General features: G+C 44.0%; 1 protein-coding gene and 3 long non-coding RNA genes across 10 annotated transcripts; 1 reads left to right on the top strand and 3 right to left on the bottom strand.

Moving 5' to 3' along the window:
• The first annotated feature begins 30,766 nt into the window (after positions 1-30,766).
• Positions 30,767-74,165, top strand: LOC140214231 (uncharacterized). 6 transcript variants are annotated; one of them, XR_011891171.1, is made up of 8 exons: positions 30,767-31,888; positions 33,235-33,294; positions 45,704-45,785; positions 46,478-46,661; positions 47,222-47,296; positions 69,749-69,808; positions 69,871-69,916; positions 71,708-74,165. XR_011891171.1 is itself a non-coding variant. In XM_072285585.1 (6 exons), the coding sequence occupies exons 4-6, from the start codon at positions 46,571-46,573 to the stop codon at positions 71,977-71,979; spliced, it is 438 nt and encodes a 145-aa protein (XP_072141686.1). In that variant the 5' UTR covers positions 30,767-31,888; positions 33,235-33,294; positions 45,704-45,785; positions 46,478-46,570; the 3' UTR covers positions 71,980-73,335. The 6 variants fall into 6 exon arrangements, 1 of the variants encoding a protein (XP_072141686.1); XR_011891170.1 differs by having other exon boundaries at positions 69,727-69,808; XR_011891168.1 differs by having other exon boundaries at positions 69,749-69,916.
• A 1,400-nt stretch (positions 74,166-75,565) lies between these two features.
• Positions 75,566-111,013, bottom strand: LOC129386862 (uncharacterized). 2 transcript variants are annotated; one of them, XR_011891190.1, is made up of 11 exons: positions 110,883-111,013; positions 110,600-110,811; positions 106,945-107,099; positions 106,329-106,830; positions 101,666-101,748; positions 99,894-99,953; positions 99,655-99,821; positions 99,371-99,519; positions 80,406-80,457; positions 79,438-79,630; positions 75,566-77,614 (listed from the first exon to the last, which is right to left on the bottom strand). It is a non-coding gene; the product is annotated as an uncharacterized lncRNA (long non-coding RNA). The 2 variants fall into 2 exon arrangements; XR_011891189.1 differs by lacking the exon at positions 99,894-99,953.
• A 1,116-nt stretch (positions 111,014-112,129) lies between these two features.
• Positions 112,130-119,465, bottom strand: LOC140214063 (uncharacterized). Its single transcript, XR_011890980.1, has 3 exons — positions 118,818-119,465; positions 117,141-117,215; positions 112,130-112,323 (listed from the first exon to the last, which is right to left on the bottom strand). It is a non-coding gene; the product is annotated as an uncharacterized lncRNA (long non-coding RNA).
• Positions 119,466-127,425: 7,960 nt separating this feature from the next.
• On the bottom strand, positions 127,426-133,507 carry LOC140214084 (uncharacterized). Its single transcript, XR_011891002.1, has 3 exons — positions 133,059-133,507; positions 132,494-132,571; positions 127,426-127,904 (listed from the first exon to the last, which is right to left on the bottom strand). It is a non-coding gene; the product is annotated as an uncharacterized lncRNA (long non-coding RNA).
• Between the last annotated feature and the right edge of the window lie 10,672 nt (positions 133,508-144,179).

Genomic DNA, 144,179 nt, shown 5'->3' with positions numbered 1-144,179 from the left:
TGTGGACAGCGCTGAGGAAAGAAAGAGAAGGCAGATGGTGTACAAGACACCAGCCGCCCCACTCACACGTAGTGAGACAATCTTCAATCTTTAATTCATAGAAACAAATAAAGAGAAAGCACTCACTCAAATCGTATTGGTATAGAGTGTACTTCGAGCGCTGTGATTTCATTTAAAAGGACAAAGAGAAGCACGGAGTTAAATTATACTGGTAGAGTGTTCTTCCAGCCCGCTGATTTTATTTAATTTGAGAGGATTAAGGAGGATTATTACAGTAGAGGAGCTGTAGGCCCAGCTTCTTTTTTTATTGCAGTCTTGGAAACTTCAACGGATTTCACTATTTTCCCAAAGATGCCCAAGCAGGCAGTCTCAAACCAATGAAGCAACCTTAAGGTACTGACGGATCGCCAAGGAAGAATTTCCACCAGTGTTTACCGTTTGAATCTTTCCTTGCTTAGGAACGTCCACTTACTTTCAGACTAAACTTTAGGGCATTTCAAAGAATAACAACAATGAGAAAATGCTCACTTTGCCACTTGCCAGCACTCACACATAATGGCAAGAGAAAAGGGGGAGAAAGGAAGAACACGAAGGCGAGTCACTATAGCACTGCAGTCTGAATCGCACTTGTATAGAGTGGTTGAGTAGCCGCCAGCCTCCGCAGTTACTACCTTGAGGCAGCTGCAAGGTTGCACTTACGGTCATCCTATAGCGCATGGACCTGGCATGCCAGTTGTCCATGCGTGGCCTCATTGCGGCGTTGGCTTGTGCGTTTATTTTTTTTTTTGTAAACGACGGCCAAATAGACCGATTGACCACTCTAGTCAAGTGTGGTTCAGAGTGTACGTCAAAATCGTCACTAAGACTTATGAACACACGACCTTACTAACAAAAGTATCGCGGAAACGAAAGATATCATATCAAGGAAGGACTAAAACTGAGGTAAGTACAAGGTGACCCAAAAATAGCGACGGACACCCGAGCAAGCGCGACGCAGACTGATCTCCGTAGAACGGTAAGACAAATTAGACGAGCCTCCATGATCTCTCCATGAAAGGTAAGAAAAAAGGAAATGCTACGGCGTCTCTATACGGCAAGCACGACATTTTATGGCTCTGCTCTCATACTCCGGATATCGTGGTGCTCAAGGAGGCCAGGCCGAATGTTTGAGATGATTTGAACTGCTGGATAACGGACAACCAAATGGCGCCTCCACCATGACATCACTAAGAGTTGACATAATTGGTTGGCGCATATGTACAAGTTGAGCAGCAGTGCCCTTACCACTACAGTCTTAGTAGGTCATTTTGTGATAGAGCGTCACCAAACAATTGCGAAGGCTGGTCGTGAATAACGTAAATGAATGGTTTTGGAAAAAGAAGAGAGTGCCACGTGATAGGCAAGCGGTAGCTTTTAGCCCCTTCGAGCATTCCAGAGGGTGCGGAGAGCGTGACACGGGCGACTTTATAAGCTACCACGAACCATTAAGTTTCCTACAAAACTCACTATCGGGGAATCTAGAGCTGGTGTCGCTGGTGTATCGTCATCGAAGGTGGATTTGAGATTAGCTGCCTGACGTCAAATTCCCTCTCTCTCTCTCTCTCTCTCTTTTACTGTGTTTTTGTAAAGGTTCAGAGGTAATTGATACTCCTGTGTCTATGCCCGCATCCTTAAAGAGTCGCACTGTTCTATACGAATAAAATTTGTTCCAAATTAGCCTGTGTAGATTGAAATATGCAGGTCTAGGAAAAGAGGAGCATCTGTGTCTAGTAGTATTCTGAGCAAAGAAAAAAAAAACTACCTTTAAGCGAACTACTGCGCTGATTGCAATGTAAGGTCTCCACGCATTTCAAATGGGTCCGCTTTCAGCTCCCTGTTCCAGCTACTCACGAAACCACCAAAACCTTGCTTAAATATTGTTGTTTTGGTAACTTGGTCGCTAAATCAAACGCAAGATTATCGATATAAGCCTGTTGCTGAGGCTAGGTACCGATTAAGGTCGTGGACGAATGGTTTCGACGAACGTTGATCATGCTCTCTGATAAGATGAAGGCTAGGTCGCTTGTTCGATTCCGGCGCCTTGGTATTTATTGTTACCTTTTTTTTATGTAGTTCCACTCACACTTAATTATAGGCTGCACAGGGTACATATCTGTTACGGCAGTTCCAGGTCGAAGATTGCGTAAAGAAGCTCCAAACCAATGAAACGCTTCTCCATTTTATAAGACCGCTCGAATGTTAATTAAAGTAGCGGCTCCCTCGAACGCACTGTAGCAGCGTTGAATAGCAGTTGTCACTAGTTTTGTCTAGAAGCTGACGAATACATACGTCGAGTGGTGGTTCGGGTTGTAGCTTAAAATATTAAGGCCTCAGGTTTATCAATATACAATACAATGCGCTGCGAGAAGTGGGCTTCACCAGAGCACAGACCGTAGGGAAGTTTTTCAGGTCGTTTCGGGTCCATCCGACCCCCCCCCCCCCCCACTCCCAGAGCGTACCCAGTTCCACCTTTTTAAACTTCGCGCCAATGTACCTTCTGTATTTCTTCATGTTGCCGCAGTACGTACGTGATCCTATTTTGCCATTTCCTATTGGACTACAGCCGTCACGTGACATAGCCGCCCGTCCGCACGCTTTTACGCCGTTGTAACCGGCAAAGCCCGTTGTATGATGAATCATGTTCATGCATTAGTAAAGCTGCGCAGCGCCCACGACCGCAAAGGCCGATAAAAAGAGAAAGAAAGGCGTGGCGTCACGTGACGTAAGGTGTAGTCCAATAAGAAAGAGGCGACCGGGAGGGAGAGGCCCGAGGAGAGGAGAAAGACGGGGAGAACGTTTGGGGCGCGAAACTTTAAACTGTGGCGTTACTTTTACAGTGCGAGGCTTATCTTTCGCGAAATCAAGCCAAAATTTTTTTCCCACGGTCTGTGCTGTAGTGAAGCCGACTACTTGCAGCGTCTCGTCTTGCAGTGAAGCCACTGCATAGGATAAAATGTGCGTGCTTGCATAAAAAGCTTGGTGGCGCGAAACTTCAAACGGTGGCGTTACTTATGCAGTGCGAGGCTTATCTTTCGCGAAATCAGGCCAAAAAAATTTTCCCACGGTCTGTGCTGTAGTGAAGCCGACTACTTACAGTGTCTTGTCTTGCAGTGAAGCCAATGCATAGTATAAAAAGTACGTATTTGCATTGTCTATCAAAGTATAAAAATAAAAGGGAAGGAGGGAGAGCGGGAAATTACTGCAGACCACGCTGTAATCATTTACTGTAGGGCTGCTGACGCCTGAACGACTGTCACCAGAGTGGGTGACAGTGGAGTGAAATTACTGGGATATAAAGGATAGCAGATACTACATATTAATTGCGAGGCTTAGCATCTGATAAAACGGGCCTAATTTTTTCCCCACTGTATGTGCTGTCGTGAAGCAGACTACTTGCAGTGTATTGTCTTGCAGTGAAGCCAATGAATGGCGTCACATATATCTGTGGTATTGTTTATTAAAATATTAAAATAAAAGGCAGAAAGAGCGGGAAATTACTGCAGACCACGCTGCAATAATCTACCGCGAGGCTACTGACACCTGAACGATGGTCATTAGAGTGGGTAATAGAGGTGTTTAACTGGGTATAGAGGATAGAAGAGAGGACATACTGACTCATTGCGAGGCTTAGCTTTTGACCAAACTAGCCTGTTTTACCCACGGTATCCGCTGTGGTGAGGTGTCTACTTGCAGTGTCTTGTCTTGCAGTGCAGCCGATGCGTAGTCACGGTGAGCAGCACTACTCTGCGCGTCGCGTTGGCGATTCTCGTGCCTTCGCTTCCACTTAAGCTGCGTGTTCGCCTCTTCTTCCCTCCAGTTCTTGTTCGCACAGCGAACATCGATACCAGGGCAGGTAATGGAAGTGGCATATATTCAAAAGTTGGCAGAAGTGCGTGAACAGTGCTTTGCTATTGCTATCCATAACGGAACCGGCTTTCCAGACACAGGCGCACACACACGCACACTTTATTCGGCCTGCATTACATCAACCCTCACTTAACCTGTTCAGTCCAAGGCAGCTATCACGGGACAGTGCGTTCTGAAGTATGATACGTACAATACCGCGACCCATTTTGTCAAGTGACCACGCGCGGCTGCGAGAGGAAACTATATTTTGAATGTAGCCATTTTCGTGTGGGCGCGACTCTGTCATCCATTAACTGTCACCTGTGTGATGTGTCCGTTTGAACTTTACGACAAAATACTTACCCGTGTGCGTGTTAAGCAAGCCCCGCAGATGGAACGCCGACGAACTTGCGCGTAAATATTCATGTCTGCGTTATTCAATGAGTGAATATAAGGAAGCCGACCTTTGAACAAACTCCTTTGCCGATAGGAATGTTGTAGGCATTTTGCCAACTCCGGTGAATACACGTTCACCTCCGCTGCAGCAGCTCGTCAAGAAACGACGATAAGGTTCCGAGTTCTTTATTGCGCATCACTTTATTTGAGAAGGTAGTACACAACATATGTGTGGTCATGTACAAAGGCTAGTACGGGTACAAAAATACATATGAAAAACTGTCAGTACAATTATGCAGCGAATACAGAAACAGCAGTTAATTACGAGGAAATGCAAAAATATGTCACACAATAGAGAAGAAAAAAAAAAGGAAGGAGAAAAAAGATACGTTACAGAGAGGGAGAGAAAGAGAGAAGCAGTGCCTTATGAAGAAGGGAAAGGTTGTCACTGTCTTCTGCAGCCCTTGAGGGAGCACGGCTCGGCACAGACGTCGCGGTGAGGCTCTTCAGACAATAAGCACGTCTAGAACGGAGAAAAAAAATTACACAGGAATTGGACGAAATCAAAACTTAAGCACCAATCACTTGAGGAAGCAGGAAACATAAGTTGAAAATAATACTTTCTTATATATCTTAACAAGTTCTTTGAGATCCCAATTTAATGTGGCATGCTATTCCATACTTTAGTTCCAATAAACACCAACAGACGTTTGCCACATATACACTTTATTGGCGGGAAATTTGAATTATCAAAAGTATGTTTCGTAGTGAGACGTTGTGGTGTGCAGAGTAACGAAACGTGAGATCACTGGATGTGTGTTATAACGTTATTAACGCAAGTGGCTCACCTCAACTCCCGTAAAGAACCAATAGGTAAAATTTAACTTGGAAAACAGGTGCTTACTTGGTTCGTAACATCGGGAGAAAAAGTTGGAATGCGTATTGCTTGTCCTTGCACTCATCGCACGGTTGTTTCGAAATTGCCGATTTCGTAAAGTGGCCTCCACAAAAAACTCATGATGCCTGCTGGTAACCGGAAGTAATTGTTCCAGCTGTAGCCGAGTGGTTTTCGACTCAAGTTGATCAAACTGCCTGATAGGATGAAGGCGAGTACACTGGTTCGATTCCAGCGCGTGCCGCGTTTATCGCAGATGTGGGCATGTGTTCGCTGCTATTACGTGTATTCTTTTTTTTACTTCATGTGACAGGTGTGCTGCGCTAGGTCCGGATCATGACTATAGGAAACGGGTAAACATGATCGGCCCATAGGCTCATAGCTCGTTCGCAGTATAAACCTACAAGTGCTACTGAGAGCAACCGCCTTATTAGCTATTGAATGCGCTTAGTCTGTTAGCCCGTTCGTAAACAATTTGAATGATATTCATCAAATAAAAAAAAGAATAAGAAAAAAAAAGAGCCCCGCCGTGGTTGCTTAGTGGCTATGTTGTTGAGCTGCTAAGCAGGAGGTCGCGGGATCGATTCCCAGCCACGGCGGCTGCATTTCGATGGGGGTGAAATGCGAAAACAACCGTGTACTTAGGTGCACGTTAAAGAGCCCCAAGTGGTTCAAGTTTCCGGAGTCCCTCACTACGGCGTGCCTCATAATCAGACCGTGGTTTTGGCGCGCAAAACCCCATAATTTAATTTTTTTTTAAATACAAGAATCCGTGTTGGCACGACGAATTAAACCAGCGCTAACGTGACTCGAAGCCGTGCACTATAACCCCTACTACACGCCCACGTAATCAGCAGTTGTTAGCCGCAAGATAAGCTCAAGGTGTTATCATAGAGAAGGAAATTCAACGAGAGGTGACACTCGGCGAAAGGGGGAAACAGGAAATACGTCGCACTAGTATTAATGCCGTCCATTAGCTGCCGCGGGCAACGGAAAAAAAGAAGTTGAAATGAAGTCAACAGACATTGCTTGATTTTTGTATTCTTTCCTGCTTGGAATAAAAAGCTCTGCGTACAGATGAACTTATACTTGGTGACTTATCTTTGTTGCGTCATCTAGAAACAAACTAACGGCACGCCAGACGAGCCGGGTGCATGCGTCATGTGCCGGACACGCCATCGAAGCTAGCGAGACCGGCTGCGCGTGTGAAGTTCGCCTGTTCGGCGACCGGTGTCCTTTTTTTCTCCCCCTCCCCCATTTTTTTTTATCTAGCCTGGTTGGCTGGGCTCTCGGCGTATTCTTGCATTCCTTCTTCCCTTCGACACGGCACCACTGCCCCATTGGACTACGGCAAGATAAGACATTTTGTTTGACAGTCCGCGACGCACTTGAAGCGATCAGGCTTGCGGCATGTACCGATACTGGTGAAGCGGTTAGCGGAAAGCACCTTGGCCATCCTGGCGCACTTAATTTGAGTTAATGGCTCGTACTGCGAGTTGTTTGCGACGCTTTCTATGGGTCCTAACGTTATTGTAACTTATTTGGGTAGTTTTTGGGCACGCTCGTCGCACTCTGCTTTTGTGGCACAGCGAAAAGCAGCTCGCCATTGTGGCAGCTAGTTTCGCGTGTACTGAATCTTACTGGGCCAAGTTCGTGATGCTTTCTCTGGCCCCCAACATCACTTTAATTAATTTTGTTACTTTTTGGGGTAATTTTAACGCATGCTCGCCGCGCCTGGCCTTTTGACGCAGTTAGCGAAAAGCAGCTCGGCCGTGCTGACAGTTAGTTTGGCGTGTATTGAATCTTAGTGGAACAAGTTTGTGGCGCCTTTTATTGTCCGGCAACAACATATACCTTCTCTCGGTACTCACGCTTGTCGAAAACGTGACGAGCGATTGCCAGTGACAACACGGCAGTGTGTCCCTTATGCTGGCAGAACGGGCAAAAGAGAACGCCGAGCAACTTAAAAACCAGACACTTGTGACTCGAAAATTATCCTCTGAACGACTGAAAAGAGGCTCTGAACCCACGCATTTATTTTGAGTGCAAGTAGAAAGCATTCTGCGAGCGTCTAGCATGTGGGAGCCTGTGTTGTGGCCACGTCTGCGTACGTAGAGCGCCATCGCGTCGGCTGAGGCCAAGTTGTTTTGGAAGCGTGGAGTAGCCAGTGTGTTTTTAGCTCTTATAGTACAGGAAATAATGCCCGGGAACGTGGCATCGCTTGGAAATCAAATGCTTTCTTCACATTTTATGGTATTGTTTGGGAAGAGTCGGGTATTTTCTACGCCATGTATGTAAAAGCGAATTTCTTTTGTTTGTAATGCCGGCCATTCACCACTTTATCATTTTTTGCCTCTACACGTCGTTTTCCTAAGACCTATGTATTAAAATGACACATGCTTATCATTTACTTTTTTTTTTTCAGCTGATGCCGTCTGGTGGAGCTTCGTACGAGAACTGCTGCTTACGTGCTGCCACAACGTTGTATGAATACGCAAGAAGGCCGGAACGAGCATTTACATAGAGCAAAATAAACGTTTCCTCATTTCGTAAGGCGTTTTGCGTCTACTTTATGAAATTGCACGTGACACAGATTCGATGGAGGCTTGTAAAGATGGTTCGCAATCATTTTTACTTAATAATGAAACGATTACGCACAGACAGCGCACGGTTGAGCAGTATAAGCGCAAAAAAAAAAAAAGATGCCGCGCCGGGCAGCGCAACCAGCGTGACGCGTGCCAGGTAGCGTTCAAAACGCGCGCGCCCAAAACCGAAACCGGAAGCGTGGTTCAGGCATTCATGCCGGCTGCTTAGTGCACTACAGTCGATTCGGCCGCTGGGTTCGATGGGAGTGTCTACACCTGTTGAATTTCTTTCTCTACGGTGTCATCCTCGGCTGAGTAGATTTACCGGGCTAATCAGAACGATGCGCAGTACGAAAGAAAGGGCTTGGGCATGGCGACTGTGAGACTAGAAACGAGCGTGAAAGAAAAAAAAAAAAAAATAGAAAAACGACCCTCTTCCGCGAAGTAAACCCGCATTTCGCGTGAGCGTACTTTCATTCCTTTCCAAGCGCCGACGCAGAACTGATCACGTGTCTCTCCGAGCGCCGAGTCATGTCGGGCGTTTAATCCATCCACTGCGCACGACGCTACTTTTGCCGATGACGTCATCTGCAGCGCCGATCGCCCATTCTTATCTACGTCGTCCATCATCCGCCGTGACAGCTGCGGTGCTGAACTGATTCTTTGCGCTGTGCCAACTTTTATCACTTGAGCTTCATACACCCACATCGCGAATCTACAAAATGGGGGCCCCTATACGCTCACGCGTAAAAATAGAAGTTACGAGCCAGCTCGCGCTATTACTGCTGCATGTCGCCAATGGAGAGCAGCAAGCGTTCGCCTTCGCACGACGGCTGTGCGCAGTAATTGAATTGATGGAATCAAAGAGTCAGTGGTGTCTGCCAGTATATATTTTTTTTAAGGATTACTTTCAAACACACGCATACCACCGCATGCGATAGGCTGCACTGACTAACGCGCACGCGTTCCACATACTTCAAAAAAAAAAAAAAAAGAAGAAAGAAGGAAATGGTTTGCCCACCCTTCGTCGACATATGTGTGCCCAATGTGAAATAGCGCAAGCTGCTGTGTTTCCTTTAGCGTTCTAAGTTGTTTTTACAAAATTCATTTCCCGATTATCCTGGAAGCCACTATCGAATGTTGCCGGTCAGTGGATAGCAGCCAAGCCGTACACGCTACACGTGAAAGTAGGGGGGAAGAAAGTTAGTGCCGGTTAAAACGCTCGGTTACGGTCTTTCGCTCAACTCGTTGAAGACGGCGCTTCGTGAAGTGACCGGGATATATCCGGTTCCGTGTCGACAGCTCAGGACAGCCTTTACGAGTGAACGCTCTCCTCAATCAAGCGGCTGCTGCTGAGCACGAAGTCGCAGGTTCGATTGCCAACTCCGCGGAGCGCATTACGTTTGGGGCCTTAGTGAAAGCACACGTATCCGTGTTTTGGGCTGACTTTGGGTAGTCTAAATTAATTGACGTCGTTGCTTGAGAGTTTCTCGTGCGATACTGTTGTTCGAATTTTTGCTTTAAGCGCGTCTTTGTAATGTCGTGCTACTATTTGGACTTGTCTATCATAACGCAACCTTATAACTGCGTGCTAATGCTTATGCGTTGTATGTTGCAACTGTATGCTGTGTTCAAGAGCGAAGAAGTCGCCTGCGCCGTACTCGTGTCCCAACATCTCCTTATCTGACGTCAATAAAAATTTCAGAAATCGACAGCCTCCATTCTAATTACTTCTTACCGCGTAGCAGCGCCTAAGCAAACCGTAAAAAGTCGCGAAGAAGCCCAAATGAGCACGGCTTCCGTCATCCGCTTCGGTAGTGCAGTCGATATGCCGTTCCCTTGCGGCACCAGAAGGTCGCGGGTTCGAATCTGGAGCGCATTGCACTGGGTTCCGAATGCTAATACCGTACCTGGCGTCGCGACAATGGCCAACATGTTGCGAAATTCCATCCACTACGAAACCTTTGAAAGGCGACTTAGGGCTGTGCCCCTGGGGATATTTTTCATTATTATATTTTTAAACAAAAAGAAAGCGCCCGTACCCATCAGCAACTCTAAAGGCCTCACCGGCGTTCGTTTTGATGGCGCCTCGCGAACGTTTCTCGCTCGCATTTCGCAGGAACGTGGTTCGATCCCTTGAGAGACTTACGATTTCTCTATGAAGATATGAAACGTTTTTTTTTTTCAATTAATAGATGTCTTTCACTCTCTTTTTCACAAACATAACAAGGTTAAATATTAGAAAAAGCGTTGAGTGTGGAATTTAATAAAACAACAAAAATTCGTGAAAGAAAAAAAAAACGAAATTCACTGTGGTACGTGTCTTTTATTTTTTAATCACCATATTATAGCCAAGCTGTTTACCTCTACCAATCGGCGATTCTTTCGTGGCTGTCCACAGAAAGCTCGGCTTTCTGGAAATAGACGATTTAGCTCAAAACACACATGTAGCGCACGCGGGCGGCATGGTGTCACCGTGCGTGATGGATCGCGGCGAGAGGTCGCCGAAAAATGGGTTGGCGCTGCTGTAAGTTTCCTGCGTAGAAGCAAGTGGCGTTGGTGCGAGGAGCATCTGAATACGTGTGTCTCGGTTTACGTATAAAGCCACACATCGTACGTAACATATGCACGCGGTATAGTTCGAATCTGAGCTACGGGTAGGCCACGCAAAGTAAGAATTCCCGAGGGGCAACGGGAATACGATGCGCGTTAAGGTTAAATGGATGGCAACAGCTTCGCTAGCAATCCACCTTCACAGAGTAGATTGGGCCTTCAAATTCTTTATCACCACATGTACGGCACCGCTGGTCATCCACTTTCACCAAGTGAAATGACCCTGACCTTTCTTTCTTTTTTTCTTTTTGCGGAAGGGTAGTTTAGTAACAGAGGTCAAATTGTTTGTGGGGGCTATGTCGTTATTATTGCGGCCTCGGGAAACCCTAGCGTGCGTCTGCGTGCGCATTGTTTGCTTCTGCGCCATAATGACAGTAATTGATATGCGGAATCTTATAATTCCAACACAAAGATCTTCAGGAATACTATCCCCAGCAAACAAAACGCGAAAGCACACCAGTGGCGTTAGCGCAGTGGTTAAGGCGCTACGCTGCTGCGCATACGGTCGCGGGTTCGATCCCCTCTGCGGAGGCTGCAAGAGCGCCCGTGTATACCACGCATTCCATGCATGTCGACAGTGGTAAAAAGTAATCTGGGGACATTGGATACGGCGTTCAACATAACGAGAGCGTGCTGTGGCATGTAAAGTCCGCGGAATTACTTTTTTTTTTTTTTGAGTAAGCTTGCCGGAAGTAGGTTTTGCTTGACAACATCCGTCCCTTCACTTTGCAAATGGCGTTCGAACAGCGGAGGGCGTCGGTCCGCAACCTTGCCTTCAGGGATGTAAGCACTGATTTTTGTGTGCGTTTTAACGGTGTTTTACGAGAAGACAAATCGGCGGCATCAGCGCAAGGCGAAACGAGCGCTAGAAAAGCTGCGGATTCCAGCCGGCGTTTGTGTAAGGGCCTGAGCACTGCCGGCCATGGGCGGAACCAGACGCCGACGGCGAGTACCATTCCAATCGTTTTTCCTGTATTTTTCTGACGCCTCACTTCTAATAATGCAGTTGCTAAGCTTTGCCAGTTGTTAATCTGCTCGACGCAAGAATACAAATCCAATGCATTCAACGCCTCTCAGTTTTGGGGTGTTCTGTGGTTCGAAACATTCGTAAATTTCATGAATGTACGGCGTATGTCTACCCCGTTAAATTCTGAGGACTACTCAAATGAGTGCTTAGTGAAATGAATGCAAGAGAGATGGCGCGTTACAAAAAGAATGTGGATAAAAAAAATTGTTCGCTGCCTTATTCGCGTGTTATTCAGCAACGTCTGCCTCCGATTCGGGCTACTAAAAAGAAGAAAAAAGAAACGAAAGAAGAAACGCGGGTTCCTCAGAAAATAATTATTACTGGTTACACTTCATAGAAGTGGGGCCATTCTAATTTAAGCTATGACTGTTGATACAATAACTACAGTGTAATATAAAGCAATACAAGTATATTGCATGTGTGGAATAACTTGCTCATTTAGCTGAGGGAACACAACTAGAGAAACTGAATTACAGTGATAAAGATTTCATTCGTAATGCCTGGTGCGATTGCAGAGTTGATGTCAGCTAGGACTGAAAGCGCTATCCACTGCCAGAAATTCCGTGGCCACGCCAGCTTCGAGAATCGGAATGTTCAGAGAAATGCTTTGGTATTGCAGTGAATGCGTTCCAGCGGTCTGTGGAAATACACACTACGGAAAAGTTGCTGCGGCAGCGATGCATGTTGTCGCATATCTTAGAGTCCGCATTTCTGGAAACATTGCAAGACACAATGCTTGTAATAAATTGTTACGCTTTAAGCATTGGCCTACTTTTATTGTGAAATTACAACTTCCCCTTACAGTCGCTTAAACGGCAATTATATATTGAGCAAATTGAATTTTGTAAATTAGTTGTTACTCCATAAAAAAAGGTATTATATGCAAGCAATATCTTCTTGTTTAATTAACCCCGTAATGTTCAAACGCAGTTACATATTACGGTACGTAAAATAAACTTGTGTGCCTTTTTTTTTTTCTTTTTGTGGCCAAGACGAGTACATTTGCACCAAGAAAAGAGGTCGATTAAAATGTTCTTTTAGTAAAAGCTTTAGTATAGTAATGATTTATTTAGTAATTATTGTTTGACGATGTCCACGGCAGAAACCTCGCTCCAGCGTATTAATGACGTTAGTATAGGTTACGAGTCAGGTCCATTTGCTTAAATTTAATTTTTGAGGTCTGAAAATCAGGGTCTAGTATAAAGGATGTGCTGGGCATTACAGAGCTAATACTCATCTTGTCGAGATAATTACACAGTCAAGCCTCATGAGCTACGACGCGCACGAGCACACAATTGTGAAGAATTAATCGCGCGAATTGCGTCAGACACATATGAACTTGACTGCGGCCGACACACAGGTGAGGCATGCGACCATGCCCTTCTTTTAAGGCGAAAACCTTTTTTTTAATTGTTATTGTTATTAAATGTATTTAAGGAGAGCTTGGTGCCTATGTGAGGCGCCGGCTGCTCCTCTTCTCTTACGTGATAGTTATCGTCGGAAAATTGTCAACAATCACAAAATTGGACTAATAAGCACATTAACAAACATTCACGTACTAAGTGTCAGTACTGCAATATAAATAAATGGTCGCGCAACAGAACAGTTCACACAGCAAAAGTACTCACAAAATCGAAGTGTTCACATGCAGCACGTAAGTTAACACAGCATATAAATGTTCGCAAGACCAAGATGTTCACATAAAAGATGTTGGGCACTTGCGAATTAAGTCCCTCTTGAATGCCACACTCTAAATACGACAAATATAAATGCTACATGAACACGAAGACACAATGAACATGTAATTAGGAGTGCCTGTTAGTAACAATGCGAGAAATAACTGTTGTATGGCTTAGTATATTTGTCATACTTTTTATTCATCCAAAAATTTTACTAAGGCGCGCAGCGATGTTTTGAAGTGTTTACGTTGGCCATGGACCCTAAACTTTTTCCTAAGGGTAGTGGCCGTCTATCCAAGCCATGTAGTTTTTCCGAAAGGTTCTGGCGGGGATAATCATGGTATATTTAAAGTATATAAGGTGTTCTATGTCTTCTTCAGCCTGTTCACGTGAGCATGTATCACTGTTAGTTTTCCTTATCCCATACAGGAAGCTTTTAGTATTAGGCAGTGCCTAGCCGAAGCTTATGAACGGGTGTTTCAGCAGATCGTCTAATTTTAAACGGTACATTGAATTCTATTCCAGGATATATTATATAATCGAGAGTTCTGCGCACGATGTATGAAACAAGTTTCCTTGGACAACCTACCACATAGTTCGTTAAATAGACATCGCGCATGACTCTCCGCTAGAGGAAGTAGTGATAATTCATTCTCTTGATGTTCTACACGTGCCGTGTGATCAGCTGCTACATTTCCTAAGATTTCACGGTGACTTGAAATTCACTGGAAAGTTAAGGCATGTTGTAGATCTTTCGCCATGGCGTATGCCTTCTGTATTTCGTATGTCGATGTGCGGGTTACAATTGTGCGGCGCGTTAGCACGATTGACATGAAGAGTTAACCGCGAGAATCGGGTCAGACAGATATAAAGTTGACTGGCCCGGGAGCGTGCCTTTCATTCAAGGCGAAGGCCTAGAGTGGCTCAAACCCGCGATGGTCTGGAAAACACGGCGTTTGGTAGAGAAAGTCGTGTGAGCTCGCCTTGCGCATACACGTGATCTTGCCACTGCTGGCGGGTTCGTCGTCGTCGTCTTCCACAGCTGGCTCCGATGCCGCTCGTCATGAAAAAAAAAAAAAAAGATACGTTAAATAACGTAGGGTTAATTCGGGCGCCTGAACCCACGACCGTTGGTGGAAGTCGCACCCTCGACGTATGGTATTAATTAGGGCAAAGTTATTTCAGACACCGTTAGTTAAGGTAGCGTCAATTAAGGCACTCGAACCCGCGACATCTGGCGGGAGTAAACCAGTAATCTAAACAACTAAACGATCTCGCACATCTGTGTGGCCGCGCTTTATCATGGGCGCACAATATCAAAACCAGCAGCACAGGCTCCAGCAAGACGAAAAACACGTGACAGTACTGTTAAAGTTTTATTTTACTACCATAGCAAAGCGCACGTCTTTTTCGTTGACCCTAAAATGCCGGTAGTATTTGTAAAGGTGAGCCGTCCACATATATTCTGAGTGCAGTATCTTAGAGAGAACACGGACAACAAGAAGCGCTGTCGGCGTTCTCTCGCTTCTACCTGTGTTCCACTATCCGTGGCAGAGCAACAACCGTGACCACCTAAAAGGCGTTAACAATAGCACCTAAGTTCATCCACTCTTAAGTAGGGCGTCATCTATTGGACGTTAAAAGCTTTCACGCGAGACATTCAGTCGACGTCGTCCAGCTTGAACGTCTTCGTTGGATTTCCCGGCCCGTAAACCATACTGACTTTAAAATGGCAAGACCTGAGCAAAGTTTTCGTAAGGGCCGGTTTCTTGAGTCCTATGTGCTTCGGGTACCGTAAGTCAGGACGTTGTCATATATATATATATATATATATATATATATATATATATATATATATATATATATATATGCTGCAACTACGTACTGAAAAATACAAACAAGGCCCCCTTAGAGAATCACTGGTGCCAAACTATTGTTTTCGCCTCTCTATCTTTCTACCACAATTTCCTTCTCAAATCAGCAAGTTGGGCGATTATTCGGTAGGCTACCATAGTCCAAATCAGTGTTTTTCTTGTTTCATTTTTTTTTTTGCGCTGTTTGATTTCGGCAATTTCTTCGCACTGGGACGTTGCCCCCGCCGCAACAGTGGGCGGTGTAGCCAGCACTGATATCGCGGCTTGCTTTGCGCTTGGCTGCCATTTTGCCGTATGTCGGTGCATGCGGTCGCGTGCAAGAGTGCTCACCCGATTTCGCGAGCAGCTTTAGTTTCTGCCGTCTGACCGCAACTCACGCTGCTTTTTCGTAGGGACCACAGAGTGACCGAAAGATTGCTGGCTTCTCATTTTTGTAGGACATTTCCGTGGCTCGTGGTTCGAACAATGCGGGGACGGACAGCCGGGCCAAGCTACGTTTCCCAGCAGACGAGGTGAGAGCAATTCTTGCAACTGTTTTGCAATAATTACGCACAAATGACATTTCGCGTAGCAGCTGTGAGAAGTGCCTTCCACTCATTTTGCTGTAAAACACTTGTGTTTGTTGCACGCGAAGTAGGCTTACCATCCTTTAGACGAAATCCATACAGCTGTCAGTCCAGTGCAGCATTCCACTGAATGCGATGTCGACGTGTCGAAAATATAATTCGTTCCTATCGCGTTTTCTGCTTGCGGCCATTTCTTCGTGCTTCAACGTTGCCTTTGCCGCAGTAGCAGACGATGTAGCCTGCGCTAATATCGCGGTTTCCTTTCGCGTTGGCTGCCATTTTTCCCTTCGTCGGTGCATGTGATTCAGCGCGAGAGGGCTTGCCTGTTTTCGTGAATATTATTAGATTGTGTCGTCAGGCCGCAACTTTTTCGAAGGCGGCACAAACTTGGCTAAAAGAATGCTGGCTGCTCGTACATGTAGGACTTCCCGTGGCTCATGGTACGAAAACCGGGGGGACGAGCAGCCGAGCGAAGTTCCGTTTCCCAGGCGACTAGGTGAGCGCAATCCTTTCAATTGCTTTGAAGTGAAGTACTTACGCGCAAGGAACTTTTTGTGTAGCAGCTAAGCGATGCGTACATTTCGTTGATATTTGCTGTAAAACACTTTTTTCCTACTCGCGAAGTAGGTGTATCAACGCTAGACAAGCGCACTAGAACTGCCAGTTCCGTTCAGCACTTCGCCGAATCTGACGTCGGCGCGTTGAAAACATAACCTGTCCGTTCCACATTCCGACACGTCATTCCAAACTTGCTGCAGGCGCATTCATGGACGACGGCTTGAGATGTTTTTGCTGGTTTCTGCCATGGCACCATTGATGGAAAACATGCCGAATCAGGTGCATGCCAAGAACGATAAAATTATGCCGAAGAGAAAATATTGTGCAGCTCCAAGGTACATGATGGAATCTATTCGAAGGGGAGCTCGATATATACAACTACCATACAAGTAACGCTGATGCATACAATTGTTTAATTTCATCCTGTGCAACGAGTAAATTTATGCAATGTTTATGCCCAATCGTCACCTCTTACATTTTTGTATATTTGGACACTACACGGTTCAGAAGCTCTTCCGAAATGCGAACACCCAATCAGGCGTATGCACAGTGTCGCTTGTCGCTTGTATGCACGCTTGTCGAGGGACGATTGCTGATGACAGGTGTTTGCACAGAGAGCTAGAACGCATCTGTAATCACGCGTATTCGAGCCAGCTGTAATATTAAAAAAAAATGAAACAGCGTGGTTCGGCAGCTCTGCGTAGCTGGTCACAGACGACCATCTAGTCTCTGCTGTTGCGGGTATACGTGCTCATGTCTCTGAGTATCTTTGAAGAGCGATCTTATCATTATGGGATATCGTTTGAGCGGTGTTCGTGAACGCAATAGGTTAAAATTAGGTACAATCCACTTTACGTTGTGCATGCTGCTTTAAGAGTGAATCCAGGGTATTGCATACCACTTTGTTTTTGGCAGTGCCTCTCTTCCTTGTGGGCGATCCTTGAAACTTTCCTTTGTGTAGTATGGGCTTTACGTTAGTAGCTTTCGGGAACTGTGTTTTCGCTTCTGTGTTCACGTCATTCTTTAGCAGTTATTTGTGGATCCCCGAGATTTGCGTCACATTCTATTAAGAACACGTTAATATGTCAGCATGTCATTCATCAGTGATATGCTGAGCAAGACAATGTTTCGACGCAACGACATTGAAATGACGATGTGATGATGACTATGTCGTCGATGGCTAGACTATTTACCGCTGTGGCACAAAAAAGTTGCACTGTGGGGTGTAGAACATTTATGGTCGCAACATTAAGGTGAATAGCTACTTTTTTTTTTTTTTTCATTTTGCCTCTTTCGCCTCTTTCGGGCTGTGGTTAGACTGGACAAGAAAAAGGACTCGTTGGCTCGTCCATTAGTTTGTTTGTTCGCTGGTTCAATTCATTAGTTGCCTCGTCCACTCATTCGTTCGTTGGTTCGTTGAGGCTACTCGCTTACATTGGCGATCAGAAAAGCGTAGTGCTCCGACCATTGGCTACGAGATGGCGCTGGAGTAGCGCGCGTCGTCTGGCAGGTCTGTCGGCGGCGGCTGCTATGAATCGCGCCCACGCGTCACCCACGCACTGGTTCTCGTGATTTCCAGATTAGCGAGGCTGTCTTGCCGCACTTCGCTCCGTTTGCAACGTGCCGCACGAGACGGCTTGTCCACGCCAGTCAGTATATCGTGAAATGAAAACACGTATACAGCTGCGCTCAAATTTCGCATTAGGGAGTATCGTAATCGTAGGTGACTTTCTTTTCGTGATTCCACGCAGTTTTCATCCTTGACGTCGTGTGGTGGTCGTCGTACTATTTCCTTGCCATTTTCTCTATTTGTCACAAACTCACACACACTGGCACAACTGTTCGCCTTCACAAAGATGAGGCTGAATAATGTGGTAACATGGCCAGAGCTAAAGATGGGACATGACTACAGACAGACGGCTACAGCACAGTGGACGACAGCGTAACCATAACATTGTACACGTCGTACATGTATTGCAACCCTTGAGCAAAAACTAAGAAATTTTGCGCACCTCGCTCACACACAATGCAGTTCGCTTACTTTTTCCCACTCTCCACCTGGACAGAGTACCTCCCTAAGAACATTAGATACAAGCAGCGTCTTGCCGTTTAGATAACCATGTAGTACGAGCATAGTTTCACGTCAAGGAAAACAAAACAACTTGTTCCCCTTTATTTCTGGGGATGGAGAATATCGGTACGGACAAAATTATTTGAAAACAGGACCTGTGGTCGAACTGCATCCAAATGCTCTCTAGCAGCCTCACGAGAAAAAATGAAATCGCATTACGCATGCTCGTAGTGCGGCGATCACAGTAGTTCCATCCCAATGTCTTCTAGCAGCTTTGAGGCTGCTGGAGGGCGTTGGGCATTGCGTTGCAGTCGGCCGCCACCGCTCCCGTGTTCTAATTGCTTTTGTCCGCACATGTACATTTGTTTAAAATAATTAAAATCAGATGTTGTTTTAGCAAAGTGCTAATTCGTATTGAATTATTCGTCAGTAATTTGTCTTTGAACTGCCTGCAGCTGCAACCTGGCTCCAGCGTATCAAAAACCTTTTGAAGTATTAAATACGCTACTGCAGGCTATGAATTAAGTTTCCGCTTAAATTAAAATTTTGAGCTCTGAAACTCGGCATAGCATAAATAATGCGTTGGTCATTGCAGCGTTAGGGCTCATCTTCTCTACATCACAAATTTAGGCAAGTATCGTAAGCTCGAGCACACACTTGTGTGGTCACATTGGGGCGATTGATGACGTGTAGGGTAGCCAACCGGACGTTATTCTGGTTAACATCCTTGCCTTCTACTTATCTTTTTCCCTCCCCCCGTGGTAACCGAGCGGATCACGTCAGGCGGATAGGAAATTGTGACTGCGGCCGGCTGACACGCAAGCGATGCCCTCGAGGCTGTATATATATACACAATGTGTTCAAAGTTACTTTCAGGGTTAAAAAAATGCGAAGAGCAGTACACAGAAGCCATTTGTTTACCTAGGTTATGCGACCAGGCGGTCGCAAACTGTGAGGATAATTGTCGTCGTAATGCCTGTATTTAATTAAATTCGATAATTAACTTATTTACTGCAGTTAGCATGTATGTTTATAATGAAAACACAGAGGCGGTGCCATTTGGTGACTATTCTATTTTGCGCAATTTTAGCAACGCGCCTGTGTCCCGAGATATGCACGTCTGAAATTTCAACCCAAGCCGTCTAATTACGCATGCGAGACGGCGGCACCCGCTATGAGGCCCCTCCCTAGTGTGACGCAGCTGTTGCGTATGGCACTCCGTCTGACAAGAAAGTGGGATGATTGGCGACGGTGATTACTTTTCGTTTTTGGCCACCATTTGCGTTCTTGGCCAGCGAAACAGAAGAATGACTGTGCGGGCGACGTGAGACGAGCCCTGTTTCTTTGAGCAATTGCTAGCAGAGTGGGTGACAAGACGCCGTGCCGCTTAAGACTTCTTATGCACTCAGGTGCAGCGATACTGCTATGCTTTTTTTATAATAATGGAAGCTTTGTTTGCAGAATCATTGAAGTTGATGCCATCTCACAACATAAAGGGACAGCGTCAGCTGCCATACAGCACATTATTAACCACTAAAGTTTCCAGGGCACCTTGCACATGCGTGAAGAGAATTTACTGCCCTGCGTTGTCAGTGCTTAGGAAACGCGGGTTAATGGCCCGTATTCTCTTTGTCACCTTTTTAAATTTAGAACATATCTACCAGTCCTCATGACAGAGCATGTAATTGTATCAATGTAGTCAAATTCCTATTTATTTAGTTATACACAACTCCGATTCCGGCATTACTTCGCAAAGTGGGAATAAAAGAACACAAACAGTGCAGTGTAAATCCATGGCCTAGATACAAACAAAACATACACACATTTTAGAAATTTGCTTCAAATGTACCATTGCTTACACAATATTAGTTTCGTGTGATATGAAATCTTACTCAACTTAGAACTAACGGTTTAAATGTTCGAAATGCTTGACTACCACCGCGGCACACTACATGAACCGCTGTCACGTCGAGTCGACAACTCTGCGCAGCATTTCCGGGTCGACGCTTATACAGGCGGTAACTATTCTCACCTTCATGTCATTGACATCGGTGGGCTCCACTGCGTAAACAAAAGGAGTCCAGTGGAGAGAGATCCGGGGATCTCGGCGGCCAAAGCATCTCTCCCTCGCGCCCAATCCACTGCCGTGGAAATATACAGTTTAACAGTTCTTTGCAGTGGAGGAGAAATGTGGTGGGGCCCCGTCATGCTGGAACCAAACTTGCCGCAATTCGTTGAGAGGGAGACTGGAGGCAAATTTATCGGCGACACCAGCAAGAATTTCGTGCGCATAATTTTTTCCATTGAGATTCGCTTCGAAGAAGTGAGGGCCAATGATTCTGCCCCCAAGTATGCCACACCATACATTTAGACCGTAGCGAATTTGGTGGTTGTGTTGCCGCAGTCAGTAAGGATTTGCTTGCGACTAATAGTGAGCATTGTGAACGTTCACTGGGCAGTTCCTGCAAAATCGAGCATCAGTCCAAATCACTCTTTGTAAGGAATGCTTATCTTGGTCAATTTTTATTAGGGCCCAATTACAAAAGTCTGCGGATTATCAAAGTCTGCCTCACTTAGGTCCCGATTAAGACGCGCATGGTATGGATGAAATTGGTGTTTTTTTTAGAACGTTGTGCACTGTTCCCACGCTTTTCCCGCATTATTTAGAAATCTCTCCGATCCTTACATTTGGCATTGCATGCACGCAAACAAGGACATCAATTTAAAGGTCCTCATCAATGATGCTCTTCTTGGGCTGTCTTTTTTGGTGAACTGAGCCTGCTGTGCGAGAACGTCTGAAAATGCTAACACATGTTGCTTTGGTTGGAACTCGTCGATCCGGACGGCGAGAAGCGTACGGACTCATTGCTAACGCGGCATTGACGTTCATGATTGAAGTAGGTAAAGGCAAGGCGCAGAAGACCAGCACTTAGGAAGAAGAACACAACCGACAAGACGGGCGCCACTGGCAAGCTGAGACGGCGATCAAGTTGACGCACAAAATGGCAGGATCGGTGCGAAAGCTTTGATGAAAGAAAGGGACTTCAAGCATGAACCAACTAGCCCAAGCAAGAGTTTTAATTGACGTTCATCTCCGCCATTGATAGCAGTAAATCCTTTTTTTCTGCCGTAGAATAGTAGCTCGACCCAGACGAAGCAGCCGTTTCTCAACGCAGAAGGTCCCAACGCAGGGCTCGCTTCTTTGAACGGCCCAGCTTAGTAGAGGCAATCAGTGGCAAAGGCAAAGCCACATAATGGAAGTTTAGGGGTTCACTTCATGTGCCTGCAAGGCGATGTCTGATCTGTTCGGCACTTTCGCAAAACCACGAAGAATAAAAAAAAAATCGTCAGGCATACACTGATGAAGTGCACTACTCACGTCAGTTCACTGGTCCTTCAATTTCACAGCAGTTTTTCAGGCGTAGGCAATGCAGGGCCCTCAAATCACACACTTCGGACAGGTACAACGTCCCTGGAACGCCACTGGCCCCTTAGGTGCTGCCAGCCGGCTCTCACCTTTGTTTCATGCTTAGCCCTTGCATGACTTTCAGCCTCCGAAATACAGAAAAAAAAAATCAAACCAAAGCCAGTATCGTAATCCTGCACTTGATTGCTTCGACTACGTGTACGGTGGCACCGCGCTTTGTCGCCGACTTTGCAAGTGAGTGCTTCAAAACAGAGCTCGGCCAAGCCGCCACGCAAAGTCACCCTTCAGTTTCGCTGGCCAAGAACGAAAAGTGATCACCGTCGCCTGTCACCCCTCATTCTTGTCAGACGGAGCGCCGTACGCAACAGCTGCGTCACACTAGGGAGGGGCCTCACAGCGGGTGCCGTCGCGTCGCACGCGTAATTAGACGGCTTGGGCTGAAATTTCAGACGTGCATATCTCGGGACACAGGCGCGTTACTAAAATTGCACAAAACGGAATAGTCACCAAATGGCGCCGCCTCTGAGTTTTAAATATAAAAATACATGCTAACTGCAGTAAATAAAAAGTTAGTCATCGAATTCAATTAAATATTGACATTACGACGACAGTTATCCTCACAGTTTGCGACCGCCTAGCCGCATAACCTATGTAGAAAAATGGCTTCTGTGTACTCCTGTTCGCTTTTCTTCAAAAACCCGGAAAGTCTAACTTTGAACACCCTTTATATATATATATATATATATATATATATATATATATATATATATATATATATATATATATATATATATAGTCTTATCTTGACTCCAACTCGGGAACGCCATAGTCCGTTCCCGTGTTTAGCCTATAAATATCTTTCTTATGTATCCCTTTTGGTTATTTGTTATTTGCTTTTTCTTTCTTTCTTTTCTGTTTGCTTCTCGCGCATATACCATTTTTACATGCTATAATCAGTGTATGTTGCATTCTGGCTGAGCAGCTTACCAGTGCCGTTATTGTGTTACCACTTCGTTTGGTTGTGTACCTCTAGGATAGGTTTCACACTCCGTTTACACGTCTTCATCTGTCATTGAATTGCGTAGTTTCTGCATTTTCTTTCCCAAGCTAATTCTGCCGACTGTGATAATTGTACACCTTTTTTTTTTCTTTTAATGCGCACCCATGTATGTGGTGCATACTTCGTGTATTTCCATTATGTAACTCCCCCCTAGTGTAATGCCCGAATGGGCGAAATGTCGTTATACTAATAAATAAATAAATAAATAAATAAATAAATAGATTGTCCCGTAACCTCGTTGTCGTTGAAAAAAGTTCAAGAGCTATATAGTAGCCGCGCCCTAAGCAAAATGTATAAATAATGTATAATAATATTCTGCTATCTGTGTAAAGAACTTTCGTGTATGGTGCTTTTAAAACATATGTTATCAGTTTACCTGTCCCATGTCCCTATGTGTGTATGGTCTCCTGGGCCTCGTCAAGCTGTTTTCTTACAGTTTTTAGCTCAGGAGTCCAACCAGGTTATTTTTCTGGTAATAAGGAGAATTGAATTGAATTAAGAGGGGCGGCGAAAATTGTGAGCGACTCGGTATTGTGGCCGGAGGAGAATTTGCTAATAGTGAACATCTAGCGTCCCAGTGTGAACGGTAGGTCAGGAAAAAAAAAAGGCACCGCCGAAGCATTGTAGAGAATGTTTCATCGATAAAAAATGACGTACAGCGCGAAGGACAAGGACTGCGAGCGACGACATACACGGAGCAGTGTATGTCGTCTCTCGCAGGCCTTGTCCTTCGCGCTGCACGTAATTTTTCAGCGTGAATTACCGACTAGCCCAGGCAACCACCCTAGTAGATTTTTCTCGAGCAACTAGCCGGCAAGTGCATCCACGGCGACGTCGTCAAATATCTTAAGTCTGCGAGGCGCGTCTTTGCTTGAGCTTACCTTTAACACGTAAAGGCGAAAGCCTGCTGCACACGTGGCAATGCATTCAGTTATGCGTTCGGAAGGGGTCAGAAGTCTTGCAAGACGTTACGAGCCGCAGTGCGAAGTAAACGTATGGCACTGTAGGTCAACCTCCTCCTCCTCAACGACACATTCAAGCACCTAATGCACTACCTAAAGATTCCTTCATTTTCCCTTTCTTTCTTTCGTTCTTTTCTTTCGTTCTTCGTTTCTTTGTTTCTTCGTTCTTTTTTGCGTTTCTTCATTAATATTCAGTCATTCCATCTTTCCTTGCTTACAGCGGTATAAACCATTCTTGATGAGGACGTTTTCGTCTCACTGCCGCTTTTTTCGGGTATGAGCCATAGAAACGAGTCATTTAAGGCCTTCGCCTTAACGTGGAAGAGGGATGGCGATTCGCAAAATATACTCGTGAAGGGGTAGCCCTTAGTTGCAGTGTGCTCTTAATTTGAAATATGAAATAATTTTTCTTCGTAACGGCTGACCGAATGCTTAGTAAGGTTTGCGCATTCGGTTAGTGACTGGTCTTGAATAAGTAGGCAGACCCATTCACCGATGTGTAGAAAGCGCGAGCAACCCGCATTAGAGCAAACTTAAACATTCTGCCTGGCCACACATGAACGCGGGCGCAATTCGTAAATACGATAACATGGGTGCACTTCATTCTGTAAATATGATGGCTTCCACATAGCTTCTCGTCTGTGCCTTGCCACGTAACAATACCAATACCAGTAAGGGCCGCCAAGCATCGTCCACGGACACCATGCATACATAGCTGCCTGCCCAGGCGATCTGCATTGAGCTGGCATTGACATGACGACGTGACGATAGCCACGCCATTGGTGGCACGATTGCTCAACTGCTGTGGCAGGAAAAAATACGTAAATGCAAATTTCTACAGCGCGTGCGTCGTCGTTGACGATGGTGCTTAAGCAGCGGCACAGGAGCGCGTGCTGTGGAATGTTTGTGGTTGCGCCTTCTAGCGAATAACTTTTATTTTATTTTTTTTTGTCTCTTTCACCCGTTTCCGTGGATGGTCGGTGGTTGGGGTTCGGACTTGGTAAGGAAAGCGCTCGTTCATTCAATGATTCGTTCGCTAGTTCGGTCATTCATTGTTTCATTAGTTCGTTCGTTCAGTCCTTCATTAGTTCGCCCGTTCAGTACAGTTCGTTCATTCATTAGTTCGTTCGTTAGTTCCCACTTTCAGAGGTTCATTAGTTGGCCCATTGGTTAGTTCGCTCATTCTGGATTTTCGTTTACAATAGAAATATTCCGCGATGGTTCCTGCGGTGCAGAAATCACCGGAGACCACCGCATGCAGACGGCTAATCGCACAGTGAAGCCTAGCTTAACGATCACGTAAACAACCTGAACAGTGCAGTAGGACCAACCTTTATAAGCGCTATCCACAGGTTAGCCATTCTGTATGTTCCACTGGGTATGTCACTGTGACACCATAGCTACAGAGTCCTAAACGTATCTAAACATGTGTCATACTTTTGTGTGCATACACCTGTCATCTCCATTCTTGTATCGACAAGCACAAGTCGCCTTTGTCCACGTGACATCGCAGCGTGGATTTCTAATACTGCGTAACCGCCTGATTCAGTGTTTGAATTTGGTCAGCTTGTGAATGGTGTAGCATATAAACATAAAATATTGCACGAGATTGAAATTGTGACCATTGTGGTGGATGAACATATACAGTGTGCGGGATCAAGCGGTGCACAGGATGAAAGTAAGCACAATTGTATGCATCGCTGTTTGATGTATAGCATTTGTTGACACGCTTCGCATAAGCTTCGCTTCACATAGATTCCAAAAAGTGCATAGGATTTGCATATTTTCTTCGTCTGTCATGCATCAGACATTTCAGAGTGTGAATTTGGGCTCACGGATCCATTTCGGGTTGTACAACAGCGTGACAATTCAGGAAACAAAATTCGATGCCAAAACGTTGACTTTTCTGTACTTTCCCTCTTTTCGCCTGCCGTGTTTTGTTTATTTATAAGCCAATGACATTTATTCTGCAGCTTTCAGAGAAAAGTCATCAATTGCTAGTCAAGACATGTTTAATTTCTGCTGTCCATTTTGCTACTCCAGAAACAATGTTATCCTAATTAATATAATTTCTGATTCTTACGATGAGCGTAGCCAAGCGGTCGCAGTTGCGAAATTGGGACAGTCGAACGAGTAGAAATGTCAGAGGAATCAAACAGGAGTGTAGTTGTACTTTTCAGCTCTTGCGATATTGTAAAGCAGAAGCGTTGCTGTATACATTTGAGTGGTTTAGACGATGAATTATAGTTATCCTGATATTCACGCAACACTGGGCTCTCTGTTGTTCGAGGTGTTGTGACTGCGTCACCATTCTAAATGGGTCGGAAAAAAACATTAGGAGTTTGCTAGTTGGTAATATTATAGAAATATTCTGACAGTGCAAAAATTGGCAAATACAAGCGATGCGCGCGAACACAAGGGAAATTTAATACAAATAATTGAAGATGTACGATATAACCCTACAACATCATTCTGGGATACCATAACAACTTGTGCGCGAGATCAGCCTTATCCACGCTCACGCTCGGCAAGACAAACCGGCAAATCTCCTTTCTGCACAAGTATTTGTCGCTTTTGTTAGTTGTTGCTCAGCTTGACCGCATCAGTTCGATCGGTTACCCATTGCACTTCATAGCGTCAAGCGCCAAAGGTGACCTTAAAAAATGGAACGAATAAATATAAAAAGCCAACCCTCAGGAAAGAAATTATGGCAGTCACCATTCTCATAACTATCACCAGCAGTGCATTTATAATGTTCTACCAGTGATTTTCAATAACCATTGACTTCTGCCATGTGATTACATCGTATGTTTTCAAACTTCCTTACGCCGCTAATTCCCTGCCGTAAAAGACATGCGGTGGTTGGGTTTGTAATGCGTTAGTATCGCATGGGTTCCGTTACGATGTCCCGTCAGTAATTGCGGTATCATGGCCCTTATACAGAACATACTATTTCACTTTTTGTTCCTCCGTTTTGATTTTTCCCCTCTTATGAGACATAATGCTTATCCTCGCCTTTTCCAGAATGACATATTTGGTCGGAGTTGGTGCAATGTTCCTGTGCTTCACTTGCGTTTACCTGTGTTTACTTTACCGTCCATCATTAACTGTGCAGCAGCATATTAATCTCTAACGTCTTGAAAGAAAACAAGCTGGCCTTGCTGTGTCTGGGTCTATACACGTAGGTGAATAACTGTCATCGAGCCGCGAGCGGCCAATGGTTCGGGAGCAACATGGGGAGTGATCACCTCTCAGGGCGATCACGTTCAGAGGCAATCACACCGGATCTGTGGGAGTATACGGCTGAAAGCTCTTCTGGATCTGCGCTAAGCTATCTGAGACTGAGTCTTTATTCCAGACATGCAAGGTGCACGGCTGATGAGAAGGAAAAAAAAAAAAAAGCCGCTAAATCGCTTCACGGTGCTCCCTTCCGCCACGTGTACATCTGTGCAGCGGTACGCACAACAACAGGCAGCAGAGGGCAAATCTATTTAGAAGGAAGACTCGGAAACAAGGATCACGCGGTGCAGCATAAAATGAACCGTGCAATAAATTCAACAACGTCTAATTGTAGGAAAAAAATTACAAATAAGAGAGTAATAGTGACAGGAAAAAGCACAAAAGGAGTAACTAACGAAACATGTCTCGAAAGGAATTATAAGAAATTTCACGGATCGAGCTGTGAGATAAGTCAAACCTGTTTAGTAAAGAAAGCAAAGTATATTTTAGAGGTTGAAAACCGTAGTTCGTACGTCGATGAGACAGACCAGTATTCAAGGTGTCGTGTAGGGTAGTAGTGACTGTTGGTGTGTAGGTTAGCAACAGTGGGTAAATATAATATGCCATGTTCAATCTGCGATTGGTCTAGCTGTAAAAGAAGGTAATGGTACATGTTGGATAAGCGCATGTTGCGACAGGTTGCAAACAGTGGTTTGAAATGTCAGCTGTAACGCAGGCAGCAATTACTCTAAGCGAATTCTTCTGCGTAACTAAGAGCTTCATGATGTTTCTTTCACCGCACTTCTCACATAGGTATGCGATGTCCTTTCTTTTCTTTTTCATCGGTGCCGAAAATGAACCGCTCGAGATCGACATGGTCTCGTCCTGCCCGCATCTGCCGGGAAAAGACTATGCTGGTCTTTCGTGCATCATCGGATCATGCATCGGGGCAACACGGTGGTCTACTGTACGAGTCAGGCTGGCAAGGTGAGTGCTTTGAAGACGTGACGTACTGCGTCGCAATCTTTCCATTGCCTTTCGCTCTGCCAACTGTCTGTAAAACTATTGCATCAAATCGAGTACGCTAATGCATCTTGTATTTCTTAGCAATGAAATGTGAACAAGACGCTACAAATGTTTATTTCCTAACTTTTTATTTAAAAATGAATCAAAGATTTGTAGCTAGCGACGCTACAGTTCTTCTACATGACTGATGCTATTACCACCAAATATTGCAGACAGAGCGAGCTTGAGCTCATTCAGTCAAGCAGCGCATCAAGAACAGGGGAGGAAGACAGCAGACGTGTTTTGCCTAACAAGTGAACGTTCATTGGAAAATAGCGTGAAAGCATCTGCGTCGTTCGCAGCTCCTATGTGGCGCTGCTGTCTAATTAACTTTTAGTTACCAGCAAACGATCACCCTGTATTGCTGTTTCGAGCGCGCCACCCCACTTAAATAGCTACATTTATGCCTCTAGAATTCCAGCATGCATGTGAAACTTGTATTATCCTCGTTTTCCGCTTTTCTGTCGTATAATCCCTGGTAAAAATTAGTCCATGGATACCCTCTATGGCGTCCTTCATAATCCCCGAGTTTCATTGGTATAGTATACACTAATTTAAAGCCGCAGCAAAAGGTAACACCATACGGTTTTCCAGGCTTCTCCCTAATTGGCGGTAACGCAAGCGCGTTCTGCGCAAAGCTGCTGCCCGTGCTTGCTATTGGCCGTTATACCGAATGAAGCCGCACGTTTTCGAACGAGAAAAGAAGTAAGAGTACATGACTGTAGCGACTTGGGACCCAGAGTCATTTTCACTTTACGACTCGGAAGTCGTTTAGCCCACCAACTCAATACTGGTAGTATTCTATAAGTTAACGCCACAACGCATAGCCTTAACACGACAATAATGCAGTTGCACTCCTGCGCGTTACACTCGCACTTTTAGTACTGCGGTTAGCACTCCTTAACTTCAACCAGTTTGCGTTATGTTGGTTTGTTTATCCGTGTATAACCGGTTCCACGCCAACTTGTGCCGCGGGGTAGTCCGTGGTCTAATGGGTAGAACATCGGACTTGCGTGCTGGGGGACCAACGTGGCCCACTTATTGTGACTGTATGTGCTGCACCTCAATGAACTTCTTTCATGCCATTATGGGTCACGGTGAATGTGCCGCACATCAGTGAACCTCTTTTACGCCAACTTTGGTCACCAGTTAAGTGCCATTAACCGCAGTAGTGGATTAGTGACTTTGGCTTTGCGCTGCTAAGCCCGGAGGTGCCGGATAAAATATCGGCAGCGGCGGCCACATTTTTATGGGACCGAAATGAAAAAAATAAAAAAACCGCCCGTTTATCCTGCATTGGGTGCATGCTAAAGAAGCCCAGGTGGTCAAAGTTACTCCGGAGTCTCCCACTACGGCGTGCCTCATAATCATATCGTTGTTCTGGCTCGTAAAAGCCTAGGATTTAATTTATGTGCCGACGCGTACGTATTTCCCTTCAGTCGCTATTTTTGAAGCCAACGTGCGTAACTGGTCATGCGCCACTAGGTAGGCGCCGCATTTCAATTAAGATCTTTCACGCCATCATGGGTCATTCGGCTCTTCTAGAGCGTGCCGCTGTCTTGCTGCCTGCACTGCGGACCTGGTAGCCAGGCCTTCGACCACGGTGGTGTCGGGAAGCCCGCCCTGCTGACCTGGTGGCCAGCTGTTTGAGCAGCCTGGTGTCCTGATGCCAACCCTGTGGATCTACTGACCAGCTGATCGAACGACGTGGTACCTCGGTGCCCGGCCTGCTGGCCTGGTGTCCAGCTAGTCTAGCTGCATGATGTCTTGCTGCGCACCCTGTAGACTTGGTGGCCAGCTGTTCTGGTCGCCTCCTACGCTGCTGATCAGAAGAACGCGCGTGCGTTAAGAAATCACAGGTGGCGAAACTTATATTCTATCACAATTTCTTCATCAAAAAGACATGTCGGGTGAGTTGTACTTTAACATGTTAGCACAGACGCCAAATCAGCGTCTGTGCTAACTTCGTTCTTTTCGCGCTGATTGATTTGTACCATTACTTGGTATTAAAGATTGTCTTGACTGCAATAACGAGTGATGTAATCTGAATCGATATCGCGGGTTACTTTTGCATTGGTTGTCATTTTGCTATTGGTGGTGAATATGGTGGCGCGGAAAGCACGATCACCTGTTTTCGTTAATATCATTAGCCTCTAAGGTCCTAGAGAAACTCGTGCCGCTTTGTTGAAGTCACCACGAAATAGCTCGATCGATGCTAGCTGCTCGTTTATGTAGGACATGCACGTGGATTTTGGTTCAAACAACGCGGGGACGGACAGCCTGGCCAAGTTACGAGTGCTAGGAGACGAAGTGAGCACAATAATTGCCAGTGTTTCGAAATAATTGCGCTCGCTCAATCAACTTTTGGTGTAACAGCCACACGGAGTGCGATCCACTTCCTTTTGCTGTAACCGCTATCCCTACCGTGCGCGTAAAGTTGGCGTGACTGTGGTTAGATAAATGTAATACAGCTGCCTGTTCGGTGGAGCACGTTCTCAAGTCTGATGTCGTGTGGTTGAAAGAAATAACCTGTTCGTTACTGATTACGAAACGGTACGCAAAACTTGCCTATAGAGTATCCAATAAATACCGGAAGCAGGTTTACATTTGCTGACGCTCCACATTGATTTTGATCATTTCTATCGTGGAAGCATCAATGGAAATAACTGGGACGCTCATGCATTTCGTCGGACACTTCGAAAATTATTATGTCTCGGAACTCGTGCTGTCCGGATAAATCGTTCAAAGTGCATACGCCGTGCGAACTCAGCGGCTATAATTTGGGGTTTGAAATATGTAGGATAAAGTAAATAATGAAAGAATTAGCGTAATTACATTAATTATTCAATTGAACGCTTAGATTTTTCGTAGAACTAATGGCCGGCTCATGCAGCAATATAGATGAAGGGTTAGAATTGTGCTATAAGCCATAGGCAACCTTTCGGAGGCCTAAAGTTCCAGTGTGGACTACAAGTCGTAAAAGACGGCTTTTGCAGAAACGTCCTAGAGCTTATTTTTTTCTTTTCTCAAGAGCAATCAGCCGGCAAGTGCATCCACTGAGACGACGCGAAAGTGGCCCCTTGGAGGAGATGCGTCTTTGTTCTTCGAGCACGCCTCTTAAAACGCGGAATTTAGTTGAATAGGGGCTTAACTTCACTGCATTTATCCAACCAATCTTACGCCTAGTAAGGTTGGTGTAATTGGTGGGTGGTCCTAAATATTTATAGAGACCCATTCATTCATAGCGCGAGCATATGGCTTGGGCAAAACGAACACTCCTATGCAGCGTCGCCGCTCAGGAAGAGTAACGGGCGCAGTCTTACTCCTCTGCATGACCACTCTTGAACGAAGTTCACAATATCAAAACCAGCAAGAACCCCAAGCGTTTGCGCAAGAGCAGGTTTCTTGAATTCATTAGGTTTTAGGTATCTTAATTGAGGGCGTTGGTATATTGCACTATATATATACTCCAAGTGCGTACTGAAGTAATCAAATAAGGTCTATGTTTTTAGTTCTGCTTGAAATCGGAAAGTGACGCGCACGCTAAAGAATCAAGTGTGGCAAAATATTGTTTCCCTCTATCTTTCTATCGCAGTTTATCAAAACGTCGAATTGGGCGACTTGGTAGGCCACCGTCGTTCAAATCAGCGTCTTCTTTTTTTTTTTTTCATTATTTTGGCGCTGCTGGATTTTGGCGATTTCTTTGCACTGGGACTTTACGCAATGGCAGGCGGTGTAGCCAGCACTGATATCGCGGCTTGCTTTGACCTTGGCTGCCATTTTGACCTTTGTCGGTGCGTGTGGGGGCGTGCACGAGTGCTCACCTGACTTCGTGAACGTATTTAGCTTCTGCCGTGTGGCCGCAACTCACGCTGCTTTTTCATAGGGACCACAGAGTGATTTAAACAATGCTGGCTGCTTATTTTTGTAGGATATTCCTGTGGCTCGTGGTTCGAACAAGGCGGGGACGGACAGCCGGGCCAAGCTACGTTTCCCAGCAGACGAGGTGAGACGAACTCTTGCAACTTCTTTGAAATAACTGCGCACAATCAACATATCGCTTAGCACTTATGCCAAGTGCCTTCCGCTCATTCTGCTGTGAAACGCTTTCTTTTTTGTTGCTCGCAAAGTAGGCTTATCGAACATTAGACGAAATTCGTACAGCTGCCAGTCCAGTGCAGCGTTCCGCCGAATTTATTGTCGACGTGTTGAAAACAAATTCGTTCCTATCGCGTTTTCTTACTTCGGACAATACCTCGTATTTCAAGGTTGCCTTTGCCGCAGTAGCAGGCGATGTAGCCGACACTAATATCGTGCATTGCTTTCGCCTTGGCTGCGATATTGCCATATGTCGGTACATGTGATTGCATGCAAGAGTGTCCACGTTCTTGCACGAATGCCCTTAGCTTCTGCGGTCAGGCCACAACTTTTTAGAAAATGCCGCAAAGTGACTGGAAGAATGCTAAGAATATTAGTTGCTCGTGCATATGGTACGTTCCCGTGGCTCATGATGCAAATAGGGGGGGGGGGGGGGGGGGCGGACAGCTGGGCCAATTTTGCGCTTTCGAGCAGACAAGGCGAGCACAATCCTAGCTGCTGCAATCAAAGTTAGGTAGTTACGCTAACGAACTCTTTGTGTAGCGTCCGTGAGATATGTACCCTGGGCTAATTTTTTCTGTAAATCGCGTTCTTTTCCCTGCGCGCGAAGTGGGCGAATCAACCGTTAGACAGGTGCACTAAGCAGCCACTTCAGTGCAGAACGCCACTGATTTTGATCTCAGTGCGATTAAAATAAACCTTGTTCGTTCTTTATTCCGAAACGCAATTTAAAACTGCTTGAAAGTTCGTTCAAGGACTATTGGAGGCAGCCTTACTTTTGCCGAAGTTTTGCACTTTGTTTTTTCTATCCCGGCACCATCCGTGGAAAAAATGGCGAATAAGGGATACGCTAAGAACAAAAAAATATGCAGAAGAAAAAATTATATGTACATCCTGCGCTTATTTGGAACGCTCTTTGAAGTGTAGCTTTTAGGTTTTAAAACGTACAAGTAGACAGTTAGTTATATTGCCCTGAAATATAAAGGTTCGACTATGCAACAAGTTGGATCCTATGCAATGAGTAATTTCATGAATGTTTATGCAGAGGTCGCAACCTTCATATCATGCGGTTCCTGTATTTGTTCGCCACACAGTTTAGATGCTGCTCCTAAATGCAAACGCCAGATCAGGCGGTTGCACAGTGTGAAACGTCTTCATACCGATGAAAGTGCAGGGCAGCAAACCACATTCTTCTGCGGTTAACTTCCCTGCATTTCCCATCCCGCTTATATATCTCTCTCACTCTCTTCGTAGTGATGTCACGAGGACCAAGGCGCCGTGTGATGCTTGTCGAGGGACGAATGCTGATGACAGGTGCGTGCACATCGATTTAGGACACATTTGTAATCACTTGAAATCTGGGCACAGTGGGGGGCACCTGCAATCTGGAGAAGGTGTATTTCGGCAACTTTGCGTGGACAGTTACAGAGGGCCATGTACCTTGGGCTGCTGCGGCTACGTGCCTCGATGCTTGTCCCGAAGTATATCCAAAGAGCGATCGTATCATTACGGGGAAAAAGAGTTCCTTCTGCGTTCGTCAAGGCACAAAGTTAGTTATGAACAGTGGAGATTGCGTTGCCCATGCTGCATCTTGAGCGAGGCCAGTGTATCCTATAACATGTTTGCGTCTGTGCCTGTTTCCTTTGTGGGCGACCCTTGAAACTTTTGTCGTGTGCAATATGTATTTTCTCTGATGTCCACTTCTGTTTGTGGCTTTCAGGAACTATTCTTTCGTGACTTCACTTTTTAGAATTGTGATTCGCAGTTATTTGTGTTACATTAATTAATAATAATAATAATAATAATAATAATAATAATAATAATAATAATAACAGCATCGTGCGCTGTGGAATGTTTGTGGTTGAGCCTTCTATCGAGTAGCCTTATTTCGCCTCATTCACTTGTTTCCGCGGATGGTCGGAGTTCGGACTCGGCAAGGAATACGCTCGTTCATTCCTTGATTAGTTCGCTAGTTTGGTCATTCATTCATTAAATTGTTCCTTCGTTCAGTCGTTCGTTCGTTCGTTCGTTCGTTCGTTCTCTTTTTCAGTGATTACTTGGTTCGCCTACTGGTTCGTTCGCTCCTTCGGGCTTTTGGCTTATATTTGAAATATTCTGCGGTAGTTTGGGCACAGCACTTCAGTAGTCACTCACTGTCGCCATATCACGTCCCGAACCGCTCTCGAGTTCCAGCGATCGCCACAGAAGGCAAAAAAAATAATAATAATAAACCGCGGCACGTTTTATTATGAAGCGCGTAAGTGAAGTTACTGTACCTTATACGTATACGTTAATTCGTACATTTTCTGCTAGGGGCGCTCAACGCGGCTAAATATTCGATCTATGAATGTACATATAAAACTGACAACCACAGTTAACATGCCACTTTTTACAAAATAAGGAGGCCATTCATTTTATTGGAGTTCTGCTATTAAAGGGTTTGCTTTATTACTTGAATGAAGATTTTGAGACCTGACTGACATGCGATAAGCAGCAGCCCGTTGGTATCGATTGCAGTCCGGGCCGTTTATCGGTTCAAATTGTACGGCGGTAACATTTGCGAACGGAGTGCTCGTTTCCTTTGAGCAGCATCACGCAGGTTCGTTTTAAAGCAGTTTTGTTTTGGCAGTAATATCTCAGTCACTTTATGCGTCCAACATTCGATAGCCACCGCCGAGTGAAGGTGTTTAAAGACGCTGAATTTTATAAGCCGCGGCGTTTTACTAACACAACGGCTGCACGACTTCGATAGTTATTGATCTGCCGCGTTTGGCCGCCCAATGACGTGTTGCTCGAAAAAAGAATATGCGGTAGTTCGAGCGAAAATTCATCGCTGGAACCGAGCACAGTCTAATTGGAGACTACCCACGAAAGCGGATTAACTTGCAGCCTTTGGCCGAGCGAACCGGTGAGTAAAAAAGCAGTGCTTCGTTTTCAATTTTGAATTTCTTCGCGTGCGAGGTGGATAAAACAGATTCCTGTAGTCATTTCTTAAACGCGGAAAATAATAATTGTATAGTTATTGCTCTTCGGACGCCATTCAAATGATGCTTCTGTTATTTTGCCACACATCTAAGTTTACTAACATGGAGTATAGCATAAATAATAGTTCTGGCTCTTTGCATAAATGTTATAGCGCGATAAGTTCGCTGGACATTAGTGGCAAATGTACTTCCGGTGACAAAGTTAGATAATTGCATTTGAGACACAATAAAATATTACTAACATCTCGCAGGAACAAATGTAATCTAGTCGAGGCTTCACCAAGCACAGCCGACGCAATTATTTGTTTTGAAAACGTACATACATTTCTCGAGGAGAGCTAAGGCACACGTGCACTTGCGTCTAGAGCAATACCACCCCTTCGTGTATGAAATAGATTTCATACTCTGCGCTAACCCTGGCATCATACAAGATGTGGACGTGCTCGGTAAGGTGTGCTGCAGTGACCACAGGATGGTAAGAACTCGAATTAGCCTAGACCTGAGGAGGGAACGGAGGAAACTGGTACATAAGAAGCCGATCAATGAGTTAGCGCTAAGAGGGAAAATAGAGGAATTCCAGATCAAGCTACAGAACAGGTATTCGGCCTTAAGTCACGAAGAGGATCTTAGTGTTGAAGCAATGAACGACAATCTTGTGGGCATCATTAAGGAGTGTGCAATAGAAGTCGGTGGTAACTCCGTTAGACAGGATACCAATAAGCTATCGCAGGAGACGAAAGATCTGATCAAGAAACGCCAATGTATGAAAGCCTCTAACCCTACAGCTAGAATAGAACTGGCAGAACTTTCGAAGTTAATCAACAAGCGTAAGACCGCTGACATAAGGAAGTATAACATGGATAGAATTGAACAAGCTCTCAGGAACGGAGGAAGCCTAAAAGCAGTGAAGAAGAAACTAGGAATTGGCAAGAATCAGATGTATGCGCTAAGAGACAAAGCCGGCAATATCATTACTAATATGGATGAGATAGTTCAAGTGGCTGAGGAGTTCTATAGAGATTTATACAGTACGAGTGGCACCAATGATGATAATGGAAGAGAGAATAATCTAGAGGAATTCGATATCCCAGAAGTAACGCCGGAAGAAGTAAAGAAAGCCTTGGGAGCTATACAAAGGGGGAAGGCAGCTGGGGAGGATCAGGTAACAGCAGATTTGCTGAAGGATGGTGGGCAGATTGTTCTAGAAAAACTGGCCAGCCTCTATACGCAATGCCTCAAGACCTCGAGCGTACCGGAATCTTGGAAGAACGCTAACATAATCCTAATCCATAAGAAAGGCGACGCCAAAGACTTGAAAAATTATAGACCGATCAGCTTACTGTCCGTTGCCTACAAAGTATTTACTAAGGTAATTGCAAATAGAATCCGGAACACCTTAGACTTCCGTCAACCAAAGGACCAGGCAGGATTCCGTAAAGGCTACTCAACAATAGATCATATTCACACTATCAATCAGGTGATAGAGAAATGTGCGGAATATAATCAACCATTATATATAGCTTTCATTGATTACGAGAAAGCGTTTGATTCAGTCGAAACCTCAGCAGTCATGGAGGCATTGCGGAATCAGGGTGTAGACGAGCCGTATGTAAAAATACTGAAAGATATCTATAGCGGCTCCACAGCCACTGTACTCCTCCATAAAGAAAGCAACAAAATCCCAATAAAGAAAGGCGTCAGGCAGGGAGATACGATCTCTCCAATGCTATTCACAGCGTGTTTACAGGAGGTATTCAGAGACCTGGATTGGGAAGAATTGGGGATAAGAGTAAATGGAGAATACCTTAGTAACTTGCGCTTCGCTGATGATATTGCCTTGCTTAGTAACTCAGGGGACCAACTGCAATGCATGCTCACTGATCTGGAGAGGCAGAGCAGAAGGGTGGGACTAAAAATGAATCTGCAGAAAACTAAAGTAATGTTTAACAGTCTCGGAAGGGAACAGCAGTTTACGATAGGTAGCGAGGCACTGGAAGTGGTAAGAGAATACATCTACTTAGGACAGGTAGTGACTGCTGATCCAGATCATGAGAGTGAAATAATCAGAAGAATAAGAATGGGCTGGGGTGCGTTTGGCAGGCATTCGCAGATCATGAACAGCAGGTTGCCATTATCCCTCAAGAGAAAAGTGTATAACAGCTGTGTCTTACCAGTACTCACGTACGGGGCAGAAACCTGGAGGCTTACGAAAAGGGTTCTACTTAAATTGAGGACGACGCAACGAGCTATGGAAAGAAAAATGATAGGTGTAACGTTAAGTGATAAGAAAAGAGCAGATTGGGTGAGGGAACAAACGCGCGTTAATGACATCTTAGTTGAAATCAAGAAAAAGAAATGGGCATGGGCAGGACATGTAATGAGGAGGGAAGATAACCGATGGTCATTAAGGGTTACGGACTGGATTCCGAGAGAAGGGAAGCGTAGCAGGGGGCGACAGAAAGTTAGGTGGGCAGATGAGATTAGGAAGTTTGGAGGGTCAACATGGCCACAATTAGTACATGACCGGGGTAGTTGGAGAAGTATGGGAGAGGCCTTTGCCCTGCAGTGGGCGTAATCAGGCTGATGATGATGATGATGATGATGATGATGATGATGATACATTTCTCAGGAAAGGGAAAGCGAGGATCAGGCTGGCAACTACCACTGGAAGGGGCATAACGCCTGCCTACTCTTTAAAAAAGGGGGCGACAGAAACATAGAAATGGAATATAGGAAGGAGGAAGGAAAGAGCAAGATGTCAAAAAACAGGCACACGTAAAACTGTGTTGTGTGTGGGTGTGTGTGCTCTTCTGCCATGGAGCGTTTGTGCATTGGCCTTAGACATGAATTGCAATCTCATCCACACTTCCACCATAGTAATTGACGCTTTTTCTTTCGACTCCAGCCTTCAAGACGCTGCTCATATTTTTTTTTCGCCTGTTTGAACTTAATTGTATCTGGACGTACAAGTTAATAGTGAATGCATCACCACGGGAAGTAACAACAAGGACCACAATTTTCTCAAGGTATGTTTCTGAACACTTCACCTAGAACTGTGATTTGTTCGTTTATAGGACAAACATTTGTTTCGCCATTTTTTGCTTACATGTTTGTTATGACTTCATCATGTCTCTTTTCAGGAAGGCTGACAGAAGAGATGATTGGTGCACAAGCTGCCCACGTCAAATCATAAGAAGCTCAACGGTCACCATAATGACAGCAGGTCCCCTTGAACTATGTTGCGGAACTATGTGCCTCACCATGAAATGGTTGCAAGTTTATCACACAGAGGAGTGTGAGCCCAATGAGGAAAGCAGCAGTCTAGAGTTTTGTATCTTACCAGGCGGGAATGCTAAAATTTGGCATACGAGCTTACTTGCTTTTAAGGTCGTTTTATGACAAACGCAGAAGGAATTAACATGTTGAGTCGCAACTTTTCTTTTCCCAGTCATCAGAACCATGATAACCAGAAAAGAACAAAATAGCACGACTATACTTGCTATTGCGCAAACTCTATCTGCTCTTTGCCAACCATCTTGGCAGGCAATACCGCTAACTATACATGCTTCAGAAAATTTTAAGCTGCTCGAGGAAGATAGGACGTGAACAGAAATATAGACGCACACACAGTTAAATTTTTCCCTGAATCTATGAACCGTTCAGCCCAACAACATGCCTTACTTCAGTATCACATGCTCCCTTAGAACGATAATTTGTTACATGAGAATGCAAGTACATTTAAAACGGTGAGAAGCGCTCAATGCAATTTTGAGAAAATTACACTTCACGGTGACTGAATCTTTAATAGTGACTCTTGCATGGTTCACGAGCAGTTAGCATGAAATAAGTAACTAGGCTAGCTATGCACAGTAAGATAAGAGATGCTGAAGATAGCTACTCGAAAAATTACTTGCTACTTGCTACTCTTGCTACTCAAACTTGCTACTCGAAAAATAGCAAGTTTGGCTTAACATTTAGCCAATCAACAGTGGACGAGCAAGGGAAGTTTCAGTGTGGGAACTTGCCTTTGTCATACAGTCGAGAGTATGATGGAAGCCCGTCTGGCCAGGATGACGCATACTTAAAAGGAAAAAGTCCGCACACTGACCAAAATGGTTTAAAATATATATTTACGTGTTCGATTGTGATGATCTTGAACAATGCTCCCGTGGGTGAGCCGAAATGTAAATATATATTAGACCATTTTAATCGGTGTCCGGGCCTCTTCCTTTTAAGTTTGTCATGGCCATCGCAAATATCTTTGCTTGTTGAAACGTGGCTCCAGGCTGAAGCTTCCCTTGCTCACCTCGGTTATTCAATTGAAGTTTTCATCTCCTTGTAGCCTCTTTCCCATGTTTGAATATATAAACCGAGATTCTTGTTTTACAACATGAAACTGTAAATTGCATATTCGAAGGGTCTGCGATCATTAATTGGGCTTTATTATATGTTTATTTAGTCTCCTTGTTCGGACTTTTTGCAGAACACTGTTGTCTCCATAGCGTTCGTTACGAGTACTCCACTTGTATCAAAGCCTTTACTGCCGCACCTCAACACTAAATGTGCTGCTGAAATATCATGATCAGACGATGTGTGCTGGAAAATTCAGCATAACGGCTTTTTTTTTTTTTTTTTTTTTAATTTTCCTGCACTACGTGCCTCTCGTCAATGTTTTATGTAAATAATGTTACATAATTGCAGCGCGAGCCGGGTAACTTTTCTTTTTTTATTCTAGCTGAAATCATCGAACGCATACTATATACGTGTAGCGTGAAACACGCCAAGCAGCACTGTACATAACTACAGTGCAAGGATAGCCCAGCATAAATATCGTTGTGTGATTCTACCTGCTTTAAGCGGCACGCCTAACATGATGGAAAGAATTCGCTCGATTTCAGCTTTCATTTCCATTAAATAAATGGCTGTTTCTACAAGTTGGAAACACAGTGAATGACAGCATGAAGTTCGCCCGACCTGCGCGGAAATTGTGAGCATGTACTGCTTCACTCATGACTGACAATAAACAATGTAAGCTTGCTTGGTTAGTCTTTCTTTTTTTTTTTTTCTAGTTGAGACCTATCGGTCACTTGGCGACATAATAAAGATATCTGAAGACGTATTAAAGTACTATACACACGTTTTGTTGCCAACAGCGGCAACAAAACGCCCAAATTCAGTGAGCGGGCAGTGCTACCAGCCGATACCTCAGCGGCCGTAGTGCTCACTACGTAAATTGCACATTGGAAACCATTTTTTGAAATTACCCGTGAAGAAAACAAACAAGCTGCACGCTGCAAGCTTTGCCCCGAAACTACGCACGCTGTAGTAGGAGTTTCGTCTAATGCTATTAGACACCTAAAAAGAAAGCACGACAGTGAATACATGCAAGAGAAAGCGCTGGCAAGCCAGCCGAAGGTAACGTCGGCCTTCACCGCTGGGTGCAGCTCTGCGCCTGTTCATCGAAAGGCTCCTCTTGACGACACCACAATCAACATGACTTGCACTGACATGGAGCCCTTTCGTGTTATCGAGAGGGAGTGATTCAAACAATTCGTAAAGGTAAGTTTCACGATATTACAAGCCGCCTTTCGTCAAAGTAACTGTTTTGTATTCTTTCAGATGCAGGTCGCCGTCCGGGGCTACAAGTTGCCATCGAGGGATGACCTCAGAGAGAAGTTCCTGCTCGGGAAATCGGGAAATTACCAGCGCTGCAGACCAAAATATTATCGTCTTTGGCGGGAGCGCAGTACGTCTGTATTGCAGTGTACGTGTAGACATCGCGGTCAACGGAGGACTTCCTGGCTGTCGAAGCAGCGTTCGTGGACAGACTTCGCGGCTCACGCGGAGCTCCTCAGTTTCACTCGCCTGACGGGGAGCCACACAGCTGCGCGGATCCGCTCCGAGTATGACGCAGCGTTGCTGCAGTGGAACATCGCTGACAAGGTGAAATATGTATTTTCGCACGATTTCGCCTCCGTTAACTCTTCCTATTTCATCTTCCAGGTCCTTCACGTGGTGACAGATTACGCTCCATCCTTCGCGTGGTGACAGATCACGCTTGATCCTTCGCGTGGTGACAGATAACGCTTCATCAATTAATTATAAAGGCATTTGCATTTACCGTATGGGAGACTGAATAGGACAATGATGATAATTTCGACGACTGCCCGGAACGCTTAACCAAGGAACATAAAAGAGAGTTCCATTATGGAGAAATTTCGATTTGGCGCCGTCGCCCACAGCCTGCAGCTTGACGTAACAGACGCCATTCGGCAGGTATACGCTGTTAAATAACGTTTTCATCTTATGTGCATCGATACGTGGTTCATTTACTACTATATTCATGAACAATCTTTTTGCCAAGCTTTGTTAAATAATTTGCCATGAATGCATGCAGAAATAAAGTATGAACATAATAACTGCAGCTTGAAAAGTAAGGGCAGACAACTGTGTTTATTGCAGTTTTGGTACTTTACAGCTTTATTATGCAACTACTCCAAACTCATGTTTAGCCGAATTTTCGAGCGTGCTTCGCATTTTCATCTTGCGCATTCATGGTGCATTTGCTGCCATGGACGATTTCACGAACTCTGCTTCCCATCAAATAGAGGCTGCGGATCATTTTTCTGCCGTAGGTCGGGCACCAAGCTTACGCGACTTCGAGGTCTATTCTCAACACGTCAATCAATCGTTCTGAAATACCTCTAAAGACAAACAAAAACACAACAAGGCCCATCATGTAAAAAACGTCCATTGTTCCGAAGTTACATTTTAAAAGATTTGGATTTGGTTGATTACTTGATCACTGTATTTTTGTCTTATTCTATTTTGTGCTCCTTGCTATTTTTCTCCATTCGTGATCTCCCTCTCTTTCTTTTTTTTTTGGGGGAGGGAAGGGGGGCACGCCTTCCCCGCCTCACTCGTGCGGGAAAATGAAATGATGTGCACGTTATTCTTTCTCTCACAAAGCGCTCTGCCCGTAAATACAGTTGCATGGTGTATAAGACCAGTCGGTGACGCGCCAGACTGCTGCTAGTATATTTATTTGAATTACGAAGCCCATTTCATCAACATAATACCAGCCGTAGTGCCGTAGCCATGGCACTACGTGCCCGACATTATTCCTAAAGAACAGGAAGATGCAGCCTAGGCAATAATGTGCGCTCAATTTATCGCAGGGCTGGAGAAAACGGCCGCGCCTGTCCCCACTTTATTTTATCTAATGCAGTCCTGAAGAGTGTCAGTGTGTCGTCGAGTGCAATGCCCTACGATTACATACGCCATCATTTTCTTTCTGAAACTCTAATGCATTGCATGTTTGCCGTTTGCACTACCTGTACTTGCAGTGGCAATATTCACTTATTGTCGTCCCTGCTTCATTTTAGGACCCAAATGCCGAGGAAGTCGTACAAAAATGAGGCGCCATGGTTGCATCTGTACGCAAGAGCACCGCCGACACGGAAGAAGTACTGAGTGTGGCCGATGTACATTTGGAATCTCACAACGCGACGAGGTGGAACTCGCAGCTGCGAAAGATGAGAAAGCTAGTTACCACGTTTCCGAGTGAACCAGGCTAAACTGTCTAAATATGAACGAGGCTGGCGACAGACTTGATTGAGCATCCCTCCCCTGTAGAGGAGGCCACGGAGTTGCTGCAGAAAAGGGACGAGACAGCCGAGCTTTGGCTTCCCCGTATCCCGAAATATCGAAGCTTCATTTGCGGAAATCTTAAGCAAAGGCACACTTTTTTGCACGGAGGCTGCTAAAGGCCTACAGCGTAGCCTGGAGAAGCGGTTAGCAAGCACGTGGACTGACTGTTTTTCTGGTGGATGCCCTCCTAGACCCAAGGTTTAACTCTTCTTGGTGTTCAGCTGCAACAGCCGAGCAGATGCGTTCTGCCGTGCTGGGGATGGTGGCCCCTTTTGTTAGGGCAAGACAGCGCCAGAACCATCGTGAATGCACAGGTCTGAAGCAGGGCCAAGTACGCTGATGTTTAAAAAAAACATCATGCAAAATGGAAATGCTCACCAAGACAATATGCCTGGATCCATTCCAAGGGAAATTTTTTATTTACCTCACAGAGGGAACTTGCGCAGACACGGTTAAACCCCTGACCTATTGGAAAGCGAACGCTAGCCGCTTTCACTTGCTAGTCTCGCAAGGGCAGTTTTCAATGTGAATGCGTCGTCAGCTGACGTGGAACGAGTTTCTTATGGTATCCCTGATAATGACAGCGAATCGAAATCGACTATCAAGCACCTCTTTCGAGCAGCTCATGTTTGTGAAGCACAACATATAGGCAGAAGGCAATTGTTTTAACTCACTTTTTTTTTAGAACTACCCATTGAAGCAGCCATCATTTATACTTCGAGTTCTGAAAGCTACACGGCGAAGCCCCTATTTAGCTCATGACGTTTTGTTAAACTTTCGATGAATAAAACCAACGCAAAGCTTCTTTTTGCACCTTGCACTGCTTGCGGCCTTTATTGCAGTATTCAAAAATCACGAGGACACCTAAGCAATACTACACTACGTTGTCATTTTTATTTAAACCATATTAAAACATCCCAAGCCTTAAAACATACTGACCATACAAATACTATAGGTAGTGGGAGATCTGCACCTAGGGGAATTAGTAGGGTGGTTGTACTGCACGAGATAAATCACCAAGCTACTATAGCTCGACCTTGGTAACGTGTCTTGAGCATTTTTGGAGTTTGCAACGCGTCTGATGACAATGGCTTTATGGTGCGTTCGTCGGTAACTCGATAAACCTACTCGTGCCAAGGTCCCTTTCCTGCGTTGAATTGCAGTAATGGAACTGAAATGACCGGCCATCCCCGCAGTGGGAATGGGCTCGGTTTTTTCATTCCAACGAATTGAAAGGAATGAAATTGCGGCCAGCTCTAATTCCCCGGAATGAATCGGAATGGAATGGGGGCACCCGTTCCGCTACACTGCCGCCGTTTGATGTACGGCATTTATTTGCATGCTTCATTTAGGTTTCACTTCACATATATTAAAAAAAAATGCAACGGATCTGCAGTTTTTTCTCGTCTGTCATGCATCAGACATTTCGGAATGCGAATTTGGGCCGACTGGTACATTTCAGGTTGTACAACAGCTTGACAATGCAGGAAACAGAATTCGACACCAAGTCGTGGAACGACGTTTTTGTACTTTAGATGTTTCGTCTGCCGTGTTTTCTTTATTTATAAGCCACTGATATTTATTCTGCACCGTTAAGAGAAAACCCATCAGTTGCTAGTCAAAACACGTGTTTAATTCCTGCTGTTGATCTTGCTACTCGAGAAACCAAGTTATCCTAATTAATTAATTTCACATTATTCTTACGATGAACGTAGCTAAGCGATCGCAATTGCGAAAATGGGACAGTCGAACGCGTAGAAATGTCAGAGGAATAAAGCAGGAGTCTAGTTGTACTTTTTAGCTCTTGCGATATTGTAAAGCAGAAGTGTTGTTGTATACATTTGAGTGGTTTAGACGATGCATTATAGTTATCCTGATATTCACGCAACACTGGGCTCTCTATTGGTCGAGGTGTTATGACTACGTCACCATTCTAAATGGGTTGAAAAAAACGTTAGGAGTTTGCTAGTTGGTAATATAATACAAATATTCTGACCCAGCGAAAATGGGCGAACACAGTGCAATTTCAAGACAAATAATTGAATATGTACAATATGAGCCTATGTCATCATGATGGAATACCATAACTAGTTGGGCACCAGAGCAACCTCCTCCAACTTCACGCACGACAAAATTAACCATCATATCTCCTTTCCTCGTGAGTATTTGTCGATTTTCTTAGTTGCTCAAACTGACCCTATCGGTTCGTCTGGTTACCCATTCCAGTTCACAGCGCCAGGCGCCAAAGGTGACCTTAAAAAATGAAAGCAATAAATGTAGGAAGCCAACGCCCAGGAAGCAAATTATGGCAGTCATCATGCTCATCACAGTCACCATCCCCGTATTTGTGTTGTTCTACCAACCATTTCCAATGACCATTGTCTTGCGCCATATGATTACATCACATGTTTTCGAACTTCATTACACCGCTAATTCCCTGCCGTAAAATGCATGCGGTGGTTGGGTTTGTAATGCATTAGTATCGAATAGGTTCGGCTATGCTTACACGTCATGAATTGCAGTATCGCGGCCCTCATATAGAACCTACTATTTCATTGTGTACCTCTGTTTTTATTTTTCACTCTTATAAGACATAGTAGTTATTCTCGCCTTTTACAGAATTATTCATTTATTCGGGGTTAGCGCTATGTTCGTGTGTTTCACTCGCGTTGGCCTGTTTCTTTTACTGTCCATCAGCATATTAATGTCTTGCCGGAAAACACCACGGTCCGCACTGTTGCATTTAAGCTGGCGTTGCAGTATATGAGACTACGTAGGCGAATAAATATCGTCGAGGCGCGGACGGCCAGTGGCTCGGGAGCAACATCTGGGGTGATCACTTATCGGGCGGTCACTTTCGGAGGTGATCACACCAGACCTGTGCGAGTACACGGCCGAAAGCGTTTTTGGATCTGTGCCGAGCTCTCTATCTACTGGTGTATAGAAGGCCAAGGTTCCGTGTCTTCAGCTCTTTCACAACGCTTCTCACATAGTCATGTGATGTCCTTTCTTCTTTTTTTCGTCGGTGCCGACAACGAACCCCACGAGATCGACATGGTCGTGTCCTGCAACGCATCTCTCGGGGAAAGACGGTGCTGGCGTTTCGTGCGTCAAGACCTGGCCAAGCGTCAGTGCAGCAGGGCGGTCTACCGTGCGAGTCAGACCGGCAAGGTGAGCTCTTCGAAGACGTGACGTGAGGCGACGTAATCTTTCAACTGATTTTAGCTCTGCCGATTGCCTATGAAACAATTTCACACGCACTAAGATGGAGCATGCCAATGCTTCTTGAATTTCTTAGCAATGAAGTGTTAAGAATACGCTATAAATGTTCATTTCCTAATTGTTTTGTTTGAAATTATTCAAATAAATGTTTTTGACTAGCGATGTCATGGTTATCTTAAATGCCTAATTATATCACTACCGAAAATTACAAACTGAGTGAACTGGAACTTATCCATAGAAGTAGCGCATGAAGGACATGGTACGAAGAAAATAGAAAATGAGTGCCGCCTGACAAGTGAAAGTAAATCAGAAAAAAGCGTGAAAGCATCCGTGTCGTTCACACCATGCATTTGGCCGCTATAGTCCAAGAATGTTCAGTTATGAGCAAACGATCTCCTCGTCTTGCTGTTTCGTGTGCGCTGCTTCAATGGCTACATTTCCCACTTCCGTGTGATTTATCAACGTGGTATTTCCATTTCCGCCCTGCTAATATGGTGGCCAGCTGATCTAGCGACCTAATAAACCGGTACCCGCCCTCCAGACTATGTGGTCAACTGTTTAGCAGCCTGGTGCCTTGATGGCCGCCTTGCGCATCTGATGGCGAACTGATCTACCGATGTGGTATCTCTATGCTCGCACAGTTCATCTGGTGGTCAGGTGTTCTAGCAGCCTGGTGTTCCTGATGTCCGCCCTGCAGATCTGGTGGCCAGCTGATTTACCGACGTGGAACCTCTATGCCCACCCTGTTGACCTGTTGGTCAGGTGCTCTAGCAGCCTCGAGTATTGATGCCCAACCTGTGGATCTGGTGACCAGCTGTTCTATAGGTCTGTTGTTTTGATCCCCACCCTGTGAATCTGCTGGCCAGCTGATCTTGCGACCTAGTATGTGGCTGCCCACCCTGCTAACCTGGTGGCCAGCCATTCTAGCTGCGTGATGTCCTGTTGTGCACCCTGTAGACCTGGTGACCAGCTGTTTCTTGCCTCCTAGGCTGCTGATCAAAAAATCACGCGTGCGTTGAGGAATCACTGGTTGTGACAGTTTTGTTTAAATTCGCAATTTCTCTATCGAAATAACAAGTTCGGCGTGCTGTTTAACATACGCAACTTCAGCGTCTGTGTTCGTTCTTTTCGCGCTATTTGATTTCTGCCATTACATCGCATTTAAAGATGGTCATCACTGCAATAAACGGATATGTGCCCGGAATCGATATCGCCGGTACTATTCGCCTTGGCTGCCATTTTGTCATTAACCGTGCACGTGGTTGCGCTAAAGTGCTCACATGCTTTCATGAATAGCTTTAGCCTTTAACGCGAACGCAACTCACGCCGCTTTTTTTAAAACACCACGAATTCGATGGATCAATGCTCGCTGCTCTTTTATGTAGGACATCGCCGTGGCTCTTGGTTCAAAGAACGCGGAGACGGACAGCCGGGCCAAGTTCAGCCTCCTAGCAGACGAGGTAAGCACAGTCGTTACGACTGTTTTGAATTCATTTTGGCGAATTAAATTTTGTTGTAGCAGCCACGCGAAGTGCCATCCGCTGCTTTTTGCTGTAAGCGCCTCCTCTTTCGTGCTTGTGAAGTTGGCGCACCTGTGATTAGACAAACGTACTACAGCTGCCTGTTTGATGCAGCAAATACCTGAATTTGATGTCGTGCAGTTGAAGGAAATAACCTTTTAGTTCCTCATTCCGAAACGCAGTTTAAAACTTGCTGGTATAGTATTGAAGGCATAGTGCAGGGCTTGCATTTGCTGACGTTTCAGCTCAAATTTGGTCGTTTCTGTAGTAGCAGCATCAGTGGCGATTAATGCTCGCTTGACACACATGTTATAATACACTTGAAGTGAGGCTTTTTTTTAAATAAATGCTAGATAGCTAATGACGATGCGCACAGTTCGATTTCATCTTATGCAGATATAAATCCATGCAATGGCTATGCACGAACTTCTCATTGTACATATTTAAAAATAAACTTGCATTAGATCGTTCAGAATAGTTCCGAAATGCAAACACCAAATCAGACGGATGCACAGGCTTAGACGTCTGTGTAGCAATTTGACGATGACGAAGGCGATGTGTGGTTCTTGTCTAGGGAAGAATGCTGATGACAGGCGGGTGGACAGAGAAGTAGGATGCATTTATAATCAGGTATATTTGGGGTATATTCGGGGAATTTCTCATCGTAACAAAGCGCGGTTCGGCAGGTATGCGTAAGCGTTCATTGAGGGCCATGTACCTTCTGGTGTGTTGGATACGTGCTTAAGTCCGTCATTGTCTTAGAAGAGCGATCTTATCTTCATGGGAAAACATTTCTTCAGAGTTGGTCAACGCACCTTGTTATTTGAGAAAAAATGGCGTTTCCCTTTTCAATTCCGCACTATTAGTGAGACCGTTCGTTCTTTTTACATAGCATGTTTTTTTTGTGCGTGGATGATCCTTGAAAGTGCTGTTTGTCTGCAACATCTACCTTCGCCTATGTGTTCTCTTCTGTTTCGAGCTATCGCGAACTCCGTTTTGACTTCTATTGTCCCGTCAGTGTTCATCGTGGAAACCAGTTATTTTATTACAAGTTAACCTATTATCATACTAATAATGATCAACGACACCAACATTCTAAGGACCACAAGATTACGAGAGAACAACGATGACGTGACGACGTGGCGACGAATGCACTGCACGCACTGCACTGCACTAAACACGCACTGCACTTGCGTCGCCATTGACGGTTATGCTTAAGCAGTATCGGCGGCGAATGCATCAGCGCAGGCTGTAGAATGTTTATGGCTGCAAACTTCCAAGCGAATAGCTTTTTTTTTTTTTTTGCCTGTTTCGGCCGTTTTCTTGGTTGGTCGGTGGGCAACTTTCGGGGGTCGAATTCGGCAAGGAAACCCCCCTTCGTTTGTTTGTTAGTTAGTTCTTGGTTAATTCGTTCTTTGGTTTGATCGTTCACTCGTTCAGTCGTTTAATACTGGGCTCTTTCAATGGTTCGTTCAGTCAAAGGTTGGTGCGTTCCTCCATCCGCAATCTAGTTCGTAATGTAGTTTGTTGGTTTGTTCGTTCTTATGGCGATCATCGTGAGTGGTAACTGCAAATCCTTTTTCCTGAGACAGCACTTAAGTAGTCATGCCACCGACGTCATTGTATAGTCTTCATATTACTGCCGTAATGCTGGTGACCACCTCTGTTCTGCCTAATCAGGAATACGTATATTGCCACATAAAATTTTAACATACAATATATGCACAGAAGTAGGCCTGAAGCACATAGACATGCTAATGAATTGATTCTTTCATTGACTGGATTATCTTCGAATTATCCTGTCGGCACGTTCGACCTAGTGTAGCGACTGTGACACCACAAGTACATAACTCCTAAATGCATATAAACATATGTCACGCTTCTCTGTACGTACACGTGTCATCGCCATTCTTGCGTCGACAAGCATAAGTGGCCTTCGTCCTCTGTGTCCGCCTTATTTAGTGTTTGAATTTCGCCATAAGCTGCGGACGGTGTACGGTATGGTATGGTATGAATAAATATTCTATGAGATAGAAGCTTTATCTTTGCAGCGGATAAACAAACATTTTATGGGCTTCACACTCAACAGTATGGAAGTGAACCCTTTTGTAAGCGTTGTGGTTAGTACACATCGTCGTTAGCCTTTGATTGCACCCTTCACTTAAGCCTCACTTCGCGTAAGTTCAGACATTTTGCACTCCATTACGTGTCACATGGCGTGTTGGTTCTTTGTCAGCCAATTATGTATATGCTGCACTGTTTCGAACAAACTTATAAGCTGATAGGCAGCGCTACCATTTAATCTATGCTCTTCGCCTTGCTACTCCAGAAGCCACGTAATCCTACACAATTCTGTACTCCTGGTCCTTACAATGTACTTGCACTTGCCTTCCCGCGAATATAAACCATGCTGATGAAAATATTTACGGCTTGGGCTCGTTGGTAATATTACACAAACACATTCATAGTGCATAAATGGACTAACAGAAGCATAGTGCGATCTTCTAATAAAATAAATGAAAAACAAGAAAATATAATGCTCTGTCAACCATGCCAGGGCACCATCATTTCTTGCGATATCACAAAGAATGCATGCTCACATAATAGAAAAACCAATCGGCAGGTCTACAATGTAATGCCCCCCTGGGGTGTCCTTGAGGGAAAAATAAATATCTCCGTCCTCTTCGAGTATTTGTCGCTTAATTTTGTTGGCGATTGTCCAAAATGACCGCGTCGGTTCCTCTGGTTACGCATTGCACCTCATTGCATCTATCAGAGAAGGTGACCGTAAAACAGTTAAGAAATGAAAATGAAGCGAACCCCAAGATGAAACACAAAGCATTCGTCATCATCCCTGTCAGCCTATCTATATCCACTCCCAGAAATTTCCAATAACCCTTGCCTTGCACTCGCTGATTCCATCCAGTGCATGCCAGTTTACTAATATTGTCACACCGCTTAATTTCCTGCCGTCCTCCACTGCACTTCCCTTCCCTTGGCACCTAAGATTTAAGTCTAACTCTTTTAAAGCACCGGTTATCTGCCCTAGACATTACGTGGCCAACCCCTCTTCATTTTTCCCTCTTCATGCCAAATAAATATCGGCTACCTCTGAAACCTTACAAACCATATCGCTGTCTTCCTGTCTCTCAATGTTATATCTGACATTTATCTTCTCAATATTTCTTTATAATCTTGAACTCTCAGGGCCTTATATTACTACCCGCCGAATTCAGTGAATGCATCAATTTCAAAGATAGCTGTAAGCTGCTGATCATGTTTTAAGATGCACGCCGTATGCGCTCCAACCAATTTTATTTTCCTGTGTATTTCCTTCCATTTATCAGGATAATCTTTGAATAATTTGCCTTGACATTTGTTGTTATAGAAGCTCATTAGCAATCGCGAATACTGTTCTAATGCAAGGCCAACGAACATTATTTTAGTCTTATGCCTACTAATCTTCTATTTTATTATTTAATTCCATTGGCTTAGTCGTACCATAGCAGTCATACCTTACTTTTAACACAAATTCTTATAATAGAGAAAAAAATTTATACACGTGAGAACGTCGGCATCAAAAAGCTGGAAGGTTATAAACAAAGGTTCATCCTTGTAGCAAAGCTTATCACATGCACCGCGGACCTTAGGTGGAATGGGTTGAAGGTGAGATTTATGTCATTCGACAATCAGAAGGCAGACATTATCTAGGGAAAACTGCATGGCGTGTTAACCAAAGGTCGAACGAGAAAAGCCAAACATCGGAAGAACGTGCTGGTGGCGTACAACTTCCAGGCACACGGTTATCGTCGAAAACTTAAGGAAGCTCAAATCTTGCAGATTGACAATACCACCACCCGCACCACCCAACAGGACCGGCAGCAGGAACTCCTTTATACGCAAGGTCACAACAGGTGTCTGACTACCTATGCAGCAGATATATCTCCAGGGCACAAGTCAGTCCCCACAGTAATTACATCGGTAATCCCAACCCTACACTTGACGCCGATTTCAGCATATCTGAAATGCATGCTGCTCTTCGCAAGCTTAACAGTCGTTCTGCTCCAGGCCCAGACAGAGTCACTAACAAAAGCCTTTGCAATCTAGATTACGAGTCCCTGTCCCATATGACTGACTACATCAACGTTTTCTGGCGCAATGGCACCCTCCCAGCTGCCTGGAAGACTTCCAATGATATCCTAATCCCAAATCCAGACAACCCATGTAGCCTTAACAACCTAAGGCCGATCTACCTCACTTCATGCGTAGGCAAGGTGATGGAACACGCCTTCGTAGCACGCATCAACACTCACCTCGAAGACAACCTTATCTATCCCCCCACCATCGTTGGAATTCGCGCTCACCTTTCTACTCAAGACGCTATGTTGCAGCTCAAACATCAAGTACTAAATGACCGTTCTCGTAACACGAAATCCATCCTCGGACTCGACTTCACTCAAGCCTTTGGCAGCATTTGCAATGCAGCTATCCTTTACCAGGTGTCCCGCCGCCACCTGGGAGAGCGAGCCTGCGATTACATTCGTGACTTCCTCTGCAATCGCACGGCCACCCTCTCGGCCCAGGATTTACGATCAGGCGAGCTTCCCCTTGGCAGCAAAGGTGCCCTGCAAGGTTCAGGTATCTCTCCCATGCTCCTTAACTTAGTCCTGACTGGCCTTTCCCAGCAACTACAACGAGTCGACAATATCAACCACGCCATCTACGGCGACGACATCATGATCTGGGCGTACGGAGGCAGTGATGGTCAAGGGGAGTCAGCCCTCCAAACGGCGATTGCCTATCCCCAAGAAACCGGACTGCGCTTTTCGCCTGCTAAATCGGAGCTGCTTCTCTAAGAGCCCACTCAGCGGGGACGCCCTTCCAAACACCAATCTGACCACCAACCCTGTGACGACATCACCCTACGCCTTCAAGATGGCAATTCTATCCCACACGTCCCTAGTATCTGTGTCCTCGGTTTCACCATCTCTACCAACGGCTCCAACGCCTTGGCTTTGAACAAGATCTGTGCCCAATCTTAAAACACTCTACGCTTCTTAAACGTATCTCCAACCGACGAGGGTGGAGATACAATCGATCCCGACTGACATCCGTAGCTGAATCTACACAGACCCTATCCCTAGAAACATGCACCCTGAATATAACAGGGCCCGGCGCCAAGCTCGGGCCGGAGCTATCATAAAATCCCTTGCTCACGTACCTGGCGTCACATTTTTGAGCTGTTAGGAAAAGCGATAGAACACATTGGCGCTAACATTCTAAAGGGCTAATGCGTTTTGCTCCTAACGTGGAAACTAATTTGCGCAAATTCGTTTTTTCATCGCTTAAATAATTGACTGAAAAGGGGACTTCAGGGTGAGAATGATCTATGCGTTGATTTGGCGCTGTTAGGATAAGTGATAGAGGTCGCGTTAATATTCTAAAGGGCTAGAGGCTTCCCCTTTTTACGTGGCAAATTATTTGTGGAAATTCATTTGTTAGTCGAGTAAACAATTTTCTCAGAAAGTGACTTTCAGATGGGAACGATCTATGCGTTGAATCTGAGCTGTTAGGAAAAGCCTTAGAACACAGTGGCGCTCATATTCTAAAGGGCTAACGCGTTCTGCTCCTAACGGGGAAACTAATTTGCGCAAATTCGTTTTTTCATCGCTTAAATATTTGTCTGAAAAAGGGGACTTGAGGGTGAGAATGATCTATGCGTTGATTCGGCGCTGTTAAGAAAAGTGATAGAGGTCGCGTTAATATTCTAAAGGGCTAGAGGCTTCTCCTTTTTACGTGACAAATTATTTGTGGAAATTCGTTTGTTAGTCGAGTAAATAATTGTCTCAGAAAGTGACTTTCAGGTGCGATTGATCTATGCGTTGAATCTAAGCTGTTAGGAATAGCGATAGAACACATTGGCGCTAATATTCTAAAGGGCTAATGCATTATTCTCCTACCGGGGAAACTAATTTGCGCAAATTAGTTTTTTCATACCTTAAATAATTGTCTGAAAAAGGGGACTTAAGGGTGAGAATGATCTATGCGTTGATTCGGTGCTGTTAGCGAAAGCGATAAAGAGGTGGCGTTAATATTCTAAAGGGCTAGAAGCTTCTCCTTTTTACGTGGCAAATTATATGTGGAAATTCGTTTGTTAGTCGAGTAAATATTTTCTCCGAAAGTGACTTTCGGGTGGGATTGATCTATGCGTTGAATCTGAGCTGTTAGGAAAAGCGATAAAACACAGTGGCGCTAATATTCTAAAAGGCTAACGCGTTCTGCTTCTAACGGGGAAACTAATTTGCGCAAATTCGTTTATTCGTCGCTTAAATAATTGTCTGAAAAAGGGGACTTGAGGGTGAGAATGATCTATGCGTTCATTCGGTGCTGTTAGCGAAAGATAAAGAGGTCGCGTTAATATTCTGAAGGACTAGAGGCTTCTCCTTTTTACGTGGCAAATTATTTCTCGAAATTCGTTTGTTAGTCGAGTAAATAATTGTCTCAGAAAGTGACTTTAGGTGGGATTGATCTATGCGGTGAATCTGAACTGTTAGGAAAAGCGATAGAAATCAGTGGCGCTAATATTCTAAAGGGCTAACGCGTTTTGCTTCTAACGGGGAAACTAATTTGCGCAAATTCATTTATTCATCGCTTAAATAATTGTCTGAAAAAGGGGACTTGAGGGTGAGAATGATCGATACGTTGATTCGGTGCTGTTAGCGAACGTGATAGAGGTCGCGTTAATATTCTAAAGGGCTAGAGGCTTCTCCTTTTTACGTGACTAATTATTTGTGGAAATTCGTTTGTTAGTCGAGTAAATAATTTTTTCAGAAAGTGTCTTTCAGGTGGGATTGATCTATGCGTTGAATCTGAGCTGTTAGGAAAAGCCTTAGAACACAGTGGCGCTCATATTCTAAAGGGCTAACGCGTTCTGCTCCTAACGGGGAAACTAATTTGCGCAAATTCGTTTTTTCATCGCTTAAATATTTGTCTGATAAAGGGGACTTGAGGGTGAGAATGATATATGCGTTGAATCGGCGCTGTTAGGAAAAGTGATAGAGGTCGCGTTAATATCCTAAAGGACTTGAGGCTTCCCCTTTTTACGTGACAAATTATTTGTGGAAATTCGTTTGTTAGTCGAGTAAATAATTTTTTCAGAAAGTGACTTTCGGATGGGATTCATCTATGCATTGAATCTGAGCTATTGGGAAAAGCGATAGAACGCAGTGGCGCTAATATTCCGAAGGGCTAACGCGTTCTGCTTCTAACGGGGAAACTAATTTGCGCAAATTCGTTTACTCATCGCTTAAATAATTGTCTGAAAAAGGGGACTTGAGGGTGAGAATGTTCTATGCGTTGATTCGGTGCTGTTAGCGAACGTGATAGAGGTCGCGTTAATATTCTAAAGGGCTAGAGGCTTCTCCTTTTTACGTGACTAATTATTTGTGGAAATTCGTTTGTTAGTCGAGTAAATAATTTTTTCAGAAAGTGTCTTTCAGGTGGGATTGATCTATGCGTTGAATCTGAGCTGTTAGGAAAAGCCTTAGAACACAGTGGCGCTCATATTCTAAAGGGCTAACGCGTTCTGCTCCTAACGGGGAAACTAATTTGCGCAAATTCGTTTTTTCATCGCTTGAATATTTGTCTGATAAAGGGGACTTGAGGGTGAGAATGATATATGCGTTGAATCGGCGCTGTTAGGAAAAGTGATAGAGGTCGCGTTAATATCCTAAAGGACTTGAGGCTTCCCCTTTTTACGTGACAAATTATTTGTGGAAATTCGTTTGTTAGTCGAGTAAATAATTTTTTCAGAAAGTGACTTTCGGATGGGATTCATCTATGCATTGAATCTGAGCTATTGGGAAATGCGATAGAACACATTGGCGCTAATATTCTAAAGGGCTAACGCGTTCGGCTTCTAACGGGGAAACTAATTTGCGCAAATTCGTTTATTCATCGCTTAAATAATTGTCTGAAAAAGGGGACTTGAGGGTGAGAATGTTCTATGCGTTGATTCGGTGCTGTTAGCGAAAGTGATAGAGGTCGCGTTAATATTCTGAAGGGCTAGAGGCTTCTCCTTTTTACGTGGCAAATTATATGCGGAAATTCGTTTGTTAGTCGAGTAAATAATTTTCTCAGAAAGTGTCTTTCAGGTGGGATTGATCTATGCGTAAAATCTGAGCTGCTAAACAAAGCGATAGAACGCAGTGGCGCTAATATTCCAAAGGGCTAACGCGTTCTGCTTCTAACGGGGAAACTAATTTGCGCAAATTCGTTTACTCATCGCTTAAATAATTGTCTGAAAAAGGGGACTTGAGGGTCAGAATGATCTATGCGTTGATTCGGCGCTGTTAGGAAAAGTGATAGAGGTCGCGTTAATATTCTAAAGGGCTAGAGGCTTCTCCTTTTTACGTGGCAAATTAGTTGTGCAAATTCATTTGTTAGTCGAGTAAATAATTTTCTCAGAAAGTGACTTTCGGGTGGGATTGATCTATGCGTTGAATCTGAGCTGTTAGGAAAAGCGATAGAACACAGTGGCGCTAATATTCTAAAGGGCTAACGCGTTCTGCTTCTAACGGGGAAACTAATTTGCGCAAATTCGTTTTTTCATCGCTTAAATATTTGTCTGAAAAAGGGGACTTGAGGGTGAGAATGATATATGCGTTGAATCGGCGCTGTTAGGAAAAGTGATAGAGGTCGCGTTAATAACCTAAAGGACTAGAGGCTTCTCCTTTTTAGGTGACAAATTATTTGTGGAAATTCGTTTGTTAGTCGAGTAAATAATTGTCTCAGAAAGTGACTTTCAGGTGGGATTGATCTATACGTTGAATCTGAGCTGTTAGGAAAAGCGATCGAACACATTGGCGCTAATATTCTAAAGGGCTAACGCGTTCTGCTCCTAACGGGGAAACTAATTTGCGCAAATTCGTTTTTTCATGGCTTTAATAATTGCCTGAAAAAGGGGACTTGAGGGTGAGAATGATCTATGCGTTCATTCGGGGCTGTAAGCGAAAGTGATAAAGAGGTGGCGTTAATATTCTAAAGGGCTAGAGGCTTCTCCTTTTTAGGTTACAAATTATCTGTGGAAATTCGTTTGTTAGTCGAGTAAATAATTTTTTCAGAAAGTGACTTTCGGATGGGATTCATCTATGCATTGAATCTGAGCTATTAGGAAATGCGATAGAACACATTGGCGCTAATATTCTAAAGGGCTAACGCGTTCTTCTCCTAACGGGGAAACAAATTTGCGCGAATTCGTTTTTTCATGGTTTAAATAATTGTCTGAAAAAAGGGACTTTAGGGTGACAATGATCTATGCGTTGATTCGGTGCTGTTAGCGAAAGTGATAAAGAGGTTGCGTTAATATTCTAAAGGGCTAGAGGCTTCTCCTTTTTACTTGGCAAATTATTTCTGGAAATTCGTTTGTTAGTCGAGTAAATAATTGTCTCAGAAAGTGACTTTAGGTGGGATTGATCTATGCGGTGAATCTGAACTGTTAGGAAAAGCGATAGAACACAGTGGCGCTAATATTCTAAAGCGCTAACGCGTTCTGCTTCTAACGGGGAAACTAATTTGCGCAAATTCGTTTATTCATCGCTTAAATAATTGTCTGAAAAAGGGGACTTGAGGGTGAGAATGATCGATACGTTGATTCGGTGCTGTTAGCGAAAGTGACAAAGAGGTGGCGTTAATATTCTAAAGGGCTAGAGGCTTCTCCTTTTTACGTGGCAAATTATTTGTGGAAATTCGTTTGTTAGTCGAGTAAATAATTTTCTCTGAAAGTGTCTTTCAGGTGGGATTGATCTATGCGTTGAATCTGAGCTGCTAAGAAAAGCGATAGAACGCAGTGGCGCTAATATTCCAAAGCGCTAACGCGTTCTGCTCCTAACGGGGAAACTAATTTGCGCAAATTCGTTTTTTCATCGCTTAAATATTTGTCTGAAAAAGGGGACTTGAGGGTGAGAATGATCTATGCGTTGATTCGGTGCTGTTAGCGAAAGCGATAAAGAGGTGGCGTTAATATTCTAAAGGTCTAGAGGCTTCCCCTTTTTACGTGACAAGTTCTTTGTGGTAATTCGTTTGTTAGTCGAATAAATAATTGTCTCAGAAAGTGACTTTCAGGTGGGATTGATCTATGCGTTGAATCTGAGCTGTTAGGAAAAACGATAGAACAGAGTAGCGCTAATATTCTAAAGGGCTAATGCGTTCTCCTCCTAACGGGGAAACTAATTTGCGCAAGTTCGTTTTTTCATCGCTTAAATAATTGTCTGAAAAAGGGGACTTGAGGGTGCGAATGATCTACGCGTTGATTCGGTGCTGTTAGCGAAAGTTATAAAGAGGTGGCGGTAATATTCTAAAGGGCTAGAGGCTTCTCCTTTTTACGTGGCAAATTATATGTGGAAATTCGTTTGTTAGTCGAGTAAATAATTTTCTCAGAAAGTGACTTTCGGGTGGGATTGATCTATGCGTTGAATCTGAGCTGTTAGGAAACGCGATAGAACACAGTGGCGCTAATATTCTAAAGGGCTAACGCGTTCGGCTTCTAACGGGGAAACTAATTTGCGCGAATTCGTTTATTCATCGCTTAAATAATTGTCTGAAAAAGGGAACTTGAGGATGAGAATGTTCTATGCGTTATTTCGGTGCTGTTAGCGAAAGTGATAGAGGTCGCGTTAATATTCTAAAGGGCTAGAGGCTTCTCCTTTTTACGTGACAAATTATATGTGGAAATTCGTTTGTTAGTCGAGTAAATAATTTTTTCAGAAAGTGTCTTTCAGGTGGGATAGATCTATGCGTTGAATCTGAGCTGTTAGGAAAAGCGATCGAACACATTGGCGCTAATATTCTAAAGGGCTAACGCGTTCTGCTCCTAACGGGGAAACTAATTTGCGCAAATTCGTTTTTTCATCGCTTTAATAATTGCCTGAAAAGGGGGACTTGAGGGTGAGAATGATTTATGCGTTGATTCGGTGCTGTAAGTGAAAGTGATAAAGAGGTGGCGTAATATTCTAAAGGGCTAGAGGCTTCTCCTTTTTAGGTGACAAATTATTTGTGGAAATTCGTTTGTTAGTCGAGTAAATAATTGTCTCAGAAAGTGACTTTGAGGTGGGATTGATCTATACGTTGAATCTGAGCTGTTAGGAAACGCGATAGAACACAGTGGCGCTAATATTCTAAAGGGCTAACGCGTTCGGCTTCTAACGGGGAAACTAATTTGCGCAAATTCGTTTTTTCATCGCATAAATAATTGTCTGAAAAAGGGGACTTGAGGGTGAGAAAGATCTATGCGTTGATTCGGTGCTGTTAGCGGAAGTGTTAAAGAGGTTGCGTTAATATTCTAAAGGGCTAGAGGCTTCTCCTTTTTACGTGGCAAATTATTTCTGGAAATTCGTTTGTTAGTCGAGTAAATAATTGTCTCAGAAAGTGACTTTAGGTGGGATTGATCTATGCGGTGAATCTGAACTGTTAGGAAAAGCGATAGAACACAGTGGCGCTAATATTCTAAAGGGCTAACGCGTTCTGCTTCTAACGGGGAAACTAATTTGCGCAAATTCGTTTATTCATCGCTTAAATAATTGTCTGAAAAAGGGGACTTGAGGGTGAGAATGATCGATACGTTGATTCGGTGCTGTTAGCGAAAGTGACAAAGAGGTGGCGTTAATATTCTAAAGGGCTAGAGGCTTCTCCTTTTTACGTGACAAATTATTTGTGGAAATTCGTTTGTTAGTCGAGTAAATAATTGTCTCAGAAAGTGTCTTTCAGGTGGGATTGATCTATGCGTTGAATCTGAGCTGCTAAAAAAAGCGATAGAACGCAGTGGCGCTAATATTCCAAAGGGCTAACGCGTTCTGCTTCTAACGGGGAAACTAATTTGCGCAAATTCGTTTTTTCATGGCTTTAATAATTGCCTGAAAAAGGGGACTTGAGGGTGAGAATGATCTATGCGTTCATTCGGGGCTGTAAGCGAAAGTGATAAAGAGGTGGCGTTAATATTCTAAAGGGCTAGAGGCTTCTCCTTTTTAGGTTACAAATTATCTGTGGAAATTCGTTTGTTAGTCGAGTAAATAATTTTTTCAGAAAGTGACTTTCGGATGGAATTCATCTATGCATTGAATCTGAGCTATTAGGAAATGCGATAGAACACATTGGCGCTAATATTCTAAAGGGCTAACGCGTTCTTCTCCTAACGGGGAAACAAATTTGCGCGAATTCGTTTTTTCATGGTTTAAATAATTGTCTGAAAAAAGGGACTTTAGGGTGACAATGATCTATGCGTTGATTCGGTGCTGTTAGCGGAAGTGTTAAAGAGGTTGCGTTAATATTCTAAAGGGCTAGAGGCTTCTCCTTTTTACGTGGCAAATTATTTCTGGAAATTCGTTTGTTAGTCGAGTAAATAATTGTCTCAGAAAGTGACTTTAGGTGGGATTGATCTATGCGGTGAATCTGAACTGTTAGGAAAAGCGATAGAACACAGTGGCGCTAATATTCTAAAGGGCTAACGCGTTCTGCTTCTAACGGGGAAACTAATTTGCGCAAATTCGTTTATTCATCGCTTAAATAATTGTCTGAAAAAGGGGACTTGAGGGTGAGAATGATCGATACGTTGATTCGGTGCTGTTAGCGAAAGTGACAAAGAGGTGGCGTTAATATTCTAAAGGGCTAGAGGCTTCTCCTTTTTACGTGACAAATTATTTGTGGAAATTCGTTTGTTAGTCGAGTAAATAATTGTCTCAGAAAGTGACTTTCAGATGGGAACGATCTATGCGTTGAATCTGAGCTGTTAGGAAAAGCCTTAGAACACATTGGCGCTAATATTCTAAAGGGCTAACGCATTCTTCTCCTAACGGGGAAACTAATTTGCGCAAATTCGTTCTTTCATCGCTTAAATAATTGTCTGAAAAAGGGGAGTTGAGGGTGAGAATGATCTATGCGTTGATTCGGTGCTGTTAGCGAAAGCGATAAAGAGGTGGCGTTAATATTCTAAAGGTCTAGAGGCTTCCCCTTTTTACGTGACAAGTTCTTTGTGGTAATTCGTTTGTTAGTCGAATAAATAATTGTCTCAGAAAGTGACTTTCAGGTGGGATTGATCTATGCGTTGAATCTGAGCTGTTAGGAAAAACGATAGAACAGAGTAGCGCTAATATTCTAAAGGGCTAATGCGTTCTCCTCCTAACGGGGAAACTAATTTGCGCAAGTTCGTTTTTTCATCGCTTAAATAATTGTCTGAAAAAGGGGACTTGAGGGTGCGAATGATCTACGCGTTGATTCGGTGCTGTTAGCGAAAGTTATAAAGAGGTGGCGGTAATATTCTAAAGGGCTAGAGGCTTCTCCTTTTTACGTGGCAAATTATATGTGGAAATTCGTTTGTTAGTCGAGTAAATAATTTTCTCAGAAAGTGACTTTCGGGTGGGATTGATCTATGCGTTGAATCTGAGCTGTTAGGAAACGCGATAGAACACAGTGGCGCTAATATTCTAAAGGGCTAACGCGTTCGGCTTCTAACGGGGAAACTAATTTGCGCAAATTTGTTTATTCATCGCTTAAATAATTGTCTGAAAAGGGGGACTTGAGGGTGAGAATGTTTTATGCGTTATTTCGGTGCTGTTAGCGAAAGTGATAGAGGTCGCGTTAATATTCTAAAGGGCTAGAGGCTTCTCCTTTTTAGGTGACAAATTATTTGTGGAAATTCGTTTGTTAGTCGAGTAAATAATTTTCTCAGAAAGTGACTTTCGGGTGGGATTGATCTATGCGTTGAATCTGAGCTGTTAGGAAACGCGATAGAACACAGTGGCGCTAATATTCTAAAGGGCTAACGCGTTCGGCTTCTAACGGGGAAACTAATTTGCGCGAATTCGTTTATTCATCGCTTAAATAATTGTCTGAAAAAGGGAACTTGAGGATGAGAATGTTCTATGCGTTATTTCGGTGCTGTTAGCGAAAGTGATAGAGGTCGCGTTAATATTCTAAAGGGCTAGAGGCTTCTCCTTTTTACGTGACAAATTATATGTGGAAATTCGTTTGTTAGTCGAGTAAATAATTTTTTCAGAAAGTGTCTTTCAGGTGGGATAGATCTATGCGTTGAATCTGAGCTGTTAGGAAAAGCGATCGAACACATTGGCGCTAATATTCTAAAGGGCTAACGCGTTCTGCTCCTAACGGGGAAACTAATTTGCGCAAATTCGTTTTTTCATCGCTTTAATAATTGCCTGAAAAAGGGGACTTGAGGGTGAGAATGATTTATGCGTTGATTCGGTGCTGTAAGTGAAAGTGATAAAGAGGTGGCGTAATATTCTAAAGGGCTAGAGGCTTCTCCTTTTTTAGGTGACAAATTATTTGTGGAAATTCGTTTGTTAGTCGAGTAAATAATTGTCTCAGAAAGTGACTTTCAGGTGGGATTGATCTATACGTTGAATCTGAGCTGTTAGGAAACGCGATAGAACACAGTGGCGCTAATATTCTAAAGGGCTAACGCGTTCGGCTTCTAACGGGGAAACTAATTTGCGCAAATTCGTTTTTTCATCGCATAAATAATTGTCTGAAAAAGGGGACTTGAGGGTGAGAAAGATCTATGCGTTGATTCGGTGCTGTTAGCGAAAGTGATAGAGGTCGCGTTAATATTCTGAAGGGCTAGAGGCTTCTCCTTTTTACGTGACAAATTATTTGTTGAAATTCGTTTGTTAGTCGAGTAAATAATTTTCTCAGAAAGTGTCTTTCAGGTGGGATTGATCTATGCGTTGAATCTGAGCTGCTAAAAAAAGCGATAGAACGCAGTGGCGCTAATATTCCAAAGGGCTAACGCGTTCTGCTTCTAACGGGGAAACTAATTTGCGCAAATTCGTTTTTTCATGGCTTTAATAATTGCCTGAAAAAGGGGACTTGAGGGTGAGAATGATCTATGCGTTCATTCGGGGCTGTAAGCGAAAGTGATAAAGAGGTGGCGTTAATATTCTAAAGGGCTAGAGGCTTCTCCTTTTTAGGTTACAAATTATCTGTGGAAATTCGTTTGTTAGTCGAGTAAATAATTTTTTCAGAAAGTGACTTTCGGATGGGATTCATCTATGCATTGAATCTGAGCTATTAGGAAATGCGATAGAACACATTGGCGCTAATATTCTAAAGGGCTAACGCGTTCTTCTCCTAACGGGGAAACAAATTTGCGCGAATTCGTTTTTTCATGGTTTAAATAATTGTCTGAAAAAAGGGACTTTAGGGTGACAATGATCTATGCGTTGATTCGGTGCTGTTAGCGAAAGTGATAAAGAGGTTGCGTTAATATTCTAAAGGGCTAGAGGCTTCTCCTTTTTACGTGGCAAATTATTTCTGGAAATTCGTTTGTTAGTCGAGTAAATAATTGTCTCAGAAAGTGACTTTAGGTGGGATTGATCTATGCGGTGAATCTGAACTGTTAGGAAAAGCGATAGAACACAGTGGCGCTAATATTCCAAAGGGCTAACGCGTTCTGCTCCTAACGGGGAAACTAATTTGCGCAAATTCGTTTTTTCATCGCTTAAATATTTGTCTGAAAAAGGGGACTTGAGGGTGAGAATGATCTATGCGTTGAATCGGCGCTGTTAGGAAAAGTGATAGAGGTCGCGTTAATATCCTAAAGGACTAGAGGCTTCCCCTTTTTACGTGACAAATTATCTGTGGAAATTCGTTTGTTAGTCGAGTAAATAATTTTTTCAGAAAGTGACTTTCGGATGGGATTCATCTATGCATTGAATCTGAGCTATTAGGAAATGCGATAGAACACATTGGCGCTAATATTCTAAAGGGCTAACGCGTTCTTCTCCTAACGGGGAAACAAATTTGCGCCAATTCGTTTTTTCATGGTTTAAATAATTGTCTGAAAAAAGGGACTTTAGGGTGACAATGATCTATGCGTTGATTCGGTGCTGTTAGCGAAAGTGATAAAGAGGTTGCGTTAATATTCTAAAGGGCTAGAGGCTTCTCCTTTTTACGTGGCAAATTATTTCTGGAAATTCGTTTGTTAGTCGAGTAAATAATTGTCTCAGAAAATGACTTTAGGTGGGATTGATCTATGCGGTGAATCTGAACTGTTAGGAAAAGCGATAGAACACAGTGGCGCTAATATTCTAAAGGGCTAACGCGTTCTGCTTCTAACGGGGAAACTAATTTGCGCAAATTCGTTTATTCATCGCTTAAATAATTGTCTGAAAAAGGGGACTTGAGGGTGAGAATGATCGATACGTTGATTCGGTGCTGTTAGCGAAAGTGACAAAGAGGTGGCGTTAATATTCTAAAGGGCTAGAGGCTTCTCCTTTTTACGTGACAAATTATTTGTGGAAATTCGTTTGTTGGTCGAGTAAATAATTGTCTCAGAAAGTAACTTTCAGGTGGGATTGATCTATCCGTTGAAACTGAGCTGTTAGGAAAAGCGATAGAACACATTGGCGCGAATATTCTAAAGGGCTAATGTGTTCTGCTCCTAACGGGGAAACTGATTTGCGCAAATTCGTTTTTTAATCGCTTAAATAATTGTCTGAAAAAGGGGACTTGAGGGTCAGAATGACCTATGCGTTGATTCGGCGCTGTTAGGAAAAGTGAAAGAGGTCGCGTTAATATTCTAAAGGGTTAGAGGCTTCCCCTTTTTACGTGGCAAATTATATGCGGAAATTCGTTTGTTAGCAGAGTAAATAATTGTCTCAGAAAGTGACTTTCAGGTGGGATTGGTCTATGCGTTGAATCTGAGCTGTTAGGAAAAGCGATAGAACACAGTGGCGCTAATATTCTAAAGGGCTAACGCGTTCTGCTTCTAACGGGGAAACTAATTTGCGCAAATTCGCTTTTTTCATCGCATAAATAATTGTCTGAAAAAGGGGACTTGAGGGTGAGAATGATCTATGCGTTGATTCGGCGCGGTTAGGGAAAGTGATAGAGGTAGCGTTAATATTCTATAGGGCTAGAGGCTTCCCCTTTTTACGTGACAAATCATATGCGGAAATTCGTTTGTTAGTCGAGTAAATAATTGTCTCAGAAAGTGACTTTCAGGTGGGATTGGTCTATGCGTTGAATCTGAGCTGTTAGGAAACGCGATAGAACACAGTGGCGCTAATATTCTAAAGGGCTAACGCGTTCGGCTTCTAACGGGGAAACTAATTTGCGCAAATTCGTTTATTCATCGCTTAAATAATTGTCTGAAAAAGGGGACTTGAGGGTGAGAATGTTCTATGCGTTGATTCGGCGCTGTTAGGAAAAGTGATAGAGGTCGCGTTAATATTCTAAAGGGTTAGAGGCTTCCCCTTTTTACGTGGCAAATTATATGCGGAAATTCGTTTGTTAGTCGAGTAAATAATTTTCTCAGAAAGTGACTTTCGGGTGGGATTGATCTATGCGTTGAATCTGAGCTGTTAGGAAACGCGATAGAACACAGTGGCGCTAATATTCTAAAGGGCTAACGCGTTCGGCTTCTAACGGGGAAACTAATTTGCGCAAATTCGTTTATTCATCGCTTAAATAATTGTCTGAAAAAGGGGACTTGAGGGTGAGAATGTTCTATGCGTTGATTCGGCGCTGTTAGGAAAAGTGATAGAGGTCGCGTTAATATTCTAAAGGGTTAGAGGCTTCCCCTTTTTACGTGGCAAATTATATGCGGAAATTCGTTTGTTAGTCGAGTAAATAATTTTCTCAGAAAGTGACTTTCGGGTGGGATTGATCTATGCGTTGAATCTGAGCTGTTAGGAAACGCGATAGAACACAGTGGCGCTAATATTCTAAAGGGCTAACGCGTTCGGCTTCTAACGGGGAAACTAATTTGCGCAAATTCGTTTATTCATCGCTTAAATAATTGTCTGAAAAAGGGGACTTGAGGGTGAGAATGTTCTATGCGTTATTTCGGTGCTGTTAGCGAAAGTGATAGAGGTCGCGTTAATATTCTAAAGGGCTAGAGGCTTCTCCTTTTTACGTGACAAATTATTTGTGGAAATTCGTTTGTTAGTCGAGTAAATAATTTTCTCAGAAAGTGTCTTTCAGGTGGGATTGATCTATGCGTTGAATCTGAGCTGTTAGGAAAAGCCTTAGAACACAGTGGCGCTCATATTCTAAAGGGCTAACGCGTTCTGCTCCTAACGGGGAAACTAATTTGCGCAAATTCGTTTTTTCATCGCTTAAATATTTGTCTGAAAAAGGGGACTTGACGGTGAGAATGATATATGCGTTGAATCGGCGCTGTTAGGAAAAGTGATAGAGGTCGCGTTAATATCCTAAAGGACTAGAGGCTTCCCCTTTTTACGTGACAAATTATTTGTGGAAATTCGTTTGTTAGTCGAGTAAATAATTGTCTCAGAAAGTGACTTTCAGGTGGGATTCATCTATGCGTTGAATCTGAGCTGTTAGGAAAAGCGATCGAACACATTGGCGCTAATATTCTAAAGGGCTAACGCGTTCTGGTCCTAACAGGGAAACTAATTTGCGCAAATTCGTTTTTTCATCGGTTAAATATTTGTCTGAAAAAGGGGACTTGAGGGTGAGAATGATCTATGCGTTGAATCGGCGCTGTTAGGAAAAGTGATAGAGGTCGCGTTAATATCCTAAAGGACTAGAGGCTTCCCCTTTTTACGTGACAAATTATCTGTGGAAATTCGTTTGTTAGTCGAGTAAATAATTTTTTCAGAAAGTGACTTTCGGATGGGATTCATCTATGCATTAAATCTGAGCTATTAGGAAATGCGATAGAACACATTGGCGTTAATATTCTAAAGGGCTAACGCGTTCGTCTCCTAACGGGGAAACAAATTTGCGCGAATTCGTTTTTTCATGGTTTAAATAATTGTCTGAAGAAAGGGACTTTAGGGTGACAATGATCTATGCGTTGATTCGGTGCTGTTAGCGAAAGTGATAAAGAGGTAGCGTTAATATTCTAAAGGGCTAGAGGCTTCTCCTTTTTACGTGACAAATTATTTGTGGAAATGCGTTTGTTAGTCGAGTAAATAATTGTCTCAGAAAGTTACTTTCAGGTGGGATTGATCTATCCGTTGAAACTGAGCTGTTAGGAATAGCGATAGAACACATTGGCGCGAATATTCTAAAGGGCTAATGTGTTCTGCTCCTAACAGGGAAACTAATTTGCGCAAATTCGTTTTTTAATCGCTTAAATAATTATCTGAAAAAGCGGACTTGAGCGTCAGAATGATCTATGCGTTGATTCGGCGCTGTTAGGAAAAGTGATAGAGGTCGCGTTAATATTCTAAAGCGTTAGAGGCTTCCCCTTTTTACGTGGCAAATTATATGCGGAAATTCGTTTGTTAGTAGAGTAAATAATTGTCTCAGAAAGTGACTTTCAGGTGGGATTGGTCTATGCGTTGAATCTGAGCTATTAGGAAAAGCGATAGAACACAGTGGCGCTAATATTCTAAAGGGCTAACGCGTTCTGCTTCTAACGGGGAAACTAATTTGCGCAAATTCGTTTTTTTCATCGCATAAATAATTGTCTGAAAAAGGGGACTTGAGGGTGAGAATGATCTATGCGTTGATTCGGTGCTGTTAGCGAAAGTGATAAAGAGGTGGCGGTAATTTTCTAAAGGGCTAGAGGCTTCTCCTTATTACGTGGCCAATTATTTGTGGAAATTCGTTTGTTAGTCGAGTAAATAATTGTCTCAGAAAGTGACTTTCGGGTGGGATTGATCTATGCGCTGAATCTGAGCTGTTAGGAAAAGCGATAGAACACAGTGGCGCTAATATTCTAAAAGGCTTACGCGTTCTGCTCCTAACGGGGAAACTATTTTGCGCAAATTCGTTTATTCATCACTTAAATAATTGTCTGAAAAAGGGGACTTGAGGGTGAGAATGATCTATGCCTTGATTCGGCGTGGTTAGGAAAAGTGATAGAGGTCGCGTTAATATTCTAAAGGGCTAGAGGCTTCTCCTTTTTACGTGGCAAATTATTTGTGGAAATTCGTTTGTTAGTTCAGTAAATAATTGTCTCAGAAAGTTACTTTCAGGTGGGATTGATCTATGCGTTGAATCTGAGCTGTTAGGAATAGCGATAGAACACATTGGCGCTAATATTCTAAAGGGCTAATGGGTTCTGTTCCTAACGGGGAAACTAATTTGCGCAAATTCGTTTTTTCATCGCTTAAATAATTGTTTGAAAAAGGGACTTTCAGGTGGGAATAATTTATGCATTGAATCTGAGCTGTTAGGAAAAGTGATAAAGGAATATTCTAAAGGCTATAGGCGTATGCTTTTAAAGGGGAAGCCAATTTATGCAATTTCGTTTATTCGTCGCCGAAATAATTATCAGTAAAAGCTTATTTGCTGGGGGAATGATCTATGCTGTCAATCTTAGTTGTTAGAAGTTATAAAGCAAATGGAGAGATTATTGTAAACGGCTATAGGATTCTGCTTTTAACACGGAAAGTAATTTCTGCAAATTCGTTTTTTTTTATCGTGTAAGTAATTTTCAGTGAAAGTGCATTTACTGGAGGAATGATCAATGCGTTGAATCTGATCTGTTAGAATAATCTCTCCACCGTGTTTTAAAGCTTCTAAGGGGCTATTAGCGTCTTGTTTTAACGCAGAAAGTTATTTACAGAAATTCGGTTATTCATCGAGTAAATAATTGTCAGTAATAGATTATTTCTTGGGGAATGATCTATGCGTTGAATCTGAGATGATGGAACTTTTAAAGTAAGCGGAGATATTATTCTATAAGGGCTGTAGGCTTCTGGCTTTAACATGGAAAGTAACTCATGGAAATTTTTTTTTATCGAGTAAGTAATTGTCAGTAAAAGTGCATTTGCTGGTGGAATGATCTATGCTTTTAATCTGAGCTGTTAGAAGTTATAAAACGCGGCGGAGAAAATATTCTCAAGTGTTATAGGCCTCTGCTTTTAACGCGGAAAGTAACTTACGCAGAATCGTTTATTCGTCACGTAAATAATTGTCATTAAAAAGGCATTTGCTGGTGGAATGATGTATGTATTGAATTTAGCTGTGAGAAATTATAAAATAAGGCGGAGAGAATATTTAAGTGCTTATAGGCTTTTGCTTTTAACGCGGAATGTAATTTACGCAAATCGTCAATTCATCGCGTTAATCATTGTCAATAAAATTTATTTCCAGGAGGAATGATCTATGCGTTGAATCTGAGCTGTTTGATTTTGTAAAGCAACCGGAGAGATTATTTTAAAGGCTATATGCTTCTGATGTTAAAGCGCAATGTAATGTACACAAACAAGTTTATTCATCACGTAATGAAATGTCAGTAAAAGTGTACTAACGATATCCCCAGTAGACTTTCTCTTCTTTTAATCTTTCCGTCCCCTTTTCTCTTTCCCCAGTGTAGGGTAGCCAACCGGGCTCAGTCCTGGTTAACCTCCCTACCTCTCCTTTATCATTTGCTCTCTCTCTCTCTCTAGGGGGAATGACATTCACTCATGAATGAATGAGTGACATTGCACGTCATCTGACTTCTCCGTCTGTGAATTATTCTTTCGATAAAAGTCGTCCAGCTAGATTGAATTGTTTAATTTTAGCCCTAGCTTTATGGGAGCATGTGCTGCCCTCAACTTTCTTTGCCTATCCGCCAACGCAGTTGGCAGTATATTAAAGTAGTGTGCCTGTCGACACGGCTGTTTACTGCAGACGGCGATCCACCTCGCGTCGTTATGGTGAAGATGTCATAGTTGGGTCGATGGACCGTCATGATGACGATGCCCGCCCTGGTGGCCTGTTGGACAAAATCAGTTTAGGATGTCAGTCAAAAATGGGTTGGTTTAGCAAGGCTACATCTGCATGAAGGATATAAACATCACTGAAGTTAAATGTGTCATCAGCAGCAGGCATCATCATCAGTAGACATTTCGCCCGGAAATACGATCCAATAGGCATTGGGAAGTGCTATTAGCAGTCAAGAGTAGGCGAGAACATATGGTGCCATTTATTTTCATGGAATGCCACTGACAGTTTTGCACAGAGGTCGGGGGTTTGCTTCGCATTGAGTCATGTCGTATAAAGAACAGCGGAAAGGTCGTTTTCATAGACTGCCCACAGCCGTCGCACCTATTACCTGGTGTATTGTAGAGGCAAAGTTGTTTCAAATGTTTCATGCTGATTATGCTATATAACACTACTAACGACTGCAAAAGGTTTTGACAGTCATGTCAAAGACAAACCTAAAGGTAAGGCTCTTTTGCACTAGCTTTTATATGGACCCATGCTGTAGTGCTTGCAGGCCATATAGTACCCCTGTGGTAATCCGTTGTTTATTGAAATAAAGGAGTGAACGGCACAAACTTACTCCTGATTGCTCTCTAATGTGGCTGTAACTGTTTAGCCTGGTCAATTACTCAATAAACTCAAAAAGACGAGCACATGTCATTCTCACTGTTGCCTTGGCATCATCCCAGGTCGACCTGACTTCTGTAGCAGCGAGGTGAACATCTCCTGCAGCATGCTCATGTCAAGCCACATGTAGCAGCTGCGAGCAACGTACGTGACACAGTGTTCATGCCACTGGCAAGGCTGCAGCACACTCTGTTGTCCTCGCGCAGCCGGATGCTCCATTTTGGATGTCGGTTGGCCAGGATGTCCAGCAAGGTTGAACCTTCTTGCTCAGCATTTCTAAGTGCAAAAGTATATTGTTTAATTGACTCGGCCGCTGATATTTGCAGATGTTTACGTTTTGCTACATTTTCACATTTAATGTCAGCGATGCACCGTTTCTACATTTCACACTAACAATCAATGACCTGTGGTTGTAGATGTCAATGTAAACAAATGCGCCGCTTTGGCTAATCCGACACGCAAGGCTGCGCGCTAAGACTTATTCAATATGCGTGAGGTATAAAATATGCGTAAAAATTATACAAAGCGAGTTTCAACTGCTGAAATCAGCGACAACAAACTCTAAGGCAGCCGCGTCCGCAGACGGAACTCGGCACGCCTTCAACGGCCGCATTGCTGGCACGAGAGAGCGCTCAGGCTTGCTCATCCGGTGGTCGATGATTGCGACGTGGCTTCCAGGTACGACATTCCTACCATGAAGAAGCCAGCCGCGATCGACGAAACGCGTAACCGACGCAGACTCAACATGGGTGCAGCTGCACAAATCGAAGGGCGAAAGCCCCGTCTCCCTTCCAAAGCGTTGCCAGCGGCATGCGACAGAGCGCAGCACAGAAAAGTGAAAAAGTCGGATTAGAAACGAACGCATGCTGTAAACTACTTTTCCTTGGTGAGCTGAACATTTTCGGTCTAATCCTGAGCTTCGGAATAATTTGCTAGTACTGAAACAAGTAAGTCACAATTGGGGGCAGCATCAGCGTAGTTTCAAACGTGAACAATTCTGAAAATACTCGGACATATCGTCCCGTTCCCAAGTTCACCTGCATTTGTTTATGCGATTTGAATTAAGACATGAAAACCTACACTAGAGACTATTGCTACATGTTTAAACAGAGGCTACATAGCAATTATATTCCGTGTACCTACCTCACCAGAAATTCGATTCGGTTATTTTCTGATCAGGTTTGTATTTATGCTGATGGTACAGTGGTTCAGAATTAAAATCTAGTTAAAGCCCATTGGCTAAACTTAGCCCCTCAAGTTAACAGTACGTAATTGCGGGTCTGCGTATGAAACATCTCCTTCAGCTAGCTTAATGTGAGCCTTGCAATCGGAGCAGATAAGAAGCACTCGTTTCTGTATCGGAATTCATACTCCGCCGATTCATTACTTGGACTCGTGCTTTTGACACACACTGGCTTGCTTCACAAATGAGCAGCGTGCCACTGACAGGTTCCTATTTGAAATATTCAGTTCTTTGCAATTAATAAGGCGGGCGATGAAATGGCGTATATATTCTGGCTGGAATCGTCCCCTATGTAGCACGTGGGTCGATCTGTGCTTTTGAAACGAAACGCCAACTAGATGCATGCGCAACAGCACGAAAACGTTGTGGCGTTCAAAAGTTTAGATAATGTCCAGTCGTCTAGTTTATATGAACTCTGTTGGGTATTCGCTTGACTAAGAGCATTGGGATTGTATTATTTTTCGTACATAGCCAATAAATGTATGTTTCTTTCAGTACTCGTCACCATATTACTAACCACGTAAAGCCCCCTTACATATTGATCCGATCAGCAGCCTGTTAGATACTGCAAATAAAAAATTAAATACATAAATAAAATGGACTATAATTGGGCTATATGCTGCGTCAGCGGCGCTAGGAAGCAGGGTCTGTAAATTTCGCCCTCCCACTTTTCGTAGCACCAACTTGGCATCGAACAGTATGCGAATTCCTGACAACTGAGGAAAACGCGCGGCAAGCAATTAATTCTGCCTGAAGGAGTTGCCAGCCCACTCAATTTTTTCTTTATTTTTTTGTTACAGTTCCAGAGCAGCGTGCTCACCGGAAGTTCTCCGGAGGATCCGGATGCTCACCGGAGGATCTGCCCACCACGGACTTCGGAGAATCCCTCGATCTGAAGCAACCTGGTGCGCGAGCCACCGAGCAGCCGCTGACCCAGACTGGAGAGGTTCAGCTCGAACGCCAGGTTTCGAACTTGCGTCAGAGCGGCCACTTTCACTGTCACGACGACGTGGCCATTCGCACCGTTTTTGAAAATTACGACAAGCGCTTGGTTCCGCACACACAAAAATAAAGTCTGAAAACACCGCAGGCCAAAAGGCCAGAAGACGACGACGATGGCGACGTGTAACGCCCATGACGTGCAAGATGTCTTACACTTCACGTACCACGACTCGAACTAATAAGTGTTTACGGGGTACGTCCTGGGTAGCTTGAGGTGAGTTACGGGCGGGTCTTCGAAATAGAGCACCGATAGCACGGCGGCTTACCGAGTTATATGGTTGGTAAAGGGGGAGGGGAGGACAAGGAGTGGAATGTTGGTGGAGTGCATGACTAGCTGAAATAACGAAAAACCCACGTACGACTGCAAAATTAGCCGGATACTTTCGCGGTGGCGTATGTTATTCGCCTACTGTTATTAAATAAGCGAAGAACTTTGTTCAGGATCCTTTTAACCCTGCAATGCATAACGCGCCTTCCGATTGCTGCGCCGTTCGAGACTGAATTTCTAATTTCTGCACGTGAAACAGAAGTAGCGACATACATTCCTAAGCTGTTCTGTGTGAAACTCGGCTGCAATATAACTACTAGCTGCAGTGCTCGTTATGTTTGCTGAAGCTATCTTCAGTATAAGTTCGCGCTCCATGGCGAGAAATCAAGTTGCACGTATTTTGTGTAGAACGCTGTTCGGGCATTGCAGGGTTTAATGCGCCCAAATACGTTTGGTGTCTGTGTTGTTGGATGCTCTGAACAGCGAACTCGTCAAAGTACTTGAAAAACTGCAGCAATGGATAACGAAGCCTGAAAGGACCACATCACTACAAAATTTGGAGTTCATCTGGGAGGCGTACCGCAGGTTGAGTAGACGTCGGGATAATTTATCACTCGGAACTGGCGCCTGTGTTGTGTAGCAGGCAAACTTACGCGTGACATTAGCATGTTAAGCAATCGCCGTATAAGAATGAAAAAGCTTGTTGAGCATCAGAAGTACTTTCGTGCTGTTCTGTAGTTTTTCCGCGTACTTTTCTCTCGCGTTCCACAATCTTCGCGAACAGCCGTGCGCCGTGCTTATTAGCCGGAGGCTTCCGTTAAGCTGTTCCAAACATACTTGTAGAATGGATTTCGTTGTTTCTCGCACAGATACAGCCTTCTGGGTTTTACGATGTCCAGGACTTCGGAATTGCCACTAAGAATTTGTGATAGTATTTGTTTTCCCCTACCAGCGTTACTTTCTATTCCCGGCACCTCTCGTTCTAGTGATGAATTCGATGTCGTATTTGTGAGAAATTTGCACTTTCGGCGTCATGTGCGCGCATGTATACGGCGTAAATTAAGGTGGGAATGTTCGGTTTTTGATCGTCCCTCAATTTTCTTTGTTACGAATGGTTAAGAGCTCCGAAATAAAGTTACGGTGTGTGGAATTAACGCCCATGCGTGTCTGGTCTCTCTTCGCTAGCATTTTCTTTCAGCGTGGACAAGCGTCCGAGTGTCGCCAGTCAATCGACAAGTATTTCTGTCAAAGGGGGACGTGGGTCTTCTCATAAAAGGAATTCAACAGCTTGCTATATTGAACCGCTCCTCGCAGTGCTACTAAACCGGGTCAAGGATTCAGATAACTACGGCGTGTTCAGTGACGCCCGATACAGTTCCGCTACGCTGCTGCAAAGTGTACGCAGAGTGTAGCGTAATGTGCACATGAGCACGCGGATAGAGCATGTGGTATGTTGTCGGCAGAACGAACTGTGTGACCAGCTAGGCAGCAATAGCGGCCCAGCTGGCCAAGCTACTGGTCGAGAAATAAACAGCGTTTGATGTGCCGTTCCGGTAGCCGAGCGGCTTGAGTGTTGATCTCGTATCCTTCAGGACGGTGGTTCGATTCCCGCTGCCTGCATCGCTGTGAAAAAAAAAAAAAAAAGGCAGCGATGCGGATGCCGGGGCTCGAAGTGCCATCCATGAAGGTTCGAGGTGGACCGTTAAGGCTGGGTCTCGACCTCTAGAGGACCTCCTGCATCGTAGTACCGGCGTACGCATGGCCAGTGCGCGGATTGAAGGCGGTGCGGACGTCGGCACAACGACGCAGGTGACCCCCTGGGAGTTATGTCGCCGTGCAGCTTGCTGCCGGAACTGGGAGTTCCGGCACCCAGCTGTGCACTCGGCCGCCGGAATGTGGCGGATAAGAGGGAGTTTTGTGTCATGGTGCACACTATTTCCTCTCGCTATCCCCCGGGTATCCTAAGAGGGTGGATACCTGCTGCTTTTGGGGGAAGTGCGGAGGGCACCCCACGGAGAAGGGCGACCACACGCGAAAGAGACGACACCACGACGCCCAGAGAAAACCGACCTGCAAAGGACCTGAGCCACCCCTCCACAGAAAATCGCCGCGCACCCGGCGACCCCCCCCCCCCCCCCCCCCCGATCTTTTGCCGCGCCAGCTCTATAGAGGTCCGCCCCCTAAGAGGTCGCGCGGCCCTCCATAGACCGCCCCCTAAGAGGTCGCGCGGCCCTCCATAGACCGCCGGAGGGCCGCGCGACCACTTAAGGGGCGGACCTCTATAGCGCTGGCGCGGCAAAAGATCGGGGGGGGTCGCCGGGTGCGCGGCGATTTTCTGTGGAGGGTGGCTCAGGTCGTTTGCAGGTCGGTTTTCTCTGGGCGTCGTGGTGTCGTCTCTTTCGCGTGTGGTCACCCTTCTCCGTGGGGTGCCCTCCGCACTTCCCCCAAAAGCAGCAGGTATCCACCCTCTTAGGATACCCGGGGGATAGCGAGAGGAAATAGTGTGCACCATGACACAAAACTCCCTCTTATCCGCCACATTCCGGCGGCCGAGTGCACAGCTGGGTGCCGGAACTCCCAGTTCCGGCAGCAAGCTGCACGGCGACATAACTCCCAGGGGGTCACCTGCGTCGTTGTGCCGACGTCCGCACCGCCTTCAATCCGCGCACTGGCCATGCGTACGCCGGTACTACGATGCAGGAGGTCCTCTAGAGGTCGAGACCCAGCCTTAACGGTCCACCTCGAACCTTCATGGATGGCACTTCGAACCCCGGCATCCGCATCGCTGCCTTTTTTTTTTTTTTTCACAGCGATGCAGGCAGCGGGAATCGAACCACCGTCCTGAAGGATACGAGATCAACACTCAAGCCGCTCGGCTACCGGAACGGCACACTGAACACCGTTTTTTTCTCGACCAGTAGCTTGGCCAGCTAGACCGTTGTTGCTCGCCTATGCTCTCACAGTTGATGCTTCCGACCAGATAAGACGTGCTCCATCCCCGTGCTGACCACGCTCATGCGCGCAGGACGCCGCCAGTCACGCTAGCTGCGCAGTGACCCTGGACTCTGCGTCCACTTTGCAGCGGCGTAAATTAACAGTGCCGTGCCTCTAATGCAGCCGAACCATTACACGCGCTTCAATTGTAATCCGTGATGCAGTTTGGTAGCGCTGTGACATGCGGTTATAAGGCGCCGTTCAGTTCCTTTTATGAGCGGACCCACGTCTCCCTTTGGCAGAACAGTTCATTCGTGACATTCTGGCGCTTGTCCACTCTCAAGGAAAGCTCTACTCGGCAACGTAAGTACGAAAAGGCTAGTTTGTAGGTAGTGAACGGATCACTCCTTACATTGGCATCATTCATGAGGAAACTGACGCGAGACAAGACACGCACGGCCTACATTCAAGTTTATTTAGAAATTCGTAAACATTCATTACACGAGTCAAATAATTCCTATGGGCGGGTCAAAACACGCGCACACAAACGAAATCAAGAGGAGACTGCCGTAGGTGCAATTTGAGGGTTGTACTGCGTCACATGCAAGGCGAACAGTACGAATACTCTGCGTGTAGTAGTAAAACCACCACTAATCGCGAACTACAGTAACGTCAGCAGTCATCAATGTTTGGATGTGTACTACGTGCGTTCATAGCTGCAGAGCAAGAAAAATGCAGAGCAAGGTGCTTCAACCCTGCTCGACATCCTGGCCAACCGATATTCAATGTGGAGCATCCGGCTGCACGGAGTCCACAGTAAGCGTTCTTGTTACCGGCTAGCCAGCGACGTCTACGTTGCTATAAGCCAACAAATCTTCTACCGCGAAAAATGACTACCGCGAAAAATGCCGGAATGAAGAATACGCTGCGGAATTTGGAAACATAAAAAAATGACATCGAATAGATCAGTTATGCGTATGATTCGCAGTAGCTGTTATTCCATATCGCAAGTACCCACGTACGAATTAACGATGGCAACAACATGAGGACAGTTTCAGAAAGTTTTAGCGGCGACTCCTAAATACAGAAAACCGTAACAGCCGAAAGGAGGAGGTAGATGCAAGAGAGGAAAATCGCTACTCTGGATGCAGAATATTTGGAACAGCTTTAAGAAAGTCTTAGGCTAAGAGGTGCGACCAGCTATTCAGTACGAGAGAGAGAGAAAAAAAGAGGGCGGAGCCACCGAGGAAAAGCACAAGATAGAACTGGGAAACAAAAAAAAAAGCCCCAAATTACACCAGTATTCAAGTGGCTCTTCCTTCTTATACAGCGATTGCTTAACCTCCGCAAAATGCTGACGTCACGAGAAACTCTTCCTGCAACACAATACACGGGCGCCAGTTATGGGGGCGCGTGATAAGCCATCCTGAAATTTTATGTACTTAACCTGTGGTACGCCTTCAAGATGCTCTGTGAATATTGCAGAAGCTCACTCCAGGCTTCGTCGCCAACTGCTGCAGTTTTTGAACACTGACGAACTTGCTGTTCGAATCATCCAACAGCACTGAAACGAACAGTATTGGGGGAGTATTTAAACCCTGCAATGCTCGAGCACGCTTGCACGTACGCAGAATTTTCTCCATTACACGCCATGGAGTGCAAATTTCTGCTGGAGATAGAATTTGTGAGCAAAGTTACTTAGCACTGTAGTTAGCAATTCGATTCCCAAGCTATTCAAAACAGACACTTGGCTCGACAGCGAATTCATATCGCTACTTCTCGTTCAGCTGCTCAAATTTGAATTTCGGAATCTCAAGCAGCGCAGTATACAGGCGGTGCGTTAGGCATTAGTGTTAAAAGGGTACCGAAGCACCTTAGTGGCTTGGGGAAAAACAGTGCGCAAACAGCATGCGGTACTGCGAACATCTCCGCCAAATTTTGCAGTCGCACGCGGTTTTTCGTCCCTTAAGATATTCATGCCATCCACCACCATTCCACTCCTTGTCTTTCGTCTGCCTTTGCCAACTCGATAACTCGTTAAGGCGCCGTGTTATCGGTGCTCTTTTTCGATGACCCCGCCCAAGCTATACTTAGGCTATTCAGGATGTACCCCGCAAAGACTTATAGTTAGTTCGACTAGTGGCATCTGAAGTGCGAGTCGTCTGGCACGTCCTGGATGCTATACGTCGCCGCCGCCGTCGTCGTCGTCTTCCGGCCTGATGGCCAGCGGTGTTGTCAGACTTTATTTTTGTGTGTGCGTAAACACGCGTTCGTCGGAATTCTCAGCAATGGTTCGAACGGCCACGTCGTCGTGACGGCAAATGTGGCCGCTCTGACGCAGGTTCGCCACCTGGCGTTGGAGCTGAACCTCTGCAGCCTGGGTCGGCGGCTCTTCGGCGGTCTCGGACCAGGTTGCTTCCGATCGATGGATTTCTCGTTCGAAGTCCATGGTGGGGAGATCGTCGCCATCTTTGCCACTTCCGGTGAGCACGCTGCTCAGGATCTGAAAAAAAGAAAATAAAGATTGTTGAGAGGAAGGGCAACGCATTCAGGCTGAAACAAATTCTTGTCGCGTGTTTTTACTCAGTTTTCACGAATCTGCATACCGTTCGACAAACAGAAGATGCTGTGATAGCGGTAGGACGATATTTACGGGCCCTGGTTCATAGTGCTGCTAACGGGGCGCCGGCCACAGAATCTAAACTAATTATAGAAGAATTTATTTATTTATTAATGTATTTATTTATTTATTTACAGTACATTACAAGCTCCTAATCGGAGTAATGTGTAAGGGGGGCTTTACAATGTTGTTGAGAAAGTATGGTGACAGGTACCAAAAAAATCTCATGATACTCAATGTGCGGCAAAAGGCCAAGTAACACTCAAAATACAGTGCTTGATAACACGCGAAAAATAAGTAAGAATATGCCCTAAGCGGTCTATGAGAGATGCTTATAATCGGAATGCTCATCTTCAAGCAAGGATGCAAATAGCAGAGTTCATATAAACTAGACATTATCTAAACCTTCCAACGCCACAAATCATCTCCTCCAAGCGGGACAATTCTATAGCCTGGAAACATCGGCCATTTCATTGCCCGTCTTACTGATATCAAACTCTGAATATTTCATATATTGACCTGTCAAGGGCATACATTTAAATATGTAGGCATCCGATGAGTGTCAAAAGCATGGGTTAAAGTAATGAATCGGCGCAGTATGTAGATCCGGATATAGAGACGAGTGCTTCTTATTTGCTTCGATTGCAAGGCACACATCAAGCTAGCTTAACGAAACGTTTTCCTGAGCAGTCCAATAATGTCATAATGTTAACATGACGGCCTAAGTTTTGTAAATGGGCTATATTTCACATCTGAATCACTGCACCATCAGCATAAATAAATAGAAACCGAACCACAGTATGACCTATTGGAATGCCTCCTCAGGTAATTGCATGAAACCTAAATGCTCTGTAGCGAGTTTTTCAACATGTAGTAGTAGACCCTAGTGTACGTTTTAGAGTCTTAATTAAAAACACATTTATAAATGCAGGTGAACTTGGAAACGGAAGCATATATTGGAATAGTTTCAGAATCGTTTACGTTTGAATTTACGCTGATGCTGCTTCCAATTGTGCTTTACTAAGTTCAGTAATAGAAACTGACTTCGGTTCTCGGTATTAGATTAACAATTTCCAGTTCACACACAAAAAAATGTTTACGGCATGCTTTAGTTACCCTATGTGCCTTCTTTAAAAACTTTGCTGTTCTGCCCTGAAGCGTTTTGGAAAGGCACAGGGGCTTTCGCCCGTTCATTTGTGGAACTGCGCCCATGTCGAGTGTGCGTCGGTTACGAGTTTCGTGGGTCGCGGCTGGGTTCTCCGGAGAAGCATGCACATAAAAGCAACGTCGCACTCAGCGACTTCTCTACGAGCAAGGCTAAACGCGCTGTTGCGCCAGCAGTGCCGCCGTTAAAGGCGCGCCGAGTTACTTCTGCCGAAGCGGCTGCCTTGTTTGCTGTCGCTGAATTACGCACTTGAATCTCGCTTTGATTAACCACTTTCACAGATTCTTTAGACATCTCGCCTATTCAATAAATCTTAGCGCGCAGCGCTGCGTGTCAAATTAACGAAGGCGGTACATTTGTTAACATCGACGTCCTCATCCACAAGACGTTAATCGTTAGCTTCATATATCGTATGAAAGGCGCAACGCAGACATAAAATGTAAATACGTAGCAAAACACACACACATATGCAGATATGAGCGGCCGAGCCACCTAAAAGATATATGTTTGCGCTTGAAAATCCAGATCAAGAAGCCTCAACCGTGCTGGACATCTTGGCCAACCAATTTTCAAAGTGGAGTATCCGGCTGCACGGAGACATCAGGGAGCCCTCTTGCCACCGGCAAGGCTGGGGCACTGTGTCGCCTACGTTGCTCACAAATGGCACCTGTGGCCCGACATGAGCGTGCGCCTGCGGATGCTGTTCGCTTCGCTGCTCCAGGAGCGAGGTGGACCTGCGAGTTGTGCCAAGGCCAGCGTGAGAATCGCACCCTACGTGTCTTCCAGAGCTTATGGATTCATTGACCGCGCTAAACAGTTACAGCCACGTTAGAGCGTAATCAGCAGCAATTTCGTGCCTGCATTTCTTTATTCATTTATTTCAATAAAGAACCATTTACCACTGCGGTACTACATCGACTGGCAAACGGGGCAACATAGGTTCATACAAAACATGGTGAAAAGAGCTTCACCTTTAGGCTTGTCTTTTGTATGAGTATCCTAAATTTTTGCAGTCGTCATTAGTGTTCCACAGCATAACCAGTAAGAAACATGTGAGCCCCTTGCCCCTGCAATACCAGGCGCCTGTGGGTAGTCTATGGAAACCACCTATCCGCTTTACTCCATACGACATGACTCCATGCGAGACAGTTCAACGATCTCTGGGTAAAACTGTCAGCGCTAATGCACATTCAGTGACATTCAATGGCACCATATATTCTTGCCTGCTCTAACTGCTAACAGCACTTGCCACAGCCTTGACCATTGCTTTTCAAGTCTGGGCGCAACGTTTACTGATGATGCCTGCTGCTAATAAAACACGTAACTACAGTGATGTTTATATAGTTCACGCGGCTTCTTGGTTCAGTTGGACGATTTTTATCGAAAGACCTCATGTCATTAGACTTTTCTGTCGGTTAAATAATCTCTCGCATAGTGGTGAATACCCAAGTATGGATAGCCAGTGATTCGATCTGCTCTTGTTGCTTCAAGCACAGGTACATGTTTTACCTAGTAATGTTCAGTTGCAGAACGAATAGCCTGTCTCGTGGGGCAAGCAGATCTGCACAGAAAAGAAACAAAATTAATATAGCAACCCAAAACTACCCAATGCCAGGACCTCCTGGCACTGCCAACTCAAATCTATTTGCGCGTTTGAAATATGAAGAAACCAGAATAAATAAGTTATTCTTGGTGCTCTGCTTTAACAGTACCTCCAAGACAAGAATGGAATGACACAATGCTGACGTAACTCACACAGTGCGTCTACATCTCATTGAAAGAGCAGGGCACCATTGTGATGCTTTACGTCACGTAGTCCAAAGGACCAGAAAGCATAAGGTTGCTTGAACACACACACACATATATATATATATATATATATATATATATATATATATATATATATATATATATATATATATATATATATATATATATATATATATATACACGCCTGAAAAGAGAAACATTATTTTCAATTGCAAACAGCCTCTTCGTGCGAAATTTATTATTGCGCATCAGCAAAACACTGCTGATATGGTTTTACAAGATTACTCCCACTTGACGTACACAAAAAGCGCATAATAAAGCAAAGAAACTTTGATGCACAATTACAGACCAATAAAGTGTTCGCCCAGACCTCTTCTTACTTCTCTAAAAAGGTTTAAGAGGAAGCTTTAGCTCGGGTGTTATTATCTAAATATATGCAAAAGGAGAATTCGTTTTTCTCGGCGACCAGAGCCCAAAATTTGACGAGGTTTGCTGCATTTAAAAGAAAAACTTAATATCTAGTGACTGTTGGTTTCAAATTTTCGATTCAGGTCATCAATCTTTTATAAAAAATTGGGAAAACTCGCAAAATTTCACAAAACGAAACTATCATGTTTACAACTTCGTAACTCGGCAAGAAAAAAAAGATACCGCAATTTTGTACATTGTATCTAATAGTACATCTAAAGCATACAAATTTGATATGTTACACATGAATCTAAGAAAATCTAGTAATATGGAAATATAGCTTATGGAGAACCCTTGTACACATCGTAATAAATTGACGTAGGATATAAATTGACACATAAAATTTGTCCGGTTTGAATGATGTAATGGATGTCGTGTACAGAACCGCGATATCTGTTCCTGATGCAGAGCTATTAGTTCGTAAACTTCGGGCTTCTATATTTTTCTTTCAAACTTCTGAATTTTTGAAAAGCTTTGTAACAACATTCAGGCGCTAAATAGAAATTCCGCTTCCAACAGTCACTAGAATTTTACTTTCTCTCTCAAATGCAACAAATTTCATTAAAATCGGTCCAGGGGTTATCTCAGCAAAACGTTTTTTGCGTTTTACATGTATATGAATAGGCAGCGTCGGAGTTGCGCCCGAGCTAAAGCTTCCTCGTAAGAGGATGCACTTACCACTACCTCTGCCAATGCACATATACTGACAAAGATAATGATGCACAACCGGGGAAAGGAACAGGAGTTTAGGATCGCCAGTGAACCTCTACAGTCTGTGATGGAGTACGTTAATCTAGCTCTCAAATAATTACTGGGAACCCTGATAATCAGAAGGAACTTCATAGAAGAATAAAAACGCGTTGGATTTCATACGACCGACATTGTCGGCTCCTGATTGGAAGCTTACCTTATCATTGAAAAGGAAGGTGTATAATCACTGCATTTTGCCGGTGCTGACATATGGGGCAGAGACTTGGAGACTGACAAAGAAGCTTGAGAACACGTTAAGGACCGCACAAAAAGGAATGGAACGAATAATTCTAGGCATAACCTTGAGAGGCAGAAAAGGAGCTGTTTAGATCAGAGAGTAAACGGGCATAGCCGATATGCTAACTGACATTAACGGAAAGAATGGCACACTGCCGGTCATGTAATGCGCCGGTTAGATAACGGTGGGACCATTAGGGCTACAGAATGGGTACCAAGAGAAGGGAAACGCAATCGAGGGCGACAAATGAATAAGTGGAGCGATGAAATTAGGAAATTCGCAGGTGCTAGTTCGAATCGGTTGGCGCAGAACTGAGATAATTGGAGATCGCACGGAGAGGCCTTCGTACTCCAGTGGACATAATATAGGCTGATGATGATGATGACACGAATTTACGAGAACTGCTTGTCCCGAAAAAAAAAAAGAAACCGAGTGCATCCCATCCTCACTTCTCATAAAAATTGTAAATGGATGAATATGATGGAAGATTTGATGGATGAATGGATGAACATGCGCATGCACTGAGTAATTTAAGCGATCAATAGAAGAATTTGCGAAAATTCCTCATAGATGCAAAACATGAGACAATTGCTCGTTAGAATGCCCACACATCCCTCTTTTAACTTCTCGACAAGATGTTATTGGACACACATATCAATATCACCTGAATGCAGATATATTGACAATCATTTTGGATAATACAGGAAGTTACATTCATTTCTTGTGGAAAAAATAGAATGTATCCATTTAGAATGTCTGCTCCCCTCCCCCCGCCCTATTCTCACTTCTCTAAAAGGCTTCAAGAAGATTAACATATCGCTACCACTGAATGCGCATATACTGACTCGTTTAGGTGAATAATGCAAGAAGTTACAAAAAGTGCTCGTAGCGGAAAAACAAAAGTCTACAGCCAATTAGAATGTCCCGAGATCGTCGTCATCGCCGTCGTAGTCGTCGTCGTCGTCGTCGTCATCATCATCATTATTATCATCATCATCATCGTCATCATCAGCAGCAGCAGCAGCAGCTTATTTTATGTCCACTGCAGGACGAAGGCCTGTCCTTGCGATCTCTAAATACTCGTGTCCTGCGCCAACCGATTCCAACTAACGCCCGCGATTTTCCTAATTTCATCGCTCCACATGGTACCCATTCTGTAACCCTAACGGTCCAACGGCTATCAAACCTGCGCTTTACATGACCTGCCCAGTTCAATTTTTTTTCTCTTAATGTCCATTAGAATATCTTTACACCCGTTTGCTCTCTCATCCACACCGGTCTCTTTCTGTCTGTTAACGTTATGTCTAGCATTCTACGTTCCATCACCGTTTGTGCGGTCCTTAACTTGTTCTCAAGCTTCTTTGTCAGTCTCCAAGTCTCTGCCCCATATGTCAGCAATAGAAAAACACACTGATTGTACACCTTCGTTTTCAATGATTATGGTCAGCTTCCAGTCAGGAGCTGGCAATGTCTGCCGTATGCGATCCAATCAATTTTTATTCTTCTGTGAATTTCCATCTCGTTATCAATGTTCTCTGGGATTATTTGACCTAGGTAAACGCACTACTTCACAGATCTTCAAATGCCCATGTACTGACTCATTTAAGACAATACACTTATTTAAAAAAAAATGTTCTCGCGGTAACAAAAAACTATAGCCCATTAAAATGGCTACACGGCCCTGTTCACACTTCGTTAAAAAGCTACAACTGGATGAACATATTGCAACCCCTGCTAATAAATATATAGTGACCCTCATTTAGGAGAATTACGGGAATCGTTTGTCGACCAACAACAAAGGACAATAGACCGTTAAAATGCCCACACAGCCCTGTTATATCTTCTCTAAGAAGCTGCAACTCGATTAACATATTGCTAACTCTACCAGTAGACATATACTAACTCATTTGAACGAAGTATACACGAATATACATAAACTGCTTCTCGCGAGAAAAAAAGATCCCCCAATAATATGGTTGCACAATCCTCTTATCACTTTCCTAAAAAACTACCACAAGACGCACATATCGCTACCACTGCAAATAAACATACAGTGACACTCACTGCATACACGAAGAATACACGAAACTACGTGAATTGTTTGTCGACCAAAAACAGGACAATAGCCCTGTTATATCTTTTCCAAAAATCTGTAAATGGATTAACATAGTGCTACCTCTTCCAATGCCCATATACTGACTCATTCAAGCGAAGAACACACGAATTTATAAAAACCGCTTTTTGCGGTAAAAAACAAACTATAACCACTAAAATGGTCGCACAGTCATGCTTTCACTTCCCTAAAAAGCTGCAACTGGATGCACATATCGCTATCCTGCTAATAAATATATAGTGACACTCATTTAGACGAAATATGCAGGAAATTAGGAGAGCTGTTTGTCGACCAAAAACTAAACATAACATCCCATTAGAATGTCGCCACAGCCCTGTTATGTCTAAGGTGTAAACGGATTAACATATCGCTATCTCTACCAATGCACATATAGTGGCTCTCATCTAAATGAAGAATACACTAATTTACAAAATTGTCAATCGCGAAAAAAAAATCTATAGTCCATTACCATGGCTTATCAGTCCTGTTCTTACTTCTCTAGAAAGCTGCAGCTGGACACACATATCGCTACCCGGGCAAATAAATATATACTGACAATCATTTAGGCGAAGAATACACGTAATTACGAGAATTGTTTTTCGACGAAGAACACAAGTCATTCGCCCGATAGAAGGTTCACACAGTCCTCATATATCTTCTGTAAAAAGCAGTAAATGGATTAACATGTCGCTACCTCTACCAGTGGGCACATACGGACTCACATTTAGGCGATGAATACACTAATTTACATCAATTTCTTTTCGTGGAAAAAACAGCATAGGCCATTAAAATGGCTGCAGAGTCCTGTTCTCAATTCCCTAAACAGCTGCAACTGGACGCACAGATGGATATCCCTGCAGATAAATATATAGTGACAGTTATTTAGGCGAAGAATACACTAAATATGGAGAACGTTTTGTCGGCCAAATCTTAAAGACAATATCCAATTAGAATATCTACACAGGGGTGTTATATCTTCTCTAAAACGCTGTAAATGAATTAACATATACTATCTCTACCACTGCACATATAGTGACTCTCATTTGAGCGAAGAATACACTAATATACATAAATTGATTTTTCACGATAAAAAAATTGAACCTATTCAAATGGCTTCACAGTCTAGTTCTCACTTCCCTAAAGAACTACCACTAAACGCAAATATACCATAACAGTCACTTAACCAAACAATACATGAAATTACGTGAATTATTTGTTGACCAAAAGCATAAGACACTAGCTCTGTTATATCTTTTATAAAAAGCTGTAAATGGATTAACATCAAGATACCTATTCCAAAGCCCATATACTGGCTCATTAAAGCGAAGAAGACAGCAATTTACAAAAAGGGCTTTACGCAGGAAAGAAAAGTAAAGCCCATTAAGAAAGCTACACAGTCCCGTTCTCACTTCCCTAAAAAGCTACAGCTGAACGATTATATATATATATATATATATATATATATATATATATATATATATATATATATATAATGACACTCATTTAGGCGAAGAATACACGAAATTACGGTAATCGTTTGTCGACCAAGCACATAAGACAATATACCGTCAAACTGTCCACATACCCCTGTTATCTCTTTTATAAAAAGCTCTAAATAGATTAACATATCCTTATCTCTACCAATGCATATATAGTGACTCTCGCTTAAGCGAAGAATACACGAATTTATCAAAATGCCTTTTTGCGAAAGAAAATACTACAGCCCATTAAGATGGCTACACAGTTCTGTTCTCACGTCCCTAAACAGCTGCAACTTGGCGAACATGTCGCTACCCGTGCAACTAAATATATAGTGACACTCATTCAGGCTCAGAATACAAGAGATTACGATAACTGTTTGTCGACCAAAAACTATATACAATAGCCCATTAGGATGTACACGCAGCCCTGTTATATCTCTAAAAATCAGTAAATGGTTTAACATATCGCTATATCTACCAATCCCTAAATACTGACTAATTTAAGCGAAGAATAAACTTATTTATATAATTTGTTCCTGGTGGAAAAAACAAAATATAAGCGATTAAAATGGATGCACAGTGCTGCTCTCACTTCCCTAAATGGGTACAACGGTACGCACATATCACAACCTGTGCTTTCAATATACAGTGACACTCATTTAGGCGAAGAATACACGAAATTATGAGAATCGTTTGTCGATGAAGAACAAGACTGTACCCCTTAGATTGCTCAGACAGCCCTCCTATTTCTTCTATAAAACGCAGTAAATGGATTAATATACCGCTACCCCTTCCTATGCCCATATACTGACTCATTTAAGCGATGAATACACGAATTTAGAAAAATGGCTTTTTGGGGGAGAAAAATTTACAGCCCTTTAAGATGGCTCCACAGTCCTGTTCTCACGTCGCTAAAAAGCTGCAACTTGGCGAACAGATCGCTACCCCTGCCACAGTGACCCTCATTCAGGCGAAGAATACGCGAATTTATGGGAATCGTTTGTCAACCAAGAACATAGGTCAATATACCGTCAAACTGTCCACACAGCCCTGTTATATCTTCTATAGAAAGCTCTAAATAGATTAAGATGTCGCTACCGCTACCAATGGGCATAGACTGACTCATTTAAACGAATAATACACTAATTTACATATATTGCTTATCACGGGAAATAAAAAGAAAATATAGGCAAATAAGATGGCTGCATAGTCCTGATCTCACTTCCCTAGAAAGCTACAACTGGACGCACATATCGCAACCCCTGCAAATAAATATATAGTGACACTCATTTAGGGGAACAATGCACGAAATTACGAGAATAGTTTGTCGACGAAGAACGTAAGACTATTTCCCTTAGACTGTTCACACAGCTATCCTATTTCTTCTGTAAAAAGCAGTAAGTCATTTAACATATCGCTACCCCTTTCGATGTGCATATACTGACTCATTTAGGCGAAGAATAAACAAATTTAGAAAAATAGGTTTTTGCGGGAGAAAAAGCTACAGCCCATTAAGTTGGCTCCAGCGTCCTGTTGTCATCTCACTAAAAAGCTGCAACTTGGCGAACATATCGCTACCCCTGCCACTAAATATATAGTGACACTCATTCAGACGAAGAATACGCGAAATTACGGCAATCGTTTGTCAACCAAGAACGTGAGGCAATAGCCTATTAGAATGTCCACAAAGCCATCATATCATCATCATCATCATCATAGTCATCATCAGCCTGGTTACGCCCACTGCAGGGCAAAGGCCTCTCCCATACTTCTCAAACAACTCCGGTCATGTACTAATTGTGGCCATGTCGTCCCTGCAAGCTTCTTAATATCATCCGCCCACCTAACTTTCTGCCGCCCCCTGCTACGCTTCCCTTCCCTTAGAATCCAGTCCGCAACCCTTAATGACCATCGGTTATCTGCCCTCCTCATTACATGTCCTGCCCATGCCCATTTCCTTTTCTTGATTTAAACTAAGATGTCATTAACTCGCGTTTGTTCCTCATCCAATCTGCTTTTTTTTATCCCTTAACGTTACACCCATCATTCTTCTTTCCATAGCTCGTTGCGTCATCCTCAATTTAAGTAGAACCCTTTTCGTAAGCCTCCAGGTTTCTGCCCCGTACGTGAGTACTGGTAACACATAGCTGTTATACACTTTTCTCTTGAAGGATAATGGCAACCTGTTGTTCATGATCTGAGAAGGGCTGCCAAACGCACCCCAGCCCATTCTCATACTTCTGGTTATTTCCGTCTCATGATGCGGATCCGCAGTCACTACCTGCCCTAAGTAGATATATTCCCTTACCACTTCCAGTGCCTCGCTACCTATTGTAAATTCCTGTCCTCTTCCGAGACTGTTAAACATTACTTTAGTTTTCTGCAGATTAATTGTTAGACCACCTCTTCTGCTTTGCCTCTCCAGGTCAGTGAGCATGCATTGCAATTGGTCCCCTCAGTTATTATATTTAAGCAAGGCAATATCATCAGCGAATCGCCATCAGCCGTCATATATCTTCTCTAAAAAGGTGTAAATGGATTAACGTGTCGCGACCTCTACCAATGGGCATCGACTCATTCTGAATTAAGCGAAGAACACACTAATTTACATAAATTGCCTTTCGCGGTAAGTAACAAAATATAGGCAATTAGGATGGCTCCACAGTCCAGTTCACACTTCCCTAAAACGCTACAACTGGACGCACATATGGATACCCCTGCAGATAAATATCTAGTGAGAGTTATTAAGGTGAAGAATACACGAAATAAGGAGAACTTTTTGTCAACCAAATGCTAAAGACAATATCCCATAAGAATTAGAATGTCGACACAGGCGTGTTATATCTTCTCTAAAATGCTGTAAATGGATTAACGCATACTATATCTGCCACCGCACATATACTGATTCTCATTGGACCGAAGACTAGACTAATATACATGAACTGCTTTTACGATACAAAAATTTTAAGCTATTAGAGTGGCTTCACAGTCTTGTTCTCACTTTCTTAAAGAGCTACCACTAGACGCACATATCGCTACCCCTGCAAATATAAATACCGTGACACTCACTTAACCGAAGAATACACGAAATTACGTGAACTATTAGTCGAACATGAACTAAACACAATAGCCCTGTTATATCTTTTCTAAAAAGCAGTAAATGGATTAACATATAGCTACACCGCGAGTCTAGCAGTGCTATTGGAGGAATTAGAGGGCAGTAAATGGGATATAATAGGGCTCAGTGAAGTAAGGAGGACAAAAGAAGCATATACAGTGCTAAAAAGCGGGCACGTCCTGTGCTACCGGGGCTTAGCGGAGAGACAAGAACTAGGAGTCGGATTCCTGATTAATAAGAACATAGCTGGTAACATACAGGAATTCTATAGCATTAACGAGAGGGTGGCAGGTCTTGTTGTGAAACTTAATAAGAGGTACAAAATGAAGGTTGTACAGGTCTACGCCCCCATATCCAGTCATGATGACCAGGAAGTCGAAAGCTTGTATGAAGACGTGGAATCGGCGATGGGTAAAGTCAAAACAAAATGCAGTATACTGATGGGCGACTTCAATGCCAAGGTGGGCAAGAAGCAGGCTGGAGGCAAGGCAGAGGGGGAATATGGCATAGGCATTAGGAATAGCAGGGGAGAGTTATTAGTAGAGTTTGCGGAACAGAATAATATGCGGATAATGAATACCTTCTTCCGCAAGCGAGATAGCCGAAAGTGGACGTGGAGGAGCCCGAACGGCGAGACTAGGAATGAAATACACTTCATACTCTGCGCTAACCCTGGCATCATACAAGATGTGGACGTGCTCAGCAAGGTGCGCTGCAGTGACCATAGGATGGTAGGAACTCGAATTAGCCTAGACCTGAGGAGGGAACGGAAGAAACTGGTGCATAAGAAGCCGATCAATGAGTTAGCGCTAAGAGGGAAAATAGAGGAATTCCAGATCAAGCTACAGAACAGGTATTCGGCTTTAACTCAGGAAGAGGACCTTAGTGTTGAAGCAATGAACGACAATCTTGTGGACATCATTAAGGGGTGTGCAATAGAAGTCGATGGTAACTCCGTTAGACAGGATACCAGTAAGCTATCGCAGGAGGCGAAAGATCTGATCAAGAAACGCCAATGTATGAAAGCCTCTAACGCTACAGCTAGAATAGAACTGGCAGAACTTTCGAAGTTAATCAACAAGCGTAAGACAGCTGACATAAGGAAGTATAATATGGATAGAATTGAAGATGCTTTCAGGAACGGAGGAAGCCTAAAAGCAGTGAAGAAGAAACTAGGAACTGGCAAGAATGAGATGTATGGGTAAAGAGACAAAGCCGGCAATATCACTACTAATATGGATGGGATAGTTCAAGTGGCTGAGGAGTTCTATAGAGATTTATACAGTACCAGTGGCACCCACGACGATAATGGAAGAGAGAATAGCCTAGAGGAATTCGAAATCCCACAGGTAACACCGGAAGAAGTAAAGAAAGCCTTGGGAGCTATGCAAAGGGGGAAGGCAGCTGGGGAGGATCAGGTAACAGCAGATTTGTTGAAGGATGGTGGGCGGATTGTTCTAGAGAAACTGGCCACCCTGTATACGCAATGCCTCAGGACTTCGAGCGTACCGGAATCTTGGAAAAACGCTAACATAATCCTAATCTATAAGAAAGGGGACGCCAAAAACTTGAAAAATTAGAGACCGATGAGCTTACTGTCCGTTGTCTAGAAAGTATTTACTAAGGTAATGGCAATTAGAATCAGGAACACCTTAGACTTCTGTCAACCAAAGGACCAGGCAGGATTCCGTAAAGGCTACTCAACAATAGACCATATTCACACTATCAATCAGGTGATAGAAAAATGTGCGGAACATAACCAACCTTTATATATAGCTTTCATTGATTACGAGAAACCGTTTGATTCAGTCGAAACCTCAGCAGTCATGGAGGCATTGCGGAATCAGGGTGTAGACGAGCCGTATGTAAAAAATACTGAAAGATATCTATCGCGGCTCCACAGCCACCGTAGTCCTCCATAAAGAAAGGAACAAATTCCCAATAAAGAAAGGCGTCAGGCAGGGAGATACGATCTCTCCAATGCTATTCAGAGCGTGCTTACAGGAGGTATTCTTGGGACCTGGATTGGGAAGAATTGGAGATAGGAGTTAATGGAGAATTCCTTAGTAACTTGAGATTCGCTGATATTGCCTTGCTTAGTAACACAGGCGACCAATTGCAAGGCATGCTCATTGACCTGGAGAGGCAAAGCAGAAGGGTGGGTATAAAAATTAATCTGCAGAAAACTAAAGTAATGTTTAACAGTTTCGGAAGAGAACAGCAGTTTATGATAGGTAGCGAGGCACTGGAAGTGGTAAGGGAATACATCTACTTAGGACAGGTAGTGACTGCGGATCCGGATCATGAGACTGAAATCATCAGAAGAATAAGAATGGGCTGGGGTGCGTTTGGCAGGCATTCTCAGATCATGAACAGCACGTTGCCATTATCCCTCAAGAGAAAAGTTTATAACAGCTGTGTCTTACCAGTACTGACGTACGGGGCAGAAACCTGGAGGCTTACGAAAAGGGTTCTACTTAAATTGAGGACGACGCAACGAGCTATGGAAAGAAGAAGGATAGGTGTAACGTTAAGGGATAAGAAAAGAGCAGATTGGGTGAGGGAACAAACGCGAGTTAATGATATCTTAGTTGAAATCAAGAAAAAGAAATGGGTATGGGCAGGACACGTAATGAGGAGGGAAGATAACCGATGGTCATTAAGAGTTACGGAATGGATTCCAAGGGAAGGAAAGCGTAGCAGAGGGCGGCAGAAAGTTAGGTGGGCGGATGAGATTAAGAAGTTTGCAGGGACGACATGGCCACAATTTGTACAGGACCTGGGTAGTTGGAGAAGTAGGGGAGAGGCCTTTGCCCTGCAGTGGGCGTAACCAGGCTGATGATGATGATGATAGTTACACCTTCCAATACCCATATACTGACTCTCACTTAAGCGATGAATACACTTATCTACACAAGTTGTTCTTCGCGGGAAAAACAAAATATAGGCGATTAAAATGGCTGCATAGTCCTGTCCTCACTTCCCTAAAAAGCTACAACTGGACGCACATATCGCTACCCCTGCTATAAAGATATATTGACACTCATTCAGGCCACGAATACTCAAAGTTACTTAAACAGTTAGTCGTTTAAAAACGTAAGACAATAGTCCATTAGAATGTCCACAAAGCCCTCATACATCTGCTCTAAAAAGCTTTAAGTGTATTAACATGTCGCTACCTCTACCAACGTGCAAAGATTGACTCATTTGGGGGAATAATAAAGTAATTTAAATAATTTTCTTTTCGCGGGAAATAACAAAATATACGCAATTAACATGGCTGCATTGTCCTGTTCTCATCTCCCTAAAAAGGTACAAATGGACGTACATATCGCTACCCCTGCAACTAAACATATAGTGACACTCATTCAGGCGAAGAATGCAAGAAAAAACGAGAACTGTTTGTCGACCAAAAACTATATACAATAGCGCATTAGGATGTCCACGCAGCCTTGTTATATCTCTTCTAAAAATCTATAAATGGCATAGCACATCGCTATCCCTACCAATGCATATATACTGATTCTCATTTTAGCGAAGAATACACTTATTTACATAAGTTGTTCTTCGCGGGAAAAACAAAATATAGGCGATTAAAATTTCTGCATAGTCCTGCTTACACTTCTCTAGAAAGCTGCAACTTGGCGAACATATCGCAACCGCTGCTAAAAAATATACAGTTACACTCATTTAGGCGAAGAATACATGAAATTACGGGAATCGTTTGTTGACCAAGAACATAGGACAATATACCGTCAAACTGTCCACATAGCCCTGCTATATCTTCTCTAAAAAGCTCTAAAGAGATAAATATATCGCTATCTCTACCAATGCACATATACTGATTCTCACTTAAGCGAATACACGGATTTACAAAAATTTACTTTCCCGGAAAAAAAAAAATACAGCCCATTAAGATAGGTCCACAGTCCTGTTCTCACGTCCCTAAATAGCTGCAACTTCGCGAACATATCGCTACCCCTGCCACTAAATATATAGTGATACTCATTCAGACGAAGAATACACGAAATTCCGTTGTTTGTCGACCAAGAACGTAAGGCAATAGCCCATTAGAATGTCCACAAAGCCATCATATATCTTCTCTAAAAAGCTGTAAATGGATTAACATGTCGCTACCTCTACCAATGGACATCGACTCATTCTCAATTAAGCGAAGAATACACTAATTCACATGTATTGCTTTTAGCGGAAAATAACAAAATATAGGCAATTGAAATCACTGCATAGTCCTGTTCTCACTTCCCTAAAAAGCTACAACTGGACGCACCTATCGCTACCCCTGCTAATAAAGATATAGCGACACTTATTTAAGCGAAGAATACTCAGTTACTTAAATAGTTTGTCGACCAAAAACGTAAGACAATAGCCCCTTAGAATGTTAGCAAAGCCCTCATATGTCTTCTCTAAAATGCTGTAAATGGATTAACATGTCACCACCTCTACGCCGGAAGAGGTAAAGGTGGCTTTGGGAGCTATGCAAAGCGGGAAGGCAGCTGGGGAGGATCAGGTAACAGCAGATGTATTGAAGGATGGTGGGCAGATTCTTCTAGAGAAACTGGCCACCCTGTATAAGCAATGCCTCATGACCTCGAGCGTACCGGAATCTTGGAAGAACGCTAACATAATCCTAATCTATAAGAAAGGGGACGCCAAAAACTTGAAAAATTAGAGACCGATGAGCTTACTGTCCGTTGCCTAGAAAGTATTTCCTAAGGTAATGGCAATTAGAATCAGGAACACCTTAGACTTTTGTCAACCAAAGGACCAGGCAGGATTCCGTAAAGGCTACGCACAATAGACCCTATTCACACTATCAATCAGGTGATAGAAAAATGTTAGGAATATAACCAACCTTTATATATAGCTTTCATTGATTACGAGAAAGCGTTTGGTTCAGTCGAAACCTCAGCAGTCATGGAGGCATTGCGGAATCAGGGTGTAGACGAGCCGTACGTAAATATACTGAAAGATATCTATAGGGGCTCCACAGCCACCGTAGTCCTCCATAAAGAAAGCAACAAAATCCCAATAAAGAAAGGCGTCAGGCACGGAGATACGATCTCTCCAATGCTATTCAGAGCGTGCTTACAGGAGGTATTCTTGGGACCTGGATTGGGAAGAATTGGGGATAGGAGTTAATGGAGAATTCCTTAGTAACTTGAGATTCGCTGATATTGCCTTGCTTAGTAACACAGGCGACCAATTGCAAGGCATGCTCATTGACCTGGAGAGGCAAAGAAGAAGGGTGGGTCTAAAAATTAATCTGCAGAAAATTAATGTTTAACAGTTTCGGAAGAGAACAGCAGTTTGTGATAGGTAGCGAGGCACTGGAAGTGGTACGGGAATACATCTACTTAGGGCAGGTAGTGACTGCGGATCCGGATCATGAGACTGAAATCATCAGAAGAATAAGAATGGGCTGGGGTGCGTTTGGCAGGCATTCTCAGATCATGAACAGCACGTTGCCATTATCCCTCAAGAGAAAAGTTTATAACAGCTGTGTCTTACCAGTACTGACGTACGGGGCAGAAACCTGGAGGCTTACGAAAAGGGTTCTACTTAAATTGAGGACGACGCAACGAGCTATGGAAAGAAGAAGGATAGGTGTAACGTTAAGGGATAAGAAAAGAGCAGATTGGGTGAGGGAACAAACGCGAGTTAATGATATCTTAGTTGAAATCAAGAAAAAGAAATGGGTATGGGCAGGACACGTAATGAGGAGGGAAGATAACCGATGGTCATTAAGAGTTACGGAATGGATTCCAAGGGAAGGAAAGCGTAGCAGAGGGCGGCAGAAAGTTAGGTGGGCGGATGAGATTAAGAAGTTTGCAGGGACGACATGGCCACAATTTGTACAGGACCTGGGTAGTTGGAGAAGTAGAGGAGAGGCCTTTGCCCTGCAGTGGGCGTAACCAGGCTGATGATGATGATGATAGTTACACCTTCCAATACCCATATACTGACTCTCACTTAAGCGATGAATACACTTATCTACAGAAGTTGTTCTTCGCGGGAAAAACAAAATATAGGCGATTAAAATGGCTGCATAGTCCTGTCCTCACTTCCCTAAAAAGCTACAACTGGACGCACATATCGCTACCCCTGCTATAAAGATATATTGACACTCATTCAGGCCACGAATACTCAAAGTTACTTAAACAGTTAGTCGTTTAAAAACGTAAGACAATAGTCCATTAGAATGTCCACAAAGCCCTCATACATCTGCTCTAAAAAGCTTTAAGTGTAATAACATGTCGCTACCTCTACCAACGTGCAAAGATTGACTCATTTGGGGGAATAATAAAGTAATTTAAATAATTTTCTTTTCGCGGGAAATAACAAAATATACGCAATTAACATGGCTGCATTGTCCTGTTCTCATCTCCCTAAAAAGGTACAAATGGACGTACATATCGCTACCCCTGCAACTAAACATATAGTGACACTCATTCAGGCGAAGAATGCAAGAAAAAACGAGAACTGTTTGTCGACCAAAAACTATATACAATAGCGCATTAGGATGTCCACGCAGCCTTGTTATATCTCTTCTAAAAATCTATAAATGGCATAGCACATCGCTATCCCTACCAATGCATATATACTGATTCTCATTTTAGCGAAGAATACACTTATTTACATAAGTTGTTCTTCGCGGGAAAAACAAAATATAGGCGATTAAAATGTCTGCATAGTCCTGCTTACACTTCTCTAGAAAGCTGCAACTTGGCGAACATATAGCAACCGCTGCTAATAAATATACAGTTACACTCATTTAGGCGAAGAATACATGAAATTACGGGAATCGTTTGTTGACCAAGAACATAGGACAATATACCGTCAAACTGTCCACATAGCCCTGCTATATCTTCTCTAAAAAGCTCTAAAGAGATAAATATATCGCTATCTCTACCAATGCACATATACTGATTCTCACTTAAGCGAATACACGGATTTACAAAAATTTACTTTCCCGGAAAAAAAAAAATACGGCCCATTAAGATAGGTCCACAGTCCTGTTCTCACGTCCCTAAATAGCTGCAACTTCGCGAACATATCGCTACCCCTGCCACTAAATATATAGTGATACTCATTCAGACGAAGAATACACGAAATTCCGTTGTTTGTCGACCAAGAACGTAAGGAAATAGCCAATTACAATGTCCACAAAGCCATCATATATCTTCTCTAAGAAGCTGTAAATGGATTAACATGTCGCTACCTCTACCAATGGACATCGACTCATTCTCAATTAAGCGAAGAATACACTAATTCACATGTATTGCTTTTCGCGGAAAATAACAAAATATAGGCAATTGAAATCACTGCATAGTCCTGTTCTCACTTCCCTAAAAAGCTACAACTGGACGCACCTATCGCTACCCCTGCTAATAAAGATATAGCGACACTTATTTAAGCGAAGAATACTCAGTTATTTAAATAGTTTGTCGACCAAAAACGTAAGACAATAGCCCCTTAGAATGTCAGCAAAGCCCTCATATGTCTTCTCTAAAATGCTGTAAATGGATTAACATGTCACCACCTCTACGCCGGAAGAGGTAAAGGTGGCTTTGGGAGCTATGCAAAGCGGGAAGGCAGCTGGGGAGGATCAGGTAACAGCAGATGTATTGAAGGATGGTGGGCAGATTCTTCTAGAGAAACTGGCCACCCTGTATAAGCAATGCCTCATGACCTCGAGCGTACCGGAATCTTGGAAGAACGCTAACATAATCTTAATCTATAAGAAAGGGGACGCCAAAAACTTGAAAAATTAGAGACCGATGAGCTTACTGTCCGTTGCCTAGAAAGTATTTCCTAAGGTAATGGCAATTAGAATCAGGAACACCTTAGACTTTTGTCAACCAAAGGACCAGGCAGGATTCCGTAAAGGCTACGCACAATAGACCCTATTCACACTATCAATCAGGTGATAGAAAAATGTTAGGACTATAACCAACCTTTATATATAGCTTTCATTGATTACGAGAAAGCGTTTGGTTCAGTCGAAACCTCAGCAGTCATGGAGGCATTGCGGAATCAGGGTGTAGACGAGCCGTACGTAAAAATACTGAAAGATATCTATAGGGGCTCCACAGCCACCGTAGTCCTCCATAAAGAAAGCAACAAAATCCCAATAAAGAAAGGCGTCAGGCACGGAGATACGATCTCTCCAATGCTATTCAGAGCGTGCTTACAGGAGGTATTCTTGGGACCTGGATTGGGAAGAATTGGGGATAGGAGTTAATGGAGAATTCCTTAGTAACTTGAGATTCGCTGATATTGCCTTGCTTAGTAACACAGGCGACCAATTGCAAGGCATGCTCATTGACCTGGAGAGGCAAAGAAGAAGGGTGGGTCTAAAAATTAATCTGCAGAAAATTAATGTTTAACAGTTTCGGAAGAGAACAGCAGTTTGTGATAGGTAGCGAGGCACTGGAAGTGGTACGGGAATACATCTACTTAGGGCAGGTAGTGACTGCGGATCCGGATCATGAGACTGAAATAATCAGAAGAATAAGAATGGGCTGGGGTGCGTTTGGCAGGCATTCTCAGATCATGAACAGCAGGTTGCCATTATCCCTCAAGAGAAAAGTGTTTAACAGCTGTGTCTTACCAGTACTCACGTAAGGGGCAGAAACCTGGAGGCTTACGGAAAGGGTTCTACTTAAATTGAGGACGACGCAACGAGCTATGGAAAGAAGGATGGGTGTAACTTAAGGGATAAGTAAAGAGCAGATCGGGTGAGGGAACAAACGCGAGTTAATGAAATCTTAGTTGAAATCAAGAAAAAGAAATTGGCATGGGCGGGTCATATAATGAGGAGGGAAGATAACCGATGGTCATTGAGGGTTACGGACCGGATTCTAAGGGAAGGGAAGCTTAGCAGGGGGCGGCAGAAAGTTAGGTGGGCGGATGAGATTAAGAAGTTTGCAGAGACGACATGGCCACAATTTGTACAGGACCTGGGTAGTTGGAGAAGTATGGGAGAGGCCTTTGCCCTGCAGTGGGCTTAACCAGGCTGATGATGATGATGGCCTCCTCCAATCGGCATATACTGACTCATTTAAGCGAATATTACACTAATTTACATATATTGCTTTTCGCGGGAAATAAAATATAGGCAATTAAAATGGCTGCATAGTCCTGTTCTCACTTCCCTAAGAAGCTACAACTGGACGCACATGTCGTTACTCCTGCAAATAAATATATAGCGACATTCATTCAGGCGAAGAATACACGAAATTACGTGAATTGGTTGTTGACCAAGATCATAACACAATAACCCGTTAAAATGTCCACACAGCCCTGTTATATCTTTTCTAGAAAGCTGTAAATGGATTAACATATTGCTACGCCTGCTAGTAAATATATAGTGACGCTCATTTAGGCGAAGAATACACGAAAGAACAAGAACTTATCGACCAAAAACTAAATACAGTAGCCGAGTAGAATTTCCACGCAACCCTGTTATATCTTCTCTAAAGAGCTCTAAATGAATTAACATATCGCTTTCTCTTCTAATGCACATATACTGACTCATTTGAGCGAAGAATACACTAGTATACATAAATTGCTTTTCGCGAGAAAGCACACCAAAATATAACCCAATAAATGGCCGCCCAGTCCTGTTTTCACTTCCCTAACAAACTACATTATATGGCCCATCGCAATATCGACATAGTTCTGTTGTCTCGTCTAAAAAGCGGTGACAACACGCACCTAACCCTACTTCTTAAAATGGACATATACTGGCGCTCCTTTAGGAGAAGGCGCGAATTTACAAAAAAAAGAAATACTTATCGCGGAAAGAACAAGCCTGTGCCTCGTTACAATGCGAGTGCAGCTATGCTGCATCTTCCCTAAAATGCAGTGATTGGACGCACATACCGCTGCTCCTGCCAATGCACGTATTGTGACCTGCATTTACGTGAAGTATTCATGCGTTTGCGAAAATTCCTGGTCGCGAAAAAAAAAAAAAAAGCCAGCCCATAGCCTATTATAGTGTCCACAAAGTCTTGTTCTAACTTCTCCAATAGCTGTAACCGAACGCACAAATCAGTAACATTGCAAATGCGCTTACATGCCCTCATTTATCTATTTCATTACCACGCCTATTCTAATTGATCACCGGTGATTTGTACTTTTGGTCGCAGATCTCGACATGTTGGAGCCGTTAGTTATCAATTGAAGGCCACAAAGCAATTAGTACATACATGGCGCTTTCTGAATTAGTTTACATATCTTGCACTCGGGCAATGTGACTTTGACGGACCTCTTTGCGAACTAAAGTTCGTATCTTGTAGCGAAAAGAAGTGTTTACGAAAGGAGATGAGCACTTTTGCTTGCAACGTCAGACAGACAATGGCAAAATGGTAGCCCAGGCAAACACAAGCCGCGATATTGTTTCTCTCAATAATCTCTGTTATGGCAGCGAAGGCGATGTATAACCGCAAATAAATGACTGAAATAAAGGTAACAAAGTAAGGACTGACGCTAATTTCGAAGATGGTAACTTACCCAACTATCCCTTTTTACAAAGAAATTGATAGAAAAAGAATTTCGCCTCCTGTGATTCTACACCGCCCAGCCAATCTTTTCTTCAGCAGCATACAAGGTCGGTTGAGCCACCAGGTCCGGGCAAGCGGCAAGACACCAGGTCGCCAGAACTGCCATCCATTTGGTCCGCAAGGCAGAGAGCAAGACACCGGTTTGTTAGAACACCTGGCCGCCATGACCACAAGGTGGGTAAAATGTCACTATGACAAGTGGCCATCACGTCTGTAGTGCGGGTATGAACATACCTGGTCGCTATAACAGCTAGCCACAAGATCCGCAGGACATCTGGCCGCTAGATCTTGCCACGGGGTGCGCCGAGCGGACAAAATGATGCTTGGTTGCTAGAACAGCTGGCCACCAGGTCCTCAGGGTGGGCAAGTCACCAGGCCTATAGAACAGCTGGCCAAGAGGTCTGCAGTGTGGGGAGCAAGCCAACAGACTGCTATGAGAGCTGGCCACCAGGTCCGAGAGGCTGGCCACTGACCGCTAGCCGCGAGGGCCACAGAACCAGAACGGCAGGGTGGGTAGCAAGACACCAGGCCGACTGAAGAACCAGCGACCAGGTCAATAGGGCCGGCAGCAAGATACAAGTACTTAACTGCTGGCCACGAGGACCACAGTGTGGGGACGAAGACATCAAGCCGTTATAACCACCCACTCAGCCTAGTTCGGCTCAGATAGGTTCGTCATCTAAGAGAAGCACCTACCGCCAAAAACTCCGCAAAACAAGTTGGCCTGAAGGTTGGTGACGAAATCTGTTGCTTCAGCAAAGCAGCCTCGAATTACACACATTAGATACGGAAAACAGGTGAACTTTCAAGGGAATGCTAATTGAAGTGTTTTGAAGTCACAATTTTAACACATTTGAGTGCGCAGAACTGTGTTTAGTTATATTAGAATTATCAGATCACTACGGAGTCTGTGGGCTCAGCTTCCTATCTGTTAACTGAATATGAATGTGTTCTCGCTTGAAACTGTGCGGGTTCAGTTATGCAATGGCCAATGACAAGCACGCGCAGCAGTATCACGGCGGAGTAGCTTGCATTACCACCGATCAGGAAGGAGCCTGGAAGACGGTAAGGTGCTTCCTCTTTGCAGCAGCTTCAAATTATTGGGCATAATAATCAAAAGCCACTCCGGGAATATGAGAGACGCCTTAGTTGGAAGCTGCGGACAAATTTTCACCAGCCATTATATGGCAAGAACGCGAAGTATATCGAGAAGACAGATTTCACTGCTGGGATGCTGGACTCTGAAGCGTAGCCATTGGAGCAGCACACACGAATCATCCGTGGTAACCGAAGGTTCGTTGGAAAGGAGGCTCGAAAGCGCGCGCATACTGTGAACAACGGAGCCGCTTTCGCGCCAGATTTCAAATAACTTGTAATTGTAAGGCAATGCACGTCCGCTATTTTATTCGTAACGTGTTCCCCATACGATCATCCACTGAATGAGTTCCAATTTACGCATTTCGCATTTTTTCAGTAATAGCATTAGCCAGGTAGCATAATTTTACTTCGGCTAGCTTTACCCTTTTATTTAGTTTAGCGTCCTGTGACACATAAATGCTAACCGTTATAAGAAACGTTGACGCACTCGAGTTTAGTGAGCGCGACGTTGTTTTTACGCAATTATTGTTGCAGAGCGAAAGCCAATAGAAATAATTTGGAGGACGCCTAAGCTTCGCGTTTAATATTGGAATGCGAGAGCATTCAAAGATCCCGGACTGCTTCTCACGCTTCCAGACAACTGCAGCTTATGCAACCTAATGTTCCTCAGGAAACGCTGGCGGGGAATGCTATGCACGCAGGCGAGCTTTCTAGTAGAAACGCGGCCTCTTGCGTCGGCCGAAATTGGAGGTAGCTCACAGACGCGCCAAAAGAGTTGCATTATTTTCAGGTTTCCTTTATTGTTTCCCACTTTTAATAATTAGGTCTGAAAAAATTTAACATAACGGCCATGCGCTGTTGCTGTTCTGTTTGATGACATTTGTTTTTGGAATGTCATTCTCAAAATTCAGAGGAACAACTTTGTCAAGAATTTAAGGCAAGGTGCGAGCAACTTCAACTCATGCGCTGCTGCGGCAATATAACCCGCATATACCGTATGTCATGCAGCAAGGTGTCGCATGACATAACCTGAACGTATACGGCAAATTTCGCACACATCACGCCAACGCCAACACCAAGGCCGATGGCCCGTAACGCTATGGCTTCACTGCTAGGATGCAATAAGTCACGTCTTCAATGTGCTTACCTTGCTAGTCTGGCCACGATAGTCGGTCACCATGCTGCCACCCACGCTGGTCGCGGTTACGATGCACGAAAGGCCAGCATCGCCTTTGAATGACAATGGTTCCCGAAACGACCAGGGCGATCCCGTACCGTTCGTTCACAGCACCGTTGAAACAGAAAAAGAAAGAAAGAAAAAGACACCGCAAGCATATGTCAGAAGCACGGTGATAGAGGCGGGGACGCGAAGCCTTGCAGTTCTATTGTGGGCACCCTGAAACACCACCACAGTCTGTTGAAAATTGAAGTTTATAAACACAGACAGGCAGACATCGAGAAGTCGACCAAAGCATAAGACAACAGCCCATTATGTGCACACAGCCCTGTTATAACTTCTCTAAAAAGCTGTAATTGGATTAACATATCGCCACCTCTACAAATAAACATATACTGACTCTCCCTTAGGCGAAGAATACACTAAATTACAAAAATTGCTTCTCGCCGAAAAAAGAAAAAAGAAACTAAAGCTCGTGTAAATGGCTGTACAGTCCTGTTCTAATTTCCCTAAAAAGCTGCGACTGGACGCACATATCGCTACTCCTGTTAATAAATACATCGCGACACTCATTTAGGCGAAGAAAACACAAAGTTTTGAGAATTATTTGTAGACCAAAAAGATAAGAAAATAGCCCGTTAGAAGGTCCACACAGCCCATTATAACATCTCTAAAAAGTTGTAAATGGATTAAAATATAGTGAAGAATACACTAATTTACAAAAGTTGCTTCTCGCGGCAAAAAGAAAAAAGGTTATAGACCATTAAAACGGCTGCAGAATCCTGTTCTCACTTCTTTAAAATGCTGCAGCTGGAGGCACATATCACTACCCCTGCTAATAAATATAGTTACACTTAGACGAAGAATACACAAAATTTCGAGAACTGTTTATAGACGAAAAACAAAACGATAGCCCGCTATAATGCGCATACAGCCCTCTACTAACTTCTCTGAAAAGCTGTAAATTGATTAACATATCGCTACATCTACCAATAAACGTGTACTGACTGACTCAGGCCAAGAATACACTTTTTGAAAAAATTTCTGTTCGCAGGAAAAAGTAACAAATTATAGCCCATATTAATGGCTGTACAGTCCTGTTCTCACTTCCTTAAAAAGCTGCGACTGGACGCACATATCGCTACCCCTGTTAAGAAATATATATTGACACTCATTTAGGCGAAGAATACATGGAATTTTGAGTGTTGTTTGTGGTCCAAAATTATAAGAGAAAAGCCCGTTATAATGTCCACACAGTCCACTTATAAGTTCTCTAAAAAGCTGTAATTGGATTACCTTATGGCTACTTCTACCAAAAAACATATACTGATTCTCATTTAAGCGAAGAATACACGAATCTACAAAAATTGCTTTTCGCAGGAAAGAAAAACAAATTATAGCCCATTAAGTTGACTTTAGAGTCCCGTTCTCACTTCCCTAAAAAGCTGCAACCGTCCGCACGCATATATCGCTACCCCTGCTAATATATATATATATATATATATATATATATATATATATATATATATATATATATATATATATATATATATATATATATATATATATATATATATATATATATATATATATATATATATATATATATATATATATATATATATATATATAGTTACACTCAGTTAGGCGAAGAATACACCAAATTACAAGAACTATTTGCAGACCAAGAACATAAGACAGTAGCACATTATAATGTGCACACAGCCCTCTTGTAACTTCTCTGAAAAGTTGTAAATGGACTAATATATCGCTACCTCTATCAATACACATATACTCACCATCACTTAAGTGAAGGATAAATTAAGTTACAAAAATTGCCTTTCCCAGGGAAAAAATATAGCCCATTTAAACAGCTGTACAGTCCTGTTGCCACTTCCGTAAAAAGCTGCAACTGTCCGCATATATCGCTACCCCTCCTAATAAATACATAGTTACACTCAGTTAGGCGAAGAATACATCAAATTACGAGAAGTATTTGTAGACCAAAAACAAGACAATCGCACGTTATAATGTGCACACAGCCCTCTTATAACTTCTCTGAAAAGCTCTATATGGAGTCACACATCACTAGCTCTACAAATAAACATATACTGACTCTAAACGCAAACGAATAATGCACTAAAGTATTACAAAAATTGCCTTTCTCAGGGAAAAAAAGAAATTATAGGGCATTACCTTCCTGTAAAATCCTGTTCCCACTTTCCCAAAATGCTGATACTGGGCGAACATATCGCTACCCCGGCTAGCAAGTACCTAGTGACAATAGTTTAGGGGAAGAATATGCGAAGTTACGATAATTTTTTGTCCACCAAAAACATAAGACCATAGCCCGTTAGAATGGCCACACAGCCCTGTTATAACTTCTCTAAAAAGCTGTAAATCGAATAATATATCGCTACCTCCACCAATGCACATGTGACTCTCACTTAAGGGAAGTATAAACTAATTTACAAAAATTCCTTTTCGCTGAAAAAACGAACAAATAATGGCCCATTAAAATGGTCTGTACAGTCCTGCTCTAACTTCCTTAAAAAGCTGCGACTGGACGCACATATCGCTGCCCCTGTTAAGAAATATATAGCGACACTCATTTAGGCGAAGAATACAGGGAATTTCGAGTATTCTTTGTAGACCCAAAACATAACACAATAGCACGTTATAATGTCCTCACAGCCCTCTTACAACTTCTCTGAAACGGTGTAAATGGATTAACATGTGGCGACCTCTACCAATAAACATATACTGACTCTCGCTCATGCGATGAATACACAAATTTAAATTACATTAAAAAAAAATTGCTTTCCGTAAGAAAAAAAATTATAGCCTATCAAATCGGCTGTACGGTCCTGTTCTCACTTCCCTAAAAAGCTGCAATTGAAGGCACATATCGCTACCCCTGGTAATAAATATAGACTGACCCTCATTTAGGCGAAGAGTACACGAAATTTCGAGAATTGTTTGTCGACCAAAGAGTTTTAATGACCACACAACCTTGTTATAACTCCTCTAAAAAGCTGTAAATGGATTAACACACCTCTACCTGTTCCAATAAACTTATACTGACTTTTTCTTGAGCGAAGAATGCACTAATTTACAAAACGTTCTTCTCGCGGGAGAAAAAGACTAATTATAGCACATTAACATGGTTCTACAGTCCTCTTCTCACTTCCCTAAAAGGCTGCAAATGGACGCAGATATCACTACCTCGGCAAATTCGCATATAGTGACCCTTATTTAGGTGGAGAATACAGGTATTTGCCAAATTTACTCCTCGCGGAAAAAGCAAACAAGAGCTCATCAGAATGTCTAAACATCCCTGTTCTCACTTCTCTAATAATCTGCGACAGGAAGCACATATCACTACGTCTTTAAGTGTACCTATAGTCCAAATCACTTGGGTGAAAGATACACAAATTTACAATTTTTTTTTGTCACGGAAAAAAATATGATATAGCCCAATAGAATATCCACACAGCCCTGCTCTCATTTTCCAAAAATCGGTGATTGCATGTGCGTAACCCTACCTATGGAAATGCACATATACTGGCGCTCGTTCAGGAGAATACACGAATTAACCAAATTTCCTTGTCCCGGTGGGAACATAAGCTCGTAGCTCGTTAGACTGTAAGGACCTCTATGTTCTAACTTCCCTAAAAAATTTTGACTGGACACACATATCAGTACGCCGGCAAATCTACATATAGTAACGTTTATTTATATATATAACACAGGCATCTGTGAAATTCTCGCGGAAAAAAAACAAAGCCCATCTTAATTTCCCAAGATTCATGTTATCACTTCTCTAATAAGATGCAACTGGAAGCACATATCAAGGGCTATTTAATTGTACCTATAGTCAAAATCATTTGGGCGAAGGTCACAACAATTTACGAAAATTTTTTGTCATGGAACAAAACATAACATAGTCCAATAGAATATCCACACAGCCCTGCTCTCACTTTTCTAAAAAGCGGTGACTGCACGCACATGACCCGAGACAGCAGAAGGTGCGTTGCCCTCGGTGACCGTCTACACAAATCTGCCGAAGAGCCCTTTCTCAATATGACAACTGCCTCGAATATGTTCAGAATTCACAGGGTTACAATTCTATCCTACTTCTCTGTGCACACACCTTCTTCAGCATTTCCTCGACAAGCATCCCACATCGCCTTCGTCCTGGGTACATCGCTACGCAGATGCGCCACACAGTGCGTCCACCCGATTTGGTGTTTATTTCGGAATAGCATCTTAACTGTGTTGAGAACAAGTCCAGTAATTGTCGGAGGCTAAGCTTTTGCATAAACACTGCATAAATTCACTCTTTGTGTAGGCTGAAATCAAACTACTGTGCGCCCCGCCGTTCGTTGTATAGCGTTTACTAAAGGGCTACTCTTCAAATAAGCAACCAACAAAGCGAGGTAGAAGGTATTTCTACATGACATCAAATTCAAGAAGGCGTTAAACATAACAGGCAGCTGTACATTTGTCTAACGCAAGACACGCCTACTTCACGAGCACGAAAGACGAAGCGGTTACAGTAAAAAGCGTGGCTGCTACACCAAAAGTTATTTGAACATAACGAAATCAAAACAGTCGCAAGGATTGTGCTCGCCTCATCTGCTGCTCGGATAACAATACACCAGGGCGCACGAGGACAGGTGATCACCAGGTTTGCAGGGTGCGTTGCAAGACACCACACCCCACGTGGTGAACACCAGGTTGACAGGGCCGGACTTTACCTGGCCACGAGCTCCACAGGTCCATCAATACAGGTACGCAAGAACATCTGGCCACCAGGACCACAGGGCGGGCAAGTCACCCTTAGAACCGCTGACCACCAGGTCCCCAAGTGTGGGAAGCAAGACGCCAGAATACTTTAAGAGCTGGCCACAATGTCCACAGCAGGGATAGCAATACACCAGGCCTCTGGAGAACAGGTGCTCACCAGGTCTGCCGTGTGCGTAGGAAGGCACCAAGCACCTTATGGTGGCCACCAGGTTGACAGAGCCGGACTTTATCTGGCCACGACCTCCACAGGACCGGCAGCAAAATACAGGTACGCAAGAACATCTGGCCACCAGGACCGCCGGCAGGGCAAGTCACCTCTAGAACCGCTGACCACCAGGTCCCCAGTGCGGGAAGCAAGACGCCAGAATACTTTAAGAGCTGGCAACAACGTCCACAGCACGAATATCGATACACCGGGCCTCAGGAGAACAGGTGCTCACCAATTCTGCAGGGTGCGTAGCAAGACACCAGGCCCCTTATGGTGGCCACCTGCTTGACAGGGCCGGACTTGAACTGGCCACGAGCTCCACAGGGCCGGCAGCAAAATACAGGTACGCAAGAACATCTGTCCGGAGCCAGGGATTCTTAGCACCATCTGCGGACAATGTCGGACCGGCAGCCATTGGAATATGACCCTGGCAACGTTTAACGCTAGAACGTTATCTAGTGAGGCGAGTCAAGCAGTGCTATTAGAGGAATTAGAGGGCAGCAAATGGGATATAATAGGGCTCAGTGAAGTTAGGAGGCCAAAAGAAGCATATACAGTGCTAAAAAGCGGGCACGTCCTGTGCTACCGGGGCTTAGCAGAGAGACGAGAACTAGGAGTCGGATTCCTGATTAATAAGAACATAGCTGGTAACATACAGGAATTCTCTTGTTGTGAAACTTAATAAGAGGTACAAAATGAAGGTTGTACAGGTCTACGCCCCTACATCCAGTCATGATGACCAGGAAGTCGAAAGCTTCTCTGAAGACGTGGAATCGGTGTTGGGTAAAGTCAAAACAAAATACAGTATACTGATGGGCGACTTCAATGCCAAGGTGGGCAAGAAGCAGGCTGGAGACAAGGCAGTGGGGGAATATGGCATAGGCACTAGGAATAGCAGGGGAGAGTTATTAGTAGAGTTAGCATATTAGCGTATTAGAATATCATCATCATCAGCAGCCTAGTTACGCCCACTGCAGGGCAAAGGCCTCTCCCATACTTCTCCAACTACCCCGGTCATGTACTAATTGTGGCCATGTTGTCCCTGCAAACGTTTTAATGTCATCCGCCCACCTAACTTTCTGCCGCCCCCTACTACGCTTCCCTTCCCTTGGAATCCAGTCCGTAACCCTTAATGACCATCGGTTATCTTCCCTCCTCATTACATGTCCGGCCCATGCCCATTTCTTTTCTTGATTTCAACTAAGATGTCATTTACCCGCGTTTGTTCCCTCACCCAATCTGCTCCTTTCTTATCCCTTAACGTTACACCTATCATTCTTCTTTCCATGGCTCGTTGCGTCGTCCTCAATTTCAGCAGAAGCCTTTTCGTAAGCCTCCAGGTTTCTGCCCCGTAGGTGAGTACTGGTAAGACACAGCTGTTATACACTTTCCTCTTGAGGGATAGTGGCAACCTGCTGTTCATGAATATATGCGGATAATGAATACCTTCTTCCGCAAGCGAGATAGCCGAAAGTGGACGTGGAGGAGCCCGAACGGCGAGACTAGAAATGAAATAGACTTCATACTCTGCGCTAACCCTGGCATCATACAAGATGTAGACGTGCTCGGCAAGGTGCGCTGCAGTGACCATAGGATGGTAAGAACTCGAATTAGCCTAGACCTGAGGAGGGAACGGAACAAACTGGTACATAAGAAGTCGATCAATGAGTTAGCGGTGAGAGGGAAAATAGAAGAATTCCAGATCAAGCTACAAAACAGGTATTCGGCTTTAACTCAGGAAGAGGACCTTAGTGTTGAAGCAATGAACGGCAATCTTGTGGGCATCATTAAGGATTGTGCAATAGAAGTCGGTGGTAGCTCCGTTAGACAGGATACCAGTAAGCTATCGCAGGAGACGAAAGATCTGATCAAGAAACGCCAATGTATGAAAGCCTCTAACTCTACAGCTAGAATAGAACTGGCAGAACTTTTCAAGTTAATCAACAAGCGTAAGACAGCTGACATAAGGAAGTATAATATGGATAGAATTGAACATGCTCTCAGGAACGGAGGAAGCCTAAAAGCAGTGAAGAAGAAACTAGGAATTGGCAAGAATCAGATGTATGCGTTAAGAGACAAAGCCGGCAATATCATTACTAATATGGATGAGATAGTTCAAGTGGCTGAGGAGTTCTATAGAGATTTATACAGTACCAGTGGCACCCACGACGATAATGGAAGAGACAATAGTCTAGACGAATTCGAAATCCCACAGGTAACACAGGAAGAAGTAAAGAAAGCTTGGGAGCTATGCAAAGGGGGAAGGCAGCTCGGGAGGATCAGGTAACAGCAGATTTGTTAAAGGATGGTGGGCAGATTGTTCTAGAGAAACTGGCCACCCTGTATACGCAATGCCTCATGACTTCGAGCGTACCGGAATCTTGGAAGAACGCTAACATAATCCTAATCTAAAAGAAAGGGGACGCCAAAAACTTGAAAAATTAGAGACCGATCAGCTTACTGTCCGTTGCCTACAAAGTATTTACTAAGGTAATGGCAAATAGAATCAGGTACACCTTAGACTTCTGTCAACCAAAGGACCAGGCAGGATTCCGTAAAGGCTACTCACAATAGACCATATTCACACTATCAATCAGGTGGTAGAAAAATGTTCGGAATATAACCAACCTTTATATATATCTTTCATTGATTACGAGAAAGCGTTTGATTCAGTCGAAACCTCAGCAGTCATGGAGGCATTGCGGAATCAGGGTATAGACGAGCCGTATGTAAAAATACTGAAAGATATCTATAGCGGCTCCACAGCCACCGTAGTCCTCCATAAAGAAAGCAACAAAATCCCAATAAAGAAAGGCGTCAGGCAGGGAGATACGATCTCTCCGATGCTATTCACAGCGTGTTTACAGCAGGTATTCAGAGACCTGGATTGGGAAGAATTGGGGATAAGAGTTAATGGAGAATACCTTAGTAACTTGCGATTCGCTGATGATATTGCCTTGCTTAGTAACTTAGGGGACCAACTGCAATGCATGCTCACTGACCTGGAGAGGCAAAGCCGAAGGGTGGGTCTAAAAATTAATCTGCAGAAAACTATAGTAATGTTTAACAGTCTTGGAAGGGAACAGCAGTTTACAATAGGTAGTGAGGCACTGGAAGTGGTAAGGGAATACATATACTTAGGACAGGTAGTGACTGCGGATCCGGATCATGAGACTGAAATAATCAGAAGAATAAGAATGGGCTGGGGTGCGTTTGGCAGGCATTCTCAGATCATGAACAGCAGGTTGCCATTATCCCTCCAGAGAAAAGTTTATAACAGCTCTGTCTTACCAGTACTCCCGTACGGGGCAGAAACCTGGAGGCTTACGAAAAGAGTCCTACTTAAATTGAGGACGACGCAACGAGCTATGGAAAGAAGAATGATTGGTATAACGTTAAGGAATAAGAAGAGAGCAGATTGGGTGAGGGAACAAACGCGAGTTAATGATATCTTAGTTGAAATCAAGAAAAAGAAATGGGCATGGGGAGGACACGTAATGAGGAGAGAAGATAACCGATGGTCATTAAGAGTTACGGAATGGATTCCAAGGGAAGGAAAGCGTAGCAGAGGGCGGCAGAAAGTTAGGTGGGCGGATGAAATTAAGAAGTTTGCAGGGACAACATGGCCACAATTAGTACATGACTGGGGTAGTTGGAGAAGTATGGGAGAGGCCTTTGCCCTGCAGTGGGCATAACCAGCCTGATGATGATGATGATGATGAAGAACATCTGGCCACCAGGACCGCAGGGCGGGCAAGTCACCTCTAGTCCCGCTGACTACCAGGCCCCCAGTGCCGGAAGCAAGACGCCAGAATACTTTAAGAGCTGGCAACAACGTCCACAGCACGGATAGCAATACACCGGGCCTCAGGAGAACAGGTGCTTACCAGGTCTGCAGGGTGCGTAGCAAGACACCAGGCCCCTTATGGTGGCCACCAAGTTGACATTGCCGAACTTGAACTGGCCACGAGCTCCACAGGGCAGGCAGCAAAATACAGGTACGCAAGAACATCTGGCCACCAGGACCGCAGGCAGGGCAAGTCACCTCCAGAACCGTTGACCACCAGGTCCCCAGTGCGGGAAGCAAGACGCCAGAATACTTTAAGAGCTGGCAACAACGTCCACAGCACGGGCAACAATACACCGGGCATCTGGAGAACAGGTGCTTACCAGGTCTGCAGGGTGGGTGGCAAGACACCAAGCCACTTGAACTGGTCACCAGGTCCCCAGAGCCGGCAGCAAGATACAAGTGCGTAAGAACTGCTGGCCACCAGTACCGCAGGCTAGGACCGCGACACCGAGACGCTAGAACCACCCATTCAGCCTAGTTGGCGTGAAATAGGTTCACTGATGAGCGGCGACACTCACTGATGAAACTCAGCGACACAAGTTGGCCTGAAGGTTTATAGCGAGCCCTGTCCCCTTAGCACAGCAGCCTAAAGTTACACTTAAGCCTCAGCATATCCGTTGACCAAAATTAGCGTGAAAGAGGTCAAATGCGCAATAACAAACCAATAGACAAATAAACGTACCGTAAAGAGGGTGAAGTTTCCGAAGAAGGCTAAACGCAGTAATTGGAACTCACAAACTTACGACACTAGACTGCACAGAACTTTGCATAATATTCTTATAGGCTTTGCGTTTGGTCGTAATCTTCGAAAATGCTCTCACTGTTGGAACTGCAGGCTCAATTATTTCTTATTTGGTAACCGAAAAGAATTCTAGGCCCAGCCTAGTCATGTCTTTCTAATTCTTTTCGATTGAAAATGTGCGGCTTCAATTATATAATGGCCTATGGCAAGCACGGCTAGTAGCTTTTCGTCGAATAGGCCTCCATGCCCTTCAATTAGAATGAAGCATGAAAAACCGTAATGTGCGCTTCCTTTTTGTAGCAGCTATGAATTATCGCGTATATTAACGAAACCCCTACGGCCATATACGGGACGCCAAAGTGGGTAGCTGCGGACAAATTTTCACCAGCGACTATATGGCAAGAAAGCGAAATACGTCAAGACAGATTTCAGTGCTTTGATTCTGGACTGAAAAGTGTAGCCATCGAAGGAGCGCACATGATTCATCTGTAGTGACCGAAAATTCGTGTGAAAGCAGCCTCGAATGCGCACGCACATTGTTTAAGACGCAGATGCGTTCGCGGTATTTTCATATCTCCAATTGGTGAGGCGACGCACGTCCGCTATTTTATTCGTAACGTGTTCCTTGCGCGATCCTTCACTGGATATGCTCCAAGTAACCCATGTTGCATTTTTGTCAGGTAGCATAATTGACATTAGTCAGGCAAAATATTTGTGTTTACGCTAATGATACATTTTTATTTATAATAGCGCCTTCTTGACACTTGATTGTTAAGCGTTATAACAAACGTTGACGTGCTCGAGTTTAGTGAACGTGAAGTTGTATTCACACAATTTTCTTTGCAGAGAGAAAGGCTATGGAAATAGTGAGATGTAGAAAGTCACGCCTTCAATGCGCTCACCTTGTTGGTACGGCTGGTATAGTCAGGCACTGTACTTCTTCCCACGCAGATCCTGATCCTCAAAAGCCCAGCACCGCCTTTGCTTTACAGATGGGTTCCCGACACGATCTGGCCGATCTCGTACCGTTCGTTCACGAAACAGAAAAAGAAAAAACACCGCATGCATATGTCAGAAGCACAGCGACAGAGCCGGAGACACGAAGCCTTGATAATTCTATTCTGAACACTGTCAAAGGCCGCCATGATCTATCGCAAATTGCAATTTATCAACAGTCTTGAACACTCCAAGACGTACAACTCGTTACGACATCCGTCGCATTTTGTGCGGAAGAGAAATACATCGACGCTTGTATTGGCGTTTCCCTCGCGTAGGATTGTGTCAGGTGCAACATATTAAATGAACACGGACAACCAGCCTCGCTTGTGCCCGTTATTGTCAACATGGCTTTATCTTTCTGTTGCCGTCGTTTTGCAAAAGTAGTCGGGCATCTGGGGCGATCACTAACGGAGATGATTTCACGTTCGCGAGATCTCGCGAGACTCGGCCCCGGACTTAATAAAATATACGGCCAATAGCGCTCTTCACACTGCGCGAGAGCGAGCTTGACATAACGCCAGAAACGCTCTCGGTGGTATAAAAAAAAGAAAGAGACCAGGCGAACGCATGCGAAGCACACAAATACAGCACAACCTTCCGTCAAATTAATCAGTGGAAACGTCGAAGTTGTATACTGTTCTATCTAAGCTAAAGAGAAGAAAGAAACAAAGCGCAACACATGGGTTTGTGCACAAGGGCATAGGCTATGATTCAAAAATTCTTGACGCGATACAACAGCCGAAGCCATGCGCTGCTAATGCATGACAAACTTACCCGCCATAGTATTTTACCTGAATCATGTCTCTCACTATATTTGCTTGTTATCAATGCAACACGTGAGTTTCTTTTAACGTTAGGCGGTGGCAGTGTGCCTGGAAGCTCGACGCCAACAGCGTGTTGTTCTGGTATTTGGCTTCTACTCATTCAACCTTTGCTTCACGCAGCGTGCAGATTTGCCTACGTGATGCCTGATGACTGACCGATTGTCGAATGTCAGAGTTCTACTTACCCATGCCACGCAAGCGCTGCGGGGCTTGCGTTGAATTTCGCTAGAAGGATTAGTTCTTGGTTATAAACCTACCCATAGCTTATTGGTGGCGCAATTATAACATTTACATCATTGCGTTTCGAATCCTTTCTTTCTATTATGGGATTTAGTAAGTAACGTAAAGTGCAACTTGCATTCTATGACTGAGCCGAAACAGTATATGAGTGAGGTTCGCGAATATGCATAGCATTTAGGGAATCTTTCATAGCGTAGCTAAGGTGACTGACTGATCACGGCAAGCAAACATACGAGCAAATAAAAACCGCTTAAATCGCATATGGTACGCATTACGAAATAATGACCAGCAGCTTACTGCTGTCCTTATACATTGGCATCCAAAAGTGCACAATCACTGTATTTTACGGGTGTCAATGTATGTAGCAGACAGTTGGGGATTAACAAATAACCTTCAGGAGAAGAACGGAAGGAGTAACGTTCAGAGACAAAAAGACCGCGATGTCCACTAGAGAACAAACAGGGGTAGCCGATATTCGAGTTGACGTTAAGAGGAAAAGATGGAGCTGCGCTGTGCAATGCATAGATCAGATAAGGGTAGGAGCAATAGAGTTACAAAATGGGCGCCAAGCGAAGCGAAGCTCAGTCGAGGACAGCATAGAATTGGGTGTTGTGATAAATTGACAAACTTGGCAGTTATCAGGTGGAATCAGCTGGCGCGAGTCAAGGGTTATGGAAATCGCCGGGAGAGGACAGAAGTAGGTTGATGGCAATCACTGTAGGCCGGTCGCCTTTGTCGTGAGCGAGCAGAACCAGAATCAGAATCGGAATTCATTGTTAGAAGTTGGGTCACATTACAAGTATTTGGTATGCAGGAGGAGGTCCCATACTCAAAGACTGTATCGGGACCTCCTGTACAAGAACAGTTATGATAGTTGACATTTCAAAGCAACAGTAGCATATAATAGGGTAGTATACAAGCAACAGGAAATGAACGTTAACTGAGCAAAATACAGGATTACAAATAATAACAAGGTTTAGCTTATCTCATGGTAGTAAGAAGAATTGTATGGGAAGAAAATACCGGTAGTTTATCTGCAAGAACAAAAACAAACAAAAAGAAAGAAAAAAAGCAATAAAAACGGACAAAGAATGGTTACGTGGCATTAGTTACGCTATTGCATAAGGAGCTGTGGTATCCCCGAACGGATGACATGGGATTAATTTTCCATTCTTCAAACAGTTTGTAAGAAGATGGCGCTTTTTTCTTGCGTGCTTTGTTTGTCTTCGTCCGTTGATGCATATTTGCATATCAGTATGTTACTACCAACGAGTCCAAGTGCTAACGTTTTCACCAACGGCCTTAAAGTCACGGGACCATAATAACATTTCGAGTAATACCAGAACCCAGTATTGCATGACAATATATTTGTCGTAGATGCTGTAAACAGCTCAAATGCAGAAATTCTTCCTTCCTTGTTTAAAAAAATTAAATTATGGGGTTTTACGTGCCAAAACTACTTTCTGATTATGAGGCACGCCGTAGTGAAGGACTCCGGAAATTTCGACCACCTGGGGTTCTTTAACGTGCACCTAAATCTATGTACATGGGTGTTTTCGCATTTTGCCCCCATCGAAATTCGGCCGCCGTGGCCGGGATGACCTCGTGCTCAGCAGCCCAACTCCTTCCTGGTTTCATTATCCCAAATAGTGAAAGGCACATTTGCACTCGTACTTTATGCACCTGATTCACTTCTACGCGTTCGGCTGTCTTACTGACGCGACTGCTGTCGCTTGGCTTCATTCATCGTAAGAAGGAATCAAGAATTAAGAAGGATATAACGTGGTTTCTGGAGTAGCAAGCCGAAAAACATAAATAATGCTTGCGCTGCTTATCAACAGATGGTGTTGCCCAAAACGGTACAGCATATGCGTAAATGACTTCTGAATAACCAACAGGGAATAAGACTAGTAATTAAGCACAATATTTGAATGCATGGTACAGAGTGAAATTCTGCTTGCTGCCCTGCCGCACTGTTGCATAACCAGCAATGTACCAGTTGCCCCATTTGTCAGTTCCTAATGCCTGTCGAATGCCACATGAAGGCAAAATTATGATGATCCTAAGCACGCGCGGTAATATATATCACGCGAAGCTAAAGTGAAACGCATCATCAAATCCTATGCAACTAGCGCCTATGCACGCAATTCTGTTTACTTACATATTGTGTAACAAGCGTAAGACAGCTGACATAAGGAAGTATAATATGGATAGAATTGAACATGCTCTCAGGAACGGAGGAAGCCTAAAAGCAGTGAAGAAGAAACTAGGAATTGGCAAGAATCTATCTATATATATATATATATATATATATATATATATATATATATATATATATATATATATATATATATATATATATATATATATATATATATATATTACTGGATTTAATGGGCGAATCTAATTTATGGAGATGAGAAGCACAATCTGGTGGTTATCTGGTTTATTCGCCCAACAGTTTCGGTCGGTGCAGCTAAATATGTAATTTCCTAATTTCATCACCCCGTCAAATTTTCTACCATCCTCGCCTGTTCTTCTCTTCCCTGCACCCAATCTGCAACTCTAATGGTCCACCGGTTATCTGTCCTACGCATTACTTGGCCTTCCCAGCACCCTTTCTTTCTCTTGATGTGAGCTAGAATATCGGCTATGCCCGCTTGCTTTGGGATCCCCACCGCTCTCTCGTGTCTCTTACGCCATGCCCTCCTCCTCCGCTAACCTCCTCGCACTCTCTTCGCTATCCTCGTCTTTCATCTTCCGCTGCGCTCCGCGTTCGCTTTCATCCTTCGCTGTGTTCTTTCGCTGGGGTCGAGGGACAACGCCAACGCTTTCCGTAGGAACGGGCACCTATTAGCTGCGCCCTAAAAAGGCGCGAGTAGAAACACACCGTCATACAATACACTGGGGTCACTAATGCAGCATCGTCAAGGGAAAAGCGAAGTTTCTCATTTTGACCATCTGCGTTGACAACGCCGAAGAAATTCCTTCCCGTAATGATAATTTCACTCTTGAGAAAGTCAGGGACGTGAGCGTGTATCCACCACAGGCAGAGCATATATATAGCTCTCAGTGACCGCCCATTCAAAGCTGCCGAACCACGCTTTCTCACGATTACAAATTCGCCACCTACGACCCGAATACATGCGATTACATGCGCGTCCAACTTCTCTGTGAGCAAACCTGTCTACAGCATTCGTCCCTCGACAAGAATCACGCATCGCATTCGTCCTCGTGACATCCCCACACGGACGTCTCACACTGTGCATCCGCCTGATTTGGTGTTTTCATTTAGGCATACCTTCTGAACGGTGTAGAGCACAAGTGTACGAGTTTAACGCTCTGCATAAACATTGCTTAATTATACTCGTTGCATGGTATGAAATCAAACGATTGTGCGCATCGCCGTTAGTTGTGCAGCAGTTATTATACATCTTCGCTTAATATAAATTAAAACAAGTGCATTGGATCAACATTCTTCTTCACTTATGCTGGCACTACAGAAACGATAGAAACAAGCTGAAACGTCAGCGAATGAAACCTGCCTGCAGTATTTCTTGATTACTGATTACTGATTCTTGAGTGTTCAAATTCACGAACGTGCTGAACATAACAGGCTACTGTGCTACATTTGCCTAACGGCACATACGTCAACTTCACGAGCACGAAATATAAAGCGATTACATCAAAAAGCACCGAATGCCACTTTGCCTGGCTCCTAAACCAAAAGTTCATTGAGCTTAATTCAAAACAGTCGCGAGGACTGTGCTCACCTCGTCTGCTAGGAAGCCGAAGTTGGTCCGTGTGTCCGCCTCCGCGTTGTTTGAACCAAGAGCGATGGCGGTGGCCTATACAAACGAGTAGCGATTATCGATCCAGCCATTTAGTTCTGTCTTTAAAAAATGAAAGTGCCTTGAGTTGAGTTCGGACGTTATAGGCTGAAGCGATTCACGAAAGCAGGTGAACACTCTGTCCCGCAACCACTGAACCATCAATGAAAAAATGTGAGCTAACGCGAAAGCAACCCGCGATATCGATTCAAGCTGCACCGTCCCTTATTGCAGCGAAGATAATCTTTAAATACGAACAAATGGCCGAAATCAAACGGCGCGAAAAGAACGAAGTTACCACAGACGCTAATTTTGCATATGTTAACCAATAACCCTGCCTACTTGTCTTTTTCATATAGAAATCGGTAGATAAACATTTTACCACCTACGATTTCTTAAGGAATATTTCTGATCGGCAGCCGAGGATATCACAACAGCTGGCAACCAGGTCAGCATAGTGGACATCGAGATACCAAGTCGGTAGATTAGCTGATCACCAGATCCACAGCACATGGAAGTGGGGCAAAGGGGCGGGGGGTAAAAAAAACACCAGGCTGCGAGAAAAGCTGCCCACGAGATCCGCAGGGCAGGCTGCACACACCATCGCGATAGAAGGCCTGGCCATCAATTCTGCAGGGCGGGCAACAAGACACCGGGCCGCTTGAACAACCCAGTAACCCAAGTTGGCGTGGCATAGGTTGATTGAAATGACATGCATACCCATCGACACATACCCATCTACCAAAGTTTTGGCCGATTATATTGATTGAAGAGCGGTACGTACGCTATGGCCCATTAAAAAACATTTTTGCGCTTTTACGTGCCAAAACCATTATAGGGTTATGAGGAACGCCATAGCGGGGGACCGCGAAATAACTTTGATCAAGGGTACTTTAACGTGAACGAAAGGCACAGCACACGAGCGATCTTGCTTTTGCCTCCAGTCGAAGTGCAGTCGAAGTGCGGCCACCGCGGGCGGGATTTCTATACCGCGCCTTCGGGTTTAGAAGCGAAACGCCAAATCCAATACGTCACCACGGCGGGTAGTGGCCCATAAGCAGTGACCAAATTTAGTCTAAAAGTGGTTCACAAGTGGGCAGAACATACACACTGACCGGCAATGGCGTGACAGAAGTTCACTCAGGAGCGGCATATATACCACCAAATAACCAGTCACCCAAGTTTGTCTGCAGGTTGGTTTTGAACCTTCTTCCTTGGCAACGCTGCCCGATGTTCTACCCATTAGACCACGGAATACCCGGTGACCTAAGTTGGCGTCGGAAAGGTTCGATACGAATGACCAAACAAGCCAATAGACAAGCAAACGTACAGCAAGCTGAATGAAATTCAGAAGGAATGGTAACTATATGAAAGTACAACTGCGAGTGTCCGCGGCCATCAACTACGACACGTTCGTGTTTGCCTGTGCGCGTGATAACTTGCTTGTTAATTTAGTTAGTAAGCGAATATTTACAGCCATTTAAGTCACTAACGAAACGACTAACCTTACCTCGTACAGTTTAGAGTGCGTCAAATCGTTTTACAGGCAGAGCAAACCTTGGCAGAGCGAAATGCAATGCAAAGATTTCGACACACAAGTCTCGTCTTCGACGCGCTCACCTTGCTGGCTTGGCTGGAATAGTAGGCCACCGTGCTGCCTCCCATGCTTGATCCGGTGATGACGCACGAAAGGCCAGCATCGTCTTTGCCCCGACAGATGCGTGCACGGCACGAACATGTCGATCTCGTGCCGTTCGTTCCCGGCAGGAATGAAAAATAAAAGACATCGCATGCGCATGTGAGCACCACGGTGAAAGGGAAGAGGACACGAAACCTTTAACTATTCCGCACATCATCAGATGGCGATCTTAGCGCAAAGCGAGAAACGCTTTCGGCCGTACACACACATACTGTCACAGAGCTGGTGTGATCGCCTACGAAAGAGATCGCCCTAGTTGTTCGCGACCCACAGGCCGTCCGCGCATCAATAACAGTTATTCCATTTTTTTATTATTCATGTAACTTAAAGGCTCATTTATAGGCATTACACAGGGGTTTGAAAAAACGTCATGAATTAACAATATACATAGCACCGCTACTAATACAAGACACAAGATTACAGATACAAAATTGAGATATACAAATAAAAGATTGAAATATAAAGTAAAACTAAAGGTCCTCAAAACACTATTACGTGCCAGTATGCATCCAGTACTCCAGTTCATTAACAAAAGCATCGTGATTGTCCTCGGAAGCAATTTCAGCTGGCAGTTTGTGTCTGGTAGATGGCAAGGAATAGCGGTGACTGCTGCATAAGCTTAGTACGGACGACCTTTGGCTGTACTTTAAAAGGGTGATCTAATCGGGGAAAGACGCGAATGGTCGGTTTGATACGGGCTTCTGTGAATGCCGAGGGATTATAATATAGTCGGCAAAAGTGACGTAGTAGTGTAACAAGGCTTTTTTGGAGGATGCATAAGTTTAGATATTATTTAACTTCGCTAGGCTGTAGTAACGAGAATATTTTTTCGTGGTAAATCCAGCAGCCTCATTCTATAACGATTATAGCGTGTTGGCGAGGTATTCTTGATGCCGATTCCAAATGATAGCGGGATATTCCAGTTGCTGTCTAACGAAAGTAACGTGTAATAAAATTTAGTTGCTTGGTTTCCGAAGTACAAGTGGCACCTGAAAAAAAAAAAAACCCGAGGGTTCTGGACGCTTTGCTACCTATGTAATCAATGTGCTGGTGCCACGTCAAGTCTAAAAATATGTGAATGCCTAGAAATTTTACTGCGGACACATTTTCAATGGCGACCTTACTAATTGAGTAAAAGCAAGTTTGGGGGACAGTGGTCGTGGTGATTGTCATGGCTTTTGTTTTAGAGATGTTTATGGCCATCTGCCATTTTTCGCACCACTTAACGAGTTCATCAAAGTCTGACTGCAGGGAATTAGTATCAAGATTAATCTTTCGGTAAATAATACAGTTGTCAGCAAATAACCTGGCAGTGGAAGTAAGTTTATTGCTCATGTCAATGTAAATACCGAACGGGGCAGGCCTAAGCACCGTCCCCTGAGGCACACTATATTTTACAGATTTCAGTACGTGAAGCCTCTACGTACGTGTAACTAAAACTGTCTATTTTCAGAAACCAACTGCTGTCGGTTACCTAGAAAATTAACAATCCAGTTCATCCCGTTCCTGCTTACGCGAAGGTTGTCCATTTTCATTATAAGATTATGAGCCACCTTGTCAAAAGCTTTTGCAACGTCTATGAATACAACGTCTATTCTAATTAAACTGCGTACAGTGTCATAAATGTTAGCCGTCAGGTCAAATAACTGACCACCAGAAACGTCCACGCAAGAACCCGTGCAAGATTGATAAAAAAAAGAAATTTCTGCCTATGCAAGCACTTCATTATTGCATTAGAAATTAGGTGTTCAAGTATTTTCAGGGTATGCTAGTTATAGAATAGGCCTGTAATTTATTAAGGAAAAATGGTCTCCAGATGTAAATACAGGTACGACACAACCAATTTTCCCTGCATCAGACGCGGAATATGTGTAAATAGACCTCTGAAATAATGCACTAAAAATTCGGGCTAATGTTGCTATAGTAAGCTTGAGCAGTTTGGGGCAGATACCACCAGAGCCAGGACTTGAATTATTTTGCAAACGGTCAGTTGCTTGTTCTATTGCTTCTTGCGTAACCAGAAAGTCGTCCATGGTGGCACTTACAGAACCCGTATGTGCACTTGAGGGGATTGGAATTTCGTCATTAACGCTGAGCAAAACTATAGATTCAATTATGTGGCCACCTGTGGGAGAAAAAGAATTTCGCCATTCTTTTAAGACTAGCTGTAGAGGACTTAGGGTTGGTTACTTTGCGGTATCTTTCCAGTTCTTTCCAAGTGGCCTACATATTCATTTATTTTCCACTTCCCCTACATAGTCCCATATAGAGCAACGCTAGCAGAAATGCAAAGTTACGGGCTTTGATGTTTTCTAGCAAGGTATTAATGGGCTGATGGGCCATAAATGATGGACAGTAAAACAAGAAAACAGGCGCATGCAAGCGAAGCCCACGAAGATATACCAACTCCCAACAAACGAATCATTCTGGGAAAGGCGAAAGTCAATACTGTCTGATCACAGCTAAAAACTAAAAAGAAGAAATGAAGCACACAATTTTAGGTTGTGCAAAATGGCTCAGGCCATCCACTCCATGATACCACAATTCCTCAAGTGAGACAAAAACCAATGTCATGTGATGCTAACACACAAGAACCCAACATAAGTTTTTACCTCCATTATCTCTCTCGCCGTAATTGACTCCTCTAAATATCCAAGATTTTGATTTCCTTCGATTTTATGTGATAACCGTATGTCTGCAAGTTGAACACTACTTGCATATTCTCCTGACAATTGACTTACGCTTTTCAACATTTGCTTAACATGGCGTGCAATTTTCCCTACGTAATGTCTGCCGACTTTGTGACGAATTTCATTTCATCTCATTTATTATACCCCTCATGGCCAAGGACATTACAGAGGGGGAGTGGTAAATACCAAAGAATGAAGAAGACAAGTACAGTTGGTCGTATGAGTGTTTAAATGGCCCGTGTAATAAAATATTAGCTAAAGCTTCACGGAACTGTTCCTAATTAGGAAGGCCTACAAGTTAAGCGAGAAGATGGTTCCAGTCAGGTGAGGTTCACGGCAGGAATAATTGTAAGAAACTTTTTCTGTTGCATGACAAAATGCCGACCTTGTACGGATGATCAATGCGACGGGATACATAAATTGGATGGGGGATGAGGTGATCTCGTAGGGTATGATGTTGGTACAACTTGTGGAAGATGGCAATACGAAACACTTTTCTGCGAGATGCCAGCGAGGGGAGGGAAAGATTAGATTTCATTTCAGATTAGATAAGAGTTTCGCTACAAGGATCAATTCTTATAAGAGTGCGGCTCTTTGATGCCGACATTCTCACGTGTATCAAAAATTTTCTCTCTGTTGTGGGAATTGGTGTTAAAGGTGAGGTATCACTGCTATGGTATGACAAAGCCGACGGACTGAATGGTACTATGTAGTAAAAGCTAGGGTAATCTTGAATTCCTTATCAAGAAAACAAAATTCGCAATTGGTACTCAATAACATATATCAAGGCAAATTAGGCAAAGATGATCTTCATCAAGGCAAGGAAACTTACAGGAAAAATGGGTTAGATCGCATACGGCACACATGAAATCATGAGGGAAGGTTTACTGCTATTCCTGCAATGTGTACAATAGTAACACAAGGCGTAGATACTTTGCTTAATATTAAATCTTGATAAGAGCAATGTTAGATACATGATTCAGAGAGAGGAAGCCAGCGATGCGGATTAGAGAGAAACAGGGGAAGCCGATACTTTAGTTCGTTTCAAGAGCAAAAGGTGGAGCTCGGCCGGCCATGTATTGCGTAGGGCAGACTACCGGTGCTTTACTAGAGTAACACAAGGGAGGCGAAGTTCAGTCGACGACGGCAGGAAATTAGGTGGTGTGATAAAATTAGGAAGTTGGCCGGCATAAGGTAGAATCAGCTAGTGCACGAGGGTTATCGCAAATTGCTGGGAGAGGTCATAGATAGGTTGCTGGTGATGATGATGACTGCTATATTTTTTTTCTTCTGGGGGTCAGCTTCCTTTGCCATCGCTAAACGTTTTTACGCTCACCTGCACTGCTATATGCAATGAGGTGCAATTGGTAACCAGACTAACATAGGCTGTCAGATCGGCAATAAACAAAAAAGTTAACCGACAAATACTCAAGAAAGGAGATCATTTATTTTCCATTGAAAACCCCAATGGGGCATTACATTACAGATATGCCTGCTGGTTTCTATCGTGTGAGAGCGTGTTATTAGTTGCGCTATCAGATAAAGAGATGGAATTTGGAAATGGATGACATTAAATGCAATATTACTCCTATTTATGAACTTCTTTAGAAAATTGCGCCATGCTTGTATGATTCACTTGTATTAGTTCAATTATGCATTGTCAGTATAATCTTGCACACCAGTAACAACGAGCACTAGTAGCATGTTTTTTCATCATGTTTTATGTTTACGAAAAGGTAAGTACAAGTACATACCAAGTACAACGAGTCAAACATTCAGTAGGATAGCGTGGCGTCTGGAGTAGCAAAGCGAAGAACAGACTGAATGCTTGCACTACTTATCAGCTGGTGATTTTGATATAAAAGACGCAGCCTATATATAAACTTAAGAACAAACACGGCTTACGAAAAGTAATAAAGTACAAAATGTCAATGGACGGTATTGTTCGGAGTAGAATTTTGTTTCCTGTGTGGTCACGCTGTTCTATAACCGGCAGTGTCTCAGTTGGCCCGCATTTGCGCTTAAATATGTGTAATGCCTGCCACATGGAAACAAGGTCGTGCAGATCCTAAGCATATCTCGGAATTTATGCGACGCGAAGCTTAGGTGAAGACGAAATGAAGCGCGCCGTCAATTGCCACGCACACAGCGACGATGAGTGGAAATGTGTTTTATTTTCCTACTGTGGAGCGTCTAATTCCACGCAAGGTTTATGTTAATCCACCACAAAGGCCACAACTTCAGTCTCATGGATTTCTCATATTTCCGCGCCTGTCTTGTGTGTTCCTTCTTTGTCCCTTGTTTTTGTGCGGTTACATGATGCATTCCAATATCGACCACCAACTAGCCCACCTATCCCTGTTAAACCAGTTCACAGCCTGTGCCGAAATTCAAACACTAGTCTCTGACATCTACGCAGCGATGTCGCGAGGACATGGGAAACATTCGACGCTGGCCGATGCAAAAATGGCTACGACAGGTGCATGCGCAGACGTATAGCACACGTTTAGATACATTTAGGATTATGCATCTCCGGTGTCACAGTGACATGCAACCATTCTGCAGGATTGGCCAAGAATCGGCACACACCCAATGGAACATACCGAATGGCCGATTCAACGAAAATCAAGAGCCCTAAATTATCAATTGATTACAATGTGCTAATTCAGTAGGACTTCTGTGTGCTTCAGGGATACTTATGTGGAGATATTATATATTAGGAGTCTATGTAGGAGCTTACTCATCTTTCTTTTGCACAGAACACAGCTGCGCATTGGCAGCACTTTGCCGGTTAGCATAGAAGGCATACAAGCCCGTTTTCTGGTACTTCCACGCAGTATATAATATATATATATATATATATATATATATATATATATATATATATATAGTTGAAGAAACGGAGCACACACGAAAACTGCATCTTTAATGGTTTAACGTCTCGGCCGTGGCACGGCCTTCGTCAGAATAAACCGTTTATATAAATCGTTTATTCTGACGAAGGCCGTGCCACGGCCGAAACGTTAAACCATTAAAGATGCAATTTTCGTAAGTAAGTGTGCTCCGTTTCTTCAACTACCTATGCACCGGACCTGCGGAACTTTTCCTTGTATTATATATATATATATATATATATATATATACACACACACGACGGACGCTATAGCTAGACTGAATCCAGGACGGTCGGCGAAGTAAGCTTCGCGTTATACTATACACCTATCTGAACACATACGCAACATGTGAATTGCGCATCTCAAACCTGCTCCTATTCCAACGTGCACGGTGTTTACGTGATGGCTACGCTATCCTTCCCACTGCGCGGGCCTGCAGGCCTGCCTATCTCGCACCCTAAGGGGAAGAAGCTCCGCACCGTGTTCCCAGACGACTCAACGTCTTCGTGTACGGTGAATAATTTGTCCGTGCATGTGTGTGCCTGCTTGCGCACATGTTAAAGAGAGACAGGGAAAGAAATACAAAAACGAGAAGACGACAAAAGGCACAACGACGACCGCACACCGCCGCAAACGCTGTGACGATACGACCAAACTTGACTAGGAAAACAACAGGGACGGCGATTCGAAAAGGACTACAATGGTTTGGCCATGACTATGGCCAACGGCCATGACTATGATGGTGAACGGAAACGGCGATGGCATAGCGACAATGACATGGGGCGATCTAGCAGGAAGAAATTAAACTAACGAGGATGATCGTCAGTGTATGGGAATAGATTAAACGAACCAACGAACAAATGATTGGACGAGCGAACTGATCAACGAACGACTTAACTAATGAACAACTGAACCGAACCAACGAACTAACGATTGCACTAGCGAACTAATGAACGATTGACTTAACTAATGAACAACTGAACGAGCGATCTAACGAACGAAGAAACGAACAAACAAGCCTTTTTGTTGCCTAGTCGAACTACCGATCATCGGCCACGTACCATCATCAATCCCCGAAAAATGGCGAAAGAGGGGAGAAAGATAGGCTATTCTCTTAAAAGTTGCAACCATAAACATTCACAACAATTAAGCAGTCATACCACCGACGACATAGTCATCATGACGACGTCATGCAAACTTCGTTGTGTGGTAATCTTTTGCTCAGCGTGTATGAGGGTTATTATTATTATTATTATTATTATTATTATTATTATTATTATTGGTTGTTAAGAGAATGTAGCACCAATCCCTGGGGTCTACAATAAACTCCTAAAGAATGACAAGAAAGGCTAAAAGAGACTTCCCGAAAGCTAGAAAGTGAACTCAACGTAAGACAGAAGGTATCTATCGCACACGGACAAAATATTAAATAGTAAACAAAGCAAGCAGGTGTGACCAGAAACAAACATTTTATGCGACGATATCGTCTCGCTAATAACGCAGCATGGGCAACGTAAGCTCGATTGCTCCAAATTTTAACCTAATGCCTTGACGATCGTCGAATTCCATACGTATAAGATCGAGCGAAGATCGAGCGCTTCAAAGGTACTCACGGATATAAGTAGGTGCCACAGCAAAGAGTATAGGTTGGTCCACTGTTGGGGAGGGGCCGGCGAGCGCATGGATCATGCTCCCCGGAGCGCCGAAAACCCAGCGCATGTGCGAAACGGCACATGCCGCACGTCGTCTGATGCCGAAGCACCCCTTCGCTTCGCCATCGCGCGGCGTTAGCCCTCACATCAGCTCGCATCTTGAGCCGCAGTTGCGATCAGCGTGATTCGAAGGGAAAAAAAGTTGCGTTTGACGTGCCAGCTATCAGGATGCTAGGGGCACCGAAACGATCGAGCTTTCAGAACACTCTCGGCGACATCAAGCCCCGTTTTCCTCCTGGAAGCCTCGCGTTCGGACGTTATCACGCGACAACCCGAAACACGCGATCCTCCCGCGGATGAAGCGTGGCGTATGACTCTGCTAAACGAGTCATGCTGGAGTTTTGTTTTCGGCACCGTTGTGCACGGCATGTATCAGTAATGTCTGACTACATCGAGCTCAGTCTGTCGAGTTGCTCGAAGATGGGAAACGCCGTGTACAGCTGGCATTTTTTCATCAGAAACGTGAACATGATATATTGCCTAAAGCATTTTAAGGTATCGCTCTTCCGAAATGCAAGCGAGGGATTGGTACTAGGAGACCTAACCAAGCTAGGAACAATTCGTGGTAGCAGACGGTGAGCGTTTCCGCCAGTGGAATGCTCGCACGATACGCAGCATTAGCGACGTTATCTGGCCTGCCCGAAAATACTACATGAAACATATCTCAGCTGCTGCTTATTCGCATTCCACACCACTGCAGTAGAAGTGAGTGCATGTGCTTTCTATCTCTCATGCGTCGCGGTTCACGACATGAAGTGCTTATCCGCCCCCGAGTTGTTTCGCGCATGGTTTTCGCCGCTTCCTGTAGAGGGCGCTGCGCGGAACATGAGCGACGCGCCCGTGCGTTCCCTCCAAAAGTACAACTACCTGTACAGTTGCGATCTATTTGAGCGTGAACACGGGAGCGTGGCTTTCTGTACTACGAGCGCAGTTATACGGAGTCTCAAAATATTCGTGCGCATGCGCGAAGAGGGTAGTTTCCCTTGAAGCGCATCGAGTCGTTGGAGCGCTCGCGTGCCTGTTAGCTGTTTTTTTCCTCGGCGATGACCGCATTATGACTAACCAAAATTGGGATACTTCCAGTTAAGACGGTGCATTCCTAATTCTTAGCGTTGCCGAATTGCCAGGAAATTGTTACCCAGTCTTTCTATTCTATCAGGTTCTTTTATTCACACAATGCAGAAAAGAAGCAATGGAACACAAACATCGAATCTTTTATTTTGCGCACTTTTCAAGAAATGTTGAAAAACTTGGAGACGCGACTGCTGTAAATTGCAATTATTTGCTGTTTGATTTTCTCTAGTATTTTGTCATATCTCCTTTCTCAGCTACAACTGCTGCCGTTCCAGACGGTATTGAAGAGTACAGGGCAGGCACAAAGTTGCTTGCTCCAAGATGCTTCCACTCTTGGCAAACAGTTACCCACAGCTCGTCCGCAGGCGCCGAATAAATTCGCAGATGTTCTCGTCAGCGTCCTTTGCCGGCCAGGAGAGCGGATTGGCTCTATTTGTTTCTAAGTGCTCTTTCACAAACTTCGGGCACAAAATTGGCATCGGGGAAAGCGGTGTGGGCGTAAGTACAGTAGCGCTGCGAAGTAAGAGCGCCCTCGATGTGGTGTGGAGGCCTGAGACCACGCCTCGAACGCCGAAACCCACACGTCCACGCAGGTGCGTCGACTCGCGGCGACTCCCTGCACATTGGTTGGCTCGTAACTGCATGGAAATGATAAATTTAGTCATTCGCACAACATAAAGACCGGTCGGAAAAAGAAGTCTTACCGTGTCCCTCTCGCTCGCCACACTCGCACGCGTTGGTTTTGACGCGTTCAAAAAGTCGACTCCTCCGAGACGATAACTCGACCCCAGTCATCGGAAGTCCACGAGGCGTGCGCTTCGGCAAATTGCATTCGTCACGCTTTGTTCGAAGAGTGTGATGACGGCCTTTTCCGCAGCCACGGAACTTCGCTGTCCAGCACATCCAGGCGACATCCAGCAGCTGCCGCGCTTCCGTCGCCGACTGAAACGGTTTATATCCCTGTCTGCATCTCTACCGTAAGAGCGTCCTCTTCGTCCGTCGTTGCACTTGGTCGACGCCAACGTGGGGAGTCGTAAATGCGCCCTTCCTTGCGAATTGCTTGGATAATCCTGTTGGCAGTCTTACGGGCCTCTGCACTAGAGCCCCGATGGGGCGCTGAGAATATCCCTTGGGCGAGCGGTTGACTACGTACCACCTCTCTTATTCAGGAACACGGGCCGTGCTGAGATCGACCGCTGCTCCGATCCGGGCAAATATAAACAGTGAAGTAGACGCGCGTATGAAGCCATTTATTGAGGTTTCATCCGGGGTCTCGCCTTCAGATTAATATGCATGGCGTAGGTGCAGTTTATATACATGCGCACATCAACCAGATGAAGATATGTTTACATAAAAAAACCGAAGAAAATGCGCGAGCAGAATGCATGTCATTCGTTCTGACGAACAGTTGATACGAGTCTAAACAGATGGCGTTTGCAAACACGTCATTCCAAGGTAGACACAAAATATGAAATTTCAAAGAATTATCAAGTGACAGCAAAGAACGTCACCTAATAGCTGCTATGCTACCAATCAAGGGCAAGAAATGAAAACAAAAGCGAAAAATAGTGACAGGCTAGTAAAAGGGCAAAATGGAGCCGTACTGGTAAAAAGAAGGGAAACGAGGGAAGATGTGACGGGCTATGGGGCCAGGCAACTCAATTTTCCAACACTTTCATTCAAACCAGGCGCGATGGTATCAAACATATATAAGAAAGGATTCACGGGCTTCTCTACCATAATTTGAACGCAATCCCGATTCAAGCAACGTGACTTTCATCTTATCAAATGAGTGGTCAGGGAGATGTACGTGTTTTGAGATGGGTAGGTTGGGCAACTTATTAGCGTGGGATCTGCGATTGTTAAAGCGCAATCTAAAAGGCCGTTCTGTTTGTCCAATGTGCTGTTTCTTTCACAGTGTACATTCAAGCATATATATTACGTTTTTAGTAACGCAGTTTAATTGGCCTTTGATTTTTAAATGATAGTTTGAAGCCGTACCAGTGATCTGCTGTGATGTACACATGTAGGGGCATACTTTGCATCGCGGTTTTCGGTAAGGATGGCGTCACGGCAGTCATACTTAGATGATCATAGTATATCTCGAATAGTTCTAGCTCTACGGTATACTACTTTAGACGGTTCAGCGAAGATATCTTTCGGGCGTTCATTTTGCATTAGAATATTTTGGCGCTTCTTTAGTAGACCCGAAACCCGCGGGAATGACGCCGAATGGGTTAGGACAAGATTTGTTTGGGATGAGGGAGTCCGGATCTTCGCAGTGGACAGACGCGTCCTACGGCCATGCATGTCTGCGCGTTTTATTGCGTCGTCAATTACTTGTGGTGGATAATTTTGTTTGGCTAAAGCGTTCTTTAGGGCTGCGCAATTTTTTTGAAACCCGGATTGTTCAAAGCAGATTCTTTTGAAACGTAAGACCTGACTATAAAAAATGCTAGTCTTGCAATGTTTAACGTGGTTGCTATCGAAGTGCAACAATTGATATCAGTCTGTCTGTTTTTTGTACAGGGCATTTGATAGCTTATCATTTAGCACTGAAACACTGACATCAAGGAAGTTAATAGTAGATGCAGAATACGGGTGAGAAAACAGTATGGATGGATGAGCATTGTTAAAGTCAGAAATGAAGGAAAGCTTCTCCTGTTCACCATGTGACCAAATCATAAAAACAACGTCGATGTAACGGTTTTATACTAAGGTTTTTAGCGCCCGGCTTAGCAAAAATTTATTTTGTAGCTCACCCATAAATTTATTGGTGTAGTTGGGGCCGATCCGCGTACCCATTGACGTTACACTAACTTAGACCCAGCGCTTACCTCGAAATTAGAAGTTGTTTACTTCTAAAATAAGTGCCAGCAAAGTGGCCAACGTATTGCTGTCGATCAGTTCCTCGGGTAATGCTGCTTAGTAAGAACTGACGACTGCCCTGATGTCATCTGCATGATGAATCTTTGTGTACAAGGATGCCAAATCAAGTGTAACCAAAAGAGCCTTGAGGAATATTGAGATCGATAATATCTGACAGAAAGTCGGCAGTATCCCTTACGTCAGACGGAAATGTAGCTGGGGTATTACTAATGAGGGAATCTACGTTGCAGGACAAATTTTCTCAGACTTCACCTATACCGGAAAGGATGGGACGACCGGGGTTGTTCATCTTGAGTATTTCAGTTTAAAGGTAAAAGCGACCGGCAACAGAACTTAGTAGAATGAGAGAATGGATTGCGTCGTCAGGCACCTTTTTATTTTTGACGAGGTCATGCACCGTGCTTTTGACGAGAGATTTGTATTGTTCAGTGGGGTCATGATCAAGGCGTTTATAAAACGTCGCATCTGCTAGTTGTCTGTATGCCTCTGCGGTATAATCGGACTTGTTCATTATGACTACGGCACCACCTTTGTCGGCAGGCTTAATGACCATGTCTTTGCGAGAGGACAGGGGATTTAGTGCTTTCGTTTCGCTGGCGGACAAATTACGGCGGAAGGGTGCTTGCTTTTGATACAATTGCAGAACGCCTTGCTGTACTGCTTTGATATACATATCCAAGCACCTATCGTGTTGTCAAGGAGGGACACAGTGCTTGCCAGAAGGTTAAGCGTTCTTCGAATAGCTCGAATTGGGCCGGTCATGGAAGTATTCGCGTAGGCTCAGGTTACGAGCGAAATTGTCCAAATCTTTCAGCAGTTGAAATTCACTGTGTCCGCCTGTAGCTCGACAAAAATTGAGACCACGACGCACAACGCTTCACTTATCAGCTGTTAGTAAAAGTCCGAGATATTAGCAATATTGTTCTGCTCTCGACTAATAATAAACCTGATAATTCTTTCAAATTTCATATTTTGTGCGTATCTTGAAATGATGTGTTCGCAAACGCCATCTGTTCAGACATGTCTCAACTCTTCGTCAGAACGATTGACACGCATTCTGTACGCGCATTTTCTTCGGTTCTTATGTAAACATATCTTCACCTGGTTAATATGCGCATGTCTATAAACTGTACCTACGACATGCATTGTATTCTGATGAAGGCCGGTCCCCTGCCGAAACGTCAATAAATCGCTGCCTACGCGCGTCTGCTTCCCTATATATACATCCCAGCTGCAGAACAAAGAATGATATCGGAAACGTCGGCAAAACATTACGTAGTTTCAAGTTTGTTCATACATCGTGTGGAACGTAATTGCAAGTTCAGCATTGTTACCGCTCTTTGAGCGTACGGCTCCCTTATTGCGGTACGCGTGCAGTAGAAGACAGGCATGTTCTCACGGGGCACAATGACGCACGGCGCATGCGCGCTGCTTCTCGGCGCTAAACTGAGCTGGCAGTACGAAAAGCCACGCACTCCCGCGTTCACGCAAAAATAGATCGCCACTGTACATGGTCGCCTGTGGCTCTCTACGCAGAGCTGTTGAACCGCGTTTTCCTTCAAGATCATAGCTGCCTCGAATATGTTCCGAATGCGCGTGATCCCAAATATCTCCTCGTTTCCAATGCACTGACTTGTGATCAGCACTCTTCCCTCGACGAGCATCACACATCGGCGTCATACTCGCGACATAGCTACGCAAATGTGTAACACTGTCCATCCGCCTGATTTGGTGTTTGCATTTCAGAATAGCTTCTGACTGGTGTAGAGCACGAGTGTAAAAAATTGCACGAAATGAAAGTAGTGCATAAACGTTGCATAAGTTTACTCGTTGCATAGGATGAAATTAAACAATTGTATGCGTCGCCGTTAGTTGCATAAAATTTTATCTTAAAGCTTGGTTTCAAATAGAACCCCACACGTGTCTTGGATCTGCATAGAATTTATCTCTCTGCACAATTTTTAATTCTTGGCGAATCCCCGATTCGGCAAGTTTTCCACTGATGGTGCCACGACAGAAACCAGCAAAAACAAGGCAAAACGTAAAGATACCGGTAATATTGATTAAATGCGCTTTTAGGAAGTGTTGAATAGCGTTTCCGAATATGTAGCGAACAGGTTATGTTTTCAACGCGCCGACATCAAATCCGCCGACGTGCGCCACTGAAAAGCAGCTGTAATGCATTTGCCGAACGGTTGATATGGCTATGTCGCGATCAGGAAAAGGAACCCGTTTTAAGGAAAAAAACTGTCTAAGTTGCATATCGCATAGCCGCTACTTAACAAGTTCATTGAGCGTAATTACTTCACTTCAAAGGATTAGAAAGGATTGCGCTCACCTTGCCCCCTGGGGTACGGAACTTGGCCCGGCTGTTCGTGCCCCCGTTGTTGTTCGAACCATGAGCGTCGGGGAAGTCCTGCATGCACGAGCAGCCAGCATACTTGCAGTCAAATTGTGGCGCCTTCGAAAAGGCCGCGGCCTCATGGCACCCGCTAAAATTATTCACGAAAACAGATGAATCCTATTGTGCACAGTCACATGCACCAATGAACGGCAAAATGGCAGCAAACGCGAAAGCAAGCCGCGTAAACAGTGCCGGCTACCTCGCCTGGTACGGCGGCAAAGGCAATGTTGAAGCACGGGGAAATGGCCGAAGTTATACAGCATCACAGGAACGAATTTATTTTTTTTTTTCAACCAGTCAACGTCAATTTCAGTGGCGTGCTGCATTGAATTGGCAACTGTATGAATTTCATGTAATGGTTGGTAAGCCTACTTCGCGAGCAGGAAAAAAAAAAAAGAGTTTTACAACAAAACAGGAGTGCAAGGCACTTAGCAAAGCTGCTACGCGGAATGCTGATTGCGCGTTATTATTTCGATACAATAGCAAGGATTGGTCTCACCTCACCTTCTGGGAAAAACGTCGGTTGGCCCGGCTGTCCGTGCCTGCTTCGTTCGAACCACGAGCCACCGTAAAGTCCTACGAAAATGAGCAGCCACCATTCTTTCAATCACTCTGCAGTCCTTTCGTAATGTTGCGGCTTGACGCCAGAAGCTTACGCTGTTCACGAAAGCATGCGAGTGGCATTGCACGCAGCCACATGCGCCGACATACGGCAAAATGGCAGCCAAGATGCAAGCAAGCCGCGACATCAGTGCAGGCTGCATCGCTTGCTATCGAGACGAAGGCAACGTCGAAGTGCAGAGAACTCGCCGAAAAAAAAAAAATGGTGCGAAGGAAACGATGACAAAGACGCTGATTTGAACGATGTTAGCCGACCAAATCGGCCAACTTGCCGGCTCGATGAAGAAATTTCGATAGAAAGAGCGAGGGAAACAAACTCTTGCCGCCTGCGATTCTTCAGCTTCTGCCTGACCGTGTGATCACGAGCAGAACGAAAGACGAAGGCCTTATCTGTCGTTTGCTGTACACGCGAGTGCGTGGCAAACAGCCTCGTGGGTCAGATGTTGCGATATGCCACGGCGTGGTAAGAAGGTAAGATGGAAAGGAGGACGCCGTTCCGTATTTGGCTTGCGCCCTCCATGCATTCTTCGGAATCGATGGGTCATTGTGCTTTAATTTCGGTAGTTCCTGTGCCATTCCTTTTAACCCTGCTTATACTCGGGCGTTATATTTTGCGATTCAATTATATTTATCAGGTGAAGAGTCTCAGCACATCTTTAATATATTCTATGTATCCTTTTATTCTTTGCTGTTGATACTGTGAAACATGTTTTTGTATCTCCTCACATTAAACTGTCATTTTATGTTTCCGCAGTAATTTTGTGCTGACATTTTTTCAAATGTGTGCTGAAAATTGTCACCGAACTAGCGCTTGGGCTATGGATCCACGCCGGTTATTCCTACCCCGTCGAATAGAACGATGCGCAATTTAAGAACTCAGAACTGTTTCGTCGTTTATCTAGCTGCTGCAGCAAAAACGAAAGCGCATTCATTGAAGTTAACAAAAGCTCCTACAATATTTGGATCAGCACAGTAGATAGTTCAAACGTCATTTCTTATTGCGCAAGAGATGCTTCTGAATATGGACGCGTTCCAAACTCCCACACTTAAAGCTTCAGAAACCAATTTGGAAATAATTGTTTTTTTCGTAAGTGACTACATCATTCATTCAGGATGGGAGAGTACACCTGTACAATGAATTACCCCTGGCGCTTCACTTTACAGAAAAAAAGAAGAAAAAGGACAAATATGCTGTACACGTCACAGCGTCCGCGTGATAAGCGTCACTGCTACGCGCAGAGCCGTGTTGCAAACCGGCGCCACCGGGACCATCCAAGTGAACACTACCACAGACGAACTGCGGACAAACACGTTTGCCTAGTCGCTGTGCTGTAAATACGTAAATAGTCCCCCTTCTTTTACTGTATTACCCCTAACCTTCCTCCCTGTCCTTTCACTCCGCTATTCCCATCAGTGTTGCTAACTAGAAAAAAAAAACTGCGCTACTCGTGACCCCGAAGAACTCGATAAACCGCGATAGAACCACCCATAATATGCTGAAGCTCGGCTAAATGCGGACAACAATCGGAACAAGTGTTCAGAATGTTTTATTGCGTCTACGTAAAACAGCTGAAAAAAATTACACTGGATATTAGCGTTTTCGTCTATATAGAATAAAAATATAAATACTAATAGGTGTTTTTTTTTTGTGCGAATGTGAAGAAAGAATTTTCATTCCGGCATAGTGTGATACAATATGATTGACCCTGTCATCTAAATCCATTGCCTATGTGGCTAGTTTTGGATCCCATACCACAAAAGGATCCATACCACAAAAAGAAAAAGTAGGCAACCTCATATACACGATTTAAAGAGATGTTTTAATGATGCAACAGCATTTGTAAGTTTTCTAATGAAGCCGGGCATTTCATTCGATTCTTGCACCCGACAAATGATAGCGAACATTGACCGTATACATTGCGAGTTTTAGACAAGTTGAAGTTACTCTGCTCAGCTTATCTACTGTCTCTTGCAGGCGTGAGAAATATTGATGAAATGTCTGGCTTGTTTGGGGTTAGTATTCTGTGGATTACTATAGCTGTGTCACAGCCCCGAGCTAGGATAAATGGCCTTATATTTAACTGTGCAAAAAGCTGTACCGAACGCGTGTGCTTAGCAGTCGATGCAATTATTCTCTCATTGCACGTTCCTGAATTTCGATTAAAGATCAGTGTACGAGGCGTAAGAGAAACCCCAAGATTATACGCAATATGTTAAATAGCAATGAAAAATGCTGAAATAAATGAGGCAATGTTTAATAACGTAAGCATTTGGGCGCCTTTAACAAGGTATAATAACCAAAATCAGTTTCTTTGGTTACTTGTTCACTATGTGGTGCCCACTGTAGCGCCCAGTGTAGTGTCCAGTGTGGCGCTCAGTGGTGCCCAGTGTCAACACTTAATCCTAGAGATTGATGGCTACTAATTTGCTGGGTTTGTGTGCTTCCGTGGTACAAGTTCCACTTATTATAAGTAGCTTTTCGGTTAGATGCAAATGCTACATACTTGGTATTTTTGAGGAGTTTAAAACAAGTTTCTTAGTTTGCGGCAGCTCACTTTGAGCGATTTCATTCGCTTGCTGCAGTGACTTTTGGTTGGTAACAACTTTATTTATAGTCCTGCAGGGCTTTCGTCGACGGGTCCTTAGGTCTAACCACGTGTGGACGTCGAGGTGTTGACTTGCCGCCGCCTCGCAGGCCTGCTGGACGGCCCAGAGTTGGTCACCGAGGCTGGGGCTGCGGAAGGCTCACCGCGGCGGAAGGGTTTCGGAGTCAGCACCGTGCGGGTTTTTGTTGCAGTCCCAGAGCATGTGAGTTAAAGTGGCTACATCGGTGTGGAAGACCTTGCATACATTTGTCGGGGATGTACCGGGGTAGAGCCTGTGGTATTGAGCCGGGTTAGGGTAGGTGAACATCTGCAGTTGTCTTAGGACCACCGCCTGCGCCCTGCCTATAGCTTGTCGATGGACGGAGAGAAGGTTCGGCGGGCCAGCCAGAGGGCCTTGGTAATTTCGTTGTATCTCGTCAAGCGGTCTCTCGTGTTGTCCCACGGATGACGGTCGCCGTTGCGGTTCGCGAGCTCGCGCGCCTTGGCGTATGCGGTCTCGTTTCGGTTGCCATGCGTCTACGATACTTCTCCCACGTGCGCCGGGAACCACTGGATTCTGGCTTGAAAATCTACCTTCCACTGGGCTTGTCGATTGCTCAGAATTCGGGCAACTCTCCTTGAGATCCATCTTTCGGCGAAGTTACTGACCACTTGTCGCGAGTCGCAGAGAACCGTCGTGCACGTCGGATCCGCGAGGGCGAGCGCCACCGCCGCTTCCTCCCCGCTTGTTCTGCGCGCTCGCATGCTACACTTGCCGTTATGCGCGTTTTGCCACTCCAATCGACTACCGCAACCGCCAATCGCGAGCGTTCTGCGTATTCCCCGGCGTCAACGAACTGTGTTCCCGTTTCGTCTCCGTGGGTGTGTAGGAGAGCTCTGGCACAGGCCACTCTTCTTGCCCGGTTGTGTTCCGGGTGGACGTCCCGTGGAATCGGGTCGACTCTTGGCGTTTGTCTGATCGCGTCCGGAACGGCAACTTTATGGCCTTGTTGTGCGTGATGACGGTTGCCGAGACTTTCCATGATCTGGCGTCCCGTTCTCGTGCCCCCTAATCTTTCTAGTTGTGAAGTGCGCACGCACCGGCACGCAGGCGGTGCGTGCCGGTGGACTCGGGTAGACCCAGTGCTATCTTGTACACCCTGAGAATGAGGACGTTCATCCTGGCTTCTTCTCCCTTGTACCAGTTGTAGAATTCCGCGATGTACGCATTATGGCACATGACGAAAGAGTGTACAGGTCTTGTGAGACTCGCCGACGCGAAATTATTAGAGCTGTATCATCCGCGTATAAGACAGAATGAGAAGATTTCAGCGATCTAGGATAATCGTTGATGAATTGACAGAATACTACTTGACCCAGTACCGACCCTTGCGGAACGCCCGTCTTCCCTCTCTTTAGTGAAGATTCATTGCTTCTAACTACTATGTATTGCTTAAAATTTGTTTAACAGCGGCGAAAAAAGCCAATTGCTTGTTGTCTAAAATCATAGCTTCTAATTTTCTTAATAGTGTACTGTGATCTACCGAGTCAAACGCTTTTGTGATATCCAAGAATACGGCGAGTGCGAAGTAGTTCTTGGTAAGTGCTTGGTTATTAATTTCTCTTAGGGAGCTTACGGCAGCTGTAACAGAGTAACCAGCTCGAAAACAGTGTTGCGTGTTTGAAAGTATGTGGTATTTTTAAAGATAGCTTGTGATGCGCTTTGCAGTGAGTTTTTCTAAGAGCATATTATTACACGATAAAATAGTTACTGGATGGTAGTTCGCCAAATCGTTTGGGCAATCTGCTTCATATATTGCTATCAATCTTCCGATTTTGAGCTGGTCAGGATATTTGCTCGATAGACCGGATTCATGGAATGAGTTTGCAAGCACTGGACCCAAGATGTCGATATTGTTTTTGAGTAAGCTTACAAGTGGACCATCGTAACCCGTCGTCTTATTTGATGGCACAAGCTTTACTGTATCTATGATTTCGGCTGTTGTTATTTCGGAGAACACAAACGTGTTTACTTGAGACGGAGGTAAAAATGAAACAAACTGTCATTCTGTAGTGGTGCCCATATCCGCAAATCTACGACAGTGACACCTAATGCGTCGCTATCGGAAAGTATGCTGCACTGTCTTAACGCGATAGCGTTAACGGCCCATTGTCGCATAAAATCCGCTGTAGGCGTCTTTTTTGTTGACGTTATGACGGAATTCAGTATTCGCAAAATTATCTTTTTAATTTACTTTTGCTTCTATTATCAACGTATCACAATACTATTTCTTATGCTTACGCATTAATGAAAGAGGGATACATTGATTGCTGTCTTGCCTCGAGCACGGTAACAATCACTGTCTCTCTTTTGTTTCAGTTTGTTGTGCGAATGTGTTGTATTTGTTTATTCGCTACGATTATTGCATTCATCATCCATGAATATATAAGAATCATGAAGTAGCTGGCTCTACGTGTGCTTCCATTTTGTTTAACACAGCTGGAAAGTAATAAATTATATAATTTTTCATATGCTTGGTTGAGATGGGCGTGATTGATCTCAGCAAACTTCAGCTCTTCTAAGGGTTTTCTCGTTACCATGTAGTCCCACCTTTCTGCCAAGCGAACTGTTTGGATGCTGATGTTAGAGTTATCTAAAGGTGCATGTTCGTAGGTCGAGAAATGGCCTGTTATGCTTTCAAGAATGGCTCCCGATATAACGCTATCTATATCATAGAAAAGTACATGATCAATTATAGTTGACGCGGTTGCTGGGACTCTTGTAGGGTTAGCAATGTAGTTCTGAAAGCCATAGCACAATAGGACATCTTGATATGCTATATTGTGGTGATCGGTAACGTTAATATTCAACTCTCTGCATAAACTCACCTTGTTGCATGTGTTTGTGAAATTTGCTACGATTCTTTCAAGTTTATCCAAGAATGGCGGAAGTCTTGAGTCTGACGGCCTGTATATCACTCCAATAATGAGCATGTGTTCGAGCTGTACAAAAAGCATCTCGATGTCGCCAGTTCTCGACTTTGTGACATCCAGTTTCTTATACATTAGTTCCGATGACGGGTACAGTGCCACAGCGCCACCTCTACATTCAAGAATCATTGGGAGGGACAGAAAGTTGTAACTGACATGTTTAAAAATTCGCATTCTTTTAACCAAGTTTCTGATAGTGCTACAATGTTGTAGCGACATTTAAGCCACGCCTGTAACGACAATAACGAATCAGGATTTCTGCGCAAGTTTCTGATGTTATAATACAGGATATTAAGCTAGCGCGAACCCAAGCATAATTGTTCGTAGCGCGAAATACACACAATGAATATAACGTCAGACGCCACACGTACAATTCCGTCACACAACTTTCGCAAGGTCGTTTATCGCTGCACTGTGAATACCTCTCGTATTTTTCTGCCTTCCTCGCAAGAATTTTAGACTCAGCGACCCACTCCAACATTCAGTCCCCGTCTTTTTTTTTTTTTCTCTTCTGTTCAAAGTGCTCATTGAGACAATACGGCATCACTTTCAGAGAATCCTATTGCGTTGGCCATGAAACGTTTTTCTTTGCTGCAATTAACGGAGTTTCACGCTTTGTTTGCGATATGAACCTCAAGATGACGTTGTTTTTACTTTTTTTTTTTTTTGTCAGACGAACGACATCAATGCCTGACGATATAATACTGACCACTACTCTCTCTCCAATTTCTCTAACCACTTCCATCAGCAATTCGTTCTGGTACTGCGGGATTCCATTTGTCTCCACATTATTTTCCTTGTGCTTTGCGTTAGTTCACTAAGTTCTTTCTGTGTGCTGGCAGCGACAATGCAAATCGTTCCTTTTCTGCATTTGAAGTAGCACGCTCTCATTTTAAACTATACAGTTCTTGTTTAGTCATCGGAAGCACTTCGAAAGTTTCATTCGTATACGTGACACTCTTTCACGACAAGTTATGCCAGTGAAGGCTTGAACAGCTTTTTGATAGTGTGCTGCTGCTTTTCAATTGATTGGACAATCCGAGTTTTTCAGTTAGGAGAGAAACAAATTTACACACCTGCGAAATATTGCAGATACTTGTGCCCAGTGGTTGCTTCGATCCGCTTTCAACCAGATCCCTCGCTGTAATGAATGGCTGAAGACGAGGCACCGGATTACATAGCCTCCCAGTCCAGCGGACGCTGCACCACACAGGCGCTTGAGTCGACTCAGCACGGCGATTGAGTCCTTGCTGAAGCCGGAAGGCTTGATTCTTGTCGTGACAGCAACCGATGCACGCACGTGTTGCTCCTCGGAATGCTGACACTGCGAAATATTGCAGATACGATTAGGGCTTGCATCAATGCGCATTCACCCGGGCGCTTGCTAAAAAAAAAGAATGCGTCAGTGATCTAAAACCACTGGCTAGAAAAGAGGCTGATCTACAAGGTAGTGATTAAAATTACAGAGGGATGCCCTCCGGTTCATCTGGGTAGCACAAATCAACCAAAGGTACAGATCGCGTAGCTGCTACACAAAAAAGTTCACTGAGCGTAACTTCCCAACTTCAAAGAATAGAAAGGATTGCACTCATCTTTCCTGGGAAACAGAACTTGGCCCGGCTGTTCATCCCCTAGTTGTTGTTCCAACCATGAGCGACGGGGAAATCCTGCATGCACGAGCAGCCAGCATTCTTTAGTCAAATTGTGGGACCTTCGAAAAAGCCGTGGCCTGACGGCACAGGCTCAAATTATTTACGAAAACAATGAATCGTTTGTGCCCAATCGCATGCACCAATGAACGACAAAATGGCAGCCAACGCGCAAGCAAGCCGCGTAATCAGTGCCGGCTACACCACTTGGTACTGTGCCAAAAGCAACGTTGAAGCACGAGGAAATGGTCGCAATCGGAAAACGCGGAAGGAATGAAATTTTTTCAACACTTCGACATCAAATTCGGTGGCGTGCTGCACTGGACTGGCAACTGTATGCATTTATACCTAATGGTTGATAAGACTACTTCGCGAGCAGGAAAAAGAAAGTTTTACAGCAAAACAGAAGTGCAAAACACTTAGCATAGCTGCTGCGTGATATGTTGATTGTGCGTAATTATTTCAAAACAGGGGCTAGAATTGCTCTCACCTAGTCTGCAGGGAAATATAGCTTGGCCCGGCTGTCCGTCCTCGTGTTGTTCGAACCACGAGCCACGAGAATGTCCTACAAAAATGAGCAGCCAGCATTCTTTCGGTTACTATGTCGTCCCTTCGAAAAAGCGGCTTGAATTGCGGCTTGACGTCAGAAGCTAAAGCTGTTCTCGGAATCGTGTGCATTCTTTCAAGCGACCACGTGCACCGACAAAGGGCAGAATGGCAGCCAAGGTCAAAGCAAGCCGCGATATCAGCGCTAGCTACATCGCCCTCTATTGCGGCGAGGGCAACGTCCCAATGCAATGAAACTTCCGACATCACACAGCGCCAAAGAAATGAAGAAAAAGACGCTGATTTGCACGATGATAGCCTACCACGTCGCCCAACCTGCCGTCTTGAGAAAGAAATTGCCATAGAAAGATAGAAAGGGGTAAACAATCTTTTGGCACCTGTGATAATTTAGCGGGCGCGTTATCTTACGATTACCAGTATAACTATAAACACAGGCGTTGCTCGTTATGTTCCAGTACGCGGTTGCAGTATATATTTAGTTTAAGTTATACCAACGTCTTCATTTAAGATACCCGAAGCATGATGAATCAAGGAAACCGGCTCTTACGAAAACTTTGCTCGCGTCTTGCCGTTTTCAAGTCAGTCTGGTTGACAGCGCGGGAAATCCAACGAAGGCATTCGAGTTGGACGACGGCGACTGAAAGACTGGCGTGAAAGCTTTTAATGCAGCACATACGGCGCTCTACTTTTGCCTCAAGAGTGAAATAAATGAAAGCTTTTGTTATCGCAGATAGGCCGTACTATTTTCGCCGCGGGAGTGAATTACGTTATGTACTATTGTTAACGACTTTTAGGTGGTCATGAATGTTGCTATGCCACGGAAAGTGGAACACAGCTGGAAGCGAGACAACACGGATGGCGCTGCCTGCCATCTATGTTCTCTGTAATATACTGCGCTGGGAATACATGTGGATGGCTCACCTTTACATTGACTACCGGCATCTTAGGGTGAACGAAAAAGACATGCGCCCTTATATATGCTAGTAAAATATAACTTTTACAATGCTGTCACCGTGTTTGCGTCTTGCTGGCGCCTGTGTTGCTAGTTTCGATATTGTGCGCCCAGGTTCAAGCACGGCCACATAGATGTGTAAGATTGCGCACGCTGCTCTTCCCGAGAGGCAACGCTTGAATAGAGTGTTCGTTCTGCTCTAGCGAATGCCCGCGTGCTCTACACACCAAAGAATGGGTCTGTAGACATATTCGGGATCGCCCACCCACCAACTGCACCAACCTTGCTAAGCGTTAGGTTCGTCGGACTACTGCCAATGAAGTTCAGCCCCTATTCGAGTGAATTTCTCGAGGCGCCAAATTTCTTCAGCGTTTTAAGACGCACAGTCGAAGAATAAAAACGCACCTCCGCAGAGGTATACGTCTTTTACGATGTTTTCCTGGATGCACTTGTTGGCTGATAACTCTTGAGAAAGGTCATTCTAAACAAAGTTTCTGCAATGCCACATTTTATGACCTATAGTTCACACTGGGATGTTAGGCGTCCGATAAGGGCTGAAATTCAGCAATAGTAACAAAAGTCATAACTATACTAAAGCTGTTACTAACAAAACATTTTAATCGACTTTCTTTTTTTGGTACAAATGTACTCTCCTTGGACAAAGAGAGAAGGCGGACAAGTTGCTTTTATTTGCCCTAATATGTAACTGCGTTTGCGCCTAATGGGGTTAATTAAACAACAAGATGTACCCAATATATGATTGCTGCTTAAATGACTGTAAGGGGAAGTTGCAATTTCTCAATAGAAGTAAGCCAATGCTTAAAGTGTAACACTTTATTAAAAGCATTGCGTCTTGGAATGTTTCGCGAAATGCTAACCTTAATATATGCGACCACATGCATTGCTGCCGCAGCAACTTTCCCATAGCGTGTATTTACGCTGGTTGCTGGAACGCATTCACTGCAATAGCAAAGCGTTTCCCTGCACATTCCGATTCTCGAAGCTGACGGGGCCACAGAATTTCTGGCAGAGGATAGCGCTTTCAGTCCTAGCTGACAATTGCGCAATTACAGCACGCAATATAAGAGTATCTTTTCTTTTCTTTTTTACAGAAATTCACTTGCACTTGTGCGCCTGAACTAAATGAACCAGTATGCAAATGGATTATACGTGCATTGCTTTGCATTACACTGCAGCTACTATATCAACAGTTATTGTGTAAATTAGAATTTCGACCACTTCCGTGAAGTGTAACTATACTAGTAATAATTATTTGTCCAGCAACCCCCGTTTCCTTCTTGTTTTCTTTTTTATGATTACGAATCGGAGACAGACGTCGCCGAGTAACATGGAATTAAGGCAGCGAACAAGATTTTATCGACAAATACACTAAGCGGTTCTTTGTCGTTGTTTTTCTAACGCACTGCTTCTCTTGCATTCCTTTCAAAAATCAATCCTTTGAATAATCCTCAAACTTTAGCTGAGTAGATACACGGGGTACATTAATCAAATTTACGAATGTTTGCAACCTCAGAACACCCCAAAATTAAGAGGCGCCGAATGCATAGAGCTCATATTCCTGCGTCCAATAGATTACCAACTGGCAAAACTTAGCAACTGCATTTAAGAAATGAGACATGACAAAAATAAAGGGGGGGGGGGAAATTCGAATAGTACTCGCCGTCGACAATCTGGTTCCGCCCATGGCCGGTAGTACTCAAGCCCTTACACAAACGCCGGCTGGAATCCGCAGCTTCTCGAATGCTCATTTCGTCTTGCGCTGATGCTGCCAATTTGTGTTCTCGTTAAACACCGTTAAACACACACACACACACAAATAAAGTACTTACATCCGTGAAGGCAAGGTTGCAGACCGTTGCCTTCCGCTGTTCGAACGCCGGACGGATGTTGTCAAGCAAAACTGAGCGGACGGATGTTGTCAAGCAAACCCAACTTCCGGCAAGCTCACTCAAAAAAAAAAAAAAAAAAAGATAACAACTCCGAGGGAGATCCCCCGATTACTTCTGACCACCGTTAACGTGCATGCGCAATGCGTTGTATGCACGAGCGTCCTTGCATTCCGCCCCTATCGGAATGCAGCCTCCCCAGTGGGGATCGAACCCGCGACCTTCTGCACAGCAGCGCCGCGGGTTCGATCCTTAACCACTGCGCTAACGCCACTGTTGCTTCTCCCGCTTTTATTTGTTGAGAATAGCGTTCCTGAAGACATTTCTGGTGGCGTTATGTGGTTCAGC

The sequence above is a fragment of the Dermacentor andersoni genome, chromosome 11 (genome assembly GCF_023375885.2).
Source record: "Dermacentor andersoni chromosome 11, qqDerAnde1_hic_scaffold, whole genome shotgun sequence".
Classification (NCBI taxonomy): domain Eukaryota; kingdom Metazoa; phylum Arthropoda; class Arachnida; order Ixodida; family Ixodidae; genus Dermacentor; species Dermacentor andersoni.
This window is presented reverse-complemented; position numbering and strand designations above follow the sequence as displayed.

Coding starts and splice junctions, on each gene's coding strand:
- LOC140214231 (XM_072285585.1), top strand. CDS start 46,571: ATGCCCACCCTGTTGACCTGTTGGTCAGGTGCTCTAGCAGCCTCGAGT. Junction 46,662..47,221: donor GGTGACCAGCTGTTCTATAG/GTCTGTTGTTTT, acceptor TCTTTTATGTAG/GACATCGCCGTGGCTCTTGG. Junction 47,297..71,707: donor TCAGCCTCCTAGCAGACGAG/GTAAGCACAGTC, acceptor TTTTTGTTACAG/TTCCAGAGCAGCGTGCTCAC.